We start from the raw sequence: 144,179 nt of genomic DNA, 5'->3' as shown, positions 1-144,179 counted from the left end.
GAAAAGTTACAATATCTGGTATGTGGGTGAAAGGCTACAATATCAAGGAGAAATGCGCGCGTGATTACTTCTATAAAAGGAAATGTCAAGTTTGCTGTGCAGAAGCAGATTTCATCTGGGAGACAAAATGGATCCTTTGGTTCAGTCTGGTCTCCACAATTCCCCCCTTTGACATATTCTTTTATTATTTGTCATAAATTTTTGCATGAAGCTTGTGCATTTTCTTCTTTATGCGGCAGTATACTAAAATATAAAAGAAAATTAGTACGGCAATAATAAACTTTATACTCTTGCATCTATTACACAAAATTTATTTGTGCATACTGAGATACCCTTGAGTACAATCTTGAATAACACATATATGATTACAATAATCATAACTATATGTATTATGCTCTGCATAATCCCGGCAACCCACCCACCGATCCCTCTGAACCAGTTGGCTGGGTTAAGAAAAGAAAAGGTATCTGACCACCAGCTATCCTTATTCTGGTCATTGTCTTTGTCATACTGATCTCTGAGTCGTTGTACGTCCTTTAATTTAAATGTCATACTCATAGTACTATTCGGGTCTATATAATGACAGCAGGTGGGTCCAATGATTTGACACATACCCCCTTGTGAGGCAGTTAGGTAATCCAATACCAGGGTATGTTGGTTGACGACTATTATAAGCTGATTCTGTACAGCTACACTAGTGTTTAGTATATCCAATATATCCCAGATCTAATCATCTAGATAATCCGTGGCTCTAACTAATTTATCCCACATTTGTGTTAACATAGGATAAATAAAAATGGTACTAGCAATTTTGTTGGGAATTCCCATTTGTACTATATGTGGCCTCCCTGAGGGACGTGGTGAGTTATCTGCAGCTCTTTTATATAGTGTGTGCTTGGGTACGGCTTGCATATTCACTTGTTTATTTGAAATTATGAAAGTAGCTGGGGTTAGGCGTCCTAATGTACAAGTACCCTTTATACCTACGGGAAGCCATTTATATGCTCCTTCTCCGCATATCCAAAATGTACCCTCAGGCAGATCCCATAGAGCTGAGTGCTGCAATACCAATCTGTAAGCCAAATCCACAAAACTAGATACATTTTGAAGCATACACCAAGAGGGTTTTTGTCCCAAGGGGCTACAGTACCCGGCTGCGGGATTCCCACACACATGCATTCCGTTGACATACTCATCAGATTCATTACAAACCAGGTTCCCCGGCTTACTTGTACAACTGTTATCATCACCTCGGGGGAACAACTCAGAATGTTCCCATTTTCTATTATGTATGTACCTTTCCAATACTACAGGTTTGAAAGCATCAGAGGGAGGGGCGGTTGTACTGAAACTGAGCTGTAGATTTTCTGTGGGGACCTGTCCTAAATTAGTTAATCCAGTCTTATTCCTAGGGACCCAGGCTCCACCCTTATAGGCCAAATATTGTAGATGTGTACTACTCCCTGAGAGATTACCCTGCCACCAAGGAAATTCTACCCATCCCACAATTGGTATGGCAATTGTAGTATTCCATAGCCTAGTATTACCAGTTTGGTTGTTGGCCAGGTTGTCTGAACAATTAGGCCAAGCGAATATTTCTTCTGCTGATACGGGAACTGCTAGAAAAGGTATACTTGTGGCTGATACCGGCGAATGGGTACAGATCCAACAATCTGTCAGGGTTTGTGTATTGTTTAACAAGTCGTGCACTAATTTTCTATGATGTTGTACGAATCTATTGTTCAAAGGGGCTAAAGAATTTAGTCTTTCCCATGCCTTCGTTGTGGTTAACATTATTAACATCAATATCATGAGTTTTATACTGCTTTTTTGCAATGGCTTGCATGTATCCATGATGCCTTTCCTTCAAGCTTGACTGATGTAGGTGTTGTCAACAGGACTTGGAAGGGTCCGTCAAATCTTGGTTCAAGAGCCTTTCTGGTGTGTCTTTTTATATAGACTTGATCACCTGGTTCCAACTTGTGACTTCCTTCAGTGTTATCAGGATCTGGAAGGGAAGCAAAAACTTGTGCATGCACCTTAGTTAATTGTTTCTGAAGATTTTGCACATAGGAAGTCAGTGATTCAATATTTAACACAAGTTGCTGTGGAAAGTAACATCCTAAATTGGCAGTCCTGCCAAACAAAATTTCATATGGAGACAGTTTAGTCTTACCCCTTGGGGTATTGCGTATTGAGTAAAGGGCCAGTGAAAGGCATTCTGTCCAAGGCTTTCCTGTTTCAGCCATGGCTTTCTGTATTTTTAATTTTAGAGTTCCATTCATGCGTTCTACCTTACCAGAACTTTGAGGATGATACGGAGTGTGTAACTGACTTTCAACACCCAACATTTTTAGTACATTTTGAAATATTTCTCCAGTGAAATGAGTACCCCTATCTGACTCGATCACTTCAGGGAGACCATAACGGGGCACCAGTTCGGTAACTAGCTTTACAGCAGTGTTTTTAGCTGAAGCCTTCCGAACTGGATAGGCCTCTGGCCACCCCGAGAACATGTCCACACACACCAACACATACTCATACCCATTACTCTTTGGCAGCTGGATAAAGTCTATCTGCAACCGTTGAAACGGGTAGAGAGGTCGGACGTGGTGCTTCATAGGGGTCTTTGCTGTCTGTCCGGGATTATGTGTCAGGCATATAGCGCATGCAGCACAATAGTCTCTTGCGTAGTTGCCAAAACCTGGAGCCAACCAGACTTGCTTTGCCAGTAGTGTCATTGCATTTGCAGACACATGCGTAGGGTGATGTAATCCACCAACTACTATCGGGTACCAGGCTCTAGGTAGACATATTAGTCCATTTTTCTTCCAAATTCCCTCTTGTTCTTCTGCCCCTTCCTTTTTCCACCTGTCCCTCACCTCTTCTCCTGCATCTTCCTGTGCTTGTCTCAGTCTATCTTCAGTATTTTCTGTGAGGTTTACAGTATGGACCTGTTGTAAGGGTTTGACTGCTGCTGCTTTGGCTGCTTTATCAGCCCTATCATTTCCCCTAGATTCCCTAGTGTCGAGTCTCACATGTGCAGCTACCTTGATTACTGCTACTTCTTTTGTTTCTTGTGCAGCTTCTAAGATCTGTTTGATCAGAGAAGCATGTTTTACAGGTTGTCCTGACGCTGTCATGTAACCTCTAGCTCTCCAGATTACTCCAAAATCAAACACAATACCATGTGCATACCTAGAATCAGTGTATATATTAGCTGTCTGATTCTCAGCTATTTTTAGAGCTTCAATCAATGCTGTTAGTTCTGCTTCTTGTGCAGATTGTTTCGGTGGAAGCGGTTCTGCTTTGAGAGTTTCAGATTCTGACACAACTGCATACCCTGTATGGAAGTTACCTGTGTCATCTGCAAACCTACTACCATCTATAAACAGCTCTAAATCTGGATTTTGAAGTGGTGTTTCGGATACATTGGGTAAGCCTACCGTTTCTTGTAAAATGAGCTCTGTACAATCATGTGTGTCTGTAGGGAAAAAATTTGCGTATGGATCAGTGTCCTTATTCCCCCCTTCAGACTCGAGAGGTAGCAGTGTAGCTAAATTGAGAGTCTGAAGCCTAGCAAATGTGATAGTAGAGGGGAGCAGCAAAGAACACTGCAGCCGCAAATGTCTGGCCATGGAAATGTGTTTTGGTTGAACCTGGTTTAATATCCCATAAACATCATGTGTAGTTTGAACTGTGAGTGGATGCTCTAGGACAATTTCTGATGCTTTGTCCAACAATAGTGAGACAGCAACAACTACACGTACACAGGTTGGCGCTGCTCTAGCTACGGGATCTAACCTTGCTGAAAGATATGCAATTGGTCTTTGTATCCCTGCATGCTTCTGGGTAAGAACTCCTGTAGCATGGGAATCAACTTCTGCAGCCATAAGCTGAAATGGTTTGGTGTAGTCTGGTAGCCCTAACGCTGGAGCTGAAACAAGGGCATCTTTTAATTGTTGGAACGAAATCTGACCTTCTTTTGTCAACAAATAAGGTTCACTTTTTACACAGTCATACAGTGGTTGCATTAGTTGACTGGCATGTATAATCCATTGTCTACAATGAGACACTATTCCTAAAAATGCTCGTAGCTGTTTATGATTTCTAGGCTCATTCATCTGTCTTATTGCTTCAGTTCTTTGAGGTGTAAGATGCTTTTTACCTTGAGAAATGCAATGACCTAGAAAGACCACTTTGGTCTGACAAACTTGTAGCTTTTGTCTATTCACTTTACACCCTTCTTTTTCTAGGAAACATAGTAAACTCACAGTGGACCTTTCTGCAGTTTCTAGATCTGGGCAGCAAAGTAGTAGGTCATCCACATACTGCAAAATTACTACCTGTGGTTCGGGTTCAAACCTCTGAAGGACTGTTTGTAGGGCATTTGAATAAAGAGTAGGGGAGTGTATCATTCCCTGTGGAAGGCGTGTCCACGCCAACTGTTTGCCCTTAAATGTAAATGCAAACAAATGCCAACTGTCTTGGTGTAAAGGAACCGAGAAAAATGCATTTGAAAGATCTATTACAGTAAACACTTGAGAACTGGCTGGTATCTGTGATAGTAACGTATGAGGATTGGGTACAACTGGGGTGATTGGATCTAGAACTTTGTTTATTTCTCTTAGATCATGTACCATACGATATTTGGGCATAGAACCCTTATCAAGAGTTCTCTTCTTGACTGGATACAGAGGAGTGTTAGCAGGTGATTGTATCTCTACCAAAACCCCTTTCTCTCTATATCCCTCTATCTGTTTTGTAATCGCTAGTTCCTGCTGGGCACTCACAGGGTATTGTCTGAGCTGTGGGAGAACAGTTCCTGGTTGCACAGATAGTTTTACAGGAGAGATATGCAATAATCCCACATCAGTGTCACCCTGTGCCCACAGTGTTTCTGGGACCGTTGAGAGGTCTAGATCTGTGGTGTACTCTTTTTCTTCAGTATAATCCTCAAAAGCCTGAATTCTGACATATTGTTCTAATGTTTCCGCATCATCAGGGATAGTCAGCATAACTGTGCCATCTTCCCTAAAATTGATGTTAGCTTCTAATTTCTTCAAGACATCAGTTCCCAACAAACATGTTGGGGCACCTCTGGCATACAAAAATCTGGATGCAAAACATTTAGGTCCTAAGGAGACCTCTAGGGGCACAGTGTATGGTAGTGTTTGAATTACCCCATCATAACCCTCAGCAAAAGTTGTTTGTTGTGAAATATCTTCCGGGTTTGGAAGAAAATCTTGATTCAAAATTGAGGAAGTTGCACCTGTATCTATTAAAAATGGAATCTCTCTTCCCCCCACATTCACCTGTATTATAGGTCTTCTAGCTGGTAGGGAAGTTTGTAACACATTAAGTCAATCTGAGTCTGGTATGGGACCATCCACTATGGATGTCTGTTGGATGTCTGAGGGCTTATTCTTTGGTACAAATTTTCCTGATTTTATGTCTGCCTGCTTCTTTCTACATTCTTTCTGGAAATGTCCTGGTTTCTTGCAGTAATGACAGGGAAAATTATGTCTTGCCCTTCCACCTGTTGTGTTTGCTTGCGCTATTCTGACAGGCTTATGATTTTCTCTTAAATCCAACTCTATCCCTACGGCTTTTTGCCTGGCCAAGTGTGGGTCTTCCAAGGTTCTCCAATCAGGAGTTGCAGCCTTAAGTTTTTCCTTTACTTTTGGAGACAATCCATCTATAAAGGTTTTTGTAATTAACCTCATCATTCCTGGAGCGGTTAGATCTATTCCTTCATCTCTAAAATTATTCTCTACCCCTAGATAATATTCATCTACCGATTGTCCAGGTCTCTGAGCCACCACTCCCGTTGTTCCTCTCTGCCTCTGTTTCTGCCTCATGAAAACTATTAAATGGTCTACAAATTGTGTTCCTGATTCTATCGTTTGTAAGGCACCTTGTCCCGCTTGTCCCTCTTGTAGCTCCTGTCCCACCTGTGGCCTGTGTCCCTGTAGATGTGTTAGCAGTTCCTGGAAGAGACCAGGAGTCATTTTCATTCTACATAATTCCTCTCCATCTGCCCAGACTCCTGCATGAGTCTGCATAATTTGCTGTATATACTGTGCGAATCTAACTGGGTACTGGGTAGGATCTGGTGCATTATGTAGAAGAGACATTCCTTCAGCGGGGGACCAAGGGAAGTATTGTCGGGTTTGGTGATATCTAGTTGCCATTGCTCCATCTACACCAGTTTCTCTGAAGGGTTTCGGTACTATCCTAACAGGAGCTAACAATTGATGACCTCTGGGGGCCCCACAGGCAGAACATTCAGTTCTCCAGTCTGGATTCTGCTGGCCACAATTTTTGCACACCCATCCTTCCACCCCATTTAACCCAGGATATAAATTTGGTTTGGTTTGTCCTCCTTCAGAAGGTACAAATGGTTGAACATTCGGATCTAGGTAAGGAGGAGGAACTGAATGAGTCGTGGCACAACATTTTCCCGTACCCATACTCCATTTGGAAGTGTCTGGATCATACTTCCAATTCTCCTCTTTAGCTGTTTTTGAGACCTTTATCATACAGTGTATGATTTCTTCCCACCCATTGTCTTTGATAATTCCACCTCGTTCTTTACTCAGTCTTTCCCATTCAGTGCTAAACATAAGTGCTTCTGAAATTCCCAATTTTTCTCTTACCCTTCTGATCTGCCTTCTGACTGTCTTTCCACATCTTTCCTGTATGATATCTTTTGCTTCTACTTGTCCTAAGACGGATTTTGTCTGTTTATTTCCCATTTTTCTTTTCAATAATAGCTATACTTATCCTAGGTGACGTTTGGACAATCACCTCACTAGAGTGATGTCTCGTTGTCTTCTTTCCTAGGGAGCTAAGATATTGAAGGGCTGATCTGCTCCGTTCTTTCTAATGTGCAGAATAAACTTGATTCCTACAATGCACGCAAACAGGATCAGCAACACCAAACAGATCACCAAACTCTCCGTCTCTGTTATCATACTTGTCCCAGGCTCATGGACTCGTGTCCTGGGCTCATTCTATCAAACTCTTATCCATAAATGAAGGAACAAGTTTCTCAAAGAGAGTCAAGCATGGGCGGAGGTCTCCCCGAAAGGACGCAACCACATGACCCAGTTAGGCTGACTTCACTAATAAGACTTGTCCTAACAATTTCGGCTTATTGTTCTACGTACTTTTATCCTTCTTTCATAACATGCCACAACCTTCACACTGTTCACACACTGCTCACACACTGCCAGGGACAGGACTCATAAATCTATACAATATGGTAACCCGAGTTTTATAGGTATCTACTCACTACTAGACTAACCCAGCGTGACACGGCTCGTAGAGATCTTTCGGATAATACAGGGCAGATAAAAGAGAACTAATAATGTCTCTTACCTGGCCAGGTTTTTCAGTTCATTTGCCGTCCATTATCCCAGATCTCCGTTGTCCGTATCCGCAGGTGAATCTCGAGCAGATACTCTCGCCTCGGGTCCCTGTTTCGGGCGCCAAGAAATGTTGAGTCCTCTTCCGTCCCTGGCTTCCTGGATTGAGGAATCCAAGTAAATGACACGCAGCACAAAGGTTGTGTGTTCATAAACAGGGGTAGCCCCGGAGCACGCCTGCCTCACTGGGCGCTGCCCCTTCTTTATATAGTAAGAAGTTAGGCATTTACAGACATGTGCACAAGCGCTCATATTTCATAATCACTTACAAAGCAAATCTATACTAGTGAAAAGTTACAATATCTGGTATGTGGGTGAAAGGCTACAATATCAAGGAGAAATGCGCGCGTGATTACTTCTATAAAAGGAAATGTCAAGTTTGCTGTGCAGAAGCAGATTTCATCTGGGAGACAAAATGGATCCTTTGGTTCAGTCTGGTCTCCACAGTGACTATAATAGGACTGTGTGTTATACCGGGAGCAGGACAGGGCCATGACTGGATGTAGTGACCATGTGACGCCAGTAACAGCGCCGGATATTTCACGAGGCTGAAGTTGGTTTCTTATTCGTCAGTTTTTTATTCGGCAATTTTTTCTTCTGTTTTTTAGAGGTTTAGCAACAAATAATAAGCATCACAATAATAACATACAATGCAGCGAGGTGCCCTGATGTGAATACACTTAAAAACAGCTACAAAAATTATAAAACTGGCACAAAAATGGGCATCAAAGGGGTTAATCAAAGGGTTAAATGACTTTGGGCCACTGATATCACACTGCAGACATATAGAACAGGGAACCACACATCAAAACCAGGTCTCTCCAGCCTGGCCCAAATGGGTTCTGGGCATCAGAACTGTCATCAAAGTAGGCAAACTCCTGATTTTCACAGATTTGAATAAGTAACTGATGTTTTTAAGGGGTTAAATGGCTTTGGCCCACTGATCTCACACTAAGAATACACCGATAGTGATGCCCTGCATCAAACCCAGGTCCCTCTAGCCTGGCCCAAATGGGTTCTGGGCAGCAGAATTGGCATCAAAGTGGGCAAACAGCCTATTTCCACACATTTGAATAATTAACTGATGCTTTTAAGGGGTTAAATGACTTTGTGCTACTGATCTCACACTAAGAATACACATATAGTGATGGCCCACATCAAACCCATGTCATTCTTAGTGTGAAATCAGTGGCCCAAAGTCATTTAACCCCTTAAAAACATTCGTTACGTTCGTGACAATAGAATGGAGCTTCAGGACAGTGAGGCAGCTAGCTTGGTGACCGATAGAAGGTGGAGTAAAGGGAAGAGTGTCAGACAGGCTTGTCCTGATCTGGCACACCCCAACAAGATTGCTAAGTTGGCAGATGAGCGGTGTACAGGGGTAGCACTGCTGCAGCGAGTCATGTCCTCTGAAAGCCGAGGGTGTGTCTGTTCCAGTAAGGGGGGACATGGAAGTGCCAGGCAGGCCAGACAGGTGGTGATAGAGGTGGAGTCAATTAATAGGGCAACAGATAGGGCAATCTGTCACAAATTCTCCTTGATGTATTGGGACATAGCCTCAGTCTCCAGGAGAGATAGCGGGTACACTCCCCCAGGGAGGCTCAGAACCCAGCAAGAGGTGAATAGGACAGTCATATGGGCGATGAGTCTCTGTGGCTTTTTTGGAGAACACGTCTGCATATTGCCAATAATGTTTAGGGAGAGAGGTTAGATCTGTGGTGACCTCAGATGAACTGACCAGAACCTGGGGCCCCAGACACCGTCCCTCACACGACCTACTCCATCCTAATATGCTCCCAGTAGACCAGTCAATGTGAGGTGATACTTCGTCTATACCCTCAGGAATGACCAATAAGGAGATTATCTCCTTATGTTTTGGAGATATAGCAAGGGAGAGAGGAATGGTCTGATGTGTAATCTGAGAGGATAGAGTGGAGCCATTTACCACCCGGATAGTGATCGGTTTGGAGAGCATTACTAGAGGTTTTGCGTGCCGTTGGGCGGAGGACATAAAATTATTCTCAACCACGGTATCCATGCAAACTTCAGAAGTGTGGGAGGTCAATCCATAAGAAAGTGTCGCCCTAAAAGTTAGTTTGGAGGACATTGCCGCCGTGTCTAGGGAGCCTCCTCCGATAGCCTCTAGATGCGATTGTTTCCCTGCCACTGGGGACACCTGTTGGCATAGTGGCCTGCCTGCCTTCAAATATGGCAGGTCGGGTGTGTGCGAGCAGAACGTGACCTAGATTCCACTCGCGATACCTCCATGGCCTCGCTAGATTGAGCCGGAGACTCCAGAGGTTTGACAAAATTTGGAGCCAGCCTAAACCTCTGCCTACACTGGACTTGCTCCAACCTTCGTTTAGCATGCCAAAGGTCAATGCAGGTAGAGACTGATATTAGATCCTCCAATGTGGCAGGAATCTCCCTAGTGACTAGGGCATCCTTTACATGATTAGCTAGCCCCTTCCAGAACACCGGGATTACAACTTTATCCAACCACTCCAACTCGGTTGCTAGAGTCCAAAATTGGATGGCAAACTGGCTGACCATGAGGGAGCCCTAGGTTAACGCCAAGAGTTGGAGCACAGAGTAATAGGTAACACGAGGTCCTTAGAAGACCTGTTTCAGAGCGCTCAGAAAGCGGAGACGCTCTGTACCACATGGTCTTTGCGCTTCCACAGCGGCGTAGCCCCCTCCAATGCCCTATCCATTAATAAAGAGACCGCAAACTCCACCTTAGCCCGCTCTGATGTGAAACGTGATGACAGTAGCTCCAAATGAATAGCGCACTGGTTCACGAATACCTGACAGACTTTGCTGTCCCCCGGGAACTTATCGGGCAGGGGAAAGTGCATGAGAGACAGAACAGGGGTGGCAGTGGAAACTCTGGACACGGCTTCACTGGCTGCATGAGCTGCTACTGCGTTAACATCCACTGCTGTAGTCGTGCGCTCTAGAGCGGACAACCTGCCCTCAAGCTGCTGGATGTATCGCTGTAAACGATGCTTATCCTCCATTGCTAGCCAGACTCTGGCACTAAGATGATGTTAGGGTTTGCGGATAGCACTAAATATAAATTAATATAAAGCGCGAATGCAACCCGGGGTCCACCATGCAGTGATGGATAACCACAGCTAGTGAATAATGGCGGAGCAAAGCTGCGAGCTAGCACTGTAAACACACAGAGGTAAAGGTCAGTCAGTGTGTACAGAGCACTAAGTACCTAGCTCTGTTGCACCACAGAGCGGTGCTAAAAGGAAAGTACTCAGAACGTTACCCTGTTAGATGTCACAGCAGTAAAGCAGTTTTGACGCTAGTTGGGGTCCCTATAGCTACCCTCCAGGGAAGTCTAAGCTGGTGGTTGTGCTCACTCTAACACTCGGCTCTGTTAACCGTTCCCACCCTACACTGCCTGCCTAGACACACAATCACCGTGCTAGAAGCGGCACACAGAGTGGTAATGTATCCACCAACATATAAGACATAAATTATCTTAGCGTGCCGACGCATGCTCCAGGAAACCATTTATAAGTTCCTGTTCAAGTCCAGTCAGACAGGACCTTGCTCGTGGACCAATCCAGAACTGCCACATCACCCGAGCAGCTGATGGCCAACCACCAATGAGAGGTCAGCACCTCACGAACATGCTCAGTAGAGTGATTTCTGGACTTAGCCTCTGGAACGCCTGCTCGCTGCTGCCTATTGCTAGTTACTATAGCTTTAGCAGGAGATCCACCAGTAACCAAACAAACAGCATCAGTCTGAGCAAGGCGCTTAGACTGATGTCTTTGCTGAGCAGATCTCACTGCGGCTGAAGCAGAATGGGAGACTGTAGAGCAGGGGTGTCAAACTGCATTCCTGAAAAGCCACAAACAGGTTATGTTTTCAGGATTTCCTTAGCATTGCACAAGGTGCTGTAATCATTATGTGTGTAGGTGATTAAATTATCACCTGTGCAATACAAGGAAATCCTGAAAACATGACCTGTTTGCGGCCCTTGAGGAATGCAGTTTGACACCCCTGCTGTAGAGGCAGTCAAGGCTTGGGGTCTACCCTGTGCAGAGGGAGATTTCTGGTGCATAACATTATCCCTCCATCCGGCTATGTTCATTATGCTGGAAAGCTGCAATGAGCTGAGGGGCTCAATTGGCAGGGTCCTATCCTCCAGCCCATGACTCTTCCTGTACACCAAAAATAATTTTTTGCCACGCACCACCTTGGACCCAACAATGGTATTGACCTTGAAATCATCCGATGACGTATCTGAGCTCCTGACAGGAGTCCCGGACAATTGGGTCATGTATACGGGTTTCAATAGAGAAACATCGAAAGTGTCGGCGATGTTCAGATGTGGAGGAAGGCCTCTGGAACGCCTGCTCGCCACTAGTTACTATAGCTTTGGCTAGAGAGCCAGCAGTAACCAAGTGAACAGCACTAGTCTGTGCAGGACACTGAGACCAACATCTTTGCTGAGCAGCTCCCACTGTGGCTGAAGCAGAATGGGAGACTGCAAGGCTTGGGATTTACCCTGTGCAGTGGGAGAATCCCAGCACCTAACATAATGAACCTCATGTTCAGTTATATATATATATTTTTGCCTAGCAACATTAAATCAATGTGTGATTTTTTTTGGAATTTTTTTTTTTCATCTGTGCCACTTTGTGCATTCTGTGCTCCTTCATGATAACGCCTCTCCCCACTCTTCACAATGGTGGCGCTGGAGGAGACGTGGACTCTAATTCTGGCAAAACTAAACAAAACTAAACAATCAGGGCTGTGTGTAAATTTTTATTTTACAAATAGCAAATAGAAATAAGAAAAATGCAAATTTATATATATATTAGAAAAGGAATTTTGCAATATTTATTGTCCATATACAAATACGTAAAGAATATGAGCAGGAAAAATCCATAAAAAACTGTACAGTGGACCCTTCGGGGAGGTCCTCACTATCATTCTCTACACAACACCAGATATATGACTGTTCTGTGATTCCAGGACCTGTGATGATGTCACAGTCATGTGATCAGTCCCATGGAGGGGAGGAGCCAGTCTCCATTTTGCTCCATGTGAGAGAAGACATCTGCACTGGTGACAGGTAATGAGGGAGCAGGGAGGGTGTGATGGGGGAACAGGACTAAACCCTAATGGGCTGAAGGTCAGGGTCTCTCTGACCCCTAGAATATACAGCGGAGCCTGAAAGGTCGGGAACTCTTTAGTATTTTCCATATTTCTGCATTAATTTGACCTAAATCTCCATCAGATTCTCACACAAGTCCTAAATGTATAAATCCTACATGAAACGAGATGGAAAGGTATAAAGACTGAAGATCGTCGCTTTACAGCATAATAGAAATGTTTATTAAATCACCTGATAAATGTATAGGTCTATGGAGACATAAAATAAGGGGAATTTCCGTGATACAGAGACTGGATAAAAAGGTGGCAGCAATACACACTATAATATATGTACAATAGATCAGATCCTGTGTCAGGTGGAGTAAGTCACGGTGTCAGAGAGGTGTGAAGGCCGCACATCTGAGCATAGCAAAGCAGTGGAAGGAATACAGGTATAATGGGTATACAGTGGGGCAAAAAAGTATTTAGTCAGTCAGCAATAGTGCAAGTTCCACCACTTAAAAAGATGAGAGGCGTCTGTAATTTACATCATAGGTAGACCTCAACTATGGGAGACAAACTGAGAAATAAAAATCCAGAAAATCACATTGTCTGTTTTTTTAACAATTTATTTGCATATTATGGTGGAAAATAAGTATTTGGTCAGAAACAAACAATCAAGATTTCTGGCTCTCACAGACCTGTAACTTCTTCTTTAAGAGTCTCCTCTTTCCTCCACTCATTACCTGTAGTAATGGCACCTGTTTAAACTTGTTATCAGTATAAAAAGACACCTGTGCACACCCTCAAACAGTCTGACTCCAAACTCCACTATGGTGAAGACCAAAGAGCTGTCAAAGGACACCAGAAACAAAATTGTAGCCCTGCACCAGGCTGGGAAGACTGAATCTGCAATAGCCAACCAGCTTGGAGTGAAGAAATCAACAGTGGGAGCAATAATTAGAAAATGGAAGACATACAAGACCACTGATAATCTCCCTCGATCTGGGGCTCCACGCAAAATCCCACCCCGTGGGGTCAGAATGATCACAAGACCGGTGAGCAAAAATCCCAGAACCACGCGGGGGGACCTAGTGAATGAACTGCAGAGAGCTGGGACCAATGTAACAAGGCCTACCATAAGTGACACACTACGCCACCATGGACTCAGATCCTGCAGTGCCAGACGTGTCCCACTGCTTAAGCCAGTACATGTACGGGCCCGTCTGAAGTTTGCTAGAGAGCATTTGGATGATCCAGAGGAGTTTTGAGAGAATGTCCTATGGTCTGATGAAACCAAACTGGAACTGTTTGGTAGAAACACAACTTGTCGTATTTGGAGGAAAAAGAATACTGAGTTGCATCCATCAAACACCATACCTACTGTAAATCATGGTGGTGGAAACATCATGCTTTGAGGCTGTTTCTCTGCAAAGGGGCCAGGACGACTGATCCGGGTACATGAAAGAATGAATGGGGCCATGTATCGTGAGATTTTGAGTGCAAACCTCCTTCCATCAGCAAGGGCATTGAAGATGAAACGTGGCTGGGTCTTTCAACATGACAATGATCCAAAGCACACCGCCAGGGCAACGAAGGAGTGGCTTCGTAAGAAGCATTTCATGGTCCTGGAGTGGCCTAGCCAGTCTCCAGATCTCAGCCCTATAGAAAACCTTTGGAGGCAGTTGAAAGTCCGTGTTGCCAAGCGAAAAGCCAAAAACATCACTGCTCTAGAGGAGATCTGCATGGAGGAATGGGCCAACATACCAATAACAGTGTGTGGCAACCTTGTGAAGACTTACAGAAAACGTTTGACCTCTGTCATTGCCAACAAAGGATATATTACAAAGTATTGAGATGAAATTTTGTTTCTGACAAAATACTTATTTTCCACCATAATATGCAAATAAAATGTTAAAAAAAACAGACAATGTGATTTTCTGGATTTTTTTTTCTCAGTTTGTCTCCCATAGTTGATGTCTACCTATGATGTAAATTACAGACGCCTCTCATCTTTTTAAGTGGTGGAACTTGCACTATTGCTGACTGACTAAATACTTTTTTGCCCCACTGTATATACAACAAGGCTGTTATCCCCTTTACACCCAGCCTCTATTCACCTCCATGACTAGGCCTAATTTTACAATTCTGACCAGTGTCTGTTTATGTGGTAATAACTCTGGAATGCTTCAATGGATCCCACTGATTCTGAGATAGTTTTTGTGACACATTGTACTTTATTTTAGCTTAAAATTTTAGTGCCTTATTTTTTGCTTTTATTTATGAAAATATCTGAATTTTTGGCAAAAAAAAATATGAAAATTTCAAACTTTTAATTTTTACGCCCTCAAACCAGATAGCTACCCTATTTTGCAGACTATAAGACGTACCCCAAATTTTGGTGAGGAAAATGTTTTTTTGTTTTTTAAAATTGGGGTGCGCTTTATAGTTCCATTTTCTGGTAGCTTACTGGGAGGAGGGGGACCAGCTGCAGTAGAGCAGAGTCATAGGAGGTATAAAGCTGGTGGTGGCAGCAGGAGTGGGGCAATGCTGCAGTGGGCCCTGGGCTTTCTGAAAATGATGTCTCCGCATTTGCCATTGTTTTCACTGCTGTGGACGTCGGGAAAGTGGCCGCCAGAGTCAGTGCATGAGCAAATTTGATTTGTTGTACAATTTCTCCTGAGTACCAAGGCTGAGGAGTCGGAGTCGGGTAGTCACAGTACTTGTCCGTTTTGGTGGAGTCGGTATAAAATGGACTGACTCCTGAAATATATAATATATTGGGTACAGTAGTTCAATGCAGAATCTGCTGTAAATGTTTTCATAATAATTTGGGAAAGTTATGATATATCTGTTCTGTTCCTTATCTAAGGATCTCGGCTTTTAGTTGAGATGAATCTGTTCTGCACTTTATGTTCATGCCCAGTAGTGTCAGTCCTGTGGAGTTAGCAGGGAAATTGAGGAGTCCGAGGTTTGGCTTACTGACTCCATAGCTCTGCTGAATACATCGATATCACAAATGTGGTGGAAAACTACTCTTTAGGAGCACGGCAGGTCTCAAAAGGTAAAAGGACCATTTGACTTTTGGAACGCAAAATTAGCTGGAATAGATAGCGGACGCCATGTCGCATTTGAAGAGCCCCTGATGTGCCTAAACAGTGGAAAAGCCACAAAAGTGACCCCATTTTTTTAAACTACACCTCGCAACAATTTCATGTTTGGGTACACGGCAGGGCTCGGAATAGAAGGGGTGACAACTGAATTCTGGAGCTAAATTTTTGTTGTAAAAGATTTCGGATTCCTTGTCCCATTTGAAAAACCCCATGACATGACAAAACAGCAGAAATCCCTACAAGTGACCCAATTTCTGGAAACTACACCTCATGTATGGGCGCAGTGAGTATTTTTACACTAGAACTACCGATGGAGTCATTTTTTCTCCTCGCAACTTTCATCCTCTTCTGTGACTACATTTTACCGAATTCCGGCTTGAGTACCTTTTTTTTTTTCAAAATATACCTTTAATTACCAAAGGGAGTCATTTTGACTCCCTATTATATCTTGCTAGTAGGTAGCTGGCTGACTCAGAGGTCATCATGACCACATCGTTTTGCCATGGCAACAATTGGCCTTCCCATTATGCTAATAATAATAATAATAATTTTATTTATATAGCACCAACATATTCCGCAGCGCTTTACAAATTATAGAGGGGACTTGTACAGACAATAGACATTACAGCATAACAAAAACAGTTCAAAACAGATACCAAGAGGAATGAGGGCCCTGCTTGCAAGCTTACAAACTATGAGGAAAAGGGGAGACACGAGAGGTGGATGGTAACAATTGCTTTAGTTAGTCGGACCAGCCATAGTGTAAGGCTCAGGTGTTCATGTAAAGCTGCCTGAACCAGTTAACTGCCTAAGTATGTAACAGTACAGACACAGGGGGCTATTAACTGCATAAAGTGTATGAGAACATGATGCGAGGAACCTGATTAGGTTTTTTTTTGTTTGCTTGTTTGTTTTTTTTTGTTTTTTTTTGAATGGGCAACACAGGGATAGTTAGGTTAATGCGTTGAGGCGGTAGGCCAATCTGAACAAATGAGTTTTTAGGGCACGCTTAAAACTGTGGGGATTGGGGATTAATCGTATTAACCTAGGTGGTGCATTCCAAAGAATCGGCGCAGCACGTGTAAAGTCTTGTAGACGGGAGTGGGAGGTTCTGATTATTGGGGATGCTAACCTGAGGTCATTAGCAGGGCGGACGGCACGGGTAGGGTGGTAGACTGAGACCAGAGAGGAGATATAGGGTGGTTCTGAGCCATGGAGTGCTTTGTGGATGAGGGTAGTAGTTTTGTACTGGATTCTTGAGTGGATGGGTAACCAGTGTAATGACTGGCACAAGGTAGAGGCATCGGTGTAACGGTTGGTGAGGAATACGATCCTGGCTGCAGCATTCAGGACAGATTGGAGCGGGGAGAGTTTGGTAAGAGGGAGGCCGATTAGTAGAGAGTTACAATAGTCCAGACGAGAATGAATAAGTGAAACAGTAAGAGTTTTTGCAGAGTCGAAAGTAAGAAAAGGGCGAATTCTAGAAATGTTTTTGAGATGCAGATAAGAAGAGCGAGCCAGTGATCGGATGTGGGGGGTGAATGAAAGCTCGGAATCAAGTATGACCCCAAGGCAGCGGGCATGTTGCTTTGGAGTAATGGTGGAACTGCACACGGAGATGGCAATGTCAGGCAAAGGTAGGTTAGTAGAGGGAGAGAACACTAGGAGTTCAGTTTTAGACAGGTTCAATTTCAGATAGAGGGAGGACATGATGTTAGAGACAGCGGTAAGACAATCACTGGTGTTTTCTAAAAAGGTCGGTGTGATATCAGGAGAAGTGTATAATTGGGTGTCATCAGCATTGAGATGGTACTGGAAACCAAATCTACTGATTGTTTGTCCAATAAGGGGAGTATACAAAGAGAAGAGGAGGGGGCCTAGGACTGAACTTTGAGGAACCCCAACAGTAAGGGGAAGGTGAGAGGAGGAGGAACGAGCAAAAGATACAGTGAAGGAGTGGTCAGAGAGATAGGAGGAGAATCAGGAGAGAACAGTGTCCTTGATGCCGATGGAGTGGAGCATAGTGAGGAGGAGCTGATGATCCACAGTGTCGAATGCTGCGGAGAGATCCAAGAGAATTAGCATGGAGTAGTGACCATTAGATTTAGCTGTTAGTAGGTCATTAGAGACTTTAGTGAGGGCAGTTTCAGTAGAGTGTAAAGAGCTGAAACCAGATTGAAGAGGGTCGAGAAGAGAGTTATCTGAGAGATAGTGGGTAAGACGGGAGTGGACCAGGCGATCGAGGAGTTTAGAGATGAAGGGAAGATTAGAGACAGGTCTATAATTAGCGGCACAGTTTTGATCGAGGGATGGTTTTTAAGTAATGGATGTATGATGGCATGCTTAAAGGGAACCTGTCACCCCGTTTTTTCAAGATGAGCTAAAAATAGCGTTAAATAGGGTCAGAGCTGTGCTTTACATTAGTGTATTTTGTGAGCCTTTAGTCCCCACCTTTGCTGCCGAAATACCTTTGTAAAGTCGCCGTATTGTGCAGGAGCCGCTGCCAGTGGCGTTTTGTTGAATGTACTCTTTTTTTTTTAATTATTTATTTTTTTCTAACCCCACAATAATACATGCAGTATGTCAAATAGGAGGCAGATCACTGAAGGATCAGTAACCTGTTAAAACCACATAAGGATACATATGTAAGCAGATCACCACATAAAGCTCCCCCACAGGATGCCCCAAAAAACTAGAATCCAATTAACTGAAAACTACAACTAAAGATTAAACAAGAACCACAAGACAGCAACCAAGTTATCATTGTAATCAGTATAACGTCTCCAACCTGACATTGTCTATAGGTTACTGAGCACAATCCTGCTGACAGGTTCACTTTAAACTTATGTCAAATATTGTAAGGTGGTTAAACAGACGTGGGAATGAATCCTATAACCATGCAGTAAAAGCAAAGCCACCATAGATGCACGTTTCGCATTCAGCTTCCTCAGAAGGTCTGTAATAATGTGTAAAATAAGACAGATGCCTAATTGCTGCACAAACAGTTGTACCTGGAGGCCTTCCTTCTGCGCTGTATACTCTGACCCTTGCTGCCTGAAGCTCTGCACAAGTCCTCTTCTTTTCACTGGCAGCCCCAGGCTCCTGGCTTGCTGTGGTACCTCCAGGTGTCAGGTGGGCCAGGAGACCTGCATTCTCCTTCCCTCCGGATTTAGTGGCAGGGTCTCCAATTTCCACACCACCACGGACTCCATTGTCCGGTCTCTTGGCGCTTTCATCTGCGGTGAGCCCAGTCACAGCTCCAGACCCCAGGCTCCTCTCCTTTACCTCTTCTCCTCTCACTGTCCCTGCACACACTAACTAACAGACTCTCTAACAGCGCCCCCAGGCCAGAATTTATACGGAAGCTCCCCTGAAACTGGGTTTGGAGCTCCCCCATTAGGTCTGGAGTCAGGATGGTGTTGCATGTCAGTATTACCTGATTAGGGGATCCCTCCTTGCTTCCAGGCATGACGTCACCCCCCCCATCCTTCCCCCGTGAGGAAGGCAGTGCCATTGTGGCAACTGGACTCCTGGGGTGCCACAATTACAAAAGTGTGAAATAAAATAATGCCCCAGATCTTATGTTATTATACAGGTTTGCATGTTTCCTTCTTCAATGTAATGGTGTCTACCATTGCTGTGAATATGATCTGCAGCTTTGATGTTCTTAATCCATATACTGTTCAGTTCTAGCTACCGCAGGAACTGGTAATGGCTGTCAGACAACAATCTGATATTAAAGACCTGTCCTAGGGATAGCCCACCAATATCTAAGTACTGGAAATTTCCATTACACTTCACAAATGCAGCTATGGCTTGGTATATGCAAAATACAGGACTTGCTAGGTGGCAACTCTAATTCAAGTGTGATGCTTGCTGTTTGAACCCCCAGCGATTAGGAAGTTCTCCCATATCCCACACATAGCTGATAACTTTCAAAATTGAAATCGCCCCTTTAAGGGTTGGATCAGACTGTGTAAAGAGGTCCTTACTGTGCTATGTGAGTCTCAGTGGTTACTGTAGTTCTGCCATTGTATTCATGAACCAGCAGGCTCAGACTGGAAACAGACAGAGGTCCATCAGCTATAGGGGAGTTTGTGTTGTTGTGTGTGGCCCCTTTTGACACCAGTTCAGGTAGAGGATTTATGGATCAGAGGGTCTCTGATCTTGCTGTGCACGGTATCTGTACTCACTGGACACTAGTGGACATTGCAGCTTTAATTTGTTATTTAGAGTGGCTTTCTCAGCTTGCACCTGTTTATACTTCTCTTTATGTTTGGAAGTGGAAGTAAAGTTTTTGATGTTTGTGTTACACGCCCTCTGACTGAGCACTCCTCCCAGCAGGCTAAGGCATTTTTAAATAGATCTTGATCTTACCTGCCCAAATAATTTTAAGCTTTTGGAAGGGAGAGGCATCATGTTAGGTTTAGGGTCCCAACAAAGGGGTACGCCTTGTCACTGGCTGTTGGGCTCTCACAAATTGGCCAATTTGTATGCTAGGTATCTTTGTTTTTTGGCATGTTTTCTATTCCTATTTTATATATTCAATCTTTACATATTATAGCCTTTCACAGTGCAGCTTTCATTTGTTAGATACACTTCCACAAACGTGTATTGCAAAGATAATACTGTGATAAATCCCTGTTCTTTAAATAAAACAGGTTCCTCACGCACACCTGATTGTTATTTATATTGTTTGAAAACAGCACATTCTAATTTAAATTGAGACTTGTCATCCTTTCAGGAAGTAGCGTCACCTTTAAGCATGTTTGGTGTGTGGACTGGTTGGGGGTGCGTCCTGTGTTCAATCTGTAGTAGAGTGAGGGGCGAGTGTGAGATTGAGCTGTAGAGTGACATGGACCCCTTATAGTCACCTCCATCCCAAGTTAAAGCAGAGGCTAAGTGAAGGCCTGACCTACCAGACAGTGCAGATGACTGAATGTAGTGATCATGTGAACCCGGCAACAGGCTCAGGACATTCCTTACATGGCATATTCATGATTTTACATCGTCATCTTCTCCAATTCAGGTCCAATATCGGATCCTCTCAGTGGAGATCTTCTATATAAGAGAATTTTCCTGAGTGACCCATCAAGGATGGATAGGGACAGGAACAAGATGGTGGAGAAGATATTTCAGCTCACCCTAGAGATCCTCTTTCGGCTTACTGGAGAGGTGAGAGATTCTGATTACATCATTCTTATCTATGGGAATAACAGATGGACAGAACTGGAGAGGTGGAAATGTCTGTAGTGAGATTTATTAATGTGTCTCGCCATAACCAGGATTACACAGTAGTGAAGAAGACCTCTAGTGAGCGCTGTCAGGCCCCTGTGTCAGAGGGACGGGGAAGACCCCTGAGCCCAATCACGGAGCCTCCACCTCACCCCCTGATACATGAGGACATCAATGACCAGAAGATCCTAGAACTCACCTACAAGATGATTGAGCTGCTGACTGGAGAGGTGACACTGCTGGGAATGCTGGGTCATTATACATTAACGCTGTAAAGGGATGACAGTATCATTGTATGTGTCAGGTTCCTATAAGGTATCAGGATGTCACCGTCTATTTCTCCATGGAGGAGTGGGAGTATTTAGAAGGACACAAAGATCTGTACAAGGACATCATGATGGAGGTTCCCCAGCCCCTCACATCACCAGGTAATATACAGGACTAAATACGCACGGCCTATAATTATCTGTATGTAAAGAATGAATTCAGTCCCTATATGTGTTTCCTCCAGTTCTATCCAGTAAATGGACAACACCAGAGAGATGTCCCCGTCCTCTTCTTCCACAGGATTGTAAACAAGAAGATCCCAATGTTCCTCATGATCATCAGGTAGATGGAGAGATGGTGTCATGAGATCTCCCCTATCATGTGTATAAGGCTGTGAAGGTCTTGTGTTCCGCATTGTTTTATCCACCAGTATTATACTCTGAATGGCCATTTTATTAGAAACATTGGTCATTTCCCAACTGAACATATTGGACACATGACCTAAATGTGCAATATGAAATGAAATGATCAGTTTTCAGAATGTGAAGATTAAGCAATCTGAACAACTTTGTACAAGGTCATCACTGCTAGGCTATGGGGTTTTACGTGCAATGATATCAAGAGTCTACCAAGAATAGTGTGATGAAAGAAAAACATCCGATCTTGCATCGGGGTTTCCATGTAAATCAACAAAATACATTATTCTGATGAAACTCCCAAAGGATCCATTTATTAATGAGGCTGTACAGTTGCTCTGGACTCCGCCTGGTCTCTATTCAGCTGTATCCATCTTTTAAGAGGTGCACAAAACTTTTGCCAACCGTTCTTTTTGCACACATAGAAAGATGGGCACGGCCAGATCATAAGCCAGACATAGCCTACAGTGTCTCCATCAGCCCCTTTTATAGGGAACTTTCCACCGGGGGTCTGAATCATGTATTTCAGAAATTTACACGGAAACCTCGTTGTATGTGCTCAGCGTAGAGAGTAGGGGAAAAATGTGCACCGAGCCTTACTGCAATCTTTGAGGGATAGAATGAACAAATCAACAGCAGGTGAAGAATTGGCTTTAGTTATTTTTTATGCCGTTCCTCTTTCAGTGTAAGGGATTAGGAGACTTTATTGGGTCGGCGCAATTCCAGTGATACCAGATTTATAATTTTTTTATGTTTGTCTCCAGTCACACTAAAAATACTCCTTTTTACAAAAACTATTTTTTTTGCATCACCATATTGTGAGAGCTATAATTTTTTCCATATTTCAGCCCACAGTCATTCGAGGGCTTGTTTTTTGCAATATGAGTTGATGTTTTTATTGGTACTAATTTTGCGCACATGAAATTTTTTGATCGCTCATCTCTATTCAAGACCTCTTCCTCTCTGAAGAGGCAATTTGCATATTAAATTTCCCAGAGTAGCATTGAACGGCAAATAACCCTCCTAACATTAGTATCCTAGAGCTGGTATGTCACTCTCCACAAGGAGAAACGTTACCCCTTAGACTACTGATGTCATGTCATTTTTTATTTGTGTTAATTTATTAACTTTTCTGTTCTTATAAATCATTTAACGCAAATTCTTCTGTCTGACTTTTACAATATTTCTTTCAGGGTGAAAATCTGCCCCATATTAATACTACAGAGACATATGTGAGGGGTGATGAGCGGTGTAAAGAGGAGATTCCTACAGATAACCGCACAGGTGAGTAGTGACCACTAAATGCTGAGAAGCCACAGGTTCTACTCAGTCAGTGGCTGTAGAATCACTTAATGTTCTAGTGCTTGTTATACAGAGCTTTACATTTGGATTTTACACTAAGGTTTATTGTTTAAAATAAACATATTTTGACATTATTCTTTCCATAATCACTTCTGGGCTGTTGTAGAAGAGATCCTCCTGTATTCAAGTCCTGTCCATCTGAGGACACTGCTCTAAGTGGATCCCCCTAAATATACTTTTGAAGATTTAGTGTTGGGAACCTCTGATACAGGATGATCTGGAAGAAAATAGAGGATCGGGCCGCTTCAGATAATGATCGTCCAAAGAATAAAAGATGCAATCATTAAGGAATTAGACAATCGGTCTGCATTTCTTGATACCGAATTGGCATCTTCATCAGGCCAAACACCAGTTCACTGTCAAAATGCATAGCCTGAAAGTCAACAACATCATCTGCTTTTTGGATGGTTATTATCAGCAGCGCTCGTGTCCTTCATTTTCTTCTATATCATTGTGTATCCTTCTTCTAGTGTTATTTATTTTTCATCGCTCAGGAAAGAAGCAGCAGCTGACATACCATGATTCTACAAGCTTTTAACAAGGATCGTGTCTGTAGATTCACAACCCCAGAAAGTGAGCTCATCCTCCACTAATCTCCTTATATGTCCTCCTTTTATTGGTTTTATTGCATTAAACCGAAAGAAATGAACTGGAATATAAGTTGGTATACTTGTAACGAGTAGGAGCATGTTCACACTGGCCATGGCGGGTGGTGCCATCTCCCTGGTCCGAACAGTTACTGACAAGAGAGCCTGCTGCTGTTTTAACGCTGACAGACATTGTAATGTGTATACAGGGTCGGACTGGCCTGACGGGCTATCGGGGAAATCCACAGTGGGCCCATGGCTATGGGGGGAAGAAGGAGAGGTGGAGAAGGGAAAAAAAGTCTGCATTTTTTAGTGGCGCAGGCCCATTAAAAATGCAGGCAGAGTATGTGCAGGGGCGCGCGTATTCAGCGTTCATTACCTGAACCGCCAAGTCGCACGTCCTGATCGATACTGTCAAGTCTGAATCCATCATCACCGGCCTATGACATCAGTGTCATGCGACGGGTGCACACATTCAACCGCCGGCCTCTGCTAGGTCGGTGGCCATTTTACGATGTACGTGCCGTACCTGCAGAGATGGAGGAACGCCGCCTGGCGCCATGAGCGTAGAAAGGTATGAGGAATCTTTTTTTTTTTTTTTTTTTCTCTCGCTCTCTCTCTCTGTGGACATGAAGCTAGGACAAGGGGCCAGGATGGATATATGGGGGGCAGGACAAAGGATATGGAAACATATAAGGGGGCAGGATGGATATATGATGGGCAGGACAAAGGACCAGGAAGGATACATATGGGGGCAGAATTAATATGTGGGGCAGTATGGATATATGGAGGGGAGGACAAAGGACCAGGATGGATATGTGGGGGCAGGATGGATATATGGGGGGCAGGACAAAGGACCAGGATGCATACATATGGGGTGCCAGGATGGATACATATGGTGGATCCAGGATGCATATATATGGGGGGCCAATATGGATATATGGGGAAGCAAGGATGCATATATGGGGGGCAAGGATCGATATATGGGGTGCCAGGATTTATGGGGGGGAGGGGGCAGGACAAGGGACCAGAATGCATATATATGGGGGATCCAGAATGCATATATGGGGAGACCAGGATGGATATATGGGGGGCAAGACAAGGGACCAGCATGGATACATATGGGGAGCCAGGATGGATATATATGGGGGGAACCAGGATGGATATATATGGGGGAACCAGGATGGATATATATGGGGGGCCAAGATGAATATAGGGGGGGTCAGGATAGATATATATGGGGGCAGGACAAGGATGCATATACAGTTGTGGAAATATGTATTTGAATCCTTGCTTATTTTGTAAGTTTGCCCACTGACAAAGACATGAACAGTCTAAAATTTTAAGGGTAGGTTAATTTTAACATTGAGAGATAGAATATAAAAAATAAAATCCAGAAAATCACATTGTATAAATTACATACATTTATTTGCATTTTGCAGTGAGAAATAACTATTTGATCTCTCTGGCAAAACCCTTGTTGGCAAGCACAGCAGTCAGACGTTTTTTGTAGTTGATGATGATGAGGTTTGCGCATATACCAAGTAGTAGAAAAGACGGCGCCTCAAACGTTGGTGAAAAAAAAATCACATTTTGTTCTGCCTCCTGTGACAACGTTTCGATCCAAAAGATCTTTCACAAGCATATGTCAGGAGGAATTTTGGTCCACTCCTCTTTGCTGATCATCTCTAAATCATTAAGATTTTGAGGCTGTCACTTGGCAACTCGGAGCCTCAACTCCTTCCAGAAGTTTTCTATGGGATTAAGGTGTGGAGACTGGCTAGGCCACTCCATAACCTTAATGTGCTTCTTTTTTTAGCCACTCCTTTGTTGCCTTGGCTGTATGTTTTCTGTCATTGTCTTGGTTGAAAACCCAGCCACGACCCATTTTTAATGTCCTGGTGGAGGGAAGAAGGTTGTCACTCAGGATTTTACAGTACATGGCTCCATCCATTCTCCCATTGATGCGGTGAAGTAGTCCTGTGCCCTTAGCAGAGAAACACCCCCAAAATATAATGTTTCCACCACCATGCTTGACAGTGGGGATGGTGTTCTTTGGGTCATAGGCAGCATTTCTCTTCCTCCAAACATGGCGAGTTGAGTTAATGCCAAAGACCTCAATTTTTGCCTCATCTGACCATAGCACCTTCTCCCAATCACTCACAGAATCATCCAGGTGTTCATTAGCAAACTTCAAACGGGCCTGCACATGTGGCTTCTTGCAGGATTTTTAAACCTTTATGGTGTAATGTGTTACTAATGGTTTTCTTGGTGACTGTGGTCCCAGCTGCCTTGAGATCATTAACAAGTTCCCCCTGTGTAGTTTCAGGCTGATCTCTCACTTTCCTCGTGATTATTATTATTTATTTATATAGCACAATTAATCCCATGGTGCTGTACATGAGAAAGGGGTTACGTACAGAGTTAGATAGATATCATTTACAGTAAACAAATTTACAATGACAGACTGGTACAGAGGGGAGAAGACCCTGTCCTTGTGGACTTACATTATCTATGGGATAATGGGGAAGTGACAGAAGGTCAGGGGTGTGGCGGCTCTCGTGGTGGTGAGGCGGCAAATTGATCAAGGATACCCCACCTGTTGAGATTTTGCATAGTGCCCCAGATAAATGTCGATTGATAGTCATTTTGTAATTCTTCCATTTTCTTACTATTGCACCAACAGTTGTCTCCTTCTCACACAGCGTCTTACTGTACTTATGGTTTTGTAGCCCATTCCAGCTTTGTGCAGGTCTATGATCTTTTCCTTGATATCCATATAAAGCTCTTTGGTCTTGCCCATGTTGTAGAGGTTAGAGCAGTGATTTTCAACCTTTTTTGAGCCGCGGCACACTTTTTATACTTAAAAAATCCCGAGGCACACCACCAACCAAAATGGCACAAAATGGTGTGTCCAGGTTTGAGATGAAAGTCTGCAGTCATTCTATGTGACTGCAGGCTTCTGAATTCTCACAGTGCAAGCACTGCACACTTTCAGGATTCTCCCTTGCCGGTGGCCAGAGTGGACGGTCATGACAGCACAAGTATGTGATTTGGATACTTCTGGCCACATTCTAACTAGACGTGTCCGGCCTCAGTCAATTCATTTTCATTGAATGAGGCCACACATGTCTAGTCAGCACGTGACCGCATGTATGTAAATCACCAACATCAGAGAATTATGATAGCAGTGTGCACTGTGAGAATTCAGAAGTCTGCAGTCACATAGTATGACTGCAGACTCATCACAACCTTGGACATCCCCTTTAATGTTCCTAACAAATAAAAATGAGAATTAGTATCACAAAAAAAACACATTTACATCCAGGTACCTGATAGATGACGTTGTTTGTGGAGTCGCCTCTTTCTTTTCATCTTCACCTTGTCCAGATGCCATGATGACTCTTCTCATCCACCGGCAGAGCTCGTTTCTGCAGACTTCCATCTTCTCCTGTCTTCTGCAGCACATCCCGACACAACACCCTTAAAGATAGCAGTGTTATTATAATGCTCCGGAATAAAAATATCTGCCCTAGGCTGAGCCCTTGAGTAAATAATTGCCCCTCACTTTATTCCCAGCACATAATATGACCCTCACTGTCCCTCTTATGGTACATGCCATCCACACTACCCTCTCTCTCTTTTCCATACTTCACACTGCCTTCTCATACGGTGTCCCTCATAGAGAGCCCAGTCTCTCTACTGTGCCCCTTCATTACACTCCTCCTACTTGGCATACTGTCTCCTCCTGGCTGTTACCCTCACACTACTCAGTATCTATTATGTGTCCACTCACACTTTCATCCCCCCATACTGTCTGCACACATTTCTAATAGCCTCCTCCTGTACACCCCCCCCCTGCTAACATACCCCTTTGCTCTCTCCATATTTCCTCCTCACACATTCCCCCCTCACACATTCCCCCGACTCCCCATACTGTCCTCACACATCCCATCACCGTTGCTCCCAGTACTGTCAGCACACATTTTTCCCCTCGCTACTGTGTCCACCCCCATCTCCCCACTCACCCCCACAGAATATATAATAATAATAATAATCTTTATTTTTATATAGCGCTAACATATTCCGCAGCGCTTTACAGTTTGCACACATTATCATCACTGTCCCCAATGGGGCTCACAATCTAAATTCCCTATCAGTATGTCTTTGGAATGTGGGAGGAAACCGGAGTACCCGGAGGAAACCCACGCAAACACGGAGATTACATACAAACTCTTTGCAGATGTTGTCCTGGGTGGGATTAGAACCCAGGACTCCAGCGCTGCAAGTGCTGCCCATCCACTTCCCTTCCGATAGAATAAATCCATCCCCTTCCACAGAATAAATGCACCCTGCCCCACACATGCTAAATAAATTCCAGCCCCCCCCACATACACACTGAATAAATCCCCCCCCACACACTGAATAAATCCCCCCCACACACTGAATAAATCCCCCCACACACTGAATAAATCCCCCCCACACACTGAATAAATCCCCCCCACACACACTGAATAAATCCCCCCCCACACACTGAATAAATCCCCCCACTCACTGAATAAATCCCCCCCACACACTGAATAAATCCCCCCCACAGAATAAATCCCCCCCACACACTGAATAAATTCCCCCCACACACTTAATAAATCCCCCCACACACTTAATAAATCCCCCCACACACTTAATAAATCCCCCCACACACTTAATAAATCCCCCCACATACTCCCCATAAACCCACCCCACGCTGAATCTTCGGTGTCTTCAGCTCCACAGCACAGGAGCACTTACCACCAAGTGTCTTCTGTCTCCTGCGCGCCGGATAGTGACGTCAGCAGCGTGATCACATGACTTGATCACGCTGCTGGCGTCGCTCTGACCCAGCGGTCAGAGCCTCAATTGTACTCGCAGCTGGTAGATGTCTGCGAGTACAATTGATCTCCAGGAGCCGGCGCGCTGCAACTTCTCTGTGCCGGCTGTCAGCTTGACAGTCGGCACAGAGAACAGCTGACTCCCGTTCCCCGCGGCACACCCGACCATGTGTCGCGGCACACTAGTGTGCCGCGGCACACTGGTTGAAAAACACTGGGTTAGAGTCTGACTGACTAATTGAGTCTGTGGACAGGAGTCTTTTATAAAGGTGACTACGTAAGACAGCTGTCTCTAATATAGGTAACGAGTTGATTAGGAGTGACTAACTGGTCTGTAGGAGCCAGAGCTCTTAATGGTTGCTAGGGGATCAAATGCTTATTTCCAGTTCACCACCTGACAGCACCATTGGAGGACGTCCTTCTTACCCTCAGTGAAACAGGAACAACAAGCGGTTAAAAGGACCCTCCCCACTCCACCCACTAGTGTTTTTCCTGTCCCACTGTGGATAGGAACGGCAAGCGTATCCTCCGACGGTGTTGTACAGATGGTGGAGATCGGGGGGCCCAGCCTTTCCCTTCCCCACTACAAGACATATGTTGCTGATATCTGCCATGGGGGGGTCCCTCAGCTTCCCCAGTGTAGCGCTGCTCCTGGGGTCGGATCCGTTCCTCCATACTGGGGGCTCTCGGTCCTGTTTGCTGGGGAGTGTATGCTGGGGCAATCTCCAACACTGCAGCCTATCCCAGCATGCGGCCGCGTCCATACCCGGCGACCGCTCTCAGCGCGGCAGCCGCTTCCAGCTCCAGGACCAGCGGCCTTGTCACTTCCGGCCGACGGCCGCATCACTTCCAGTTGCGACGTGCGGGATGCAAGCTACAGCGTCAGCCTCAGGAGAGATTTTCCAGCACGGTCAGACTGCGTGGGACGCGGTAAGGAGGGCAGAATCAACCAGGTAAAGAGCAATATAAAAATGGGGCTATGTGCCACCGGCCATCCTGATAAGGACCTATTGTACCTTCATAATGGAGGAATCCGCCAGACCCGAGGGGCCAGAGCTGTCACAGGGGCAAGTGAGTAGGCTATTCAAAGCCATGCTACAATGCTTCCTGCCTATTCCCTACCCCCCCTATTCGGTGGTCGCTGTATATTTTCTGTATAATACTGTATGGAGGAGCATTATATGGGGCCAATAATACTGTTTGGAGGAGCATTATATGTGGCCAATAATACTGTATGGAGGACTATGTGGTTGGCCATAATACTGTCTGGAGGACTATGTGGTTACCCATAATACTGTATGGCGTACTATGTGGTTGCCCATAATACTGTATGGAGGACTATGAGGTGCCCATAATACTGTATGGAGCACTATGTGTTGACCATAATACTGTGTGGCGCACTGTGTGGTACATATATATTGTACTATATCTGTTTTTTTTATCTGTGGATCAGGAATCGTGGCATGTGTTAAAGGGGCCCACTGATACTCTTTTATCCGAGGCCCATGAAAAATCCTGGAGCCGACAATGCACATCAAGATGAATGCCGGCTGCAGCTGTGACAGGGCGCTCTGCTCTTTGACAGGCCATGTGTTGAAGTCACATAGCAGTTCTGTTAAATGACTCCTGCAGCCTTTGATAGGCCGGCAGTCTTTCAATGTTACTGCTATGTGACGTCAGCGCACGGCCTGTCACAGAGCATAGCGCCCTGTCACAGCTGCCGGCGACAGCCATTGTAACGATCACGCCGACCATGAAGCCACAAGAGGATGCCGGGGAGCGCAAAAAGGTGAGAAGAATCCCCCCTCTGTAGTTGGGCAAGGTAGTGGCCATAGGGACGGACATAGGGGCCCAGGGAGAGTACATTAAATAAAGGGGCCCAGGATGAGGACATTATTACTGGAAGGGCCCCAGGAGAGGGACCTTATTAAGCTAGACATTGGAGACATTAAATAAAGGAGCCAAGGATCTGGCACCTTATTAAATAAAGGGGTGACATAATTACTATATTGAGGTCAGGATGAGGAACATACATTATTGGTTTATGGTGGCAAGAGGGGACATAATTACTGTAGGGGCCATTCAGGGGGCATTATTACTGCTGCAATTTACTTTTGATCTTACTGTCTTCAATTGGGAGAACAAAAGGGGGTCCTGCTACTGTGCAGGGTGGCACTATGTATTTTTTCTTCATCTGACATAGTATAGAAGTCGAGGAAAATAGTGGGGAATGTGATCTGGAAGCGATCAGCTATAGCTAACTGTTATTTTCTGCAGAGATGAGTCTTTGCTGGAAGAAATAATGGTGGTCTGCACTGGATGAAGAAAAAAGACTTCAACTACAGATGTCACCGGTGAGTCAGTGTGTTGCTTGTACACTTACACTATACACTGTATACTGTGTACAGAGCTCCTATGTATATTGTCACTGGTGATCACTGTATAATGTGTACACTGACACTATATACAGAGCTCCTGTGTATAATGTCACTGGTGATCACTGTATTACCTGTACACTACATACTGTATACAGAGCTCCTGTGTATAATGTCACTGGTGATCATTGTATTACCCATACACTATACACTATATACAGAGCTCCTGTGTATAATGTCACCGGTGATCCCTGTATTACCTGTACACTATACACCATATACAGAGCTCCTGTGTATAATGTCACTGGTGATCACTGTATTACCTGTACACTGACACTATATACAGAGATCCTGTGTATAATTATGGTGATCACTGTATTACATGTACACTATATACAGAGCTCCTGTGTATGTCACTGGTGGTCACTGTATTACCTGTACACTGGCACTATATACAGATCTCCTGTGTATAATGTCACCTGTGATCACTGTACTACCTGTACACTGACATTATATACAGAGGTACTGTATATATTGTCACTGGTGGTAATAACAGTGTTGTTAGTATTGTGGTTTGTATTCATAATCAATATTGTAGTATTCGGGCACTATGTGTTGTTAATTTGTGGTCTGGTCACGGCGTGGCAGTATTTCTCCTTGTATGTGGTATCATTTGGTCCCTATATGCTGGTAATATTTATTTATTCGGATTCCCATAACAGCACTACGAGAGAGGGGATCCGCCCTTCAGGAACAGGAAACCTACAGATACAAAAGGGCGGCACCTCTCCCTATGCATCAGTTGGTTTCCTGTTCCTGAAGGGACAGGATCCTACAGATGAATCTCGTAATGGATCCCAGGCCGGCCGGACCGAATCAGGTAGCGGGGGGGTCTCCTACCTCGGCCGGTGCGGAAGCCCCTGGAAGACGTCACGGTGGTCCTGGCTGGACTGCACGTCAGTGACGTAGACAGCAGGGAGCAGAGTCCGGAGGATTCCTGATCTCCTTCGGCGCCGGTAAGTATAGCGCTCCTTCGGTTCATGTGGTGGTGCAGCGCGGTGGTGAGGTAGCGGTGCCAGGAGGGGAACGCTATCCGGAGCGCTGCTGCGTGCTCTTCGGCGTCCTGCATCGCTCTCAGCGTTAGCTGGAGCGTTTCCGGGTGCAGTGACGTCGAGGGGGCAGAGTCAGCAGGCGCTTCCGGGTCACTGGGGAACTGCGCATGCGCAGTTCATCCAAGATGGCGGCGCCCATCGATCCTGAACGCCGGACTCCTCACACACTGCGCTGACCCCCCAGCTGTAGCCTCATCAGCAGGAACCAATGAGAGTGGCGCCAGGCAGCCTGCTGACCGGATCTGAGGGGGATTTAAGCAGGAGCTGGATTTAGAGCTCTGCCTTTGGTCACATCCACATCATGGAGAGTGATGGTGAGCGGCAGCTTCAGCTGTCGGAGGAGGTGCGACAAAAGCCCACGGAGAAGGAGCATGCCAGGAGTGACCAGTCCAGCCGTAAAAGCTCGTCCAAGCAGGGATCTAGAGCATCGACTGGCAAAGAACCCCCTCGTGTTCCGGTACCTTTGTTGGCGTACACTGGTAAGAGATCTACGTGAATGCTCACTCAGTGACGCGGGCCCCTTATACTTTGTCATTCTAGGGGAAGAAAAGTGCAAAGTCGAAACATAAGGAGTGTGCCCTGTGTGAAGTCCCGTTACCAGATTCTTATACTAAAAAATTATGCGCCTCCTGTATACAACAGACGGTGAGGTCTACAGGAGTGGAGGGGTTGAGTGACATCAGGCTAGATAGATGGTATCACCCTTATTGTCCTCCCCTAGGTAGCGGAAGAATCTGCTTCTACGGCTAATCTACGTGAGATGATCCGTACAGACGTAAGGGAATCCCTGCGGTCTATGTCCCAGGCGGGAAGTTCAAAACAGAGAGCCTCGGTGATCTCTGATTCGTCAGAGGAAGATAAAGAGGAAGGTTCTTATGGCTCAAATCTCTCTTCCTCGTCATCAGAAGAGGAATCTGGCCGATTCTGTCTGCCTCGGGACCGGGTGGATAAATTAGTTAAGTCGGTCAGAGGTACGATGGGCCTAGAAGAACCTAAGACTCAGCTTTCCCGTCAGGAGCTAATGTTCAGTGGCTTGGAACACAAGAAGCGTAGATCCTTCCCGGTGAATGATAAAATTCAAGACCTGATTCTCCGAGAATGGAAGAAACCGGAGAAGAAAGGCTCATTACCACCAGCTTTAAAACGCAGGTATCCCTTTGAGGATACGACTGTGGATACCTGGGACAAGGCCCCTAAATTAGATGCCGCGGTGGCAAAGGCATCAAAGAGAGCCGCATTACCTTTCGAGGACATGGGATCCCTTAAAGACCCTCTTGACAGGAAGGCGGATACCTTCCTTAAAGGTACTTGGGAGATGGCAGCCGGATCCTTGAGACCGGCAGTGGCTGCGACTTGTACAGCCAGATCTCTAATGGTCTGGCTGGAACAGTTGGAATCCCAGCTTAAAGAAGGCGCTTCCAGAAGTTCTATTCTAAGTGCGCTTCCGGTGATTCAAGATGCTGCGGCTTTCCTGTCGGAAGCGTCGGTCGATTCGGTCAGAATGGCGGCCAGAGCAGCAGGACTCTCCAACGCGGCTCGTAGAGCCCTGTCGTTGAAGTGTTGGTTGGGTGACATTCAATCAAGGTCCAAATTATGCGCTATTCCATGCAAAGGGGAATATCTCTTTGGGCCAACCTTGGATGAGCTGCTTGAAAAGGCTGGAGATGACAAGAAAAAATTCCCTAGTTTATCATCAGCCTCTTATCGGCGTCCATTCAACAGGAGGAGATTTGGTCGCGGAAGGAAGCGCGCATCCTCGCCCTCTAGAGAGAATTTTAGATGGGAGGATAGACGCAGGAGAGGTACGGGTTACATGTTCCGCCGTTCCTCAAAAGAACGTAAGAAACCGGACCAATGACTAGCAATCCCTGTGGGAGGGAGATTGTCAGCCTTCTCTTCCGCATGGACTAACATCTCAAATAGTGACTGGGTCCGAGGTATTATTTCAGAGGGCCTGAAATTGGAATTTATTCACTGGCCTCGGGATAAGTTTATGCTAACCCCCTTACGTTCCTCCACTATTGAACAGACGGCTTTAGAGGCAGAAGTTGTGAGTTTATGCCTTAAAAACGTGCTGATTGAGGTCCCAGAGTCAGAAAGAGGGAGTGGATTCTACTCTCCTCTATTTCTGATTCAAAAACCGGACAGGTCATTTAGGACTATTATTAACCTTAAATCCCTTAATGAATACCTGGTTAAGGCCACATTTAAAATGGAGTCAATCAGCTCTGCAATAAAAATGTTGTTCAAACACTGCTTCATGGTAGTTGTGGACTTAAAAGATGCGTATTATCATGTTCCTATCCATGAGAACTTTCAGAGGTTTCTACATGTGGCAGTGTCTATGGGGGGTATTGTTCGACATTTTCAATTTAGAGCCCTTCCCTTCGGCCTCTCAACGTCTCCCCGAGTATTCACTAAAGTTGTTGCGGAGGTCATGGCACACTTACTTGAATTTGATATCCTCATAATCCCTTATCTGGATGATTTCCTGATAGTTGGAAACTCAGCAGACCATTGCCTTGCTCAGGTAAAAACAGCTATGTCTAAACTAGAGCATCTGGGCTGGATTATAAACTATGAAAAATCCCGATTACAACCCCTAAAAACCCAGAGATTTCTAGGGCTGCTGTTAGATTCCAAGTCCCAACAATGCTGTCTTCCACCTGATAAACTGCTCCATATCCAACAACAGGTATTAAAAGCAATTAATAAACCAACCATGACTCTTAGACAGGCTATGTCTTTGTTAGGTTCCCTAACTTCCTGTATTCCGGCCGTCCGTTGGGCACAGTTCCATTCCAGACCTTTACAGTTTGACGTACTGAATTATGATAGAGTCTTACAAGGTTCCTTGCAGGGTCAGTTGACGTTGAGTCCAGAGGTTCTGACATCTCTTAGATGGTGGCTGAAGGAAGACAATCTGTCAGCAGGAGTTCCCTGGGTGACTCAAGTAACTCGGGTAATTACGACGGACGCCAGCCCCACGGGGTGGGGGGCACACATGGGTGACGTAGTCGTCCAGGGTTTATGGGATCCCCAAACATCAGCCTCTTCCAATCAGAGGGAGTTAATGGCAATTGAATTCTCAATTAAAGAACTCCTCGTATATCTACAGGGTCACCATGTCAAAATCCTCTCCGACAACCAGGTGGCAGTGGCCTATGTGAATCACCAGGGTGGAACACGCTCCAAGTCCCTGATGGAAGTAGCGGATCGCCTGCTCCAGACAGCAGAAAACCATTTTCTATCTTTATCCGCAGTTCACATAAGAGGGAGAGAGAATATAAGAGCAGACTTTCTAAGTCGAAGCACCTTAAAACAAGGAGAATGGTCTCTGAACACAAAGATCTTCAACCGGATTGTCCGCATGTGGGGTCATCCAGAAGTGGACTTATTTGCCACCAAGCACAACAGAAAGACGATAAATTTCTGTTCCTTAAATCCCAGGGAATATCCACTGGCAGTGGATGCCTTCCTGATCAGATGGGATTTCCGATTGGCATATGCGTTCCCCCCGCTCAATCTATTGCCGCTGGTGGTCAGAAAGATAAGGGAGGATCAAGCGAGAGTCATACTGATCGCTCCGTTCTGGCCCAGAAGAGCTTGGTTTTCCTGGCTCAGGACCATGTCCGTGAAAGACCCCTGGGTGCTGCCGGACGTTCCGGACTTACTTCATCAAGGTCCGATCAACCATCCACAAGTGAAGGGTCTCCATTTGACGGCATGGTTTTTGAGAGGTCATTGTTAAAAAGCAGAGGTTTTTCTCCAAACCTAATTGATACCCTTATGAAGAGTAGGAAAAACATAACAACTAAGATCTACTCTAGAACTTGGAGGAAGTTTCTGGCCTCTTCAAATTTTAATATTGAAGAGGGTATACCAATCAACCAGATTCTAGAATTCCTGCAGAGGGGGCTAGAGCTAAATCTATCCACAAGTACACTAAAAGTACAAGTATCAGCCCTGGGGGCTCTATTTTCTTGTAACATTGCGGGTAGTTATTGGGTATCAAGGTTTATCAAAGCATCTAGTAGATCCAGACCTATACACAGGAATAGGTCAATGCCTTGGGATCTCAATCTAGTCCTTTCAGCCTTGACTAAGGAACCATTTGAGCCCTTATATTCAGCCTCACTTAAATTACTATCCCTCAAAACAGCGTTTTTGGTGGCAATTACATCTGCTCGTAGGGTAGGAGACATACAGGCTCTTTCTAGGCTGTCCCCTTATACAGAATTTCTACAGGACAGAGTAGTCCTCAGACCAGATCCAGCTTATTTACCAAAAGTGGCCTCAGATTTTCACAGATCTCAGGAGATAGTGTTACCGTCATTTCTCCCTAATCCTTCTAATTCCAAAGAGGAGTTACTCCATACATTAGATGTTAGGAGATGTCTATTAGAATATATATCAGTCACTGATGCTTGGAAGAGAGAGGATGCGTTGTTTCTATCCTTCCAAGGTCCCAGGAAAGGTCTTAGAGTGTCAAAGTACACGCTAGTGAAGTGGATTAGGGAGGCTATCTCTCTGGCTTATACTGCAGGTGGAGGTCCAGCTCCGCAGAATCTGAGGGCACATTCCACCCGCGCCATGGCTACATCCTGGGCTGAAATATCTGGAGTGTCGATCGACCAGATATGTAAGGCAGCTACGTGGTCATCCCCTTCCACCTTTTTCAAGCACTATAGGTTGGACTTGGGGTTCTCTTCTGATCTCACCTTCGGGTTAAGGGTGCTGCAGGCTATAGTCCGTCCCTAAGGTAGTTTACATCTCTGTAATTCTCTCGTAGTGCTGTCATGGGAATCCGAATAAAGCATTAAGCTACTTACTGGTAGCAGCATTTTTCGGAGGCCCATGACAGCACCCTTAGTTCCCTCCCTATTCACGTGGGGGTTGCACTTCCTATACTATATATAATGAGATAGATAGATCTCACGTGTGGTATATAGTTCAATATGATGGATTATTTTTGTACATAAACTGTATATAATGTATATTTGTGTGCTACTAACCGCGGTAGTCCTCTCAGGCTCTGAAATACAACTGATGCATAGGGAGAGGTGCCGCCCTTTTGTATCTGTAGGTTTCCTGTTCCTGAAGGGCGGATCCCCTCTCTCGTAGTGCTGTCATGGGCCTCCGAAAAATGCCACTACCAGTAAGTAGCTTAATGCTTTTTATTCATTTATATAGCGCTATTAATTTCACAGCACTTTACAGACATTATTGCCACTGTTCCCGATGGGGCTCACAATCTAGATTCCCTAGCAGTATGTCTTTGTAAATGTGGGAGGAAACCAGAGTACCTGGAGGAAACCCACGCAAACACAGGGAGAACATACATTGCAGATGTTGTCCTTGGTGGGATTTGAACCCAGGACCCCAGCGCTGCAAGGCTGCAGTGCTAACCTCTGAACCGTGCTGCCCTAATATGTCATATTATTCGGTCACTATGTGGTGGTAATATGTGATCTGGTCATGGTGTGGCGGTATTTGTCCCTTGTATGTAGTATTATTCAGTCACCATGTGGTCTGGTCATGGTGTGGTGGTATTTCTTCCTGTATGTGGTATTATTGGTCTTGGTATAGTGGATTGTGTTGTGTATGGCGGTCATTTGTTCTCTCTGATATTAATTAGGAGAAGATTGTTTATTTCCATTAGAGTTTTAATGCTTTGTACACAGCGGCGGAGATGCACTTACAGGGGGTTTCCTGTGGAAAAAAGTAATCACCTCTCCACAGGATAAGTGATAACGTACTGATTGGTGGGGTCTTACTGCTTTGACCCATTCAGCAAAATGTGGAACTTTTTATCCCCATTAGACTGGAGTGGCATGTCCGACTAGATCACTGATCCATATTCATTCCCTCAGTGGCTGCACTTGTTTTTTTCTGGAAGCCCCAAAGAGAATGAATGGAGCTGTGGTCAAACATCCCACCTGCCCGCTGCATTTTTAAAATAGGGATAAAAGTGTCCTGTCAGGGATAAAACTTCCCCATTCTTCCGATCGGTGCAGTTTCTAATGGTCGGACCTAAGCGATAACCTATCCTGTGGAGTCCATGGATGGGTGATAACTTGTTTTAACCAAGAACACCATTAGTGTAAACTACCGAAATTATACATCCCAGTTATTGGGGCACACGGTAGATGTGCAGCAGCAGGTGGTTTACAGCTGATGCTCCACTATAATGACAGATATTTGCATATAGCTGTAGGGTGGGCCCCTAGAGTCCATTCCCCTGGTGGGCCCCAGACACCCCAGTCCGACCCTGACTGTGGATGTGTCCTGTCAGGGATAAAACTTCCCCATTCTTCCGATCGGTGCAGTTTCTCATGATCGGACCTAAGCGATCACGTATCCTGTGGAACAAATCCCTAGTTAGACCGCACATGGAGTACTGTGTGCAGTTTTGGGCACCGGTGCTCAGGAAGGATATAATGGAACTAGAGAGAGTACAAAGGAGGGCAACAAAATTAATAAAGGGGATGGGAGAACTACAATACCCAGATAGATTAGCGAAATTAGGATTATTTAGTCTAGAAAAAAGACGACTGTAGGGCGATCTAATAACCATGTATAAGTATATAAGGGGACAATACAAATATCTCGCGGAGCATCTGTTTATACCAAGGAAGGTGACGGGCACAAGGGGGCATTCTTTGCGTCTGGAGGAGAGAAGGTTTTTCCACCAACATAGAAGAGGATTCTTTACTGTTAGGGCAGTGAGAATCTGGAATTGCTTGCCTGAGGAGGTGGTGATGGCGAACTCAGTCGAGGGGTTCAAGAGAGGCCTGGATGTCTTCCTGGAGCAGAACAATATTGTATCATACAATTATTAGGTTCTGTAGAAGGACGTAGATCTGGGGATTTATTATGATGGAATATAGGCTGAACTGGATGGACAAATGTCTTTTTTCGGCCTTACTAACTATGTTACTATGATCGGTGATAGCTTGTTTTACCCAAAGATCCCCTTTAATGTAAACTGCTGTAATTGTACATCCCAGTTATGGGGTGCACAGTAGATGTGCAGGAGCCGCCTGTGTTTTACAGCCGATTCTACAGCCATTCCCCCTGTGAGCCCCAGACACTCCAGTCCGACCCTGTATTTATATGACCAGTCTTTACTTCTATCATGCGCTTTTCTCTGTGCTAGAATGTTTGCATCTGACAAGGAGTGCATCACATAATAAAACTGATTAGAGGTCGCTTTATAACATTTTTAAGGAAATTATAGTACGACCGAGGTCAGATACCACGCTTTGATGCAGGGCTCCGGTGGTGAGCCCGCATCAAAGTCGGGACATGCCAGTTGTTTTGAACAGCTGACATGTGCCTGCAATAGCGGCGGGTGAAATCGCGATTCACCCGCTGCTATTAACTGTTAAATGCCACTGTCAAACGCTGACAGCGGCATTTAATAGGCGTTTCCGGCCGGGCGGCCGGAAATGAGCGCATCGCCGACCTTGTCACATGATCGAGGGTCAGCGATGTGTCAGAATGGTAACCATAGAGGTCCTTGAGACCTCTATTGTTACTGATGCCGGCCTGCTGTGAACGCCCCCCTGTGGTCGGCGCTCATAGCACACCTGCATTTCTGCTGCATAGCAGCGATCTGATGATCGCTGCTATTTAGCAGAGGCGATCACATTGTGCCAGCTTCTAGCCTGCCATGGAGGCTATTGAAGCACGGCAAAAGTAAAAAAAATAAATAAAAGTTTAAATCACCCCCCTTTCGCCCCATTCAAAATAAATCAATAAAAAAAAATCAAACCTACACATATTTGGTATCGCTGCGTTCAAAATCGCCCGATCTATCAATAAAAAAAAGGATTAACCTGATCGCTAAACGGCGTAGCGAGAAAAAAATTTGAAACGCCAGAATTACTTTTTTTGGTCGCCACGACATTGCATTAAAATGCAATAACGGGCGATCAAAAAAACGTATCTGCACCAAAATGATATCATTAAAAATGCCAGCTCAGCAGGCAAAAATTAAGCCCTCCCCTGACCCCAGATCATGAAAAATGGAGACGCTACGGGTATCGGAAAATGGCGCAATTGTTTGGTTTTTTTTAGCAAAGTTTGGAATTTTTTTTCACCACTTAGATAAAAGAGAACCTGGACATGTTTGGTGTCTATGAACTCGTAATGACCTGGAGAATCATAATGGCAGGTCAGTTTTAGAATTTAGTGAACCTAGTAAAAAAGCCAATCAAAAAACCAGTGTGGGATTGCACTTTTTTTGCAATTTCACCGCACTTGGAATTTTTTTCCTGTTTCTTAGTACACGACATGCTAAAATCAATGATGTCGTTCAAAAGTACAACTTGTTTTGCAAAAAATAAGCTTTCACATGGCCATATTGATGGAAAAATAAAAAAGTTATGGCTCTGGGAAGAAGGGGAGCAAAAAACGAACACGGAAAAACGGAAAATCCCAAGGTAATGAAGAGGTTAATATGGCCGTGTGAGGGCTTGTTTTTTGCTTTGTGAATTGTACTTTTGAACAGCACCATTGGTTTTACCATAACACGTACTGGAAATTGGGAAAAAAATTCAAAGTGTGATGTAGTTGCAAAAAAAAGTGCAATTCCACAATTGATTTTTTACCTGCCATTATGATTCACTAGTCCATTACGAGTTCAGATACTAAACATGTATAGGTTGTTTTTAATTTAAGTGGGGAAAAAAATCCAAAGTCTGCAAACAAAAAAAAAATAGCACCATTTTCCGAGACTTGTTCCACTTTTCTGAATCTGGGGCTGGGTGAGGACTTATATTTTGCTTGCCGAGCTGATGTTTTTATTGATACCATTTTGGGGTAGATAACGATATTTTGATTTCCTGTTATTGCATTTTAGTGCAATGTTGCGGTACCAAAAAATTGGCTTTTTGATTTTTTATTTTTTTTCTCGTTATGCCGTTTACCTAACGGATTCATTCTTTTTATATTTTGATTGGGTGTTTCTGAATGCGGTGATACCAAATATATGTTTTGTTTTTTATTTTGAATGAGGCAAAAGGGTAGTGATTTGAACTTTTACATTTTTAAATTTTTTTTTTAAATATCTGTTTTGTTTTTTGCAGATGACTGTACCAGGAGCTCCGCGGGACATGTGATATTGTCAGATTTTTCAGCTGATAATCGTAGGAACACACCAGATAAATTTGAAGAACCTGTAATTTTCACAGATACACCTCAAGCTCATCTCAGAAAAAATCAGTCACCTGATCTTTTTCAACAGGTGCTCTCTTCTGTATCAAAGACAAATATGCAAAATAAAAGCCAGAGAACTGCTGTGGAAAATGAAACAGATTGCATAGGGAAGAAATTATTTTCATGTTCAAAATGTGGAAAATATTACAGTAGTAAATCAAGTCTTGTTTCACATCAAAGAATTCACTCAGGGGAAAAGCCATTTATCTGTTCAGAATGTGGAAAATGTTTTATTCAGAAAGCAAGTCTTGTTTACCATCTGAGAGTTCACACAGCAGATAAGCCATTTTCATGTTCAGAATGTGGGAATTGTTATAGTGTGAAAGCCAAACTTGAAATACATCAGAGAAGTCATATAGGGGAGAAACCATTTTCATGCTCACAATGTGGAAAATGTTTTAACCAGAAAACAAATTTTGTTACCCATCTGAGAATCCACACAGGAGATGGGCCATTATCATGTTCAGAATGTGGAAAAAGTTATAGTGCAAAAGCCAAACTTGAAATACATAAGAGAATTCACACAGGTGAGAAGCCGTTTTTATGCTCCGAATGTGGAAAATGTTTTAAATGCAAATCAGATCTTGGCAGACATCAAATAATTCACACAAGAGATAAGCCATTTTCATGCTCAGAATGTGGGAAATGTTTTCATAAGAAATCCTATCTTGTTACACATCAGATAATTCACACAGGGGAGAAGCCATTTTTCTGTTCAGACTGTGGGAAATGTTTTAATCAAAAAGCAAGTCTTGTTAAACATCAGCGAATTCATACAGGGGAGAAGCCATATTTATGTTCACACTGTGGGAATGGTTTTAATCAGAAATCAACTCTTGTTAGACATCAGTTAACTCACACCGGGAAGAAACCATTTTCATGTTCCGAGTGTGGGAAAAATTTCAGAAGTAAATTAAGTCTTGTTATACATCAGAGAAGTCACACAGGGGAGAAACCATATTCATGTTTAGAATGTGGGAAAGAATATAGGAATAAATCAGATCTTTCTATACATCACAGAACTCACACAGGGGAAAAGCCATTTTCATGTAGAAATTGTGGGAAATGTTTTACTCGGAAGTCAATTCTTGTTGCACATCAGAGAACTCACACAGGGGAGAAACCATTTTCATGTTCAGAATGTGGAAAGGGTTTTAGGTATAAATCAGAAGTTTCTATACATCAGTTAACTCACACAGGGGAAAAGCCATTTTCATGTTCAGAATGTGGAAATAGTTTTAATAAGAAAGCAAATCTTGTTAGACATCATTTAACTCACACACGGGAGAAGCCATTTTCATGTTAAGAATGAAAGTAACTTTTTTTTACATTGTTTTCTTGATAACATGTACTAGAAAACCATTTAAGCTATAGTTAAAGTTACTAGTCTATAAAAGAAACAATTTAGTCCACCAGATAATTAGAAAATGTATACAATTACCAATGACCATTTGTTTTTGAAAACTAATAAGTATAAAATAAAACACCTATATTGGAACAAAGTATGTATTTTACATTTGTATAACTACAGTTTTAAGGGTTGTCTATTGACGCTTTCTAACATCCTGTTTGACATCGACCATCGAGAGAGATTATGTTATACATGATCAGGACATTTGCAATGTAACCATTTAATGCCCTGCTTGTGTCACCCAATTATTAGTGATCTAATAATTAGATGAGACCCAGGGAGTACACACATTCGAATCATGAGGTGTCAAAGGAAAAGTCTGAATTGAAAACTCCTTCAAACCACTGACCCTTAAACAAATCTATTATGTAGTGTGGCCATGAAAAGTAGAATTCACAACTTTAAAAGACAAGGTAGAAAGAAATGTATTGTCATGCATACAAAAATAGTGATTTCCCTAAGTGTACCATCCAGTACGATACACTTTCCATGGAGTCCACCCAAGACAATCCCAAGATGGCACTTCATGAAGTATGATCCCCCCACAAGGCATAATATCCCCCCAATTCCATATACACATTTTACCCCTATGTTAATCCACGCATGCACAGTAAGATGTCTTCACTGTGCTTTCCCCTACACAATGATGTCCACTTGGTTCTCCCACACAGTATGATGTCCCTCATAGTGCCCCTCAAACACATTATGATGCCCCCACAGTGCCCTCAATGCCTTACGAAGTCATCACTATTGGGCTCCCCAATAGTAATATAATGCGCCCACTGTGTCGAGCAATACAACATGAATCCACGAAAATAGTCCTTCATACATTTGTGTCCCTCCTCTTCATGCAGGAAAATGTACAGACAATAAAAAAAATCCCCTAGCCTTGCTTTCATTATATAAGGCCCCAGTCTGTGCTGTGTGAGGACTGAAGCTCCACACAGAAGGCACAATGATATTGCCTGCAGCCCCAAAATTTAGACACCCTGGCTAAATGATGGAGCAACAATCTGATCTCTCCCTGTTCCACCATTGTATGCAGCTGGATCTATGTCCTGAAGATGCAGATACCATTGGACATGCGGATATTCAGCACTGGATGAGAATAGTTGAGAATCAAATAGTTACTTTGACAGCTGTACCAACCATGTACAATATGTTTTGAGATATTCCCCAATTGTACTTTTTGTGAATATATAACAGAAATATAAGCAACAATATATGGGGTCCGGATTGGCAGTTTGAGTCATTACATTTGATGCAGAGCAATATTTTGTAATTTGTATCCTCCAGAACATATTACTAAATTATATCATTCCGATTGGAGTAATATGAGCCTGGGAATGCCAGGAGGTGAGGATATTCACAGAGCTCCTGTTCAGTGGTCACAGATTACTGACCTGGCCAAGCAACCACAATCTTGCAAATAATGTCTCCCATCTCTATTTAAAGGGAACCTGTCACCCCGTTTTTTGAGATTGAGCTATAAATACTGTTAAATAGGGCCTGCGCTGTGTGTTCCTATAGTGTATGTAGTGTACCCCGATTCCCCACCTATGCTGAGAAATAACTTACCAAAATCGCCGTTTTCGCCTGTCAATCAGGCTGGTCAGGTCGGGAGGGCGTGTTCACAGCGCTGGTTCTTCCTCAGCTTTACGTTGGTGGCGTAGTGGCGTAGTGGTGAACAAGCAGCGCGCGATCTGCGCTGTAATCCCTTGCATCGGTGGGGGCGGCCATCTTCCTGGGGCCGCGCGTGCGCAGATCGAGTGCTCTGCTGCACGGGGCTTCAGGAAAATGGCCGCGGGATGCCGCGCGTGCGCATTAGAGATCGCGGCGGCCATTTTCCCAAAGCCGAGTTTGCATCTCGGCTTTGGGAAAATGGCCGCCGCGATCTCTAATGCGCACGCGCGGCATCCCGCGGCCATTTTCCTGAAGCCCCGTGCAGCAGAGCACTCGATCTGCGCACGCGCGGCCCCAGGAAGATGGCCGCCCACACCGATGCAAGGGATTACAGCGCAGATCGCGCGCTGCTTGTTCACCACTACGCCACCAACGTAAAGCTGAGGAAGAACCAGCGCTGTGAACACGCCCTCCCGACCTGACCAGCCTGATTGACAGGCGAAAACGGCGATTTTGGTAAGTTATTTCTCAGCATAGGTGGGGAATCAGGGTACACTACATACACTATAGGAACACACAGCGCAGGTCTTATTTAACAGTATTTATAGCTCAATCTCAAAAAACGGGGTGACAGGTTCCCTTTAATACTTTGTTGCTGTTCCCCTGCCATGTTATTCAGTAATTTAATCCAGTGTGTTGTGGTTTTAATGTCGATGTACAATAATAAAAAATATATATATATTAGCCAGAAAAATTGATGTACTGTAAATATTTTTGTAAACCTGCCTGAAGATGGAGCCTCTGAAAGCTCACATATATAATTTTTCTGGATATCCAATAAAGATATCACTCATAAAATACTTTTTTTTTCTTTTTTTGGACATAAAAGTATTTATCAACCTATAAGCTTGAGGAAGCAGATGCCAAGTTATAAAAAAAAAATTATATTCTTTATTAAACATATAATACACTAAAACTAAAATGCTGAGGATACACAAAATACAAAATTAACTGTAGACATGGGGAGTATATCAACCTTATTGATTCATGGATAACAATACTACTGAAGTAATAACATGGCCCTGAAACAATTTTTTATACATAGAATAATGAATAAATGGGTATTTAAGTATACAGGAACCAGATAATTTGTAAATATGGATCTACATAAAGGTGATAAACATGGCTAAATCAGGCCTAAAAGGTAATACATTATTTCCATAGGAGTCAGTGTGCATAAGAAAATATCTTTCCCTCCATATATATTCCTATGAGAACCTGATTACACTGAAGTAACTAAAAAAATTAATTATCACAGGCATAAAGTGCTATGTGCTGATAGTAAAGAAATCCATGTGGAAATATTAGCAATATCAGTGGAAATGCTCTTAAAGTGACAGACAAGAAGCCCCATAATACAGAGACAAGAGAATGTTTCAGGTGTAAGAAAAAGGGACATTTAAAGAAAGACTACTATATGGAAAGCAGAACAACAGAAATTACACCAAAAGGAGAATAAACAGAAAGTAACAAGCACAATATCTAACCCACATGTAGATCACTGGAATAGTACATTTAATGTAACTGATAAAGAGTCATTGTAAAGGTACCGTCACACTAGACGATATCGCTAGCGATCCGTGACGTTGCAGCGTCCTCGCTAGCGATATCGTCCAGTGTGACAGGCAGCAGCAATCAGGCCCCTGCTGTGCTGTCGCTGGTCGGGGAAGAAAGTCCAGAACTTTATTTCGTCGCTGGACTCCCCGCAGACATCGCTGAATCGGCGTGTGTGACACCGATTCAGCGATGTCTTCGCTGGTAACCAGGGTAAACATCGGGTAACTGAGCGCAGGGCCGCGCTTAGTAACCCGATGTTTACCCTGGATACCATCCTAAAAGTAAAAAAACAAACGCTACATACTTACCTACCGCTGTCTGTCCTCGGCGCTCTGCTTCTCTGGTCTGGCTGTGAGCACAGCGGCCGGAAAGCAGAGCGGTGACGTCACCGCTCTGCTTTCCGGCTGCCCGGCGCTCACAGCCAGAGCAGAGAAGCAGAGCGCCGAGGACAGACAGCGGTAGGTAAGTATGTAGCGTTTGTTTTTTTACTTTTAGGATGGTATCCAGGGTAAACATCGGGTTACTAAGCACGGCCCTGCGCTTAGTTACCCGATGTTTACCCTGGTTACCGGGGACCTCGGGCTCGTTGGTCGCTGGAGAGCGGTCTGTGTGACAGCTCTCCAGCGACCAAACAGCGACGCTGCAGCGATCCGGATCGTTGTCGGTATCGCTGCAGCGTCGCTAAGTGTGACGGTACCTTTAGGCTGGTTTATTGACTCAGGAGCAACAAGTCACATGACTACTGACTAGTGATAAAAGTTTCCTTACTGAACTTGATGAAAACAAGAAGGAAGCAATTTATCTTGCAGATGGGAGTAAAATAACCACAGAAGGTATTGGACAAGGAATGTTAATCTGTCCTGAAAGATTTGGGCATAATTCAAAATTACTAGTAAAGGATGTGCTATATGTTCCAGGACGAGGAGGAGGATTGTTATCCGTAAAGCATCTGACAGCCAAAGGACTTAGGGTACCGTCACACTATACGATTTACCTACGATCACGACCAGCGATATGACCTGGCCGTGATCGTAGGTAAATCGTAGTGTGGTCGCTGGGGAGCTGTCACACAGACAGCTCTCCAGCGACCAACGATGCCGAGGTCCCTGGGTAACCAGGGTAAACATCGGGTAACTAAGCGCAGGACCGCGCTTAGTTACCCGATGTTTACCCTGGTTACAAGCGTAAAACTAAAAAAAAACAAACAGCACATACTTACATTCTGGTGTCCGTCAGGTCCCTTGCAGTCTCTGCTTCCCGCACTGTGACTGCCGGCCGTAAAGTGAAAGTGAAAGCACAGCCGCTGTGCTCTGCTTTCACTTTACGGCCTGCAGTCACAGTGCTGGAAGCAGACTGCAAGGGACCTGACGGACATCAGAATGTAAGTATGTGCTGTTTGTTTTTTTTTAGTTTAACGCTTGTAACCAGGGTAAACATCGGGTAACTAAGCGCGGTCCTGCGCTTAGTTACCCGATGTTTACCCTGGTTACAAGCGAACGCATCGCTGGATCGCATCGCTAGATCGCTAGATCGGTGTCACACACACCGATCTAGCGATGACAGCGGGAGATCCAGCGATGAAAGAAAGTTCTAAACGATCTGCTACGACGTACGATTCTCAGCAGGATCCCTGATCGCTGCTGCGTGTCAGACACAGCGATATCGTAACGATATCGCTGGAACGTCACGAATCGTACCGTCGTAGCGATCGAAATGTTATAGTGTGACGGTACCCTTACTGTAAAATTCAAAGATAGTAATTGTACAATCCTAGCGGGAGATAAGGTAATAATATCAAAGCAGGTGAACAATTATATCATCTAGACACATTAAAGGAACAGATAAGTTATGTACACATGATCACAAGAATTGTATTCATATGTGGCATAGATGTCTAGGACACAGACATCCTGAGAGTATAATGGTGTTACAAAAGAAGAATTTGACAAAAGAACTATTGATATCTGATTGCTCAATTACCGTAAATTGTGACTGTTGTATAAGATCTAAAGGTACCTTCACACTAAGCGACGCTGCAGCGATACCGACAACGATCCAGATCGCTGCAGCGTCGCTGTTTGGTCGCTGGAGAGCTGTCACACAGACCGCTCTCCAGCGACCAACGATGCCGGTAACCAGGGTAAACATCGGGTTACTAAGCGCAGGGCCGCGCTTAGTAACCCGATGTTTACCCTGGTTACCATCGTTAAAGTAAAGAAAAAAAACAACCACTACATACTTACCTACCGCTGTCTGTCCTCGGCGCTCTGCTTCTCTGGTCTGGCTGTGAGCACAGCGGTCGGAAAGCAGAGCGGTGACGTCACCGCTCTGCTTTCCGGCTGCCCGGCTCTCACAGCCAGAGCAGAGAAGCAGAGCGCCGAGGACAGACAGCGGTAGGTAAGTATGTAGTGGTTGTTTTTTTTACTTTAACGATGGTAACCAGGGTAAACATCGGGTTACTAAGCGCGGCCCTGGGCTTAGTAACCCGATGTTTACCCTGGTTACCAGCGAAGACATCGCTGAATCGGCGTCACACACACCGATTCAGCGATGTCAGCGGGAGAGCCAGCGACTAAATAAAGTTCTGGCCCTCTAGCCCTGACCAGCGATATCACAGCAGGGGCCTGATCGCTGCTGCGTGTCACACTGGACGATATCGCTAGCCAGGACGCTGCAACGTCACGGATCGCTAGCGATATCGTCTAGTGTGAAGGTACCTTAAAGCTACAAGAGTATCTATATCTAACATAGTTAGCAAGGACGAAAAAAGACATTTGTCCATCCAGTTCTGCCTATATTCCGTCAGAATAAATCCCCCGATCTACGTCCTTCTAAGGAACCTAATAACTGTAAGATACAATATTGTTAAGCTCCAGGAAGGCATCAAGGCCTCTCTTGAACCCCTCGACTGAGTTCGCCATCACTACCTCCTCAGGCAAGGAAATACAGATTCTCACTGCCATAACAGTAAAGAATCCTCTTCTATGTTGGTGAAAAAACCTTCCCTCCTCCAGACACAGAGAATGCCCCCTTGTGACCGTCACCTTCCTTGGAATAAACAGATCTTCGGAGAGATATTTGTATTGTCCCCTTATATTCTTATACATGGTTATTGGATCACCTCTCATTCATCTTTTTTCTAGACTAAATAATCCTAATTTTGCCAATCCCCCTAAGTATTGTAGTTCCCCCATCCCCTTTATTAATTTTCTTGCACTCTTTTGTATTCATTCTAGTTCCATTATATCTTTCCTGACTACCAGTGCCCAAAACTGTAGACAGTACTCCATGTGCGGTCTTACCAGAGATTTGTACAGAGGCAGTATAATGCTCTCATCATGTGTATCCAGACCTCTTTTAATGCACCCCATGATCCTGTTTGCCTTGGCAGCCGCTGCCTGGCACTGGCTGCTCCAGGTAAATTTATCATTAACTAGGATCCCCAAGTCCTTCTCCATGTCAGATTTACCCAGTGGTTTCCCGTTCAGTGTGTAATGGTGATATTGATTCCTTCTTCCCATGTGTATAACCTTACATTTATCATTGTTAAACCGCATCTGCCACCTTTCAGCCCAAGTTTCCAACTTATCCAGATCCATCTGTAGCAGAATACTATCTTCTCTTGTATTGACTGCTTTACATAGTTTTGTATCATATGCAAATTTTGATATTTTACTGTGTAAACCTTCTACCAGATCATTAATAAATATGTTGAAGAGAATAGTTCCCAACACCAACTCCTGCGATACCCCACTGTTCACAGCGACCCAGTTGGAGTATCTACCATTTATAACCACCCTCTGCTTTCTATCACTGAGCCAGTTACTTACACATGCACACACATTATCTCCCAGATCCAGCATTCTAATTTCGTGTACCAACCTCTTGTGTGGCACGGTATCAAACGCTTTGGAAATATCAAGATATACCACGTCCAATTACTCACCTTGGTCCAGTCTATAGCTTACCTCTTCATAAAAACTGATTAGATTGGTTTGACAGGAGCGATTCCTCATAAACCCATGATGATATGGAGTTAAACAGTTATTCTCATTGAGATAATCCAAAATAACATCCCTCAGAAACTCTTCAAATATTTTACCAATAATAGAGGTTAGACTTACTGGCCTATAATTTCCAGGTTCACTTTTACAGCCCTTTTTGAGTATTGGTACCACATTTGCTATGCGCCAGTCCTGTGGAACAGACCCCATCACTATAGAGTCCCTAAATATAGGAAATAATGGTTTGTCTATTACATTGCTTAGTTCTCTTAGTACTCATGGGTGTATGCCATCCGGACCCGGACATTTATCTATTTTAATCTTATTTAGCCGGTTTTGCACCTCTTTTTGGGTTATATTGGTCACCCTTAATATAGGGTTTTCTTTGTCTCTTGGCATTTCACCTAGCATTTTATTTTCCACCAAGAATTCCATGGAGAAGAAGGTGTATAATATATTAGCTTTGTCCTCGTCATCTACAACCATTCTTTCCTCACAATTTTCTAAGGAGCCTACACTTTTACTTATGATTCTTTTACTATTTCTATAATTGAAGAACAGTTTGGGATTAGTATTACCCTCCTTAGCAATGTGCTTCTCTGTTTCCTTTTTGGCAGCTTTGACTAGTTTTTTAGATAAAGTATTTTTCTCTCTATAATTTTTTTAGAGCTTCAACGGTGCCATCCTGCTTTAGTAGTTTACCGTATATACTCGAGCATAAGCCGACCCGAGTATAAGCCGACCCCCCTAATTTTGCCACAAAAAACTGGGAAAACTTATTGACTCGAGTATAAGTCTAGGGTGGGAAATGCAGCAGCTACCGGTTAATGTCAAAAATAAAAATAGGTACCAATAAAAGTAAAATTAATTGAGACATCAGTAGGTTAAGTGTTTTTGAATATCCATATTGAATCAGGAGCCCCATATAATACTCCATACAGTTCATGATGGGCCCCATAAGATGCTCCATATTAAAATATACCCCATATAATGCTGCACAAAGGTTAATAATGGCCCCATAAGATGCTCCATGGAAACATTTGCCCCATACAATGCTGCATAAAGGTTGATGGCCCCATAAGATGCTCCACACATTATGGCCCCATAAGATGCTCCACACATTATGGCCCCATGAGATGCTCCACACATTATGGCCCCATAAGATGCTCCACACATTATGGCCCCATGAGGTGCTCCACACATTATGGCCCCATACATTGTGGCCCCATGAGATGCTCCACACATTATGCCCCATACGATGCTCCATACATTGTGGCCCCATGAGATGCTCCACACATTAGGGGCCCCATGAGATGCTCCACACATTATGCCCCATAAGATGTTCCTCATATATGTCCCATAAGATGCTCCTCATATATGCCCCACAATATGCTCCTCATATATGCCCCATAAGATGCTCCATACATTTGCCCCATTTGCTGCGATTAAAATAAAAAAAATCACATACTTACCTCTCTTCGCTCAGGTCCCCGGCACTTGTGATAGTCACCTTCCACGTTCCATCGCTGCTCACTGCTCTGTCTTCCATCCTCGGCACTGACTGTTCAGGCAGAGGGCGGCGTGCACACTAATCGTGTCATCGCGCCCTCTGACCTGAACAGTCAGAGCTAGAGGACGGAAGACAGCAGCGTGCAGCGATGGAACGTGGAAGGTGACTATCGCTCAATGCTCCCCCTCCCCTGATACACTCACCTGCTCCCGGCGCGGTCCCTGGCAGCGTCTCACTGTCAGATGGTCTCTGGAAGCCGGCGGCATCTTCCTGTGTTCAGCGGTCATGTACCGCTCATTAGAGTAATGAATATGCGTGCATATTCATTACTTTAATGAGCGGTACCACGTGACCGCTGAACACAGGAAGCGCTGCCCGGAGACCATGGGACATGCAGGGACAGCGCCAGGAGCAGGTAAGTATATCACAGCCGCCGCTCCCCCTCACCCGCCAACCCAACACTGACGCTGACTAGAGTATAAGCCGAGAGGGTCACTTTCAGCCCAAAAAAGTGGGCTGAAATCTCGGCTTATACTCGAGTATATATGGTAAATGCTTTTTTTTTACTGTTAAGTGCCCCTCTTACTTCTTTGTTTAGCCACATTGGGTTTCTCCTATTACTTGTCCTTTTATTCCCACAAGGTATAAACAGCTTACAGTGCCTATTTATGATGTTCTTAAAAATTTCCCATTTATTATCTGTATTCGTATTTCTGAGGACATTGTCCCAGTCAACCAAATTAAGGGCATCTCTAAGCTGGTCAAACTTTTGCCTTCCTAAAGTTGTGTTTTTCTGACTCCTTGACAAGTCCTCCTAGTGAAAGACAAGTTAAACTGTACAATATTGTGGTCGCTATTTCCTAGATGCCCGACCACCTGCAGATTTGTTATTCTGTCAGGTCTATTAGATAGTATTAGGTCTAAAAGGGCTACTCCTCTGGATGGATTCTGCACCAATTGTGAAAGAGAATTTTTCTTGGTTATTAGCAGAAACCTGTTGCCTTTATAGGTTTCGCTGGTGTCTGTTTCCCAGTTAATATCCGGGTAGTTAAAGGCCCCCATAAGAAGGATCTCATTATGGGTTGCAGCTTCATCTATCTGCCTTAGTAGTAGATTTTCCATTATTTCTGTTATATTTGGGGGTTTGTAATAGACCCCAATGAGAATTTTGTTACTATTTTTCACTTTATGAATTTCGACCCATATAGACTTAATATCCTCATTCCTACATAAAGAGAGAGAGACAAAAAGCCCAAACCACTTGACTTGGTACACACTGATGTATGTGCACCCATGAAAGTGACCACATCAGGAAGTAATAGATATATGATGACCTTCATAGATAACTACTCAAGATACACAGTCACGTGCTTGATAAAGAACAAAAGTGAAGTTTTTGAAAAATTGGACTGTGACAAAGTCAAATAACAAGTTTCAAAGGAAGCCGATCATCATCAGAAGTGATAATGGAGGTGAATTTACAGGACACCAAATAGAAAACTACTTAAGACAGAATTGAATAGAGCATCAAAAGACTGTTCCATACACACCTGAACAGAACGGGGTAGCAGAAAGGAAAAACAGAACTCTGACTGAAATGATAAGATGTAGCTAACAGATTCCTAACTACCAGAGAAATACACAGGTGAAGCAGCAATGACAGCTACTTATCTGCAAAACAGACTTTTTTCAAGAAAACAAAAAAACACATATGAACTGTGGCAAGGTATGAAACCAAGTGTGAATCATTTAAGAGTTTTTGGTTGCAAAGTTTTTGTTTATTCCAGAAGAAGAACGCTCCAAACTTCAAAAAAAAAAGAGCCATTGAAGGAATATTTGTCGAATATAGTGACAATTGCAAGAGATACAGAATCCTAGATGCCAAGACAGACAGAATCACTGTGAGTAACAGTGTAACATTCATTGAAGATCTAAATGATGACATAATGACATCACTGGAAATGAAAAATGAGAGAAACGACAGTGATATAACTGCAGGAACATCTGATGAGCAAGAAGTGGAAATCGACGGAAATCAAAAACTGAACATCTAGAGATACAGCTCTATACAGACACAGAACCAAGACGCTCAATAAGAGAAAACAAGGGAAGACCACCTCAACGTCTTTCATACAAGGCAAGTACAAATGAAATGTATGAACCTACATCTTGGGAGGACATATCTCAACTTTCAGAAGAAGAGGCCAACAAATGGATAAAGGCTGCAGAAACAGAAATAAAATCCATGCATGATTCAAAAACATGGACACTGACAGAACTACCAAAAGAAAAATAGGCTATAAGATGTATATGGGTTTCTAAAGTACAATACCAAGCAGACGGCACAGCTGATCGATACCGAGCAAGACTCGTATCTAAAGGCTATTCTCAGAAATATGGAGAAGAGTATGATGAGACATCTGCTCCAGTTGTCAAACACACCACAATCAGAACTTTGTTTGAAGTTGTAGCGACGAAACAAATTCAGTTGAAACATCTGGATGTAAAGGCAGCATTTCTGAATGGAGACTTAACAGAAGACATTTACATGGAAAAACCCCAGGATTCAAGGATAAAAGGAAACTAAACATGGTTTGTAAGCTACGGAAAAGTATACATGGCTTAAAACAAGCTGCTAAAGCATGGAATGATAAAATCACAAAAGTACTCATAAATGAACATTTTCAAAGAAGCAAAGCGGATCCTTGTCTATATACAAAGAGACTGACAGACAGATGGATCTATGTGCTGATATATGTGGACGATATTTTAGTTTGTTTTGAAAAAGAAAGGAATGAAGCGGAGATCATGAAAACTTTGAATCAACACTTCGGGATGAAAGGGAAATGTGAAACAGTATCTAGAAATACAGATAAAAAGAAGACGGGAGTTTCCTTCTTAAAGGGAACCTGTCACCTGAATTTGGCGGGACAGGTTTGCGGTCATATGGGCGGGGTTTTCGGGTGTTTGATTCACCCTTTCCTTAACCGCTGGCTGCATGCTGGCCGCAATATTGGATTGACGTTCATTCTCTGTCCTCCATAGTACACGCCTGTGCAAGGCAAGATTACCTTGTGCAGGCGTGTACTACGGAGGACACAGCATGAACTTCAATCCAATATTGCAGCCAGCATGCAGCCAGCGGGTAAGGAAAGGGTGAATCAAACACCCGAAAACCCCGCCCATATGACCGCAAACCTGTCCCGCCAAATTCAGGTGACAGGTTCCCTTTAATCAAAATCACATGATTCAAGACATAATCAAAACAATTGGATTGATAGATGCAAAACCAGTAAAGTCTCCAATGGAAACCAACTATTTGAAGGAAATAAATAGTGAACAGAATCTGTTACCGAATAATGAACAATGCAGAAAGGCAATGGAAAAATTATTATATATTGAGACTTGAAAGGACAGACATTGCAGCAGCAGTGGGAATTTTGAGCAGGAAGGTGTCAAAGCCAAACAAAATGGATTGGAATGCAGTGAAGAGAGTAATCCATTATTTGAAAGGGACTAGCAGTGTTAAACTGAAACTATCTGCAAGTGAGAAATGCATTTTAATCGGATACATTGATGCAGACTAGGCTGGAGATCCAATTCACAGGAAATCTACCAGTGGCTATCTTTTCTTGCTCTTAGGTGGACCAATTAGTTGGACTAGTAAGAAACAATCTATAGTAACAATGTCGTCAACAGAAGCAGAATATGTCGCCGCAGCGCATGCCAGTCAAGAAGTTCTATGGTTAAGACAGCTTCTAACAGACTTAGGACAACAACATTCTTCCATCTTGCCCTGTAGCAGTTGCAAGTGAGGTAATATTTGTGGGGTTGACGTCACCTTTAGACACTTATCCATTACTAATCTTATATTTATATAGTAAATAAAGACAAAGTAAAGTCTTTTACTTGAAATCAAAACAAACACACTTTTCCACTTTTCTTTGAACCCTTTCTGACACCTGATGTACTTTCCCGTCCATGTGGGCTGGGCCCTTCTGACCATGGACGGGATAGTACGTCATAACCGATCGGCCGTGCACACGGATGGTGTATGGCCGATCGGGGCCAGGTGTCAGCTGATTGTCACAGCTGACACCCGGCACAAAGTGCCAGTAGCTGTCACGGATCGCTCCTGCCACTTTAACCCCCGGAACACTGCGATCAAACATGATCTAAACAATAAAATCTAAACAATAAAAGTACACATATTTGGTATCGCTGCATCCGTAATAATCCAACCTATAAAAATGTCCAACTAGTTAACCCCTTCAGTGAACACCATTTAAAAAAAAAAACAAGGCAAAAAACAATGCTTTATCATCATACCGCCGAACAAAAAGTGGAATAACACGCAATCAAAAACACGGCTATAAATAAACAGGGTACCGCTGAAAACATCATCTTGTCCCACAAAAAACAAGCCCCCATACAGTTCCATCACCGGAAAAATAAAAAAGGTATAGCTCTCAGAATAAAGCGATCCAAAAATAATTATTTTTTATATATAATAGTTTTTATTGTATAAAAGCGCCACAACAAAAAAATGATATAAATGAGGTATCGCTGTCATCATACTGACTCAAAGAATAAAACTGCTCTATCAATTTTACCACTCGCGGAACGGTATAAACGCCCCCCCCCCCCCAAAAAGAAATTCATCTTTTAGTGTGTGACAGCTGCCAAACTAAAAAACCCGCTATAAATAGTAAATCAAACCCCCCTTTATCACCCGCTTAGATAGGGAAAAATAATAAAATGAACAAAATGCATTTATTTCATTATCCCTTTAGGGTTAGGGTTGGGGCTAAAGTTGGGGTTAGGGTTTGGATTACGTTTACGGTTGGGATTAGGGTTAATAATAATAATAATTTTTATATAGTGCCAACATATTCCGCAGCGCTTTACAAATTATAGAGGGGACTTGTACAGACAATAGACATTACAGCATAACAGAAATCACAGTTCAAAATAGATACCAAGAGGAATGAGGGCCCTGCTCGCAAGCTTACAAACTATGAGGAAAAGGGGAGACACGAGAGGTGGATGGTAACAATTGCTTTAGTTATTCGGACCAGCCATAGTGTAAGGCTCGGGTGTTCATGTAAAGCTGCATGAACCAGTTAACTGCCTAAGTATGTAGCAGTACAGACACAGAGGACTATTAACTGCATAAAGTGTATGAGAACATGATGCGAGGAACCTGATTATGTTTTTTTTTTTTTTTTTGAATGGGCCACACAGGGATAGTTAGGTTAATGCGTTGAGGCGGTAGGCCAATCTGAACAAATGAGTTTTTAGGGCACACTTAAAACTGTGGGGATTGTGGATTAATCGTATTAACCTAGGTAGTGCATTCCAAAGAATCAGCGCAGCACGTGTAAAGTCTTGTAGACGGCAGTGGGAGGTTCTGATTATTGAGGATGCTAACCTAAGGTCATTAGTGGAGCGGAGGGCACGGGTAGGGTGGTAGACCGAGACCAGAGAGGAGATGTAGGGTGGTGCTGATTCATGGAATGCTTTGAGGATGAGGGTAGTAGTTTTGTACTGGATTCTTAAGTAAATGGGTAACCAGTGTAATGACTGGCACAAGGTAGAAGCATCGGTGTAACGGTTGGTGAGGAATATGATCCTGGCTGCAGCATTCAGGACAGATTGGAGCGGGGAGAATTTGGTAAGAGGGAGGCCGATTAGTAGAACGTTACAATAGTCCAGGCGAGAATGAATAAGTGAAACAGTAAGAGTTTTTGCAGAGTCGAGTCAGATTAGGGTTGCGATTAGGGTTAGAGGTGTGTTAGGGTTAGTGGTGTGGTTAGGGTTGGGATTAGGGTTAGGGGTGTGTTGGGGTTAGGGGTGTGTTGAAGCTAGGGGTGTGGTTAGCGTTGCAAACACAACGTGACGCCCGCAGACTATTCCATCAAAGTATGCATTCCAAAATGGCGCTCCTCCCTTCCAAGCTCTGCCATATTCCCCCTCACATATGGGGTATCAGCGTACTCAGGACAAATTGTGCAACAACTTTTGGGGTCCAATTTCTCTGGATTCCCTTGGGAAAATAAACAATTGCGGGCTAAAAGATCATTTTTGTTGAACAAAAATGATTTTTTTTATTTTCATGGCTCTACATTATAAACTTTAGTAAAACAATTGGGGGTTCAAAGTGCTCACCACACATGTAGATAAGTTCCTTGGGTGGCTTAGTTTCCAAAATGGGGTCACTTGTGGGGGGTTTCCTCTGTTTAGGCACATCAGGGGCTCTCCAAACGCGACATCGCATCTGATCTCAATTCCAGCCAATTCTGCGTTGAAAAAGTTAAACTGTGCTCCTTCCCTTCCGAGCTCTGCCATGCGCCCAAACAGTGGTTTATCCCCACATATGGGATATCATCATACTTAGGACAAATTGCACAACAACGTTTGGGGTCCAATTTCTCCTGTTACCCTTGGCAAAATAAAATATTGTGGGTGAAAAGATCATATTTGTGAAAAAAATATGATTTTTTATTTTTACGGCTCTACATTATAAACTTCTGTGAAGCATTTGGTGGTTCAAAGTGCTGACCACACGTCTAGATAAGTTTCTTAGGGCAGGGGTGTCAAACCGCATTCCTCGAGGGCTGTAAGCAGGTCATGTTTTCAGGATTTCCTTGTACTGCACAGGTGATAATTTAATCACCAACTCATTATTTGTGTAGGTGATTAAATTATCACCTGTGCAGTACAAGGAAATCCTGAAAACATGACCTGTTTGCAGCCCTCGAGGGATGCAGTTTAACACCCTTGTCTTAGGGGGTCTACTTTCCAAAATGGTGTCACTTGTGGGGGGTTTCTGCTGTTTAGGCACATCAGGGGCTCGCCAAACATGTCATGGCATCCGATCTCAATTCCAGCCAATTTTGCATTGGAAAGTCAAATGGCGCTCCTTCACTTCTGAGCTCTGCCATGCGCCCAAACAGTGGTTTACCCCCACATATAGGGTATCGGCGTACTCAGGACAAATTGTACAACAATTTTTGGGGTCCAATTTCTCCTGTTACCCTTGGGAAAATAAAACAAATTGGATCTGAAGTAACTTTTTTATGAATAAAAGTTAAATGTTCATTTTTTTAAACAATCCAAAAATTCCTGTGAAGCACCTGAAGGGTTAATAAACTTTTTGAATGTGGTTTTGAGCACCTTGATGATGGGAGCAGTTTTTAGAATGGTGTCACTTTGGGGTATTTTCTGTCATGACCACCCCTCAAATTGACTTTAAATATGAGATGGTCCCTTAAAAAATGGTTTTTATAAATTTTGTTGTAAAAATGAGAAATCGCTGGTTAACTTTTAACCCTTGTAACTTCCTAACAAAAAAAAAATTGTTGGTGCCAAAATTGTGCTGATGTTAAGTAGACATGTGGGAAATATTACTTATTAAGTATTTTATGTGACGTACAGTGGGGCAAAAAAGTATTTAGTCAGTCAGCAATAGTGTAAGTTCCACCACTTAAAAAGATGAGAGGCGTCTGTAATTTACATCATAGGTAGACCTCAACTATGGGAGACAAACTGAGAAAAAAAAATCCAGAAAATCACATTGTCTGTTTTTTTTAACATTTTATTTGCATATTATGGTGGAAAATAAGTATTTGGTCAGAAACAAAATTTCATCTCAATACTTTGTAATATATCCTTTGTTGGCAATGACAGAGGTCAAACGTTTTCTGTAAGTCTTCACAAGGTTGCCACACACTGTTGTTGGTATGTTGGCCCATTCCTCCATGCAGATCTCCTCTAGAGCAGTGATGTTTTTGGCTTTTCGCTTGGCAACACGGACTTTCAACTCCCTCCAAAGGTTTTCTATAGGGTTGAGATCTGGAGACTGGCTAGGCCACTCCAGGACCTTGAAATGCTTCTTACGAAGCCATTCCTTCGTTGCCCTGGCGGTGTGCTTTGGATCATTGTCATGTTGAAAGACCCAGCCAAGTTTCATCTTCAATGCCCTTGCTGATGGAAGGAGGTTTGCACTCAAAATCTCACGATACATGGCCCCATTCATTCTTTCATGTACCCGGATCAGTCGTCCTGGCCCCTTTGCAGAGAAACAGCCCCAAAGCATGATGTTTCCACCACCATGCTTTACAGTAGGTATGGTGTTTGATGGATGCAACTCAGTATTCTTTTTCCTCCAAACACGACAAGTTGTGTTTCTACCAAACAGTTCCAGTTTGGTTTCATCAGACCATAGGACATTCTCCCAAAACTCCTCTGGATCATCCAAATGCTCTCTAGCAAACTTCAGACGGGCCTGGACATATACTGGCTTAAGCAGTGTGACACGTCTGGCACTGCAGGATCTGAGTCCATGGTGGCGTAGTGTGTTACTTATGGTAGGCCTTGTTACATTGGTCCCAGCTCTCTGCAGTATATTTTTACCTTGACACCCCCGTGTGGTTCTGGGATTTTTGCTCACCGTTCTTGTGATCATTCTGACCCCACGGGGTGGGATTTTGCGTGGAGCCCCAGATCGAGGGAGATTATCAGTGGTCTTGTATGTCTTCCATTTTCTAATTATTGCTCCCACTGTTGATTTCTTCACTCCAAGCTGTTTGGCTATTGCAGATTCAGTCTTCCCAGCCTGGTGCAGGGCTACAATTTTGTTTCTGGTGTCCTTTGACAGCTCTTTGGTCTTCACCATAGTGGAGTTTGAAGTCAGACTGTTTGAGGGTGTGCACAGGTGTCTTTTTATACTGATAACAAGTTTAAACAGGTGCCATTACTACAGGTAATGAGTGGAGGAAAGAGGAGACTCTTAAAGAAGAATTTACAGGTCTGTGAGAGCCAGAAATCTTGATTGTTTGTTTCTGACCAAATACTTATTTTCCACCATAATATGCAAATAAATTGTTAAAAAAACAGACAATGTGATTTTCTGGATTTTTTTTTTCTCAGTTTGTCTCCCATAGTTGAGGTCTACCTATGATGTAAATTACAGACGCCTCTCATCTTTTTAAGTGGTGGAACTTGCACTATTGCTGACTGACTAAATACTTTTTTGCCCCACTGTATCTGTGTGATTTAAGGGCCTGAAAATTCAAAGTTGGAAAATTGCTAAATTTTCACCAAATTTCATTTTTTTCACAAATAAATGTAAGTCATATCAAAGAAATGTTACCACTATCATGAAGTACAATATGTCACGAGAAAACATAGAATCACCAGGATCCATTGAAGCGTTTCAGCGTTATAGCCTCATAAAGAGACAGTGGTCACAATTGCAAAAATTGGCCTGGTCATTAACATGCAAACCATCCTTGGGGGTGAAGGGGTTAAAATAAACAGAGTTGCACTCACCTAACTCCCATTCCATTGAACCCAACATCTCCTGTAATAATGTTAATAGTAAAATGCCTCACCTGTCTGACGTTCTGCCCACTCTGCAATCCATGTCTGGGGATAAATAGTTTTCAACTTGAACTGTCCCAAGGTGAGACTGTCCATGCTGAGAACCACTGAGGAATGAGCTGCTGTGAGCGCAGTATCAGTGACTAGAAGTGACCTCATCGAGGTTACCACAGGTCAATGAGGATGCGTTCCCAGCTGGGCTAAAATGCAGTGACCTTAGCACCATGAGAAAAAAAATCACTGAGTTTATGGCGGTGAACTCACTGAGCTGAACTGCGGTGACTTTTTCCCATGGTGCTGAGGTCACGACAGTTCAGATGGCTGGGAATGGACCCTCAGTGACCGGAGGTAACCTTGATGTGATAGTCACTGATGCTGCGCTCACAGCAGCTCACTTATCAGTGGTTCTCAGCGCGGACGGTCGCATTTTGGCACCGTCAAGGTTGAAATCTATTTATCCTCAGACATAGATTATGGCGTGGGACAGAACATCGGACAGGTGAGGGATATTGCTGGTGCTTTATTTTTATTTAACTACAGGAGACGTTAGCTTCAATGGAATTTAGGTTAGGTGAGTATAACTGTTAGTTATTTTTAAATAAAAATGAAACGTTGTGTTTTCTGTTGATTTCAAATAAAGGACTTTATACTTGCTGTCTTTATTTACAATAACACTATAGCATTAGTGATGGATTGGTGTCTTATAGATGCCTCTCCATTACTAACCCATGGGCTTGATGTCATCAGACAATACAAAGGTGACTTCAAACCCACAAATATTACCCCACTTGCCACCGCTACAGGGCAAGTGGGAAGAGCCAGGCAAAGCAGCAAAATTGCCACATGTAATAGATGTGCCTTTTTTGGGTGGCTGTGGACTGCTATTTTTAGGCTGGGGGAGGGCCAATATCCATGGCCCCTTACCAACCTGAGAATACCAGCCCCCATTTGTCTGTTTTAGCTTGGCTGGTTATCAAAACTGGGGTGGATCCAGGCTCGGACTGGGGCACCGGGACACCGGAGAATCCTCCGGTGGGCTCAACCCCCAGCCCCTGCCTCCCTCATTTGTCCCTGCCCTGCATGCGGTGCACAGTTTATTTATTCTATAGCCAGCGGCCGGGCCCCAGCGCACAGGCTGTACGGAAGAATGTGAAGTGCTGCTGTGCAAGCAGCCGCACAGCAGCTGCTCGCTCCTTCACATGATGATCATCTCGCACTGCTGCCGACGGCGACGCCGAGTCTGTGCTCTTGATAAGAGCGGCCCGTGCGCAGCGTGGTGCGAGTGGCGACCTCACTGACTTCAGCCAGCACACAGCATAGACTGTGTGAGTCAGAGAGGAGAAGACAGGGAGCACGCACTGCACTGAGTCTGCAGCACGGGTCATCACCGACCTGTTTCTTGTTACTTTTCCCGCCCTCGACTCCACCTCTTCTTCACTAAAACTCTGGAGTCTGGACTAAGGGTGTTCTAATGCTGATTGGCTGACAGATGCAGGCAGGAGCAGCCAATCAGCATTAGTTTTCTTTGTGTGACCTCACAGTCACACAGGTCATAGCACACCTCAATGAGCTGTGCTGTGATTGGTCGTCTGTCCTCCTGCCCAAGCAGCACAGGCACACAGGCGCGCACTGTCTGCACTACTACGATCGGAGGCTGAGGGACGTCACATTTTTGTTGATGATTGCAGCCAGTCAGTAAGGACCTTACTGCCCCAGTGGGGCAGATTGCTGGACACACTGGGGGTAGTGCTGGACACACTGGGGGCAGTGCTGGACACACTGGGGCAATGCTGAGCACACTGGGGCAGATTGCTGGACACACTGGGGGCAGTGCTGGACATACTGGGGCAGATTGCTGAACACACTGGGGCAATGCTGGACACACTGGGGCAATGCTGGACACACTGGGGCACATTGCTGGACACACGGGGACAATTCTGGACACACTGGGGCAGATTGCTGGACACACTGGGGGCAGTGCTGGACATACTGGGGTAGATTGCTGAACACACTGGGGCAATGCTGAACACACTGGGGCAATGCTGGACACACTGGGGCAATGCTGAGCACACTGGGGCAATGCTGAGCACACTGGGGCAATGCTGGACACACTGGGGCAATGCTGAGCACACTGGGGCAATGCTGGACACACTGGGGCAATGCTGAGCACACTGGGGCAGATTGCTGGACACACTGGGGCAGTGCTGGACATACTGGGGCAGATAGCTGAACACACTGGGGCAATGCTGGACACACTGGGGCAATGCTGGACACACTGGGGCAGATTGCTGGACACACTGGGGCAATTCTGGACACACTGGGGCAATTCTGGACACACTGGGGCAGATTGCTGGACACACTGGGGGCAGTGCTGGACATACTGAGGCAGATTGCTGAACACACTGGGGCAATGCTGGACACACTGGGTCAATGCTGGACACACTGGGGCAATGCTGGACACACTGGGGCAGATTGCTGGACACACTGGGGCAATGCTGGACACACTGGGGCAATGCTGGACACTGGGGCACATTGCTGGACACACTGGGGCAGTGCTGGACATACTGGGGCAGATTGCTGAACACACTGGGGCAATGCTGGACACACTGGGGCAATGCTGGACACACTGGGGCAATGCTGGACACACTGGGGCAGATTGCTGGACACACTGGGGCAATTCTGGACACACTGGGGCAATTCTGGACACACTCGGGCAGATTGCTGGACACACTGGGGGCAGTGCTGGACATACTGAGGCAGATTGCTGAACACACTGGGGCAATGCTGAACACACTGGGGCAATGCTGGACACACTGGGGCAATGCTGAGCACACTGGGGCAGATTGCTGGACACACTGGGGCAGTGCTGGACATACTGGGGCAGATTGCTGAACACACTGGGGCAATGCTGGACACACTGGGGCAATGCTGGACACACTGGGACAGATTGCTGGACACACTGGGGCAATTCTGGACACACTGGGGCAATTCTGGACACACTGGGGCAGATTGCTGGACACACTGGGGGCAGTGCTGGACATACTGAGGCAGATTGCTGAACACACTGGGGCAATGCTGGACACACTGGGGCAATGCTGGACACACTGGGGCAATGCTGGACACACTGGGGCAGATTGCTGGACACACTGGGGCAATGCTGGACACACTGGGGCAATGCTGGACACACTGGGACAGATTGCTGGACACACTGGGGGCAGTGCTGGACATACTGGGGCAGATTGCTGAACACACTGGGGCAATGCTGGACACACTGGGGCAATGCTGGACACACTGAGGCAATGCTGGACACACTGGGGCAGATTGCTGGACACACTGGGGCAATTCTGGACACACTGGGGCAATGCTGGACACACTGGGGCAGATTGCTGGACACACTGGGGGTAATATGCTGGAGACACTGGGGCAGATTGCTGGACACACTGGGGCAATGCTGGACACACTGGGGCAATGCTGGACATACTGGGGGTAATATGCTGGACACACTGGGGCAGGACTGGAGGCATGGGCACAATGTAGATACAGGGCATGATTGGAGACACGGGGCAGAGTGAAAGACATGGGGCAGGATTGGATCATGGGGCAGGATGGATATGATTGAGACAGATGGGGCAGGATGGATACTCATGAGGGCAGGATGCGAGAACATATGGCTGGAGCCAGGAATGAGATAAACGGGGCCAGGATGGGGGATATTATTACCATAGGGGCTAATTAAGGGATATTATTACTGCAGTGATGTATTTATTTTATTTTTTGAGTATACTGTTTTAAATGGGGGGGGGGGGGGGTCCTGTTACTGTGTAGAGTGACATTATATCGCCTTTTTTTCTCCATGTGGTGTAATGTAGAAGTTGTGAAAAATTAAGTAATGTGTTCTGCAAGCAGAGCTCGAGATAACTGTGTTATTTCCTGCAGAAACGAGTCCTGGCTGGAAGAAATGATGGCGGTCTATGCTGGATGAAAGATGAAGGACTTCACCTAGAGACGTCACTGGTGAGTCAGTGTTACCTATACACTGACACTATACACTGTATACTATATACAGAGGTCCTGTGTACAATGTCACCAGTGATCACTGTATTACCTATACAGTTAGGTCCATATATATTTGGACAGAGACAACATTTTTCTAATTTTGGTTATAGACATTACCACAATAAATTTTAAACAAAACAATTCAGATGCAGTTGAAGTTCAAACTTTCATCTTTCATTTGAGGGTGTCCACATTAAAATTGGATGAAGGGTTTAGGAGTTGTAGCTCCTTAACATGTGCCACCCTGTTTTTAAAGGGACCAAAAGTAATTGGACAGATTCAATAATTTTAAATAAAATGTTCATTTTTAGTACTTGGTTGAAAACCCTTTGTTGGCAATGACTGCCTGAAGTCTTGAATTCATGGACATCACCAGACGCTGTGTTTCCTCCTTTTTGATGCTCTCCCGAGCCTTCACTGCGGTGGTTTTCAGTTGCTGTTTGTTTGTGGGCCTTTCTGTCTGAAGTTTAGTCTTTAACAAGTGAAATGCATGCTCAATTGGGTTGATATCAGGTGACTGACTGCCATTCAAGAATTTTCCACTTCTTTGCTTTAATAAACTCCTGGGTTGCTTTGGTTTTATGTTTTGGGTCATTGTCCATCTATAGTATGAAACGATGACCAATCAGTTTTACTGCATTTGGCTGGATCTGACCACACAGTATGGCTCTGAATACCTCAGAATTCACTCGGCTGCTTCTGTCCTGTGTCACATCATCAATAAACACTTGTGACCCAGTGCCACTGGCAGCCATGCATGCCCAAGCCATCACACTGCCTCTGTCGTGTTTTACAGATGATGTGGTATGCTTTGGATCATGAGCTGTACCACGCCTTCGCCATACTTTTCTCTTTCCATCATCCTGGAAGAGATTGATCTTTGTTTCATCTGTCCAAAGAATGTTCTTCCAGAACTGTGCTGGCTTTTTTAGATGTTTTTTCGCAAAGTCCAGTCTAGCCTTTTTATTCTTGATGCTTATGAGTGGCTTGCACCGTGCAGTGAACCCTCTGTATTTACTTTTATGCAGTCTTCTCTTTATGGTAGATTTGGATATTGATACGCCGACCTCCTGGAGAGTGTTGTTCACTTAGTTGGCTGTTGTGAAGGGGTTTCTCTTCACCATGGAGATTATTCTGCAATCATCCACCACTGTTGTCTTCCGTGTGTGCCCAGGTTTTTTTGCATTGATGAGTTCCCCAGTGCTTTCTTTCTTTCTCAGGATGTACCAAACTGTAGATTTTGCCACTCCTAATATTGTAGGATTTTCTTGGATGTGTTTTTTCTGTTTTCACAGCTTAAGGATGGCTTGTTTCACCTGCATGGAGAGCTCCTTTGACCGCATGTTTACTTCACAGCAAAACCTTCCAAATGCAAGCACCACACCTCAAATCAACTCCAGGCCTTTTATCTGCTTAATTGAGAATGACATAACGAAGGGATTGCCAACACCTGTCCATGAAAGAGCCTTGGAGTCAATTGTCCAATTACTTTTGGTCCCTTTAAAAACAGGGTGGCACAAGTTAAAGGGAAGGTACCGCGTTTGTAGGTCATTAATAAATCACTGTAATGTAGCATAACATGCTGCTATAAGCAAGTTTGAAATGCATGTGAAACAGATTTCATGTGTTATATGAGTTAAAAGAATGCACTGGGGTCTGACATCATGGTTTTGCAGCAGTAGCAGGGCCCTATCAGTGTCAGATTACGGCACCCCATGGACATAGGAGATAATAGACCAGCACGGACCCTATCTGTAACATTGCAGCAGCATTAGCAGTGAGCTGGGCCCGCCTCTGTGGGCTGCACAACTCACTGCTGTAGGTGTGACTAGCTGCCATTTTATTATAGCCCTGTGCTCTCTATCGCAGGACAGAAGCAGCCCTCACTGCTCCTCTGTACTCCAGGCAGGCATCCTCTGCTCCTCACAAGCTGCCCTGTGTTTTTCTCCTGCTGTGTCTCCGCCTCCCCCTCACACACAGTCCCTGTGATCTCCTGTAAGCTGCACTAGCAGCCTGCAGAGAGGGAGGTGACACCTGGAGAGAGAGAGCACAGCAGCTGACAGGACAGGGATTAAGGTGGGGGAAGGGGAATGGCAAGAATGTTATTCACAAAAAATGCTGCTGGGTCCACTGTGTTCTGCTCCTCTGTAAACAAGCTGTGCCTCTGATGCAGTAACTGCTGGTGATAGCAGGTCACAGGGCAGTCACACACAAAATGGTGCTGCCCTGTGATGCTGCTCTTCATTCTTACTGTTAGGCCGGCGTCACACACAGCGTAAAACAATACGGTCCGTATATTACGGCCGTAATACGCTGAAAAGTCCCCAAAAAAATGGTCCGTTGCTCCTCCGTAGGCAGGCTGTGTCAGCGTTTTTTGCGCATGGCATCCTCCGTATGTAATCCGTATGGCATCCGTACTGCGTGGTTTTCTCGCAGGCTTGCAAAACCAACATACCGCTATAGAAGTGATCCATGTGTCCCAAAAAGAAAAGAATATATATATATATATATATATGTCAGTAGACACATATATGTATATATATTAATACTTATTCCAGCGCTATACAGCTTGAAAGCCGGTAATTCAATTACCGGCTTTTTCTTTCTCCTTCATAAAACCCGACATGATTTGAGACATGGTTTACATACAGTAAACCATGTCTTCTCTCCATTTTTTTTGCAGATTCCACACTACTAATGTTAGTAGTGTGTATCTGCAAAATTTGGCCGTTCTAGCTCTTAAAATAAAGGGTTAACTGGCGGAAAAAATTGGCGTGGGCTCCCGCGCAATTTTCTCCGCCAGAGTAGTAAAGCCAGTGACTGAGGGCAGATATTAATAGCCTGGAGAGGGTCCACGGTTATTGGCCCCCCCCTGGCTAAAAATATCTGCCCCCAGCCACCCCAGAACAGGCACATCTGGAAGATGCGCCTATTCTGGCACTTGGCCACTCTCTTCCCATTCCCGTGTAGCGGTGGGATATGGGGTAATGAAGGGTTAATGCCACCTTGCTATTGTAAGGTGACATTAAGCCTAATTAATAATGGAGAGGCGTCAATTATGACACCTATCCATTATTAATCCAATTGTAGTGAAGGGTTAAATAAAACACAAACACATTCTTTAAAATTATTTTAATGAAATAAAAACAATGGTTGTTGTAGTATTTTATTCAACGCCCAATCCAGTCACTGAAGACCCTCGTTCTGTGAGTAAAGAAACATAATAAACCAACAATATACTTACCCTCCGCAGATCTGTAACGTCCAACGATGTAAATCCTTCTGAAGGGGTTAAAACATTTTGCAGCAAGGAGCTGTGCTAATGCAGGCTGCTCCTCGCTGCAAAACCCCAGGGAATGAGGCTAAAAATAGATCAATGATCTATATTTAGCATCATTTGCGGTGAGGCGCCCTCTGCTGGCTGTTCATAGATCGTGGGAAATTACCTAGAAAGCTCCCTGGCTCCCTGGCTTTCTAGGTAAATTTCCCAGGTAATTAGGCTTTCTAGGTAAATTTCTAGGTAATTTCCCACGATCTATGAACAGCCAGCAGAGGGCGCCTCACCGCAAATGATGCTAAATATAGATCATTGATCTATTTTTAGCCTCATTCCCTGGGGTTTTGCAGCGAGGAGCAGCCTGCATTAGCACAGCTCCTTGCTGCAAAATGTTTTAACCCCTTCAGAAGGATTTACATCGTTGGACGTTACAGATCTGCGGAGGGTAAGTATATTGTTGGTTTATTATGTTTCTTTACTCACAGAACGAGGGTCTTCAGTGACTGGATTGGGCGTTGAATAAAATACTACAACAACCATTGTTTTTATTTCATTAAAATAATTTTAAAGAATGTGTTTGTGTTTTATTTAACCCTTCACTACAATTGGATTAATAATGGATAGGTGTCATAATTGACGCCTCTCCATTATTAATTAGGCTTAATGTCACCTTACAATAGCAAGGTGGCATTAACCCTTCATTACCCCATATCCCACCGCTACACGGGAATGGGAAGAGAGTGGCCAAGTGCCAGAATAGGCGCATCTTCCAGATGTGCCTGTTCTGGGGTGGCTGGGGGCAGATATTTTTAGCCAGGGGGGGGCCAATAACCGTGGACCCTCTCCAGGCTATTAATATCTGCCCTCAGTCACTGGCTTTACTACTCTGGCGGAGAAAATTGCGCGGGAGCCCACGCCAATTTTTTCTGCCAGTTAACCCTTTATTTTAAGAGCTAGAACGGCCAAATTTTGCAGATACACACTACTGACATTAGTAGTGTGGAATCTGCAAAAAAAATGGAGAGAAGACATGGTTTACTGTATGTAAACCATGTCTCAAATCATGTCGGGTTTTAGGAAGGAGAAGGAAAAAGCCGGTAATTGAATTACCGGCTTTCAAGCTGTCTAGCGCTGGAATAAATATTAATATATATACATATATGTGTCTCACTGACATATATATATATATCTACCTATTCTATGTGTACACATTTATTCTACCTATTGGACTGTAAGCTGTCAGTGTGATTTTACTGTACACCGCACTGAATTACCGGCTTTTCTCTCTAACAGCGCTGCGTAAACCAGGGATTCAAGCTTCAGGAGGCTAATTTGCATATTCCAGGTGCCTTCTGGGAGAAGCGAAGTCTCCCTAAGCTAGAAGATCGTTGGGTACAGCCGGGACCAGCTGCTTCGAAAGCATCACCAAACCAGGGATTCAAGCTTCAGGAGGCTAATTTGCATATTCCAGGTGCCTTCTGGGAGAAGCGAAGTCTCCCTAAGCTAGAAGATCGTTGGGTACAGCCGGGACCAGCTGCTTCGAAAGCATCACCAAACCAGGGATTCAAGCTTCAGGAGGCTAATTTGCATATTCCAGGTGCCTTCTGGGAGAAGCGAAGTCTCCCTAAGCTAGAAGATCGTTGGGTACAGCCGGGACCAGCTGCTTCGAAAGCATCACCAAACCAGGGATTCAAGCTTCAGGAGGCTAATTTGCATATTCCAGGTGCCTTCTGGGAGAAGCGAAGTCTCCCTAAGCTAGAAGATCGTTGGGTACAGCCGGGACCAGCTGCTTCGAAAGCATCACCAAACCAGGGATTCAAGCTTCAGGAGGCTAATTTGCATATTCCAGGTGCCTTCTGGGAGAAGCGAAGTCTCCCTAAGCTAGAAGATCGTTGGGTACAGCCGGGACCAGCTGCTTCGAAAGCATCACCAAACCAGGGATTCAAGCTTCAGGAGGCTAATTTGCATATTCCAGGTGCCTTCTGGGAGAAGCGAAGTCTCCCTAAGCTAGAAGATCGTTGGGTACAGCCGGGACCAGCTGCTTCGAAAGCATCACCAAACCAGGGATTCAAGCTTCAGGAGGCTAATTTGCATATTCCAGGTGCCTTCTGGGAGAAGCGAATTTTTGCCTGTAGGACATTATTGCAAGAGAGCTTGGCTGAGTAGATTACACAAGAAGGAAAACACACAGCAAGTCAGCAGGATCTAGGAGCAACATGGCAGATGTGACAACCTACATGGTGAGCTGCAGCATGTGCTACATGTTCACAGATCGACCAGAAGAAGAATCCAATTTCACCTGTCAGAAGTGTAGACTAGTGGCCCTTTTAGAAGAAAAGGGCGGGGTCTGGAAGAAAGAATAGCAACTTTGAAACTCATCAAAGAGAATGAAGACTTTCTAGACAGAACAGAAGCATCTCTACTGGTCACAGAAGGTGCAAAAAGTGTCAGAGAACCTCCAAAAGCAGATGAGTGGAAGCATGTGACCAAAAGAAGCAAGAAGACCATGGAGAAATCACCAACCACACAACTGAAGAACCGATATCAAATCTTTGTAGAGGATGAAGATGGCACACCTAAGAATGAAGCAATACCAGCAAGCAAAAAAGAAAAGGGCACACAGCAACAAGTGACAGCAAAAAGTACAGCCAAGAAGCAACGAAGAGTGGTGGTGGTGGGAGACTCACTACTGAGAGGCACCGAAGCAGCCATCTGCAGACCGGACATAACTGCAAGAGAAGTATGCTGCCTTCCAGGTGCGATGATCAAGGATGTGACCGATAGGATACCAAAGCTCTTCAGCTCCAAGGACGTCCACCCATTTCTTCTGATACATGTTGGCACCAATGACACGGCAAGGAAGGACCTACCGACAATCTGCAAGGACTTTGAAGAGTTGGGGAAGAAAGTAAAGGAACTGGATGCACAGGTAGTTTTTTCTTCTATCCTTCCAGTAGATGGGCATGGCACCAGGAGATGGAACAGGATCCTTGATGCAAACAACTGGCTAAGACGATGGTGCAGACAACAAGGATTTGGATTCCTGGACCACGGTGTGAATTACTGGTATGATGGACTCCTCGCCAGAGACGGACTACACCTCAACAAACCTGGGAAACACACATTCGCCAGAAGACTCGCTACACTCATCAGGAGGGCGTTAAACTAGAAGAAGAGGGGACGGGAAGAAAAACATTAGACTCGAACAAAGACGACCCAGGAAAACATACTCAGAAGGGAGGTAAGAACATTTCTAAAACAATCCACAGTGAGGAGATTGGAACAAAACAAAATCCTCTAAACTGCATGCTCGCAAACGCCAGAAGCCTGACAAACAAGATGGAAGAACTAGAAGCAGAAATATCTACAGGTAACTTTGACATAGTGGGAATAACCGAGACATGGTTAGATGAAAGCTATGACTGGGCAGTTAACTTACAGGGTTACAGTCTGTTTAGAAAGGATCGTAAAAATCGGAGAGGAGGAGGGGTTTGTCTCTATGTAAAGTCTTGTCTAAAGTCCACTTTAAGGGAGGATATTAGCGAAGGGAATGAGGATGTCGAGTCCATATGGGTTGAAATTCATGGAGGAAAAAATGGTAACAAAATTCTCATTGGGGTCTGTTACAAACCCCCAAATATAACAGAAAGCATGGAAAGTCTACTTCTAAAGCAGATAGATGAAGCTGCAACCCATAATGAGGTCCTGGTTATGGGGGACTTTAACTACCCGGATATTAACTGGGAAACAGAAACCTGTGAAACCCATAAAGGCAACAGGTTTCTGCTAATAACCAAGAAAAATTATCTTTCACAATTGGTGCAGAATCCAACCAGAGGAGCAGCACTTTTAGACCTAATACTATCTAATAGACCTGACAGAATAACAAATCTGCAGGTGGTTGGGCATTTAGGAAATAGCGACCACAATATTGTGCAGTTTCACCTGTCTTTCACTAGGGGGACTTGTCAGGGAGTCACAAAAACATTGAACTTTAGGAAGGCAAAGTTTGAACAGCTTAGAGATGCCCTTAATCTGGTAGACTGGGACAATATCCTCAGAAATGAGAATACAGATAATAAATGGGAAATGTTTAAGAACATCCTAAATAGGCAGTGTAAGCGGTTTATACCTTGTGGGAATAAAAGGACTAGAAATAGGAAAAACCCAATGTGGCTAAACAAAGAAGTAAGACAGGCAATTAACAGTAAAAAGAAAGCATTTGCACTACTAAAGCAGGATGGCACCATTGAAGCTCTAAAAAACTATAGGGAGAAAAATACTTTATCTAAAAAACTAATTAAAGCTGCCAAAAAGGAAACAGAGAAGCACATTGCTAAGGAGAGTAAAACTAATCCCAAACTGTTCTTCAACTATATCAATAGTAAAAGAATAAAAACTGAAAATGTAGGCCCCTTAAAAAATAGTGAGGAAAGAATGGTTGTAGATGACGAGGAAAAAGCTAACATATTAAACACCTTCTTCTCCACGGTATTCACGGTGGAAAATGAAATGCTAGGTGAAATCCCAAGAAACAATGAAAACCCTATATTAAGGGTCACCAATCTAACCCAAGAAGAGGTGCGAAACCGGCTAAATAAGATTAAAATAGATAAATCTCCGGGTCCGGATGGCATACACCCACGAGTACTAAGAGAACTAAGTAATGTAATAGATAAACCATTATTTCTTATTTTTAGTGACTCTATAGCGACAGGGTCTGTTCCGCAGGACTGGCGCATAGCAAATGTGGTGCCAATATTCAAAAAGGGCTCTAAAAGTGAACCTGGAAATTATAGGCCAGTAAGTCTAACCTCTATTGTTGGTAAAATATTTGAAGGGTTTCTGAGGGATGTTATTCTGGATTATCTCAATGAGAATAACTGTTTAACTCCATATCAGCATGGGTTTATGAGAAATCGCTCCTGTCAAACCAATCTAATCAGTTTTTATGAAGAGGTAAGCTATAGACTGGACCACGGTGAGTCATTGGACGTGGTATATCTCGATTTTTCCAAAGCGTTTGATACCGTGCCGCACAAGAGGTTGGTACACAAAATGAGAATGCTTGGTCTGGGGGAAAATGTGTGTAAATGGGTTAGTAACTGGCTTAGTGATAGAAAGCAGAGGGTGGTTATAAATGGTATAGTCTCTAACTGGGTCGCTGTGACCAGTGGGGTACCGCAGGGGTCAGTATTGGGACCTGTTCTCTTCAACATATTCATTAATGATCTGGTAGAAGGTTTACACAGTAAAATATCGATATTTGCAGATGATACAAAACTATGTAAAGCAGTTAATACAAGAGAAGATAGTATTCTGCTACAGATGGATCTGGATAAGTTGGAAACTTGGGCTGAAAGGTGGCAGATGAGGTTTAACAATGATAAATGTAAGGTTATACACATGGGAAGAGGGAATCAATATCACCATTACACACTGAACGGGAAACCACTGGGTAAATCTGACAGGGAGAAGGACTTGGGGATCCTAGTTAATGATAAACTTACCTGGAGCAGCCAGTGCCAGGCAGCAGCTGCCAAGGCAAACAGGATCATGGGGTGCATTAAAAGAGGTCTGGATACACATGATGAGAGCATTATACTGCCTCTGTACAAATCCCTAGTTAGACCGCACATGGAGTACTGTGTCCAGTTTTGGGCACCGGTGCTCAGGAAGGATATAATGGAACTAGAGAGAGTACAAAGGAGGGCAACAAAATTAATAAAGGGGATGGGAGAACTACAATACCCAGATAGATTAGCGAAATTAGGATTATTTAGTCTAGAAAAAAGACGACTGAGGGGCGATCTAATAACCATGTATAAGTATATAAGGGGACAATACAAATATCTCGCTGAGGATCTGTTTATACCAAGGAAGGTGACGGGCACAAGGGGGCATTCTTTGCGTCTGGAGGAGAGAAGGTTTTTCCACCAACATAGAAGAGGATTCTTTACTGTTAGGGCAGTGAGAATCTGGAATTGCTTGCCTGAGGAGGTGGTGATGGCGAACTCAGTCGAGGGGTTCAAGAGAGGCCTGGATGTCTTCCTGGAGCAGAACAATATTGTATCATACAATTATTAGGTTCTGTAGGAGGACGTAGATCTGGGGATTTATTATGATGGAATATAGGCTGAACTGGATGGACAAATGTCTTTTTTCGGCCTTACTAACTATGTTACTATGTTACTATGTTACTATGTTACTATGTATTTCTCGCAAGTCACACTGCTTGTCCGTGTGTAATCCGTATTTTTCACGCTTCCATAGACTTTCATTGGCGTATTTCTTGCGCAGTACGGTGACAAACGCAGCATGCTGCGATTTTGTACGGCCGTAGAAAGCCGTATAATACTGATCAGTAAAATACGGCAAATAGGAGCAGGGGCATAGAGAATAATTGTGCCGTATTTTTTGCGAGTTTTACGGACGTAGATTCTGCGCTCTTACGTCCGTAAAACTCGCATGTGTGACGGCGGCCTTAGAAGCAAAATTGGGGCAGTAACTGCTGACATCACCATTCCCCTCCCCTTTTGGGTGGTCTAATATCCCTGGGGCAGAGCTGCTAAATCTTACTATAGCTGCTTGAGGTCTAAAACGGAAAATGCTCCCCCTGGTGGTAAATATGTATATTTGTAGAAAAATATATAATATTTTTCATATAGAAATGTTTGCAAACAGTGCAAACATTGCATTAATACATTTTAATTACTATTTTAAGCTTAATTTCACAAAAAAACAAAATGCAAGAAAACTGGTGGCACCTTCCCTTTAAGGAGCTAAAACTTCTAAACCCTTCATCCAATTTTAATGTGAATACTCTCAAATAAAAGCTGAAAGTCTGAACTTCAACTGCATCTGAATTGTTTTGTTTACAATTCATTCTGGTAATGTCTATAACCAAAAATAGAAAAATGTTGTCTCTGTCCAAATATATAAGGACCTAACTGTACATTATATACAGAGCTCCTGTGTATAATACCACCAGTGATCTCTGTATTACATGTACACAGACACTGCATACTAAGTACAGATCTCCTGTGAATACTGGCACTTATGGTGATAGTATTGTGTTTTTTGTTTTTTTTTTATTACTGATCAGTATTGTAGTATTCAGTCACTATGTGGTGGTAATATGTGGTCTTGACATGGTGCGGTGGTATTTGTCCCTTGTATGTAGTATTATTCGGTCACTATGTGGTCTGGTCATGGTGTGATGGTATTTGTCCCTTGTATGTAGTATTATTCGGTCACTATGGGGTCTGGTCATGGTGTGATGGTATTTGTCCCTTGTATGTAGTATTATTCGGTCACTATGTGGTCTGGTCATGGTGCGGTGGTATTTGTCCCTTGTATGTAGTATTATTCGGTCACTATGTGGTCTGGTCATGGTGTGATGGTATTTGTCCCTTGTATGTAGTATTATTCGGTCACTATGGGGTCTGGTCATAGTGTGGTGGTATTTATTCTTGTATGTGGTAATATTGGTCTTGGTATAGTGGATTGTGTTGTATATGGCGGTCATTTGTTCTCTCTGATATTAATTAGGAGAAGATTCTTTATTTCCATTAGAGTTTTAATACTTTGTACACAGCGGTGGAGATGCACTTACAGGGGGTTTCCTGTGGAAAAAAAGTAATCACCTCTCCACAGGATAAGTGATAACGTATTGATTGGTGGGGGTCTGACTGCTTGGACCCATTCAGCAAAATGTGGAACTTTTTATCCCCATTAGACTGGAGTGGCATGTCCGACTAGATCACTGATCCATTCATTCCCTCAGTGGCTGCACTTGTTTTTTTCTGGAAGCCCCAAAGAGAATGAATGGAGCTGCGGTCAGACATCCCACCTGCCGCTGCATTTTAAAATAGTGATAAAAGTTTCCTGCCAGGGATAAAACTTCCCCATTCTTCCGATCGGTGCAGTTTCTAATGGTCGGATCTAAGCGATCACCTATCCTGTGGAGCCCATGGATCGGTGATAACTTGTTTTAACCAAGAATCCCATTAATGTAAACTACCGTAATTATACATCCCAGTTATTGGGGCACACGGTAGATGTGCAGCAGCCGCTGGTGTTTTACAGCCGATGCTCCACTATAATGACAGATATTTGCATATAGCTGTAGGGTGGGCCCCTAGAGTCTATTCCTCTGGTGGGCCCCAGACACCCCAGTCCGACGCTGGGTGGATCCTACGCGTTTTTTAAATTTTTTATTTAAATTATTAAAAAATATGGCATGGGGACCCCTCTATTCTTGATAACAAGCCTTGCTGAAGCTGACAGCTGAGGATTGCAGCCTGCAGCTGTCTGTTTTACCTGGCTGGTTAATGGTTATCAAAAGCACTGGGGAAACCATGCCTTTTTTAAATTTATTTATAGTGCAGGCGGTGGCTGATGAATACTTCCATCAGTTGCCACCTGCTCTCACTGTTATTAGCAGCAGCAGGTTTAGGATGATGGGAGTAGTAGTCCAATCAGCTGCTGCCTACTCACTCTGTTATCAGTGGAATATAACTCTCAGCAATCTTCCCTGCTCGCGCTGATCATTGGTAGAGCAGGGGAGAATGATGTGAGCTGTCTTCAGCACCCGGGGAACAGCACTAACTGTAGTGCTGCTTCCTAGCCAAACTCGCACGACGTTTTGCAGCCCATGCTGCTGTTAAAAACGGATCTGTCAGCGTATTTTGCCCTCGGACACATGGTCCATGGAAACACACTGACATGTGCACAGACCCTTTTGCTTGAATGTATGTCTCCGGTACATGTGAAAACTGTCATCACACGTACCTGAGACACTGACTTCTGAAAGAGGCCTAACAAGGGGTTAGAGAGAGCAAGCATCAGCCACTTTGTGCTTTTTTAATAAATAAAGTTCATTTTTTGATTATTGCTATTCGTATTATAAAACTTTACACAAATCTCTGATTCTTCAGTTTTGATAGAATTCAAATTTTCCTGTATGTGCACAAGTCTCAGCCAGTGACGGAGCGCAGGCGACAGAATCACCAGAATCCACATCACAAAAGTGTGACTGTTGGTGGCGCTCTATTATGGTAAGGCAAACAGGAAAAGAAATCCAGCTTCCAAAAATATCAAGATTTATTGAGGATAAAATCCAAAGTCCAATGACATGGTTCACAGGAGAATGAGTAGCAGCAGGCTACGCGTTTCGAACAATGAGTTCTTTTTCAAAGCTTTGAAAAAGAACTCATTGTTCGAAACGCGTAGCCTGCTCAATAAATCTTGATATTTTTGGAAGCTGGATTTCTTTTCCTGTTTGCCTTATCGTTCCACGTGATGACTGCACGGTATCCGGGCTTCCCCACAACAAATGCCTAATAGGTGAGCTGGTTTTTCACTATTTTTCCTTGCTCTATTATGGTGACTGTCGGTTGCGCTCTTTTATGATGACTGTTGGTTGCGCTGTTTTATGATGACTGTCGGTTGCACTCTGTTATGATGACTGTTGGTTGCTCTGTTATGATGACTGTCGGTTTTGCTCTATTATGACTGTTGGTTGCACTCTTTTATGATGACTGTGGGTTGCGCTCTTTTATGATGACTGTCGGTCGCGCTCTTTTATGATGACTGTCGGTTGCACTCTGTTATGATGACTGTCAGTTGCTCTGTTATGATGACTGTCGGTTGCGCTCTGTTATGATGACTGTCGGTTTCACTCTGTTATGATGACTGTCGGTTGCGCTGTTTTATGATGACTGTCGGATGCGCTCTGTTATGGTGACTGTCGGTTGCACTCTGTTATGATGACTGTTGGTTGCGCTGTTATGATGACTGTCGGTTGCGCTCTTTCTCCCCGTGAAGCTCCGCCCACTCCTCACAATGTCGCGGCTGCAGACAGGATGACAGACGGGAGACGTTACATTCTGCTGACACTGAACAATCAGCGCTGAGCGTAATTATTTATATTACAGAAAGTGATAATATAAATGTAAGTTTTATAAATCAGGAAAAAATAATAATTTTAATCAAATCCATAAAATACAGAACAGTGTAATGAACTTTCCTGTCTGACCTGTGATGTCTGCTCCATTAAAACCTTGAGATATTTCATAAAAAACGCATTAAAATAACAGCAGAGGGGAATAGAATGGTGTCTGTATGAGGAGCTCCAGGAATCAACTTTGATCTAGATGCAACCCGAACCCACTAGATATACAGCTGTTCTGTGCTTCCAGGACCTGTGATGATGTCACAGTCATGTGATCAGTCCCATGGAGGGGAGGAGCCAGTCTCCATTTTGCTCCATGTGAGAGACGACGTCTGCACTGGTGACAGGTAATGAGGGAGCAGGGAGGGTGTGATGGGGGAACAGGACTAAACCCTAATGGGCTGAAGGTCGGGGTCTCTCTGACCCCTAGAACATACAGCGGAGCCTGAAAGGTCGGGAAATCTTTAGAATTTTCCATAATTCTGAATGATGTACAATAACAAATTGCATTGTGGTACCGTGTTAGCCAGAAAAAATCGATGTAAATACTTTTCTGCCCAATGATGACAAAAGTATTCTTGGAGTGATACCTTTATTGGCTAACCATAAAATAAAATGGATGAATTTGACCTAAAACTCCATCAGATTCTCACACGAGTCCTAAATGTATAAATCCTACATGGAACGAGACAGAAAAGTATAAAGACTGAAGATCGTCGCTTTACAGAATAATAGAAATGTTTATTAATTCACCTGATAAATATATAAGTCTACGGAGACATAAAATAAAGGGAATTTCCATGATACAGAGACTGGATAAAAAGGTGACAGCAATACACACTATAATATATGTACAATAGATCAGATCCTGTGTCAGTGTGATATACAACGGCTTGCAAAAGTATTCACCCCTTGGCATTTTTCATGTTTTACCGCAACGTGGAATTTCACTGTTTTTTTTTTTTAAGTCTGCTTCAGTTCATATAAAGAACATGCGTATAACTGAACATTTGTTTTTCTTTTTATTGTGATGCAAACAACAAATAGGACAAAATAACTGAAAGCTTCATTGTGCATAACTATTCACCCCCCTTAAGTCAGTACTTTGTAGAGCCTCCTTTTGTGGCCATTACAACTGCAAGTTGCTTTGGATAAGCCTCTGTAAGTTTTCCACATCTTGCTACTGGGATTTTTGCCCATTCTTCAAGACAAAACTGCTCCAGCTCCTTCAAGTTAAATTGGTTCCTTTGTTGAACAGCAATCTTCTAATCTGACCACAGATTCTCAATTGGATTGAGGTCTGGGCCATGACTAGGCCACTCCAAAAACATGTACGTTTCCTCTTAAACCACTCAAGTGTTGCTTTAGCAGTATACTTTGGGCCATTGTCTTGTTGGAAGGTGAACCTCTATCCCAGTCTCAAATCAGTGACAGACTGAAACAGGTTTTGCTCAAGAATATCCCTGTATTTTGCACTATCCATTTTCCCTGACACTGCTTCTGAAAAACATCTCAACAGCATGATGCTGCCACCACCATGTTTCACTGTGCGAATGGTGTTCTGGGGTGATAAGCTGTGTTGGTTTGGTGCCAGACATAACGATTACCTTGTTAGCTAAAAAGTTCAGTTTTGGTCTGAGAGCAGCACCTTCCTCTATCCTTTTTTAGGGTGTCCCACATGTCTTTTGGCAATCTCAAAACGAGCCTTACAATTTTTGTGTGTAAGCAAAGGCTTTTTTCTTCCCACTCTTCCATTTGGGGTACCTCTGTGAACTGTATGGCTTATTGTGGTCATATGGACAGATACTCTAGTCTTTGCATGGGAACTTTGCAGTTCCTTCAGGGTAACCTTTGGTCTCTTTGCAGTCTCTCTGATTACTGCAGTCCTTGCCCGGGCTGAGAGTCTTGGTGGGCGCCCTGTCATGTCGGACGCTGTTCACACTAGGGCGTCCGACAGACAGTGGTAATTCTGCATTCGTCCACTATGCGCTCAATGGCGCCGGCTAGATTTTATCTAGGTTGTCCGGGGTTAATCTAGCTGGTACTCGGATTGGAGGCTGGGTCACGCCCACGGCCTTTAAATAGTTCTTCTGAACTTTGGGCATCACCGATTATAGCTTGTGTCTTGTGCCTGGTGATCTCGGTTCGGAGTGGTGGTCTTGGAGTGGAAATATCATATCTGGTGGTGTATGATCCTTTGTCATATTTCTCCTTCCCATATTTGTGTTTTGTTTTGCCCTGTGCACATTATAGTGTTTTCCTGAGTGTGTTTGCGGTGTGGTGCGTTTTTGGTCTTCCCTGTCTGTGCTTTCTGTAGGGGTTGGTGTGAGGTATTATCACTGGGTGAAGGGTGGAGGTTTCAGATTAGTACTGAAGCAGCAGTCAGGGTCAGGCCTGGCGGCCCAGACAAGCACACCATCTGTGTAATCTCTGGGAGAGGGACATACAGGGTTTCCCTAGTCTGAGGGATATCGCAGGGGCACGGGTTATTAGCTTAAGGGTACCGTCACACAGTGCCATTTTGATCGCTACGACGGTACGATTCGTGACGTTCCAGCAATATCCATACCATATCGCTGTGTCTGACACGCAGCAGCGATCAGGGATCCTGCTGAGAATGGTACGTCGTAGCAGATCGTTTGGAACATTCTTTCGTCGCTGGATCTCCCGCTGTCATCGCTAGATCGGTGTGTGTGACACCGATCTAGCGATGCGTTCGCTTGTAACCAGGGTAAACGTCGGGTTACTAAGCGCAGGGCCGCGCTTAGTAACCCGATGTTTATCCTGGTTACCAGTGTAAATGTAAAAAAAAAAAACAGTACATACTTACATTCCGGTGTCCGTCAGGTGCCTTGCCGTCTGCTTCCCGCACTGTGACTGCCGGCCGTAAAGTGAAAGCAGAGCACAGCGGTGACGTCACCGCTGTGCTGTGATTTCACTTTACGGCCGGCAGTCAGTGAGTGCGGGAAGCAGACGGCAAGGGACAGACACCGGAATGTAAGTATGTGCTGTTTTTTTTTTACGCTGGTAACCAGGGTAAACATCGGGTTACTAAGCGCGGTCCTGCGCTTAGTAACCCGATGTTTACCCTGGTTAGCCGGGGACCTCGGCATCGTTGGTCGCTGGAGAGCTGACTGTGTGACAGCTCTCCAGCGACCACACTACGACTTACCTACGATCACGGCCAGGTCGTATCGCTGGTCGTGATCGTTGGTAAATTGTATAGTGTGACGGTATCCTTAGCCTATCTAGGCTTCCCGTGACATTATAATTGGCCCATATTTTTGTATTCGATGGATCCCATGAATTCCATAACCCGCCAGTTGGAGGCGCTGTCCGGTCACTGAGTTGAAGGGGGCAGTTCAACAACAGGGTCTAGTAGTAGCTAATGTGTAAGCTGAATCCGCAGGTAGAGTTGCTGAGCCTAAGTTTCCTTTACCTGAAAGTTTTGCTGGGGAACGCAGTAAATTTGTTACTTTTCGTGAAGCTTGCAAACTTTATTTTCGTATGCGCCCGATCTCCTCAGGTAATGAGGCTCAGCGTGTGGGCCTGGTGTTGTCATTACTCAACGGGGACCCCCAAGCATGGATGTTTTCGTTACCATCTGATTCAGCTGCATTTAACTCAGTGGAGAGTTTTTTCTCTGCTCTTGGACTCATTTATGATGATCCTGACAGAATGGCTCTAGCAGAATCTAAAATTTGCGCTATCCGCCAGGGGGAGCGTATGGCGGAGGATTACTGTTCTGAATTTCACCGCTGGGCGGTCGACACACAATGGAATGATCCCGCGCTGCGGAGTCAGTTTATTCATGGGGTTTCAGGAAGGGTTAAAAAAGCCCTCCTGATGTACGAGACTCCTGCTTCTCTAGAGTCCGCTATGATTCTTGTTGTCCGCATTGATCGCCGTTTTCATCAGGGGGAGCAAGAGACGCCGCCTATGGGAGAGGGTGTAGGTACACGTAAGGTTGCTGCAGGTGAGCCCACGGAGCCTATGCAAATCGCAGGGGTGTCACATGTTAAATATCGAGCCCCTTTGCTCAGGAAGCAGGGAGCCTGTTTTTGCTGTGGTAAAACTGGTCATTATGTAAATACTTGTCCTCTGCTATCTAAGAAAAGCGCAACGGCGGAAAACTACTAAGCTCAGAGTTGGTTTCTCAATGCATGCTCCCTGCAAAAGTTATGATCGCTGGCAGAGAGCTGCCAATCACTGTTTTTGTGGATAGTGGTTCTCCCACTAATCTCATTGATGAGGAGTTTGCGCGCACAGCTGGTTTCAGGATCGAAAAACTGCCTCATCCTATCCGGGCGGTTATCCATCAATTCTTCTCCTCTTCCACAAGGGAAGATTACTGAGTTTGTGGCTGAGGTGAAACTCCACCTTGGGGTCCTACATTTCGAGCAGGTTACATGTAGGGTACTCAGGAATCTTCCTGCTCAAATGGTTTTGGGTTTTCCATGGTTATCTATGCACAACCCGGTGATTGACTGGAAAACTCAGGACATAATTCAGTGGAGCGAATTCTGCCAGGAGAATTGCCTGGCCACACGTGTGTCCGCTGTGACTCCTAGCATTCCTGAGTCACTGCTGGATTTCGCGGATGTGTTCTCAGAGAAGGGTTGCTCTGAATTACCACCACATCGCCCCTATGACTGTACTATCAGGTTTAAACCAGGGGCCAAATTGCTGAAAGCAAAGATGTTTAACATCTCTGGTCCTGAGAGGCAAGCGTTAAAGGACTACATTGCTGAAAGTTTGAGCAAAGGGCACATCAGGCCTTCGTACTCGCCGGTGGCAGCGGGGTTCTTCTTCGTTAAGAAGAAAGATGGCGGACTACGCCCGTGTCTGGATTTCAGGGAGTTAAACCAGATTACGGTTTGTGATCCATACCCTATGCCACTGATACCTGATTTGTTCAACCAGGTGGCAGGTGCTAAGTGGTTTACTAAGCTTGACCTCATGGGGGCGTACAACCTCATAAGAGTCCGTCAAGGTGATGAGTGGAAGACGGCTTTTAATACTCCAGAGGGTCATTTTGAAAATTTGGTGATGCCATTTGGGTTGACAAACGCGCCTGCAGTATTTCAACATTTCATAAATGATGTGTTCTCGCATGTTTTGGGGAAATTCGTTATTGTGTACCTTGATGACATTCTCATATATTCTTGCGACCGTGATACTCATTTAGAGCATGTCAGGCAGGTGTTACAGCTTCTCAGAGAGAATAAGCTTTATGCAAAACTTGAGAAATGTGTATTTTCGGTTCAGGAGTTGGCTTTCTTGGGTTATATTGTGTCCGCTTCTGAGTTTAAAATGGACGCCGCTAAGGTGCAAGCGGTGCTGTGTTGGGAACGGCCTGATAATCTAAAAGCGCTTCAGCGGTTCCTTGGGTTTTCTAACTGCTATAGGAAGTTTATCAAAGATTTTTCTACCATTGCTAAACCGCTTGCTTACTGACATGACAAAAAAAGGGTACCAATTTCTCCGTCTGGCCTGAGGCTGCTGTGCGCGCATTTGAATTTCTTAAGAACAGTTTTGCTTCGGCCCCCATTCTGGTGCAGCCGGACGTATCGAAACCATTTACCGTGGAAGTCGATGCGTCTGAGGTTGGTGTGGGGGCGATGCTGTCACAAGGCTCATCCTTGAGCGAGTTGCGTCCTTGCACCTATTTCTCCAAGAAACTGTCGCCAGCCGAACGTAACTACGATATCGGCAACAGGGAGTTGTTGGCTGTCAAGTTGGCCTTTTGGAGCAGTACTTACGCTGCTTTGTTTCTGACAACCAAGAGGAGTGGTCGACATTCCTTCCTTTGGCTGAGTTTGCCATAAATAATCACCACCAGGAATCTTCTGGGGAGTCTCCTTTTTTTGTGTTTACGGGCACCATCCTCAATTTTGTACTTTGAGTCAGGGGGGCTCTTCCGGCGTCCCGGAGGAGGACCAGTTAGGAGCACAACTGTCATCAGTTTGGAGGAGAGTGAAGCTTTTGAGCGTGCGGGCAAGGCACAAACGTGTGGCTGACAGTAGACGTGTGCCAGGTCCGGACCTGAGTGTGGGTGACTGGGTGTGGCTGTCCACAAAAAACATAAGACTCAAAATACCATCCCTTAAATTGAGTCCAAAGTTTATTGGTCCGTTTAGGGTCGCTGCCATCATTAACCCGGTAGCCTACCGATTGGAGCTCCCTACGGTACATAAGATTCACAATGTGTTCCACAGGTCTTTATTTAAAAAGGTGGTGGGTTCTGTGGACACGGTGCCGATGCCACCTCCAGTTTTGGTGGATGGCAATTTAGAGTTTGAAGTCTCCAAGGTGGTTGACTCTCGAGTAGTGCGCCGCACTTTACAATACCTGGTACACTGGTGTGGTTATGGGCCTGAGGAGAGGTCTTGGGTATCAGCCTCGGACATTCATGCGGACCGGCTGGTCAATATGTTTCACCGCCGCCATCCGGACAAGCCGGGTCCTATAAGTCGTGAGGGCCCTGGGGTCCCTCGTAGAAGGCGGGGTACTGTCATGTTGGACGCTATTCACACTAGGGCGTCCGACAAACAGCGGTAATTCTGCATTCGTCCACTATGCGCTCAGTGGCGCCGGCTAGATTTTATCTAGGTTGTCCGGGGTTAATCTAGCTGGTACTCGGATTGGAGGCTGGGTCACGCCCACGGCCTTTAAATAGTTCTTCTGAACTTTGGGCGTCGCCGATTATAGCTTGTGTCTTGTGCCTGGTGATCTCGGTTTGGAGTGGTGGTCTTGGAGTGGAAATATCATATCTGGTGGTGTATGATCCTTTGTCATATTTCTCCTTCCCATATTTGTGTTTTGTTTTGCCCTGTGCACATTATAGTGTTTTCCTGAGTGTGTTTGCGGCGTGGTGCGTTTTTGGTTTTCCCTGTCTGTGCTTTCTGTAGGGGTTGGTGTGAGGTATTATCACTGGGTGGAGGGTGGAGGTTTCAGATTAGTACTGAAGCAGGAGTCAGGGTCAGGCCTGGCGGCCCAGACAAGCACACCATCAGTGTAATCTCTGGGAGAGGGACAGACAGGGTTTCCCTAGTCTCAGGGATATTGCAGGGGCCCGGGTTATTAGCTTTAGCCTACCTAGGCTCCCCATGACACGCCCTCTCTTGGCAGGTTTGTTGTGTTACCATGTTCTTTCCATTGATGATAATAGATTTCTTGTTACTGCAGGGGTTCATCAAAGTTTGGGATATTTTTTTTAGCCCAACTCTGACTTTTACAACTTTACCCCTGGCTTGTTTGGAAATCTCTTGGTCTTTATGGTGTTTGGTTAGTGATGTCTCATGCTTATTCCACTGTTTAGGCACATTAGACGCTCTCAAGCGTAACAAGACATCCACAGAACATTCCATCATATTCTGCATTCCAAGACTTCACTCCATCCTTTCTGAACCCTACTGTGCACCCAAACACTAATTTTCCTCCACAGATAGGGGATCTGCATACTCAGGAAAATTGAACAACAAAGTTTGAGTTCCATTTTCTCCTGTTACTCTTGTGAAAGCTAAAAAAAATTGGTGCTAGAATAACATTTTTTGTGGGAGAAATATGATTTTCACAGCTTTACATTATAAATTTCCATGAAGCATCTTGGGGTTCAAGGTGCTCACAACATATCTAGATAAGTCACAAAAAAAGAGAAAATTGAAAGGCACAAAGACAAAAAATCGACTTACTGGTGGAGACGGTGATCTCTGAATCAACGACATCCTTCACAGTATATTCACGGTGTGTAGAGGTGCGTGCTGAAAAATACATATGAAGTAATCCAATAATAAGAAAAAAACAGCCGCAGAACTCAAATCTTCCGTGGAATAAAAAAACCTTTGTCCTTTATTTAATTTGCACAAAGTGGACAAGGTTATAAGGGAGGGACGTTAGCAGAACACACAGAAATAGAGGACTACGGCCGTTTCGCATCTTGCACGCTTCAAAGGGTCCTATGACCGTTGAAGCGTGCAAGACGCGAAACGGCAGTAGTCCTCTTTTTCTGTGTGTTCTACTAACGCCTCCATTATAACCTTGTCCACTTAGTGCAAATGAAATAAAGGACAAAAGGTTCTTTTTATTCCACGGAAGATTTGAGATGTGCGGCTGTTTTTTTCTTATTATTGGATTATATCTAGATAAGTTCCTTGAACTGTCTAGTATCCAAAATGGATCACTTGTGGGCACTTTCCACTTTTTAAGCACATCAGAAGCTCTCCAAACATGATTCGAGCAAATTTTACATTCAAAAAGTCAAATGGTGCAACTTCCCTACCAAACCCTGTCGTGCACCCAAGCAGTAGTTTTCCTGCACATGTTCAGTATCAACGTACTCAGGAGAAATTGCACAACAAATTATATGGTGCATTTTCTCCTGTTACCCTCGTGAAAATAAAAAAAATTTGGCCTAATAAATATTTTTGTGGAAAAAATGTATTTGGGGGTTCAAGGTGCTCACCACACATCTAGACATCTAGGTAACTTCCCTCAGTGGTCTAGTTTCCAAAATAGGGTCACTTCTGGGGGATTTCCACTCTTTAGTCATATCAAATGCAACATGGCCAGCGTCGGACTGGAGCACCTTGGGCCCACCAGAGAAAACCATTCTTGGGGCCCACTATGTAGCTACATAGAAATAAATAAAAGACCACCAATTATGCGGTAAAACCCGCCAATATCAGGGTATAATATAACTATGTAGCAGGGATTGGGGTAGCCTCCCTTATAGAATATAACGTAGCCCCCCCAGAGAATACAAATCAGCCCCTTCATAGAATATAATGCCGCCCCTCATACAATATAATGTAACCCCCCTCATATAGTACAATGCGACCCCCCCACAGAATAAAATGCAACCTCCTCATAAGGTATAATGTAGCCCCCCTTAAAATATAATGTAGCCCCCTCATAGGGTAAAATGCAGTCTCCCTCATAAGGTATAATGCAGCTACCCTCACAGAATATTATGCAGCCCCCCCACAGAATATAATGCAGCCTTCTCCCCAGAATATATATATATATATATATATATATATATATAATAGGAACAGCATCCAATACTACCTCAATGGTGTGCAAAGCTCTGCCAACCAGCAGTCCAAAAAGCCTCCAGTTATAGTATCAGAAAAAGAAAAGCAGCACAAAAAAATAATACAAAAAGTGGACTTTATTGCCTGAGCGGCGTGGCAACGTTTCGGATACACGAAAAAGGATTCTTTTATCCGAAACATCGCCACGCCGCTCAGGCAATAAAGTCCACTTTTTGTATTATTTTTTTTGTGCTGCTTTTCTTTTTCTGATAATATATATATATATTATATATATATATATATATATATAACAAACACAGTACTCACCTCTCCTCCTCAGTCCCACGCTGATTCTGGTATCACAGCTGCACTGCCTGGCACACAGCGGGTACGCAATGAAGTGACGTCATCGTGTACATGCAGTGTCAGAGGGGAATGATGGGAGAGGGAGCGTCACATGACACTCACTCCTCCATTATTGCTTTCAACTATATAGGCCTCTATGATGCCTATACAGTTGAATGCGGCAAGCACTGCGGGGCGGTGCTATTGAAAAGAATATAATAAAAAAATGAATACATGCATATTATCCATTGTGTTATGCTACAGCGTAAGCGCTGCCTGATGATTGATGTTTTTTTTTATTTTTAAAACAATATTTTATGCAGTATGTAAAATAGGGGGCAGGTCACTGAAGGATCAGTGACCTGCCATAAGCCTATACAGATGAATATGTAAAGAGAGCACCACATAAAGCCGTGCCCACTGGCCGCCCCAAAGCACGAGAATCTCATTAATTGAAAAATGCAAAAAAAGATTAAACAACAACCACAAGACGGATTTCATCAGCCAGGTATCATTTTAATCAGTGTAATGGCGCTGACCTGACACTGTCTGTAGGTTACTGTGCACAATCCTGCAGGTTCCCTTTTATGGATCATTTTAGTTTTCGTCACCACAAAATTTCAACTGTTTTCATCTCTGAACCAATTTGGCCATAGATCAGTGTTATCTGCTAATCCTAAAAGTTAATTTTTGTCTATCACAGACATGTTCTATTGGATTATTTTCCTTTTTTTACTCTTTTGTTATGACTTTACTCAATGCCTACTTTTAGGACTGAAAAAATAATTTGATTAAATAATTACATTTCCACAAAAATAAAGAATTTTGAAGGGTTCACAAACTTTTCAAACATCCTTGTAACCTGCTTGGGAAAACACCATTAGCACATGAGTTCCCCTTCTGACACCCCACACACCACTTTACTAGGTAAATTCAGAGTGTAGTCTACTAGGATCACATGGCTACTACCCTAAATAAGCGACATCCTCTGTCTGTAACATCTTTCAGGCAAGATTCATATCATGTCATATACAGTGAAGGAAATAATTATTTGATCACTTGCTGATTTTGTAATGCAAATAAATTTATATAATTTATACAATGTGATTTTCTGGATTTTATTCTGGATATTCTATCTTTCAATGTGCATGGGTAATGAAGGATCCTCCCATGGGTGAACCCAGGAAGAATGGGAATAATGTTCCACACCTGTAGCATACCACTAATGGCTTCAAACCATGCAGTCTATTTGGGGCCCATTTCTAGCACCGGAACCAGGGCCCTGCCCACCTGCTGTCGCACTTTCAACTGTTGGCATCCTGGAGCCTCACCGCACTGCTGTGTCAAGATGTGCAGAGGATTAGAATGCTCACTGCCAATACTGTAGAAATAGGGAACTGAGGAATGGTGAGTATTTATTTACAGTGCCTTGCGAAACTATTCGGCCCACTTTAACTTTTCAACCTTTTTCCCACATATCATGCTTCAAACATAAATATACCAAATGTACATTTTTGGTGAAGAATCAACAACAAGTGGAACTCAATTGTGAAGTTGAACGAAATTTATTGGTTATTTTAAATTTTTGTGGAAATTCAAAAACTGAAAAGTGGGCGTGCAATATTATTCGGCCCTGTTCACTTAATACTTTTTGCGCCACCTTTTGCTGCGATTACAGCTGCAAGTCGCTTGGGGTATGTCTCTATCAGTTTCGTACATCGAGAGACTGAAATTCTTGCCCATTCTTCCTTGGCAAACAGCTCAAGCTCAGTGAGGTTTGATGGAGATAGTTTGTGATCAGCAGTTTTCAACTCTTTTCCACAGATTCTCAATTGAATTGAGGTCTGGACTTTGACTTGGCCATTCTAACACCTGGATACGTTTATTTGTGAACCATTCCATTGTAGATTTTCCTTTATGTTTTGGGATCATTGTCTTGTTGGAAGACAAATCTCCGTCCCAGTCTCAGGTCTTTTGCAGACTCCAACAGGTTTTCTTCAAGGATGGTCCTGTATTTGGCTCCATCCATCTTCCCATCAATTTTAACCATCTTCCCTGTCCCTGCTGAAGAAAAGCAGGCCCAAACCATGATGCTGCCACCACTATGTTTGGCATTGGGGATGGTGTGTTTAGGGTGATGAGCTGTGTTGCCTTTACTCCAAACATATCATTTGGCATTGTTGGCAAAAAGTTCGATTTTGGTTTCATCTGACCAGAGCACTTTCTTCCACATGTTTGGTGTGTCTCCCAGGTGGCTTGTTGCATACATTAACTTACGCTTTTTATGGATATCTTTGAGAAATGGCTTTCTTCTTGCCACTCTTCCATAAAGGCCAGATTTGTGCATTGTACAACTGATTGTTGTCCTATGGACAGACTGTCCTACCTCAGCTGTAGATCTCTACAGTTCATCCAGAGTGATCCTTGTTTGAGATGAAAGTTTAGAGGGATGGCCGGGTAGATTTGCAGTGGTATGATACTTCTTCCATTTCAATATGATCGCTTGCACAGTGCTCCTTGTGATGTTGGGATCTAGCCACAGATTTTCAATGATGGTCAGATCGGGGAACTGTGAGGGCCATTGTAAAACTATCAGCTTACACCTTTTGAGGTAGTCCATTGTGAATTTTGATGTGTGTTTAGGATCATTATACATTTGTAGAAGCCAACCTATTTTCAACTTCAGCGTTTTTACAGATGGTGTTATGTTTGCATCAAGAATTTGATGAAATTTCATTGATTCCATTCTTCTCTCTACCCATGAAATGTTCCCCATGCCATTGTCTGCAACACAACCCAAAGCATGATTATTCTACCCCCATGCTTAATGGTTGGCAAGATGTTCTTTTCCTGAAATTCTGTGCCCTTTTTTCTCCACACATACATTTGATCATTGTTGCCAAAGATTAACCTCATCAGGTTTGTTTAGCTGTTCTTTTGCATACTTCCGAAGCTGAATTTTATGGTAAGGAAGCATGAGTATAGAGATAGGAGGATAAGAGCCTGAAACAAAGAGAGAGAGAGAGAGAGAGAGAGTTGGAAAATGCTTCCAGGCATGCTCAAATGTAAAAATAGGATCCGTCACTAGATTCCTGCATTTCACAGTGACTGCGGGATCCTGCGTTCATAGGCTCCCATTCTGTAGAATGACGCAGGAGGCATCCTGGCACATTTTTCCACTGCAGACAAAAAACGTTCATTTGAATGTTTTTTCCAAACAACGGGCTGTCAAATTCCGCAGGATCCAGTGCACGACGGACGAAACGTGTGGCCATATGTCGCGATACGTCGCTAATACAAGTCTATGAGAACATTTTTTGCAGGATCCTGTTTTCTCAAAAAACAACGTATCTCGACGGGAGCTCAAAGACGGAAGTGTGAAAGAGGCCTAAGCTGATAAAACTTGAGATAAAAACAAAATGAGCAAAAACTCTGCAGTAAATAAATAGCAATAGTGCATGAAAATAAAGTAGTGTATTTGGTTAACATAATTTTGATCAAAAAAGTAAAAGCCATCCAACCAAGTTGCGGTGACCCTGTTCAGGATGGTCGTAACCTCTAATCTTACCATATGTCAAATGATGTAAATGATGTCATAAGGACATTAAGGATTTTAATACTAGTGATTAGGACTGTCTCAAATATTGTCACTGTGACGTGGTGTAATGGCTTTTACGATTATTTGATCAAAATTATCTTCATCAAGTATCCCATGTTATTTTCATGCACTATTGCTATTTATTTACTGCAGAGTATTTGCTAATTTTGTTTTTATCTTGGGTTTTGTTTTTTATAAGTGATGGCCTGACCTACCAAGGGCAGGACTGTGCACATGGCCGTCCTGATGAACCACCTGACATGACCGATGGTGTACATGACCTGATGTAGTTATTATTTGAAGCTTGTAACGGCTCCAGAAATTTTTTACATGAGATCTTTATGATTTTATATCAGTTCATCTTCTTCCCATTCATTTTCTTACAACATCGGATCCTTTTAGTGGAGATCTTCGATATAGGAGAATTTTCCTTATTGACCCATCAAGGATGAATATGGACAAAGACAAGATGGCAGAGAGAATATTTCACCTCACCCTAGAGATTCTTTTCCGGCTTACTGGAGAGGTGAGAGATTCTGATGACGTCACATTACAACATTTGATCTATATGGGAATAACAAAATAGATACAACTGGAGAGGTGAGGACTCTGGAAATGTCTGTAGTGAGATTTATTAATGTGTTCATAAACAGGATTACACAGTAGTGAGGCAGACCTCCAGTGAGCCCTGTCAGGACCCTGTGTCTGAGGGATGGGGAAGATCCCTGAGCCCAATCATGGGACCTCCACCTCATCTCCTGATTTATGAAAACCTCAATGACCAGAAGATCCTAGGACTCGCCTACAAAATGATTGAGCTGCTGACTGGAGAGGTGACACTGCTGGGAATACTGGGACATTATACAGTAATGCTATGAAGGGATCTGGGTGATGACGGTATCATTGTGTTTGTCAGGTTCCTATAAGGTGTCAGGATGTCTCCATCTATTTCTCCTTGGAGGAGTGGGAGTATTTAGAAGGACACAAAGATCTATACAAGGATGTCATTATGGAGGTTCCCCGACCCCTCACATCACCGGGTAATAGACAGGACTATTTACACATAGCCTATAATTCTGTATGTAAAAAATGAATTCAGTCCTGTATGTGTTTCTTCCAGTTCTGTCCAGTAAGTGGACAACACCAGAGAGATGTCACCGTCCTCTTCTTCTGCAGGACTGTAAACAAGAAGATCCCAATGTTCCTCAGGATCATCAGGTAAATGAAGAGAAGGTGTCATGAGATCTTCCCTTTCATGTGTAGAAAGCTGTGAAGGTCTTGTTTTATCCACCAATATTATTCATAAAGGGGGTTTTTCACATATGGAGGTTTGAATTGTGTCCGCATATTCAGGGCCGGTTTTAGGCAAAGTGGGGCCCTGGGTAAAATGTAAAATGGGGCTCAAAATGCTAACATATTGCACATCACACAGAAGCATTTCTGCTGTATTTACATGCGCTGAGTTCAAGCCGCTAAACCTCTGTGATCGAAAATATTGAAGTCGTTCGATGCTTGTTTCCTGGTCTTTTTTCACCGGCTGAGGAATAATGATAGGAACAGAACGATTATTAATAGATTAATCTGTCCCCATACAATATCATGTTATCATCAGCATATCTGCTGTTTTTACTGAGCGATGTGCTGCGGAGAACAATGATTTTTGTTTCAGCATAAAGAAGCCAATCACTCAATGAATAGTAATACACTCCCCATAGCCCTACATATAGTATAATACACTCCCCATAGCCCTTCATATAGTATAATACACTCCCCATAGCCCTCCATATAGTATAATGCACTCCACAGTCCTCTATAAAGTATAGTATGCACCACAGTCCTCTATATTGTATAATGCACACCCCATTGTCCTCCATATAATATATGCCCCATAGTCCTCCATATAGTGTAATACACTCCCCATAGTACTCCATATAGTATAATACACTCCCCATAGCCCTTCATATAGTATAATACACTCCCCATAGCCCTTCATATAGTATAACTCCCCATAGCCTTCCATATAGTATAATACACTCCCCATAGCCCTCCATATAGTATAATGCACTCCCCATAGCTCTCCACATTGTATAATACACTCCCCATAGCCTTCCATATAGTATAATACACTCCCATAGCTCTCCATATAGTATAATACACTCCCCATAGCCCTCCATATAGTATAATACACTCCCCATAGCTCTCCATAGAATGTAATACACTCCCCATAGTCCTCGATATACAGTGAAGGAAATGATTATTTGATACCTTGCTGATTTTGTAGATTTGCCCACTGCCAAAGACATGAACAGCCTATAATTTTAAGGGTAGGTAAATTTTAACATTGAGAGATAGAATATCAAAAATAAAATCTAGAAATATAAATTATATAAATTTATTTGCATTTTGCAGTGAGAAAAAAGTATTTGATCCCCTACCAAACATTAAGAGTTCTGACTCCTATAGACCAGTTAGACGCTCCTAATCAACTCATTACCTGCATTAAAGACAGCTGTCTTATAGTCACCTTTATAAAGACTCCTATCCACAGCTATTTTACTGTATAAAGCACTTTGTGGGGTCCATTGTACTGTACGGACCACTATGTGGGGCTCATTATATTGTATTGAGCATAATTTGGAGGCATTATACTGTATGAAGCACTATGTGGGCTCTTTATACTGTATGGAGCATTATGGGGGCCCATTATAGTGTTTGGAGGACTATGTGGGGGTATTATAGTTTTTGCATTTTACATTGTTGAAGGTTGTGTTGGGGCCATCATACTGCGTGGGGGTCATTTTAATGTATTGAAGCCCATTATGCTATATGGAGGGCTGTGTGGTAGTTACAGTTGGGGCGTCATATTGTGTTGGGGCACCATATTTTGCCAGGTGTGTATACTGTGCATGTGGAGGAATTCACTATGGGGTTATAAAACTGTTTGGGGGGGGGGGTCACTTTTGTTGGCACCATATTTTATTGGTGGGCAATGAAAGGGGAATCTAGGGATTTCAATAGGAAATAAATTACTTTGTAAGGGCTACAAAGTTGTGACATGCTTTTCTTTAGCCAGCTGAATTATTTTTTTGGGGGGAGGGGCCCAATTACAACTTCTCCTATGGGGCCCCACAAATTTTATGTAAGCTCCTGTTCCACCCCATCCCCAAGGGTAGGCTGTATATAATGAATGGATTATTTCCCTTATATTTACACATGTTGGGGACCCAGGCAAACTGGACTTGTGCACATTCTTATCCATGTTTCTGAGAGCAGGGAAGGACTTTCTCACGCAGGAGTGCTAAGTATATAGAACTTTCCTGCTTTTTTCATCTTTTGTTTTTATAACTATTTTTGCACCCTTCTTGTAAGTCTATTTCCCTATCTTTTCATACATATTAAGCATTGTACCTTTTGTGTATTAAAGCTTAAAACTTTAGTAGGTTCTTTATAGCAAAAAGGCAAAGCTCAGCGTCTCCGTAAAGACTAATTGGTACTTTGGGCATGTGTCCTGTGGGCTGTGAGTGCATTGTGTGCATGACATTGGTACTTGATGCTTTTTCAATATGTGGTGACAGTTTTGAGTGTGTTGGAGTGGTTGGGTTGCATTCTGTGTTCAATAGATATCCTGAGTTAAGGGCGAGTGTGAGATTGAGCTGTAGAGTGACATGGACCCTTTATACAGTGGCATGTAAAAATGTAGTCACCTCTGGTCAAAATAACTGTTTTTGTGAACAGTTAAGCAAATTGAAGATTACATGAGCTTTTATAGGTCTAAAGTTAAAGCTAACACATTTCCTTTGTATTTTAAGCAAAAAGAGAATATATTGTCATTTTTTGAAATTTCATTGAATCCATTCTTCCCTCTACTCATGAAATGTTCCCAGTGCGATTGGTTGCAACGCAACTCCAAAGCATGATTGAACCACCCCCGTCCTTAATGGTTGGCGAGATGTTCTTTTCCTGAAATTCTGTGACTTTTTTTTCTCCACACATTCCTTTGCTCAATGTGGCCAAAGAGTTCAATTTTAATCTCAACGGGTTTGTTTAGCTGTTCTTTTGCATACTTCTGAAGCTGAATTTGTATGGTAAGAAAGCAGGAGTAGAGAGAGAGGAGGCTAAGGCTACTTTCACACTAGCATTGTTTGCTGTACGTCGCAATTGTTTTGGAGAAAAAATGCATCCTGCAAAGTTGCCCGCAGGATGCGTTTTTTCTCCATAGACTTTCATTTGCGACGCATTGCGACGTATTGCCACATGTCGTGTTTTGGCCCACCGTCGGCACAAAAAAAGTTACATGTAACGTTTTTTTGTGCGTCGAGTCCTCCATTTCCGACCACGCATGCGCTGCCGGAACTCCGCCCCCTCCTCCCCGGACCTTACAATGGGGCAGTAGATGTGTTGTAAAACTGCATCCGCTTCCCCCGTTGTTCTTTTTTTTTTTGCAGTTTGCATCAGTACGTCGGGCCGACGCATGGCAATGGCCCCGTACCAACGCAAGTGTGGAAGTAGCCTAAGTGAAAGCCTGAAACAAAAACCTAAAGAAATGAACTGGAACATGTTCACACTGGCCACTAAACTGACAAAACTTGAGATAAAAACAAAATTAGCAAAAACTCTGCATTAAATAAATAGCAATAGTACATGAAAATAACATATTGTACTTGGTTAACCCTTAGTTGCAGAGCCAATTTGCAGCTTAATGACCAGGCCAATTTTGACAATTCTGACCACTGTCACTTTATGAGGTTATAACTCTGAAATGCTTTAATGGATCCCGCTGATTGTGAGTTTGTTCTTTTGTGACATATTGTACTTCATGGTAGTGGTAAAATTTCTTCGATATGACGGAAATATGGCGAAAAATTTAGCAATTTTCAAACTTTGAATTTTTAAACCCTTAAATCAGAGAGCTGTCACACAAAATACTTAATAAATAACATTGTCCACATGTCTACTTTACATCAGTACAATTTTGGAAATACATTTTTTTTTTTTTTTAGGAAGTTATAAGGATTAAAAGTTGACCAGCGATTTCTCATTTTTACAACAAAATTTATAAAACCATTTTTTTAGGTACCATCTCATATTTAAAGTCACTTTGAGGGGTGTTCATGACAGAAAATATCCCAAAGTGACACCATTCTAAAAACAGCACCCCTCAACGTGCTCAAAACCACATTCAAGAAGTTTAACACTTTACGTGCTTCAAAAGAGCTGAAGCAATGTGGAAGGAAAAAATTAACATTTAACTTTTTTTATAAACATTTTATTTCAGAACCATTTTTTTTATTTTCACAAGCGTAAAAAGAGAAAATGAACTACAAAATTTGTTGTGTAATTTCTCCTGAATACGCCGATAGCCCCACAAGTGGGTGTAAACCACTGTTTGGGCGCACGGCAAAGCACGGAAGAAAAGGAACGCCGTTTGACTTTTTCAATGCAGAATTGGCTGGAATTGAGATTGGACGCAATGTCGCATTTGGAGGGCCCCTGATGTGCCTAAACAGTGGAAACCCCTGATAAGTGACACCATTTTGGAAACTAGGCCCCTTAAGGAACTTATTTAGATGTGTGGTGAGCACTTTGAACCCCCAAGTGCTTCACAGAAGTTTATAACGTAGAGCAGTGAAAATAAAAAAATCATATTTTTTCCACAAAAATTATCTTTTTGCCCACAATTTTTATTTTCCCAAGGGTGACAGGAGAAATTGGACCCCAAAAGTTGTTGTCCAAATTGTGCTGAGTGCGCTGATGCCCCATATGTTTGGGTAAACCACTGTTTGGGCGCATGGCAGAGCTCAGAAGGGAGGGAGCACCATTTTACTTTTTGAACGCAAAATTGTCTGGAATCAATGTTGGCGCCATGTCGTGTTTGGAGACCCCCTGATGTACCTAAGCAATGGAAACCCCCCAATTCTAACACCAACCCTAACCCCAACACACCCCTAACCCTAATCCCACTCCTAACCACAACCCTAATCAAAAACCTAACCCTAATCCTAACCCTAATTCCAACTTTTACCCTAACTTTAGCCCCAACCCTAACCTTAATTTAAGCCCAACTCACTTTAGCCCAACTCTAACCCTAATGGGAAAATGGAAATAAATACATTTTCTTTATTTTATTATTTTTCCCTAATTAAGGGGGTTAAAGGGGGTTTTTACTTACTATTTTTTTTTTATTTTGATCACTGTGATAGGGTCTATTACAGTGACCAAAATGAACCAATAGGAAAAATCTTCCTATTGTTGCCGGGTGCCGGAAGAAGACACCAGCGGCCGTGAGGGTAAGCAGGAGGATCCAGGGACACCAGGAGACACGGGTAAGTATCTGGGGGATCAGGGACCCTATATCTGTGTTCTCTGATGTGCGATTACATCAGAGGACAGAGAAATTAAATGGCAAATCGCACTTTTTTTTTGCGGTCGCTGTTATACGGTTAATAATGGCGATCGCAACCCTGTGGTCAGTAAAAACTGACCCGAATCATGCTCTCTGGTGTCTGAGCTACCCCTGGCAGCAGAGACCCCGAAGAAATTCCGATTTCTGGGGGGCGCTATGCAGTTTTTCCACAGCACCATTAATTAACGGCGCTGTGGTTTAAGTTCCATTAACTACTGCTGTTAAAAGGCATATCAGCGGGGGCGTGGCCTAGCAGGAGATGTGAGAGGACGCTTGCCGGACCTCTCCCGCTGCCCGAACGGAGACTTAGTGGATACTAAAGGCGCCGCCGAACGCCAAACACCGGAGGAGCAGCTCCTGAGTAGCCGGGGAGCAGGGAGAGTAAAACGCGCGCAGCAGGAGCCGAAAATGACACGCAAAAGGCAGAAAGAAGCCGGGGTGGCTGGCTGCACGCGCTCCCAAGATGGCGCCGACAGCGCAGCAGAGGAGGCGGCAAAGGCAGGCGCTGCTTACCAGAAGCGGCTAGAAATACTAGCAAAGCTGGAGCAGTTCGCCAGAACAGAGGAGGCAGGACGGATAATGCAAGGAGCTGAAGGAGAGGTGACAGGAGGAGCGGTGGACTCAGTGGAGCAGACGGGTGAGCAGGCTGGGGCACAGAGGGAGGTGGTGGAGAGTGAATCCTGCATAGCACCCACCATAACACCAGCCATAAGCAATGCCCCACTGGATAAAGGGGCTGGGCTGGCCCTGGATTGTGCAGCACAGCTGGGAACTGTATGTACTGATGAGGCTGCGGAGCCGACCCTGAGGGACATTTTCTCTGCTATATTGTCTTGCAAGACTGCTTTAACAACCCTAACTGCTCAGGTGGATGGCCTGAAGGGGGAGGTCTCCTCGTTTCGCTCAGCCATGCACAAAATGGAGGGGAGAGTTGAACTGTTAGAGGAACGTGTAGGGGGAGCGGAGGACCAAATTGCCGAAATGACTAAAAGGGAGAAAAAATACATCCAGCGCATTTCAGAGTTGGAGCTTAAAACTGACGATCTGGAGAACCGCTCACGTAGAAATAACTTGAGAATTGTTGGTGTGCCTGAAAAGGCAGAAGGAAACAACCCCACGGAATTCATTGAGACATGGTTGAAAACTAAGGTGGGAGGAGATAGTCTCACTAAATTATTCGCGGTTGAAAGAGCGCACAGGGTGCCGTCCAGACCTCTGCCCCCTGGATCCCCTCCAAGGACCTTTCTGGCTAAAATCCTGAACTATAGAGACCGAGATATTCTGATGAGGAAGGCCAGGAATATGGAGGAATTAACCATCGATGGCAACCGAGTATCTATCTATCCTGACTATTCCACAATTGTGCAGAGGCTTAGGATGAAGTTTGGAGAGGCTAAAAGACGTCTGCGTGAACTGGGCCTGGCTTATTCTATGCTGTATCCGGCAAAACTACGCGTGGTGGCTATGGACAAGGTCCACTTTTTCCAGAGCCCCGAGGAAGTGTCACACTGGTTGGATCTGAACGCGAAGCGTATTGGAGCGGAAAAGAACCGCTGAGGAGGATCAGGAGTGATTTTCTGTCTAAAGTGTTCATCTGACAGAATTAACTGAGTTACGGGTTCACTGTGACAGAATACTGGAGTAACTTGTTTTGAAGGACTATTGCGCTATGGTTGTGTTCGGCGGCGCAACTGTTTTTACATTATGTTTCGGATGGGCGGGGGGAGGGGAACGACTGTTGGATAGTGGGAAATTTATTGTGGGTGAGTGTCAGCTTTTAAGTCACTGGTAGGAGTGTTAGTACGTTCCCCCTTTTTCTCATATAGAGAGGGAGTAGGAGTTCTGTGAGGAAGGAGGTTATTGAGGGAGGGAGAGGTAAGGTTCAGGTTATTTTGCAATAATGAGGGATTGGGGGGAGGTTTGGGGTGGGAGGGGTCAGTTTAGGGGGGGGAAGAAGATCAAAAGATGGGAGAAGAATATTTTCATTGTTTGGCAATATGATGGGAGATAAAGTAAAAATTTTGAGCTGGAACATTAGAGGTCTATCAAACAATACAAAGCGTACGGCGATTTTGCAATATATCTTGAAACAGAGGCCCTCGCTGATATGCCTTCAGGAAACCCATTTAGTAAAAGAAAAAGTGGATATACTGCATAAAAGATGGGTGAGGAAGGCGTACCACGCGACATTCTCGAACTACGCTAGAGGGGTGTCGATTCTGGTGCACATGAGCGTACCGTTTGAGGAGGTGGAGGTGGTGATAGACAGTGATGGACAGTATGTATTCCTAGTGTGTAAAGTATTTGCTAAATTGCTATGTGTAGTGTCGGTATATATTCCTCCACCGTACTCGGGGAAAAAATTGCAGGAAATCCTTAATATAGCCGGTAGATGGGGGGGAGTTCCTTTGCTTATAATAGGAGATGTCAATAACATTATTAACGATCACTGGGATAAGGGTCAACACGCACAGCTGAGGGCGGAAGGGAATGAGACAGCGTTTGGCAGTTATTTGAAAGAAGTGGCATGGAGGGATCTGTGGAGAGTCCGTAACATTGACACATACTGCTTTTCCTGCTATTCGGCGACATATGGCTCGTTGTCTCGTATCGATTTGGCCCTAGGTAATGAAGGAATGGATGGGCTGGTGGAGGGGGTGGAATATATGACTAGGGTAATCTCGGACCATAGTCCGCTTGTGGTAACACTGAAAATTGAAAGCCAGGGGGAGATAGCTAAACGGGGGTGGAAAATTAACCCTTTCTGGTTGCAAATTCTGGATATGGGAAAGATAGGGGAGGAGCTGGAGGAGTTCTTTCAAATTAATAACGGTAGTGCAGCGAAATACGTGGTGTGGGATACCATGAAGGCATTCTTGAGGGGGATATTATTTAGAGAGATATCTAGGCACAAAACACGAACAAGGGAATCTGATAAAGCGATAATGGAAGAATTGAGGGTAGCGGAGGCTGCACTGAATGATCTGCGCTCACAGGACACCATAGAACGTATGAAGAAGGCTCAGGAGGAGGTGAATAAGTTACACTTACGTAGAGCAGAAAGGACAAGGAATTTCCAAAGAGAGGCATTTTATGCGGAGGGAGAGAAAGTGGGTCATCTGCTGTCGGTGGTGGCATCGGCGCAAAGGGAATCGGCACATGTACATGCCCTAGAATTGGAGAATGGCAGTATTGTCACACAGGGGGCCCAAATTGTGGAAGGATTTAAGGGATTTTACAGCAAATTATATACATCACGATTGGAACAGGGAGAAGAAGGAATTGACAGGTTCCTAGAGGAGGCAGACTTGCCTAGAATAGAGACAGAGGATAGAGAATGGTTGGATAGGCCGTTTACGGTGGAGGAATTGGAGGGGGCCTTGAGATCCATGGCGGGAGGGAAGGCGCCGGGGGCGGACGGCATTCCTGTCGAACTATATGGCGACCTTGCTGAGGAGCTGATGGCTCAGTTGTTGGGGGTCTTTGAGGAGTCGCTGGAGAGAGGTATATTGCCTAATTCCATGAGGGAGGCCATTATTGTGGTCATCCCCAAACCAGACAAAAATCCACGGTTACCGGAGTCATATAGACCAATATCACTCCTAACAACAGATGTCAAGATTCTGGATAAGGCCCTGGCGAACAGGCTGACCCGGGTGATAGAAAAAGTGGTTCATTCGGACCAATCAGGCTTTATGCCTAATAAATCAACTGCCATTAACTTGAGAAGGCTATTTCTCAATATGCAAATACCGGCTGATAATGCTGGCAGGAGAGTGGTGGTTTCCCTCGATGCACATAAGGCCTTTGATAGTATAGAATGGCAATACCTGTGGTCGGTGCTGAGTCGTTGTGGGTTTGGGCCAGTCTTTATGTCATGGGTGAGACTCCTATACTCCTCTCCGGTGGCCAAAATCAAGGTGAACAATATGATGTCAGACAGCTTTCAGCTTTTTAGAGGTACAAGGCAGGGGTGCCCGTTGTCCCCGCTACTGTTTGCTTTGGCGGTGGAACCACTGGCAGCGACTATCAGACGGTCTCAAATGGTGAAAGGGTTTTTATATGGGAAGATGGAGGAAAAAATCGCCTTATATGCAGATGACATACTGCTTTTTCTTGAGAGCTCTGGGGAACCATTGAGGAACGTAATAGCATTAATCGAGAGATTTGGGCAAATTTCAGGGCTAGTTATTAATTGGGACAAATCGAGCGTTTTGCAGGTAGATAGAGAAGTGGATTGTACAAGGGAGGTGGAAGAAGGTACAAAATTAAGGGTGGTCACTCAGTTTAAATATTTAGGGATTCAAGTAGCTCTTCCCTTAACCAGATTTGAGGAACTTAATCTCGAGCCTTTAATAACTAAGATACGCACTAAGATCTCAGCTTGGAGTAAGCTAAATTTGTCGGTGGTAGGAAGAGTAAATCTCCTCAAGATGGTGGTGATGCCTCAGATCTTATATGTCCTACATAATTCTCCGGTATGGATCCCGATGAGAACATTCCGTAAGCTGAGATCGTTATTCGGAGAGTTGGTGTGGGGAAAGAAGAGCCCGAGGATTAGGCAGGAGACTCTGCAGAGACCCAAAGATGAGGGGGGGCTTGCGTTACCCAACCCATGGTTGTACTTTCTGGCTGCACAGAGCCAACATCTTAGGGGATGGGGGAAAGGGTTAGAGGAAGAAATGGGTCACAGTAGTCTGGTGCATATCAGCGGGGTGTGGCCCTTGAGTTTGGGTCTGGAATCAGGACTATTTAGGAAATTGGGGACTGGTTGTCCCACCATGAATTTAATTCATAGAGTATGGCAGATGCTGAAGCGAATTAGGGGAATTGGGGGATTCACGGAATTTTCACCTATCTGGGATAACTCATCTCTTCAAGAATTTAACCATATGGAAGGAATGGGAGAATGGAGGGAAAAGGGCATTAGGCTATTAGGACAACTGATTCACAATGGGAGTCTTAGGTCTTATGATGCGCTTCAGCAGGAATTTCAGTTTCCGGGGTTGAAATGGTATCAATATAGGAGAGTTCAGCACGCTTTTCAGGCACAGAGGAGGAGGGGGCCCATAGTGATTCAGAAGGATCTCATGTTAGACTGTATACTAAATAATAATGGAACAAAGGGGGCTATATCGGAAGTATATGGGGATTTACTACACACATTTTTGGAGGATTACCCGATTAAAGCTAGAGAGAAATGGGAGGCCGAACTGGGGGAAATAGACGATGACAAATGGGGGTCTATTCTGGAATACATTCCTAAATTGTCAATGAGTGAGCCTGGGAGACTGTCGCAACTGTATGTGGTTAATAGGGCCTATAGGACACCCGACTTGTTGTTCAAAGCCGGAGTGAGATTGGATTCTGAGTGCCCTAGGTGCACTCAGACTGAGGCGGGTATGCTTCACATGTTGTGGGTGTGCCCCAGGCTCTTTTCGTATTGGGTAGCAGTGTTGAACCAAATTGGGGTGCTTTATGGATGTGCGGTTCCCAGGGATCCAGTGGTTTGTATACTTGGGTATGTGGAGGAATTGTCGGCCGATGAAACTGCCAAAATGGCAATAGCTAGATTGCTCTTCGTTGCAAGGAAAGTGATTGCGAGATACTGGATTAGGGAGGAACCTCCAACCAGACGAGAGTTTGTTGCACAAGTGAATCATATTGTCCAGCTCGAAAAAAGCATCTATACCAAGAGGAATAGGATGGGATTTTTTCAAAAGCTATGGCAGCCATGGCTAAATGGGAATGATTAAGAGGTTGTGGAAAACAATGTTAATAATGCAATATGTTTGTAATAAAGAAGATCTTCTTGTGGAGGAGGGGGGGAAAGTTGGGGTTGGTTATCTGAGGGAGGGAGGGGGGAGAAGGGGTATATTTTCTTGTTAAAATAAAAAACACAAATGCACCTTGTTGTATAAGTAGATAACATTTATTATGATCAATAAAAATTTATCTGATTAAAAAAAAAAAAAAAAAAGGCATATCAGCGATCGTTAAGGGGTTAACATAATTTTGATCAAAAAAGTAAAAGCCATCCCACCACGTCACGGTGACATCAGGATGGTCAAATGATGTAAATGTTCATGAGAACATTAAGGATTTTAATACTAGGGGTTAGGACTGTCCCAAATATTGTCACTGTGACATGGTGTGATGGCTTTTACATTTTTTTTGTCCAAAATTATGTTCACCAAATATCCTCATTTTGTTTTTATCTTGGGTTTTTTTTTTAATAAGTGATGGCCTGACCTAATGAGGGCAGAACTGTGCATATGGCCATCCTGATGAACGACCTGACATGACCGACGGTGCACATGACCTGATGTAGTGATTATTTGAAGCCTGTAACAGCTTTGGAGATTTCTTACATGGGATCTTTATGATTTTGTATCAGTTCATCTTCTCCCCATTCAGTTTCATACAACATTGCATTCTCTCAGTGGAGATCTTCGATATAGGAGAATTTTCTTTATTGAACCATCAAGGATGAATATGGACAGGGACAAGATGGCGGAGAGGATATTACACCTCACCCTAGAGATTCTTTTCCAGCTTACTGGAGAGGTGAGAGATTCTGATGACGTCACATTACATCATTCTTATCTATGGGAGTAACAGATGGACAGAACTGGAGATGTGAGGACTCTGGAAATGTCTGTAGTGAGATATATTAATGTGTTCATAAACAGGATTACACAGTAGTGAGGCAGACCTCCAGTGAGCGCTGTCAGGACCCTGTGTCTGAGGGATGGGGAAGACCCCTGAGCCCAATCATGATGCCTCCATCTCATCTCCTGATTTATGAAAACCTCAATGACCAGAAGATCCTAGGACTTGCCCACAAGATGATTGAGCTGCTGACTGGAGAGGTGACACTGCTGGGACATTATACAGTAATGCTATGAAGGGATCTGGGGAATGATGGTATTGTGTTTGTCAGGTTCCTATAAGGTGTCAGGATGTCAACATCTATTTCTCCTTGGAGGAGTGGAAGTATTTAGAAGGACACAAAGATCTATACAAGGATGTCATTATGGAGGTTCCCCGACCCCTCACATCACTGGGTAATAGACAGGACTATTTACACATGGCCTATAATTATCTGTATGTAAATAATGAATTCAGTCCTGTATGTGTTTCTTCCAGTTCTGTCCAGTAAGTGGACAACACCAGAGAGATGTCACCGTCCTCTTCTTCTGCAGTACTGTAAACAAGAAGATCCCAATGTTCCTCAGGATCATCAGGTAAATGGAGAGAAGGTGTCATGATATCTTTCTTTTCATGTGTAGAAAGCTGTGAAGGTCTTGTTTTATCCACCAGTATTATACACTACTTAAAGAACCGGGCATTGCCCGGGCATAGTAACTAACTGTGGTTAGTTATAGCACCTCGCTTCTCTTTTTCCCATCACGCCTCTCATTTTCCCCCTCACATCTCTCATTTTTCCTCTCGCATCTCTCATTTCCCCCCTAACACCTGTCATTTTGACCTCACACTTGTCATTTTCTGATCACGCCACTATTTTCCCCCTCACACCTCTTCATTTTCACCTCACACCTCTCATTTTCCCTTCACTATATTCCTGTGTCATCTCCCCTGTATATAGTATAGTATATACCTGTATGTCATCTCCTCCTGTATATAATATAAAGCTGTATGTCATCTCCCCCTGTATATAGTATATACCTGTATGTCATCTCCTCCTGTATATAGTATATACCTGTATGTCATCCCCTCATGTATATAGTATATACCTGTATGTCATCTTCTCCTGTATATAGTATATCCTGCTCTGTGGTTTGTGTCATGTCTCACAGGTGTACCGGCGCCATTTTGTTGAAGCAAAAGGTTGTTTTTAAACACAATATTAACCCTTTTACGACTGCCGATATGACTTTGCAAAAATTTCTACATTTCTGTTTTTTTCAGTCAAGATAGGGTGCAGAGTGTACTTTTTAGAATTTACCAATTGGCTGCAATAAAACAAAGTGTGAATTTTTTTTAAAGGGGTCTGAATACTTTCCGTACCCACTGTATTCCCAATAGACCCCGATACAGTATAAAGCAGCCCCCATACAGTATAATGCAGCCATCCCATACAGCATAAAGCAGCCACCCAATAGAATATAATGTAGCCCCCCATAGAATATGATGTAGCCCAAACTTGGAATATAATGTAGCCACCTCATAGAGTATAATGAAGCCCTCCAATAGAATATAATGTACCCCCCATAGAATATGATGTAGCCCCCATAAAATATAATATAGCCCTCTCACAGAGTATAATGCATCTCCCCCATAGAATATAATCCCGCCCCCTCATAGCGTCTAATGCAGCCCCCTCATAGTGTCAAATGCAGCCCCCTTCATAGAGTGTAATGCAGCCCCCTTCATATAGTATAATGCAGTCCCCCTCATATAGTATAATGCAGCCCCTCATAGAATATAATCCAGCCCTAGAGTTCAGTACTCACTCACTGATATATTTAAAAAAAAAAAAAAACCTCACCACTCCTCGTTCCCTGTGCTGCTCCAGGCTCTGCTCGGGTCTCAGCAGCTGCACTGGTGCACGATGAAGTGATGTCATCGTGCATTGGCTGTGCCAGAGGCAGAGGGGAATGATGGGGGAGGGAGCGTCATCTGACGCCCTCTCCTTCATCATTGCTTTCAACTCTATCGGCATCTATGAAACCAATACAGTAGAATGCGGTGCACGAGGGGGGGATGCTCTGGCACAAGTCAGGCCCCTGACTCACAGGCCCCATAGCAGCCATGTGGTGTGTCGCTGTTGGTGGCACCCCACTGTCTGGGGGCCCCTTGGGGAGCAGAGGTCCTAGACAGCTGCCTGGTCTGCCTGCCGCTAACGCCGGCCCTGCATGTAGTGAGTGTACTTGATACAATATACAAGGAGCCTTGGAGGTATCTATATTGGGAAAACTACAAACAAGGATGAATCTACACAGAGACAATCGGGAATGAACTGGACAAAACAAAAACCCTAATTTGATATCCTTGGCTTATTTTTAGATGGATCACTCCTTTCACATCATGACCAAATGTCATGTTGTAATATCTCTTAAATGTTGTGCTCGTCTTATAAACCTGCCTGAAGAAGGAGGCTGTGTGCTCTGAAAGCTTGCAAATATACTCTTTATGGTTAGCCAGTAAAGGTATCACTCCGAGAATACTTTTGTCATTTTGGGGCCTAAAAGTATTTACATCAATTTTTATTCTCTCGTAATTTTTGAAGATTGTGTTGATGTACAGTTGAGCACCACCACGTCTGGCATTCTCATGCAACCAACATTGCGTATTGCAGTGGTATATACTTGCAACAATGCCAGTTGGCTGATAATTTAAAATTGATGTAAAGCTGGTCATATATACTAGATGTTGTCTGGATCTTCAAACAATTTTATTGTTATGGAGACTGCTGGATAGAATTATGAGCTGTTTTATAGAGGAGACTTGCTATAGTGTCATTTTTTGTCTGTGACTTTTACAATATTTCTTTCAGGGTGAAGATCTGCCCCATATTAATACTACAGAGACATATGTGAGGGGTGATGAGCGGTGTAAAGAGGAGATTTCTACATTTAACTGCACAGGTGAATAGTGACCACTAAATTCGCAGAAGTCCCAGATACTACTCGTTCATTGGCTTGTAGAATTTCTTTATGTATGGAATGTTTTTCCATTATACAGAGCTTTTCTTGTGGATTTTACACCTAAAGATTTAGTTTTTAAAAATAAAAATACACATTTTTGTACTATTTTTATTACCATAATCGCTTCGAAGTTGCTGCAGAACTTCATACTTGCGGAACATGGACCCACTGCTCCATAGGCCGGGCTTACCTTAGAGGGGCGTGGCTAAGCGGCTACGTGGTGACGCTACGGGTCTCAGAAATTGCGCAATTTTTTTTTTTTTAGCAAAGTTTGGAATTTTTTTCACCACTTTGATAAAAAAGAACTTAGACATGTTTGGTGTCTATGAACGCCTAATGATCTGAAGAATCATAATGAGTGGGATTGCATTTTGTTTGCAATTTCACCGCACTTGGAATTTTTTTCCCGTTTTCTAGTACACGACATGGTAAAACCAATGGTGTCGTTCAAAAGTACAACTCGTCCCACAAAAAATAAGCCTTCACATGGCCATACTGACAGAAAAAAAATAAAATTATGGCCCTGGGAAGGAGGGGAGCGAAAAATGCAAAACTGAAAAACGCTCCAGGGGTGAAGGGGTTAAAAATTAAAGTTCAAATCACCCTCCTTTTGCCCCATTCAAAATAAAAGCAAAACAAATATACACATATTTGGTATCACCGTGTTCAGAATCGCCCGATCAATATAAGAAAAATAATTTACCTGATTGCTTAATGGAATAACGAGAAAAAAAATTGAAAAAGTCAGAATTACTTTTTTTGGTCGCCTCTATATTGCAATAAAATGCAATAACGGGTGATCAAAAATCAATAAATAAGTAAGCTCGGCACGCTATAATAAGCCTTCACCCAGCCCTAGATCACTTAAAATGTAGTCTTGGAAAATGGAGCCATTTTTTTTTTGTTAAAGGGACACTGTCACCTGAATTTGGAGGGAACAATCTTCAGCCATGGAGGTGGGGTTTTGGGGTTTTTGATTCACCCTTTCCTTACCCGCTGGCTGCATGCTGGCTGCAATATTGGATTGAAGTTCATTCTCTGTCCTTCATAGTACACGCCTGCGCAAGGCAAGATTGCTTTGTGCAGGCATGTACTACGGAGGACAGAGAATGAACTTCAATCCAATATTGCAGCCAGCATGCAGCCAGCGGGTAAGGAAAGGGTGAATCAAAAACCCCAAAACCCCGCCTCCATGGCTGAAGATTGTTCCCTCCAAATTCAGGTGACAGTGTCCCTTTAAGCTCTTTTTTGTCAGCTCTACCCTCTCCTAGTGTATTCTCACCCATCCCCTGCAGACTGTGAGCCCTCGTGGGCAGGGTCCTCCCTCCTTATGTACCCGTGTGCCTTGTTTCTTGCTCATGTTTAATGTATTTGTCTATATTTGCCCCGTATTCACATGTAAAGCGCCATGGAATAAATGGCGCTATAAAAATGTATAATAATAATAAAATAAAAAATAAAAAATCCAAAACTTGTTTAAACAATTAAACAAAAAGAACCTAGACATGTTTGGTATCTGTGTACTCGCAATGACCTGCAGAATCATAATGGCAGATCAGTCATAGCATTTAGTGAACATGGATTAAAAAAAAAAAAAAAATTCACCACACTTAGAATTTTTGTCCCCGTTTTCTAGCACACCTTATGTTAAAACCAATGGTGGTGTTCAAAAGTACAACTTGTCCCACAAAAAAAAAAAAAGCGAGCCCTCACATGGCCATATTGACCGAAAAATAAAAAGTTATGGGTCTGGGAAGAAGGGGAGAAAAAAATGGAAATGCAAAAACTTAAATACCTCTAGTCGTTAAGGGGTTAATATCTTTTCTCCATAGTAGCAATAAATGGTGAAATTTCTCACCGTGTTAGTCCACTAAGTGCTCAGCAGTTTGATGGAAAATGGTCAGGGTTGCGAATCTAAGAAATGAATCTTTCTAGGATATGTTATAGCCAAGATCCTTACATGTTTTCAGGAGATTTTCCACCAACTCTTCATAATGATCTGTTCTTGAGTTTCTCAAAAAAACAAACTGAGAAACTCCTCATCTTATAGATGCTTATGAATCTGAGGTCCAATAAAGACTACTTCTTTTATCTTTGCTTCACTCAACCTTGGAAATTTTGAGATACTTGAATGCTTTTGCATTTTTACCCATTGACTTTAAAAAGTTTTTCATTAGGCCCAACCTGATATGCAATGGTGACAACAAAATCTTATGTGAGTCAAGTGCTGGATGTCGAACATTTTTACTCTCTGGTTGAAATGAATGTCGGAGAGGCCAGCCTGTTTATTGTAGTGATATTCTTTTGCGCGACCATCCCACTCACCTCACAACAGCAGTACTATGTGTATTAACCCTGGAGACCAAGTTAGAAGGCAACCACCTTTAAGTCACCACAGTTGGGCCACAAATGTCGTTCATAGTTCATGCACCTCAACAGCTGTTTTATGTTGTTTGTTTTATGTGGACTGCATAATTTACTGGAATTGAAGGTAGCACATTGACATTATGCAAGAAGACAGCTTTTAGGCTTGTTTTGAATGAATCTATGGAGAGCCTCCTTTCCTCTGGGTTATGACTAATCTTCAGAGCTTCCATTAAACTATTGATGTTCTTGCATGCCACAAGATCACCCTCTATGAAGAAGTACTGGATAAGGTCTTTATTATGGTTGTGGAACAAAAAAATCCGGACAGGAGATTTCACTGCTGAAGTCTGGAACCTAAAAGTACCGTCACATTAAGCGACGCTGCAGCGATATAGACAACGAGCCGATCGCTGCAGCGTCGCTGTTTAGGTCGCTAGGAGACGTCAAACACCGGCAACAGCTGAACGATGCAGGAGCGATTCAGTGACGTACTTATCGTTCTCGCTGGTTGTTGCTCCATGAAAAACCATTGCAGGCATCGTTGCTTTTGCTGTCAAACATGACGAATCACGCCGACCTGACGACCAAATAAAGTTCCGGACTTCTAGCTACGACCAGCGACATCACAGCGGGAGCCAGATCGCTGCTGCGTGTCAAACACAACGAGATCGCTATCCAGGACGCTGCAACGTCACGGATCGTTGTCGTTCTCGTTGGAAAGTTGCTCAGTGTGAAGGTACCTTAAGAGTTGAACCTTACTCTTGGGCAGATGCAAATCTCTAACAAGATGATTCAGATCACTTTGTGTTATAAGGTCTGACTCAGTTGAGGTTGCAGACAGAAAGTCGGAGTCATGAAAGGATGATGTTTCATGACATCAAGAGCCCTCTTCATCCTCACTTGACTCGACTGGAAAGGTTTCTGGTGCTTTTGGACCCAGCAGTTCTTCTGCATGTGGTACTGGGCATATTGCAGATGGAATGTTTGGATACTGTAAAGTCCACCTCTTCTTCCTAAAAGATCCTTTTTTAAGGGGGGCACCAAGCAGAAACAGCAACTGATGGTGTGATCGGTTGGCTCTCTCCATTGGGACTACAAAAGGCATAGATTGCCTCTTCCCATGCAATCACTAGGTAAGATGTGATGCACAGCTATTTTAATCATATGTGGGAAGCCCAACTCTTAACCTGATCTGCTATTCTGCAGCCAAAATACAGGTTGTAGGAGTCTGTCCTTATAATTGTAGTCAAGTTTTGCCTTTGTGATGCAAAAGTTACTACTTCACATATGTAACAAAAACTATCCACTTTGTTAATTAAAGAATAAGGCATATCTGGAAAAATTTTAATCTACGAGTTACAGTTCATCTGTGATTTTTTTTCTCACTTGAAATCGGACGGAGAAAGAAATTGCAGTATGCTGTGACTGTCCTCTTATCTCAGACAATACTCGCCAATGCCAGTTAATGTGTGTTAGAAAAAAAAATTGCACACCACTCGGACTGTGCGAGTGCCGGCCGATTTTTATGCACAGATGTCCTTTGAAAAGCCGGCAATTCATCTGCCGTGTACAGTAAAATCACAGAGTGACCCGACAAAATAGAATAGATATTTACTGTGACAGGGTCACTGGCGCTGTATGTGAGGGCAGATATGTGTCATGAAGATTGCTATCTTTCCTTATGTGAAACCCATAAGTTTCTCTCAAGCATGCTATGTGCTGAGGGGTTAACCAGCAGTCATAAGGGTTTGGGTTTTTTATGAGTAGGTGTAAGGCCGGTTTCACACGTCAGTGTCTCCGGTACGTGAGGTGACAGTTTCCTCACGTACCGGAGCCACTGACACACGTAGACACATAAAAATCAATGCATCTGTTCAGATGTCATTGATTTTTTGCGGACCGTGTCTCCGTGTGCCAAACACGGAGACATATCAGTGTTCGTGGGAGCGCACGTATTACACAGGCCCATTAAAGTCAATGGGTCCGTGTAAAGCACGTTGTCCGTGTGCAGTCTGTGTGCCGTGCAGGAGACAGCGCTACATTAAGCGCTGTCTCCCCAACTGGTGCTGAAGCCGCGATTCATATCTTCCCTGCAGCAGCGTTTGCTGTAGAGAAGATATGAATAAGTGTGTTTAAAATAAAGATCTATGTGACACCCCCACCCTCCCCCCCTCCCCCGCTGTTCTGAAAATGCTCACCCGGCTCGCTCCCTCGCCGGCGCTGCTTCCTCTCCTGGCCGCATCTTCTCCTGTATGCGGTCACGTGGGGCTGCTCATTTACAGTAATGAATATGCGGCTCCACCTCCCATAGGGGTGGAGCCACATATTCATGACTGTAATCGGCGGCCCCACGTGTGCCACACTGATATGCCACAAAAACGTAGGGGCACACGGACACGGATAATTCCGGTACCGATTTTTTCCGGTACCGGAATTATCTGGACGTGTGAGACTGCCCTAAGAGATGGGTGGGATGCCTACTCACCATATCTCCACCTCAAGGGTGTGATTGGGAAGCTAAATGGCAAGCTGCGTGTTTTTTTGTTTTCCTCTGTGTCCAAGAGGAGCTGAAGATTTAGTATTTCCTGAGCAGGCAAATTCCCCAGGCTTATGGACTCTGAAATAGTTATCTTTTGTTTTGTCGTTATGCTTGAAAGACCACTTTTGTTTTGTTAAATTTTATCCAGGGGTATAATGAGCATTTTGAACCCACAGGTACTACACAGAATATGACAACTTTAGTTCGTCATAGTGACATTTTTAATTTTTTTCAGGAAAATGTTGTTTTAGCCTCACATTTGTAATTTTCACAATGGATAAAAGGAGAAAACTGACCCCATATTTGTTGCACAATTTGTCCCGAACGCAAGTATATCCTCTGTGTGGTCAAAAACTTTTGCTTGGGCACATGGCAGCGATAGGAAAGGAAAATAGCTATTTGCCTGGGATAGAATGTGAATGCCATGACGCATTTGAAGAGCCCCTGACATGTGTAAACAGCAGAAACCCCCCATAAGTGACCACATTTTGGAAACTAGTAACATAGTAACATAGTTAGTAAGGCCGAAAAAAGACATTTGTCCAGTTCAGCCTATATTCCATCATAATAAATCCCCAGATCTACGTCCTTCTACAGAACCTAATAATTGTATGATACAATATTGTTCTGCTCCAGGAAGACATCCAGGCCTCTCTTGAACCCCTCGACTGAGTTCGCCATCACCCCCTCCTCAGGCAAGGAATTCCAGATTCTCACTGCCCTAACAGTAAAGAATCCTCTTCTTTGTTGGTGGAAAAACCTTCTCTCCTCCAGACGCAAAGAATGCCCCCTTGTGCCCGTCACCTTCCTTGGTATAAACAGATCCTCAGCGAGATATTTGTATTGTCCCCTTATATACTTATACATGGTTATTAGATCGCCCCTCAGTCGTCTTTTTTCTAGACTAAATAATCCTAATTTCGCTAATCTATCTGGGTATTGTAGTTCTCCCATCCACTTTATTAATTTTGTTGCCCTCCTTTGTACTCTCTCTAGTTCCATTATATCCTTCCTGAGCACCAGTGCCCAAAACTGGACACAGTACTCCATGTGCAGTCTAATTAGGGATTTGTACAGAGACAGTATAATGCTCTCATCATGTGTATCCAGACCTCTTTTAATGCACCCCATGATCCTGTTTTCCTTGGCAGCTGCTGCCTGGCACTGGCTGCTCCAGGTAAGTTAATCATTAACTAGGATCCCCAAGTCCTTCTCCCAGTGGTTTCCCGTTCAGTGTGTAATGGTGATATTGATTCCTTCTTCCCATGTGTATAACCTTACATTTATCATTGTTAAACCTCATCTGCCACCTTTCAGCCCAAGTTTCTAACTTATCCAGATCCATCTGTAGCAGAATACTATCTTCTCTTGTATTAACTGCTTTACATAGTTTTGTATCATCTGCAAATATCGATATTTTACTGTGTAAACCTTCTACCAGATCATTGATGAATATGTTGAAGAGAACAGGTCCCAATACCGACCCCTGCGGTACCCCACTGGTCACAGCGACCCAGTTAGAGACTATACCATTTATAACCACCCTCTGCTTTCTATCACTAAGCCAGTTACTAACCCATTTACACACATTTTCCCCTATACCAAGCATTCTCATTTTGTGTACCAACCTCTTGTGCGGCACGGTATCAAACGCTTTGGAAAAATCGAGATATACCATGTTCAATGACTCACCGTGGTCCAGCCTATAGCTTACCTCTTCATAAAAACTGATTAGATTGGTTTGACAGGAGCGATTTCTCATAAACCCATGCTGATATGGAGTTAAACAGTTATTCTCATTGAGATAATCCAGAATAACATCCCTCAGAAACCCTTCAAATATTTTACCAACAATAGAGGTTAGACTTACTGGCCTATAATTTCCAGGTTCACTTTTACAGCCCTTTTTGAATATTGGCACCACATTTGCTATGCGCCAGTCCTGCGGAACAGACCCCGTCGCTATAGAGTCCCTAATAATAAGAAATAATGGTTTATCTATTACATTACCCGGAGAAGAAGGTGTTTAATATGTTAGCTTTTTCATCGTCATCTACAACCATTCTTTCCTCACTATTTTTTAAGGGGCCTACATTTTCAGTTTTTATTCTTTTACTATTGATATAGTTGAAGAACAGTTTGGGATTAGTTTTACTTTCCTTAGCAATGTGCTTCTCTGTTTCCTTTTTGGCAGCTTTAATTAGTTTTTTAGATAAAGTATTTTTCTCCCTATAGTTTTTTAGAGCTTCAATGGTGCCATCCTGCTTTAGTAGTGCAAATGCTTTCTTTTTACTGTTAATTGCCTGTCTTACTTCTTTGTTTAGCCACATTGGGTTTTTCCTACCTTTTATTCCCACAAGGTATAAACCGCTTACAGTGCCTATTTAGGATGTTCTTAAACATTTTCCATTTATTATCTGTATTCTTATTTCTGAGGATATTGTCCCAGTCTACCAGATTAAGGGCATCTCTAAGCTGGTCAAACTTTGCCTTCCTAAAGTTCAGTGTTTTTGTGACTCCCTGACAAGTCCCCCTAATGAAAGACAGGTGAAACTGTACAATATTGTGGTCGCTATTTCCTAGATGCCCGACCACCTGCAGATTTGTTATTCTGTCAGGTCTATTAGATAGTATTAGGTCTAAAAGTGCTGCTCCTCTGGTTGGATTCTGCACCAATTGTGAAAGATAATTTTTCTTGGTTATTAGCAGAAACCTGTTGCCTTTATGGGTTTCACAGGTTTCTGTTTCCCAGTTAATATCCGGGTAGTTAAAGTCCCCCATAACCAGGACCTCATTATGGGTTGCAGCTTCATCTATCTGCTTTAGAAGTAGACTTTCCATGGTTTCTGTTATATTTGGGGGTTTATAACAGACCCCAATGAGAATTTTGCTACCATTTTTCCCTCCATGAATTTCGACCCATATGGACTCGACATCCTCATTCCCTTCGCTAATATCCTCCCTTAAAGTGGACTTTAGACAAGACTTTACATAGAGACAAACCCCTCCTCCTCTCCGATTTTTACGATCCTTTCTAAACAGACTGTAACCCTGTAAGTTAACTGCTCAGTCATAGCTTTGATCTAACCATGTCTTGGTTATTCCCACTATGTTAAAGTTACCTGTAGATATTTCTGCTTCTAGTTCTTCCATCTTGTTTGTCAGGCTTCTGGCGTTTGCGAGCATGCAGTTTAGATTATTTTGTTTTGTTCCAATCTCCTCACTGTGGGTTATTTTAGAAATGTTCTTACTTCCCTTCTGAGTATGTTTTCCTGGGTCTTTTTTGTTCGAGTCTAATGTTTTTCTTCCCGTCCCCTCTTTTTCTAGTTTAACGCCCTCCTGATGAGTGTAGCGAGTCTTCTGGCAAATGTGTGTTTCTAGACTCCTTCAGGAATTCTTCTAGGGGGTGTAGTGAGTATTTTGAACCCATAGGTGCCTCACAGAATTTTATAACATTGAGACGTAGAAATATGACATTTTAGTGGTAAAAATTTAATTTTTGTATTGGCTGCAATTTTGTCAGGTACACAAGGGTTAATAAGTGAAACTAGACCCCACAATTTATTGCAGAATTTCTCCTGAACGCGGTGGTGCCCCATATGTTGTCAGAAATGACTGTTAGGCCACATGTCAGGGCTGAGAAGATAGGAGCACTATTTGGCTTTTGGAGCACAGATTTTGCTAGAATAATTCACAGGCGACATTTGCAGAACCCATAAGGTGCCAGAACAGCAGGAAAAAACAAAAGTGACCCCGTTGTAGAAATGGCACCTCTCAATGAATTAATCTACAGCTGCAATTACTATTTTGTAACATCCACGTCAGGCTTTTTTTTCTGGAAAATTGCAAATCTGCCAGTCTAGTACCCATACATTGTGTCTCCATACAGTGTAGAGTCCCCCATATATTGTATCGCCCCCATACAATGTGCCCAACTTGTGCTTCTGGCGATACGCACACATAAATTAAGTGCCTTCTCTCCATTACAATAATGGCAAACATGTGGCAGCTTACTGTGGATTAAGTACAATGGGGCTCAGAAGGAGGGAGGCATTTGGAATTGGAAGCGCAGAATTCACTGGATTTTATTTGAGGGAGGGGAGCCAGGTTGCTTTTCCAAACTATTTGTTCTACCAGTAATGTGGGAACACCCTACAGTTCCAGTGACAGATGATGGACCTGATTGGGGGCTGGTTTTGTGTGGGATAAGTTATCATTTTTATTGATAACATTTTGGGGTACTTAATATTTTTCAATCGCTTCCAGAATAAGGCTGAATCTCATTCTTTTGTTCTACACTGTGGACGTACCTCAGAGCTTCCATGTAAATCTCACAAAAATGCAATTCAGACACAACCTTCTATGGAACTACCCACAATGAGGCAGATGGAAAAACTTTGTTTTCCATTTAGCAACTGCTCTGGTGGTATCCATCTTTTTAGGCGTGCACAGATCTGTGGTCGCCCACAAGTGTGCGCTAAGAAGACACCTAAATTGATGGGACACCGGTGGAATACAGACCAGTCCAAAGTGACTCCATCTGTCTCATAAGTGAGTGGTTCCATCTGGGGTTTTGTCTGAATCACTGTTTAAGGGAATTTACACAAAAGTCCCAACTTAAGCGCTCAGCGAAAAGTGCAGGATAAATGTGAGCCAAGCCTTAATCCAATTTTTGATCATTAAAATGAGCAAGCAAACCGTAGTAGAAGAATAGTTTTTATTTTTGCATGGTTCACTGTGCATTATAAGTGATAAGAAGGATCTATTCATGTCAGTGCGATTACAGCTAAACCAGATTATATATATATTTTTTTAGGTTTTCCTGCTATCACACAGTAAAAATGCTATTTTATAAAAAGTAGCTTTTTGTTACCATATTCTGAGAGCTGTAACTTTTTTTTTTTTTTTGGGCAAACAGAGCTGTGTGAGGACTTATATTATGTGGGACGAGTTGCAGAATTTTTTAGTGCCATTTTGGGGTACATAATATTTTTTGATCGCTTTTATTCACATCTTTCAGACACAGATTGAATAAAACCCAGCAATTCAGTTATTTTTTTGTGCCGTTCACTGTGCTGTAAAAGTTATAAGACCGATTTGTTTGTTGGGTCGGTACAATTACAACGATACCAGATTTATATATTTTATGCTTTGCTATTTTTACAAACTAAAAACAATATTTTAGCAAAATGAATTTGTTTTTGCACCGTCATATTCTGAGAGCTGTAACTTTTTTATTTTTTTGCCGAATGAGCCATATTTGAGCTTGTTTTTTTTGTGGGACGGTTTGGTGGATTCATTTATACCATTTTATTTTGCATATGACTTTTTGATGGCTTTTTATTCATTTTTTTGAGAGTCACTATGATGAAAAAGTGTCATTTTTAGCGTGTTCATTTGTTTTTACGGCGTTCACCAAATGGAAAAAATAACATGGTAACATAGGATATAATGGAACTAGAGCAAGGAGAAAGGAGGGCAACAAAATTAATAAAGTGGATGGGGGGACTACAGTACCCAGAGAGATTAGCAAAATTAGGATTATTTAGTCTAGAATAAAGACTACTGAGAGGTGATCTAATAACCATTTATAAATATATAAGGGGACAATACAAATATCTCTCCGAGGGAATGTTTATACCAAGGAATGTGACGGTCACAAGGGGGCATTCTCTGCGTCCGGAGGAGAGAAGGTTTTCCCACCAACATAGAATAGGATTCTTTACTGTTAGGGCAGTGAGAATCTGTAATTCCTTGCCTGAGGAGGTAGTGATGGCGAACTCAGTCAAGGGGTTCAAGAGAGGCCTGGATATCTTCCTGGTGCTTAACAATATTGTATTTTACATTTATTAGGATCTTTAGAAGGACGCAGATCGGGGTATTTATTCTGACGGAATATAGGCTGAACTGGATAAATAAATGTCTTTTTTTGGCCTTGCTAACTACAGTGGGGGAAAAAAGTATTTAGTCAGCCACCAAGTGTGTAAGTTCTCCCACTTATAAAGATGAGAGAGGTCTGTAATTGACATCATAGGTAGACCACAACTATGAAAGTCAAAATTGAGAAACAAACCCAGAAAATCACCTTCTGTGTATTTGGTCATTAACAAAAGTTCATCTCAATATTTTGTTATATATCCTTTGTTGGCAATGACAGTGGGCAAACATTTTCTGTAAGTCTTTACAAGGTTGGCACACACTGTTGGTGGTATGTTTGCCCATTTCTCCATGCAGATCTCCTCTAGAGCAGTGATGTTTTGGGCCTGTCGCTGGCCAACACGGATTTTCAATTCCCTCCAAAGGTTTTCTATGGAGTTGAGATCTGGAGACTGGCTAGGCAACTCCAGGACATTCATATGCTTCTTACGAAGCCACTCCTTCGTGCTTGAGATCATTATCATGCTGAAAGCCCCATTCACGTTTCATCTTCAATGCCCTTGCTGATGAAAGGAGGTGTGCACTCAAAATCTCACAATACATGGCCCCATTTATTCTTTCGTGTACACGAATCAGTCGTCCTGGTCCCTTTGCAGAGAAACAGCCCCAAAGCATGATGTTGCCACCCCCATGCTTCACAGTAGGTATGGTGTTCTTTGGATGCAACTGTAAGGATTCCGGACTTCCCTTGTTCCTGTTCGCCCTGATCCAAGATGGAGTCCTGGATCTCACCCTGTCATGGAACTTCCTGTCTGCCTTGATTATTTAAGTCCGAGTCATGTGGTGTTCTGTGCTTCAGTATTTTGTGCTGCTGGCTTCTGAGCTTCTGTCTGTGTTCTGGGGAACTCCCTGCGTCAGCTGCTCACTACTCAGCGGTCTGCCTCGCCCCTTTGAGCTGCATCTCACCTCTGGGACTGCTGCGACTGGCAGCACACCTTTTGGAAGGATTTCCCTTGTTTGCTAAGTTTTTCCCAGTGTTGTGCCTCTTTGCACAACCCCACCAGGTGAGCAAGTTTCCAGTGTTGCTTTTCTCACCAAAAGAGTGTTGTACTCATCTACTACGCTTAGATAGCGTTCTCTCTCTTTTTCCCTTCATATTCTTTCACCAGGACTTCATGCTCAAAGCACCACCTTCTTATTATTGAACTTCCACAAACAAAGTGCTGTGTGCACGTGGGATCAAGTTTTGCTGGACTTCCTCGTTAAGTACTGTGTGCTTTTCTACTTCACTTCTGCTGGATTCTCAAGTTTAAAGTACTGTGTGCATTTCCACTAATCACCTACTGGACTTCCTTGTCAAGTGTCTTGTTTGCCCCCTCGTCACATCCTTGCTGGACTGGTTCATATTAGCGGTCGTGTCCCGCTATTCACTGTGCTGTGATTACCATATTGTGCTGAGCACCTCGTTACAATTGCAGGAATATCTGTATTAGTTCTGTTTGCTTTTCTGTTTACCATATTGTGCTGAGCACCTCGTTACAATTGCAGGAATATCTGTATTAGTTCTGTTTGCTTTTCTGTTTACCATATTGTGCTGAGCACCTCGTTACAATTGCAGGAATATCTGTGTTAGTTTTGTTTGCATTTCTGTTTGTTTAAATACATCTTTTACTTCAGCTTTGCTCTCAGACTGGTTTTATCCCACGCCATCAGATTCCTTAGTACCTATATATTGTTACAGGAACTTAGCATTCTGTCTTCTCCAAACACGACAAGTTTTTTTTCTACCAAACAAGTTCTAATTTGATTTCACCAAACTATATGACATTCTCCCAATACACTTCTTGATAATCCAAATGCTCTCTAGCAAACTTCAGACGGGCCCGGGCATGTACTGGCTTAAGCAGAGGGATGTGTCTGGCACTGCAGGATCTGAGTCCCTGGCGGCGTAGTGTGTTACAGATGGTAGCCTTTGTTACTGTGGTCCCAGCTCTATGCAGGTCATTCACTATGTCCCCCTGTGTGGTTCTGGGATTTTTGCTCACCGTTCTTGTGATCATTTTGACCCCACGAGGTAAGATCTTGCGTGGAGCACCAGATTGAGGGAGATTATCAGTGGTCTTGTATGTCTTCCATTTTCTTATTATTGCTCCCATAGTTGATTTCATCACACCAAGCTGCTTGCCTATTGCAGACTCAGTCTTCCCAGCCTGGTGCAGGGCTAAAATTTCGTTTCTGGTGTCCTTCGACAGCTCTTTGGTCTTCGCTATAGTGGAATTTGGAGTATGATTGTTTGAGGTTATGGATGGTGTCTTTTATACTGATAACAAGTTCAAACATGGTGCCATTACTACAAATAATGAGTGGAAGACAGAGGAGCCTCTTAAAGAAGTAGTTACAGGTCCGTGAGTGCCAGAAATCTTGCATGTTTTTAAGTGACCAAATACTTATTTTTCCCGTCTCCCATGACAGCACACCTGAGAGGGATCCGCCCAGTCGGGACAGGAAACCTACTGAAATAAAAGGGCGGTACCTCTCCCTCGCTTCAGTTGGGTTTCCTGTCCTGATGGGAACCCTTGTGCTGGAATCACGGCGGTACTTTTTTATTTTTTATTCGACTGTTGATTGAAGATCCACTTACCCACTCCCGTCCCGGCACTTGAAGCGCAGGCAGGACGCCTGTATGTCGGCCTTCGGGATGCTGGTAGCGCCGTCCGCAGATCCTTCGGGCTCTTGCGCACGTGCGGGCGTCGGTCCAGCGCAGTCCGGAACTCTGGGGCCATTCTGCGTCTGCCACGCCGCTCTCTCCCCCTCTGCTGGGCGACTTCCGGGCGCGCGGCTGGCGTTCAGCGCAGAGCACGCTGGGAATGGGCGTGCCTGTGTGACGTCAGAGAGGCGCGCCGGATCCAAGATGGCGGCGCCCATGGAATGAAACACTGGTAATAATGTACGCTTTCCGGCGGTATACTGGAGGGGGAGAGGAGTGAAATTGATTACCGGAAGAGGCGGGGAGCGCTGTGGAAGACCCCTTATTAAGGGGGTGGCTGCACAAGATCGCTGCTCATATTCATACAGTTTCCAGAGTTGGAGGGCATGGAGCAGCAGCAGCAGCAGCTATTACAGCAGCAGCAGCAAGAGCCCTTATCAGGTGATGCACCTGCTCACCATCATGCTAAGAAGAATAGCCGCTCAAGTGGAAGGAGCAGCAATCGTCATAGTCGGATGTCTCAGGACTCTTCAGCCTCCAGGAGGAACGTTCCCCGTGCTCCTAGTCCGCCTCGGAATCCGGTACCCTTTATGGTCAGCGATAGGTGAGTGGGCTACATTTTCTGTTTACTTGGCAGGCGCCGAGGAAGGCTAGCTCCAAGACAAAGAATAAGAAATGTGCCCTCTGTAGAGTTCCATTGGCAGTCCAGTGGCAGAAAAGTCTTTGTGTAGATTGCATCCAAAAGACTATCCAGGAAGAGACCCCTGACTTTGCCTCTAGTCTTAGAGCAATAATCAGAGCCGAAGTACAAGACTCTGTAAAAGCAGCCCTTAAGAAAAAGGGTAAACACCCTGAACCAGTTTCGGCTTCTGAGGTGTCTTTTTCTGACGAGGAATGTCAAGAGGAACCGTTATCTCCCTGCTCCTCTTCCCCTAAGTCCTCTGGCTCCTCTTCTGATAGTGATGTGGGGGGCCGTCCGTGCTTTCTTACTGAGAACACGGACAAGCTAGTAAAAGCCGTTAGAGCTTCGATGGGCCTAAAAGATGAGAAAGCGGCCAAGTCCCTGGAGGACATAATGTTTGGGGCTTTAGAGGAAAAGAGAAAGCGCACCTTTCCAGTTAATTCCAGAATAAAGGCCCTTATAGAAAAGGAATGGAGGAAGCCAGAAAAATCGGCTTCTAAAACACGTTACCCCTTTGAGGACAAAGATTCAGAGACTTGGGATAAGGTTCCGAAAATCGATGGTGCGGTTGCTAGATCGTCTAAAAAGTTATCCCTTCCCTTAGAAGACTCTGGTGTATTAAGAAATCCCTTAGATAAAAAAGCGGATGGGTTCCTAAGACACACCTGGGAAGCAACCGCAGGGGGCTTGAAACCAGCAATCGCAGGGACCTGTGTCTCTCGCTCCCTTATTGTCTGGCTGCAGCAGATAGAGGAGCAACTGAGGTCTAAAGCCCCGAGAGATGAAATTTTAATAAATGTAACTTTGGCTAAAGGTGCAGCTGCCTTTGTAGCGGATTCCTCAGCAGACTCCGTAAGGCTGGCAGCTAGGGCTGCAAGTTTATCCAACGCGGCTAGACGTGCTCTCTGGTTGAAGGGGTGCCCGGGTGATTTACCTTCAAAAAATAGACTTTGTTCTATACCATGTGACGGCCATTTCCTCTTCGGTCAAAAGTTGGAAGACATTTTAGAGAAAGCGGGAGATAGAAAAAAGGGATTTCCTCGTTTTCCTGTGGACTTTAGAAGGCCTTATTTTCGGAGGGGCAAATTTAGTAGGCGCCGCCCCCCGGGAGATAGAAGGAATTGGGACTCCAGAGACAGGAGGGGATCTTGATATATGTTTAAAGGTCCCTCAACATCGGCAAAAAAGCCCTCCCAATGACGCCAGGCCGGAGGTGGGGGGAAGGCTTTCATCTTTTCTCCCAGCCTGGGTAAACATCTCCCCCAGTCATTGGACTCTAAGGGTCATCAAACACGGCCTAAAAATAGATTTTGTTTTTCCACCGCGACAAACTTTTGTTTTAACACCCCAAAGAAAAACCCCGGAGGAGCAGCTAGCCTTGGAGGCAGAGGTACTGGAACTGGTATCAAAACGGGTTCTGGTGGAGGTCCCGGGGGAAGAGCAGGGAAAAGGTTTTTACTCCTCTCTTTTTTTGATACGAAAACCGGACGGGTCTCTGAGAACCATTGTCAATTTAAAAAATCTAAATCGGTCAGTAGTAAACTGCTCCTTCAAAATGGAGTCGGTGAATACGGCAATAAAACTCTTGTTCCCAGGTTGCTTCATGGCAGCCATAGACCTAAAGGACGCCTATTACCACGTCCCAATTCATCAAGACTACCAAAAATTCCTAAGAGTGGCGGTTTATGTCCAAGGTTGTCTCAGGCACTATCACTATGCTGCCCTACCATTCAGCCTATCAATAGCACCGAGAATTTTTACAAAGCTAATGTCAGAGGTCATGTCCTTCCTCCGCTTCGGAACGTGGTTATAGTTCCGTATCTGGATGACTTTCTTATAATAGGGAACTCATCAACACATTGCCAGGCACAAATAAAACAAGTCATATCAACGCTAGAGCGGTTGTGGTGGAAAATAAATCTTGCCAAGTCGAGGTTGACGCCGGAGCTAGTGCAATCTTTTCTGGGTTTAGTTCTGGACTCCAGGCGTCAGCTTTGTTTTCTACCAGAAAACAAGCTGGTCAAAATTCTAAATCTTGTAGAGTCAGCAATTCATCACCCTGTAATGATGTTGAGAAAGGCAATGTCCCTGTTGGGTTCTCTGACATCCTGTATACCCGCAGTAAGATGGGCACAGTTCCATCTAAGACAGTTACAATGGGAGGTCCTGTCAGCGCAGAGGTGGTTAAAAGGGCATTTAGAGGGGAGGCTACGCCTTTCATTAGAGGTAACGGATTCCCTAAAATGGTGGGCCGTGCGAGATCATTTGACATCAGGGGTCCAGTGGATAACTCCGATAGATCAGATCATCACCACAGATGCAAGCGGTTCAGGATGGGGAGCTCATTTAGGGACTCTCTCAGTTCAGGGATCTTGGTCCCAATTGGAATCACAACAGGCGTCAAACCTAAGAGAGTTATGGGCTGTAGAGAGAGCTGTAAAACATTTCCTTCCCATCCTTCACGGTCATCATACCAGGGTCATGTCAGACAATCACGCAGTAGTTGCATATATCAACCACCAAGGGGGGACGAGATCCCCTTCCCTGATGAAGTCAGCGTCTGTCCATCTACAACTAGCGGAGCACCACCTATTATCCCTCTCGGCTCTCCACATAAAGGGAGTCGAGAATACAAAAGCAGACTACCTAAGTCGCAAGACACTGAAGCAAGGAGAGTGGTCTATGAATCCCCAGGTGTTTCAACAGATAGTGCAGGCTTGGGGCTTACCTGTGATAGATTTATTTGCCACCCTAAACAACAGGAAAGTAGAGAGTTTCTGTTCATTAGACCCGAGAGAGAAACCCTTCGCGGTAGATGCTCTCCAAATACAATGGAATTTCAGTCTCGCGTATGTGTTTCCACCAATAGCGATGATTCCGACAGTGGTAAGGAAGATCAGAATGGAGCAGGCGAGAGTAATTTTGATTGCTCCATTTTGGCCAAAAAGACCTTGGTTCTCCCTCCTGAGACAAATGTCAGTGACCGATCCATGGATTCTGCCAGAAATTCCGGACCTGCTTACTCAGGGTCCAATATGCCACTCTCAAGTGAAGGGCTTTCATCTGGCAGCCTGGAATTTGAGAGGGCATTACTGAGTAGGCAGGGTTTTTCACCAGGGTTAGTCTCCACCCTGTTGAAAAGTAGAAAGCCAGTTACATGAAGGATATATGGCAGAACATGGAAAAAGTTTCTGGATTTTTCAGGGCAACCTTTGAGAGACAAGGCTCCTGTGGGTACTATTTTAGAGTTTTTACAGGCGGGTTTACAACTAGGGTTGGCAACTAATACGCTCAAGGTACAAGTGTCGGCATTAGGAGCCTTGTATAATTGTAATCTGGCCTCCAATAGATGGGTGTCCCGCTTTATAAAATCCTGTAGTAGGTCTAGACCAGTGGTAATTCAGAGGGTTCCTCCATGGGATTTGAATCTGGTGTTAGAGGCTCTGACTAGTGATCCATTTGAACCTTTGCAGGAGTCATCAATAAAAATACTTACTCTTAAGACAGTAATTCTGGTAGCGTTAACATCAGCCCGTAGGGTGAGTGACTTGCAAGCCCTATCTATCTCCCCTCCTTACACGCAGATATTTGATGACAGAGTAGTCCTCAGACCAGATCCGGCATATCTGCCGAAAGTAGTACTTAAGTTCCATAGGAGTCAAGAAATCGTGTTACCCTCTTTTTGTGATAATCCCAAGAACCCAGGGGAAGAGAAATTTCATACACTGGATGTAAGAAGAGCTATTTTGCAGTATATATCTCTGACTAGTCAGTGGAGGAAGGATCAGTCCCTATTTATAGCTTTCCAGGGTAGCAGGAAGGGCTATGGGGTATCCAAGGGTACTATTGCTAGGTGGATTAGGGAGGCCATTTCCTTGTCCTATGCTTCTCGTGGTGCCCCGATCCCTGAAGGCATCAAGGCTCACTCCACCAGAGCTGTGGCTACTTCCTGGGCAGAAAAAGCAGAGGTATCGATTGATCAGATTTGTAAGGCCGCTAACTGGTCCTCACCGTCTACCTTTTTTAGACACTACCGGCTAGATCTATCCTCCTCAACTGACCTTACCTTTGGTAGAAGGCTGCTGCAAGCGGTGGTCCCTCCATAAGGTGTTTCTTCTCCAAAAATCTCTCAGGTGTGCTGTCATGGGAGACGGGAAAACACCAAGGTTACTTACTGGTAGCCGGTATTTCCGGAGCCCATGACAGCACCTGTATATTCCCTCCCTTCTTTTTTTCACCCTTTTGGTGCGCACTTTTTAATGGGTGTTATTTATTATTACGATGTGGTGGTAGATTGCCATGTGTACTAACCAAGGGGCCTCTCATGCTCTGAAAACCAACTGAAGCGAGGGAGAGGTACCGCCCTTTTATTTCAGTAGGTTTCCTGTCCCGACTGGGCGGATCCCTCTCAGGTGTGCTGTCATGGGCTCCGGAAAAACCGTCTACCAGTAAGTAACCTTGGTGTTTCCACCATATTTTGCAAAATAAATCTTGCCAAATCACACAAGGTGATTTTCTGGATTTGTTTTCTCATTTTGACTCTCATCGTTATGGTCTAAATTTGATGTAAATTACAGGCCTCAATCATCTTTTTAAGTGAGAGAACTTCCACAATTGGTAGCTGACTAAATACTTTTTTCCCCACTGTATGTTACTATGTTACATATTTTATTTTACACTTTGTCAGCGTGGGACATGTATATCCTACAGTGCTGTACTCATTTACAGCAGTGCAGGGGAGCAGTCAGTGTCTCACTGACTGTACCTGTGAGATTGAGATTAAAGCTCAGGGTTCATGACCTCAAGGTATTATGGTAACCATATGGACCCGTAATTCTCATCGCGGGGGTCCGATGGTTACTAAGGAGGTCTTGTGCCCCCCTTGTAACATCTTAAATATCGATGTCGCAATTGACAGTGGTATTTAAGGGATTAATCAGCCCTGATTGTTCACAATATCCAGCCGGGGCTCATACCACGGGATGTCAGCTATCACATACAGCTGACAGCAGGGAATCGCCGTCTAGACTCCCAGCATCACTTTTTAATGGCGCTGAAGAATAAGTACCCTTAACGACCACTGTTAAAATGCATATTGGCAGTCGTTAAGGGGTTAAAAGTGTTGTCCAGTCAGGAAATATTGATGACCCCTCCTGGATAAGTCATCAATATGAGATTCGTTGGGGTCTGACGCTCAGCACCTGAGCAATCAGATGTTATTTGTTATGGCGCCTGCTGGAGGTAAACTCTATGAATGTATTTTGGCAGCTGGATTAGAAGCCTTTCCTGTAGCGCTAAGCAACTCCATTAAGCGTGCTTACGTCTGTCAGCTGCCATAAAAATAGGTGATTGGTGGGGGTGCTGAGCGCCAGCCCCCTTATATTGATGACTAATCCTGTGGAATGGACATTAGTATCTTCTGACTGGACAACCCCTTTTAACTTTTTTTATGCAGTTATAACATTAAGGGCTCGCTCACATGATTGATGATTGCCAGAGAAATAGAGGCTGAACAGACATCTGTCTGAGATGGTTTATTGAATCCTGTGCTACATTGAGCAGGGGATTGCCTGCCCTGCTTTTTGCTTTTGTCGCCAGGCAGTGCCGCTCTCTAGTTGCGGGCAATGCTGGGTAACAGTTCTAGTTTTGTGTCCTCTGGTTCCATCCAGGCTGGGAGATATAGACTGGATTGCCAGCCATCCGTAAATTTACAGTCCGTCGGTGAAAAGCTGGTGCTGTAATAGCAATCTGCCGGGAAAGGTGAAAGAGTGCCAGCACATGAGCACTACAATACTTTGCTCTGCCCTCAGCAGTGCAGAGAAAATTACGCATGTTCAGGAGTCCAATGGCGGGGACACTGTGTGGTTATGTAGTATGCGTTATCCAAACAATGAAGAAGAGAGGTGTAACCCGGACCAAGACCAGTGATGCCCTGCAAACTGGACTGCGTGTGAGTATACAGTTAGGGCCAGAAATATTTGGACAGTGACACAATTTTCGCGATTTGGGCTCTGCATGCCACCACATTGGATTTGAAATGAAACCTCTACAACAGAATTCAAGTGCAGATTGTAACGTTTAATTTGAAGGGTTGAACAAAAATATCTGATAGAAAATGTAGGAATTGTACACATTTCTTTACAAACACTCCACATTTTAGGAGGTCAAAAGTAATTGGACAAATAAACATAACCCAAACAAAATATTTTTATTTTCAATATTTTGTTGCAAATCCTTTGGAGGCAACCACTGCCTTAAGTCTGGAACCCATGGACATCACCAAACGCTGGGTTTCCTCCTTCTTAATGCTTTGCCAGGCCTTTACAGCCGCAGCCTTCAGGTCTTGCTTGTTTGTGGGTCTTTCCGTCTTAAGTCTGGATTTGAGCAAGTGAAATGCATGCTCAATTGGGTTTAGATCTGGAGATTGACTTGGCCATTGCAGAATGTTCCACTTTTTGGCACTCATGAACTCCTGGGTAGCTTTGGCTGTATGCTTAGGGTCATTGTCCATCTGTACAATGAAGCGCCGTCCAATCAACTTTGCAGCATTTGGCTGAATCTGGGCTGAAAGTATATCCCGGTACACTTCAGAATTCATCCGGCTACTCTTGTCTGCTCTTATGTCATCAATAAACACAAGTGACCCAGTGCCATTGAAAGCCATGCATGCCCATGCCATCACGTTGCCTCCACCATGTTTTACAGAGGATGTGGTGTGCCTTGGATCATGTGCCGTTCCCTTTCTTCTCCAAACTTTTTTCTTCCCATCATTCTGGTACAGGTTGATCTTTGTCTCATCTGTCCATAGAATACTTTTCCAGAACTGAGCTGGCTTCTTGAGGTGTTTTTCTGCAAATTTAACTCTGGCCTGTCTATTTTTGGTATTGATGAATGGTTTGCATCTTTGTATTTACTGTCATGGAGTCTTCTCTTTACTGTTGACTTAGAGACAGATACACCTACTTCACTGAGAGTGTTCTGGACTTCAGTTGATGTTGTGAACGGGTTCTTCTTCACCAAATTAAGTATGCGGCGATCATCCACCACTGTTGTCATCCGTGGACGCCCAGGCCTTTTTGAGTTCCCAAGCTCACCAGTCAATTCCTTTTTCCTCAGAATGTACCCAACTGTTGATTTTGCTACTCCAAGCATGTCTGCTATCTCTCTGATGGATTTTTTCTTTTTTTTCAGCCTCAGGATGTTCTGCTTCACCTCAATTGAGAGTTCCTTTGACCGCATGTTGTCTGCTCACAGCAACAGCTTCCAAATGCAAAACCACACACCTAGAATCCACCCCTGACCTTTTAACTACTTCATTGATTACAGGTTAACGAGGGAGACGCCTTCAGAGTTAATTGCAGCCCTTAGAGTCCATTGTCCAATTACTTTTGGTCCCTTGAAAAAGAGGACGCTATGCATTACAGAGGTATGATTCCTAAACCCTTTCTCCGATTTGGATGTGGAAACTATCATATTGCAGCTGGGAGTGTGCACTTTCAGCCCATATTATATATATAATTGTATTTCTGAACATGTTTTTGTAAACAGCTAAAATAACAAAACTTGTGTCACTGTCCAAATATTTCTGGCCCTAACTGTATTAAAAGCTTTTTTTGGTTTATAGAGAGTGCATTGCGAACATACTGTATATACTGGATTCTCAAATGCTTTAACAGAGGGCTTACAGGTGCCTGCCCTACTTTATAAGGGAAAAACCTGGTGACAGGTTTCCTTTCTGCTTCATACATCTTGAGTCCACTGCCCGATATAATTTGACTTGCTTTTATGAAACATAGCCATTCCTGATTTTTTTTTTACCTTAGCTTGCTGTTTTCTATTCTTCTTTATGGTTTTGTCACTACACAAACCTCCTGGTTGTGACCTAGCTACCTGACCTTTCTCTTGCCTCTGGTTCGCTTCTCCAAATAGAACCTCTTCCCAGGAAGAATTCCAGTTGACTCAATTGTAAGACCAGATTCCTATACAAGAGTTAAAGGATGAAGGCTGTAGTTCCTCCGGAAAGTGCCAGAAGGAGTGGCTTGCAAAAAGTCTAGCCAAAGTGGCTTATTTCAGCCTGAGGCCTCTGACAGACATAACAATGTGTTCATGACCAATCAGTGCTCTTCCCACATGCTTTTCTCCATGTTAGAGTGCTTGTACCTGACAGAGAGTGCATGAGATGAAATCACCTAATAAAATTGATTATAGGCCTCTTTAGGAGTCTCTTTAGAAAATGTAACTGGAAACGATTGATGACAGACACAGTGAAACTTTAACTTACAGAGAGGATGGCAACACTACAGAAATGGAAATTTGAAAGAGCAAAACCTGGTGACCTAACACCATGAACTATCAGCCTCAATTTTGAAGTTTACTGTTTACTTGTTCAAAATTGAATTTCTATTACAGTTTGTATGGCAATGTGATAAAGTATGTAACAAAATACATATTAATATAATTTAAATGCAGTGTTATATAAAAATAATTAAATCCGTTCTATTTTTGGCAGGTGACTGTACCAGGAGCTCCGAGGGACATGTGATATTCTCAGATTTTGCAGCTGATAATCATAGTAGCACGTCTGTTACATGTGAAGAACGCGTAATTTTTCCAGATACACCTCAAGCTCATCTAAGAAAAAATCTGAATCCTGATCCTTATCAACAGGTTCTCTCTTCTGCTTCATCAAAGACAAATATGCAAAATGAAAGTCAGAGAACTGCTGTTAAAAATGAAATAACTTACATAGAGGAGAAACCATTTTCATGCTCAAAATGTGGAAAATATTACAGTCGTAAATCGAGCCTTGTTACACATCAGAGAACTCACACAGGGGAAAAAACATTTTCATGTTCAGAATGTGGGAAATGTTTTAACCGGAAAACAAATCTTGTTGCACATCTGAGAATTCACACAGGAGAGAAGCCATTTTCATGTTCAGAATGTGGGAAACGTTGTAGTCAGAGATCTAAACTTAAAATACATCAGAGAATTCACACAGGAGAGAAGCCATTTTCATGCTTAGAATGTGGAAAATGTTTTACATACAAATCAGATCTTGATAGACATCAGAAAATTCATTCAAGGCAGAAGTCATTTTCATGCTCAGAATGTGGGGAAAATTATAGTGAGAAATGCCTTCTTTTAGACCATCAGATAATTCACACAGGAGAGAAACCATTTTCATGCTCAGAATGTGGGAAATGTTTTAAATACAAGTTAAGTTTTGACAAACATCAAAGAATTCACACAGGAGAGAAATCCTTTTCATGTCCAGAATGTGGGGAAAATTATAGTAAGAAATGCCTACTTGTAAAACATCAGAGAATTCACACAGGAGAGAAGCCATTTTCATGCTCAGAATGTGGGAAAAATTATAGTGAGAAATGCCTACTTGTAAAACATCAGAGAATTCACACAGGAGAGAAGCCGTTTTCATGCTCTGAATGTGGCAAATGTTTTAGATTAAAAGGCCAACTTGTATTACATCAGAGAAGTCACACAGGGGAGAAACCATTTTCATGTTCAGAATGTGGGAAATATTTTACCCGGAAAACAAATCTCATTGCACATCTGAGAACTCACACAGGAGAGAAACCATTTTCATGTTCAGAATGTGGGAAACGTTGTAGTGAGAGAGCCAAACTTGAAATACATCAGAGAATTCACACAGGGGAGAAGCCATTTTCATGCTCAGAATGTGGGAAATGTTTTATAGACAAATCAGATCTTGGTAGACATCACAAAATTCATTCAAGGCAGAAGTCATTTTCATGCTCAGAATGTGGGAAACGTTTTAAATACAAATTAAATTTTGATAAACATCAAAGAATTCACAAACAATAGAAATGACTTTCATGCCCAGAATGTGGAAAATGTTTTAAATGGAAGACAAATCTTGTTACACATCTAAGAATTCACACCGGAGAGAAGCCATTTTCATGCTCAGAATGTGGAAAATGTTTTCATCAGCAAATCTTGTTACACATCCGTTAACTCATACAGGAGAGGAGCCATTTTTTCTGTTTAGAATGTGGAAAATGTTTTAATCTGAAAGAGAAGATAGTATTCTGCTACAGATGGATCTGGATAAGTTGGAAACTTGGGCTGAAAGGTGGCAGATGAGGTTTAACAATGATAAATGTAAGGTTATACACATGGGAAGAAGGAATCAATATCACCATTACACAATGAACGGGAAGCCACTGGGTAAATCTGACAGGGAGAAGGACTTGGGGATCCTAGTTAATGATAAACTTACCTGGAGCAGCCAGTGCCAGGCAGCAGCTGCCAAGGCAAACAGGATCATGGGGTGCATTAAAAGAGGTCTGGATACACATGATGAGAGCATTATACTGCCTCTGTACAAATCCCTAGTTAGACCGAACATGGAGTACTGTGTCCAGTTTTGGGCACCGGTGCTCAGGAAGGATATAATGGAACTAGAGAGAGTACAAAGGAGGGCAACAAAATTAATAAAGGGGATGGGAGAACTACAATACCCAGATAGATTAGCGAAATTAGGATTATTTAGTCTAGAAAAAAGACGACTGAGGGGCGATCTAATAACCATGTATAAGTATATAAGGGGACAATACAAATATCTCGCTGAGGATCTGTTTATACCAAGGAAGGTGACGGGCACAAGGGGGCATTCTTTGCGTCTGGAGGAGAGAAGGTTTTTCCACCAACATAGAAGAGGGTTCTTTACTGTTAGGGCAGTGAGAATCTGGAATTGCTTGCCTGAGGAGGTGGTGATGGCGAACTCAGTTGAGGGGTTCAAGAGAGGCCTGGATGTCTTCCTGGAGCAGAACAATATTGTAACATACAATTATTAGGTTCTGTAGAAGGACGTAGATCTGGGGATTTATTATGATGGAATATAGGCTAGACTGGATGGACAAATGTCTTTTTTCAACCTTACTATGTTACTATGAAAGCAAGTCTTGTTAAACATCAGAGAATTCACAGAGGGGAGAAACCATTTTTCTGTTCAGACTGTGGGAAATGTTTTAGGCTATGTGCACACGTTGCGGATTAGGCTTAGGAATTTCTGGTGCGGATTCTGCCTCTCCTGTCAGAAAACGCACCTGCGGATTTGTTGCGTTTTTTGTGCGGTTCCGCAGCGCTTTTTTTTGCGCTTTTCTATAATGGAATAGGTACAAAAACGCTGCAGATTCACAAAAAAGAAGTGACATGCTACTTCTTTTAAACCGCAGCAGATTTTACGCAAAGTGTGCATAGCATTTTTTTTTCTCATTGATTTACATTGTACTGTAAATCAATTGCGGATCTGCGTTTCTGCACTGCAAAAAACGCTGCGGATCCGCAGAGAATCCGCAACGTGTGCACATACCCTTAGGCAGAAATCAATTCTTGTTACACATCAGTTAACTCACACAGGTAAGAAATAATTTTCATGCTCAGAATGTGGGAAAAATTTCATTAGCCAAGGGGGAGAAACCATATTCATGTTCAGAATGTGGTTTTAGGAATAAATCAGTACTTTCTATACATCAAAGACCTCACACGGGGAAATGCCATTTTCATGTTCAAATTGCTGGAAATGTTTTAGTTGGAAAACAATACTTATCACACATCAGAGAACTCACACAGGGAAGTAGCCATTTTCTAAATTGTTTCACTGACATCTCGTAGAAAAACATAAGTTATAGTAAAGTCACTTGTCTACAAAAGAAAGGGAAAGCAATTTAGTGCACTAAATGATTATTAGAACATGCATACAATTACCCATTACCATTTGTTATTGAGAACTAATAAGTATAAAATAAAACACCTATACTTGGATAAAATATGTATTTTACATTTGTATAACTACAGTATAAAGGGTTGTCTGATGCTTTATTTCATCCTATTTGACATTGAACATGGAGAGATGATGCTACACATGATCAAGACAATTGCCAAGGTAACCATTTAATGCCCCACTTTTCTCATCCGGTTAATTGATTGACCTAATAATTATATGAGACCAGGGGCGTACATAGATATCATGAGGCATCAAAGGAATAGATAGTCCTTGATACATATGTGTCCCTTCTCCTCATGCAGGAAAATATACAGACACAATAAATCACCTAGCCTTGTTTCCATTATGTGCTCCTCCAGTCTGTGCTGTGTGAGGACTGAGGCTCCACACAGAAGGCACAATGATATTGCCTGCAGTGCCAAAACTTAGACACGTTGGCTGAATAATGGAGCAACAAGCTGAGGGCTCTCTGTTCCACCATTGTATGCAACTGGATCTGTGTCCTGAAGATGCAGATACCATTGGACGTGCGAATGTTCGGCACTGGAAGAGAATAGTTGAAAATCAAATAGTGGCCTTGACAACCGTCTCAATCATGTACAATACGTTTTGTTATTTATTCCCAAAAATTACAACTGGAGAATAACAGAAATTTAAGGAACAAGAAGTGTAGTCAGGGTCAAGTTTGTCAGTTTGAGCTGTTACATGTTGTACAAAGCAGCATTTGTAATCTGTGTCCTCCAGGACATATTCCTAAACCACATCATTCCTATTGGAGTGGTGTGTGCCTGAAAATGCCGGGAGGATGTTAGCAGGGCTCCCGTCCAGCGGTCACCGATTACTGACCTGACCGAGCGACCGAGTTCTGCAAATCATTTCTGCCATCTATAGTTAGCATTTCTCCGCTTCCCTGCAACTCTGCCCTGCTATTCAGTAATGTATTCATGTCCAGTGTGTTTATGAATGTTTTAATATCGATGTACAATTATAACAAAGTGTATTATATTATGGTACCGTACTAGCCAGAAAATGCAATGTAAATACTTTTGTAAACCTGCATGAGCAAGGAGCCTCTATGCTCTGAAAGGTAGCAAATATAATTTTTTATTTGTCAAATAAAGATCCTTTTTATGGGCATAAAAGTATGCACATTGTTCTGATAATCAACTGTACCCTGAATAAAGGTTTATATTTGTGTCTTTTGATTGCTTTGATATTTATTTATTTTAAGTTTGGAGATTTTGCATGAATTTGATATTCATGATGGTGTCCTGCAGTTTGGTATTGATAATACCAAATGGAAGGGCACCATCATGAATATCAAATTCCTGCAAAATCTCCAAAATTCATTCTCTTATATTCAAATATCTATAAGTATCTTCCTCCTTGTTTTATGGAAAACCCTATTATTATGTTACAGACCCTGTTATCGTAGAATCTTTGAATATTAGAAACAATGGTCTGTCTTTCCTTGTGCTTACCGTATTTTTTGGACTATAAGACGCATCCCAAATTTTTAGAAGGAAAATAGGAGAAAAAATTAATGCGTCAAATTGGGGTTCATCTTACAGTCCGAATTAAGCTTACTGGAGGTGGAGCTCGACAGCGCTGGTGGAGCGGGGTCACAGGAGGTGTTCGGTGGTCTAGGGATGATCTGACTCCCAGGCTGGAGCAGCAGGTTCGGTGGTGCGGGGGCTCCGCCGACATCTTGTGAAAGCCCGAAGCCCCTGCACATCCATTATTGCAATGTGGTGGCCTCTGGGAAAATGGTCATCAGAGGCACCGTACGTGCAGATTGAGATCTCGGCACTGAGATCTCGTCTCCCGAGATCTCGTTGCTGTTATCTTAATCTGCACATGCACTGCCATCGGCGGACATTTTCCCGGAGGGCACCGCATTGTAGCAATAGTAGTGTGGTGGCTACAGGCTTTTCACAAAATGTCAGCGGAGCCCCAGCACCACCAAACCTGCCGCTCCAGCCTGGAATGGGAGTCAGATCATCGAACACCCCTTATTCCCAGCCTAGGGTAGGCAGAATCGCCCGACTCCTGCTGCCGCCACATTCCTGGTAAGTACATTCCATTTGATCTGTAAGACGCACCCTCATTTTCCCCTCAAATTTGGGTGAAAAAAGTGTGTTTTAGAATCTAATAACATACGGTGATTCCTGCATTACTCGAGGATGTATGCCATTTTGGTGAATTGTCTGCTTTAGTGTTTTTGAGGTTGTACCTAGCGATGAGAGAGTATACTCGTTGCTCGGGTTTTCTCAAGCACGCTCGGGCAGGGGTGGATTAAGGGTAGCCAGGGCCCTGGGCTGTTCAGACACTGTGGGCCCCCCGGTCATGTGATGGGGTCATGTGATGGGGTCGTGACGGGGTCATCATATACCTGAACCAGATTATTCCAGAAAAATAGTTGCTGTGTGAAACTATAACCTGTCAAACATCCATTGATCTAGTCAATTTACCCTTCAGTTCAGTATATATTATACAGTGTATAGTGTCAGTGTATAGGTAACACTGACTCACCAGTGATGTCTCTATGTGAAGTCCTTCATCTTTCATCCAGCACAGATCGCCATCACTTCATCCAGCCAGGACTCATCTCTGCAGGAAATAACAAGCTCCGCTTGTAGAACACATTACTTAATTTTTCCCAACTTCTACATTACACCACATGAGGAAAAAGAGGCGACATAGTGTCACTCTACACAGTAACAGGACCGCCCCCCCATTTAAAACAGTGTCCTCAAAAAATAAAATACATCACTGCAGTAATAATATCCCTTAATTAGCCCCTATGGTAATAATAAGATCCCCCAACCTGGGCCCATGTATCTCATTCCTGGCTCCAGCCATATGTTCTCCATCCTACCCTCATGAGTATCCATCCTGCCCCATATGATCTCCCTATCCTGCCCCATCAGTCTCCATCGTATCCATCCTGCCCCATGATCCTGCACGATCTGTCTCCAATCCTGCCCCATGTCTTTCATTCTGCCCCATGTCTCCAATCATGCCCTGTATCTACATTCTGCCCATGTCTCCAGTCCTGCCCCCAGTGTGTCCAGCATCTCTGCCCCAGTGTCCAGCATCTCTGCCCCCAGTGCCCAGCATCTCTGCCCCCAATGTGTCCAGCATCTCTGCCCCCAATGTGTCCAGCATCTCTGCCCCCAATGTGTCCAGCATCTCTGCCCCCAATGTGCCCAGCATCTCTGCCCCCAATGTGTCCAGCATCTCTGCCCCAATGTGTCCAGCATCTCTGCCCCAATGTGTCCAGCATCCTGCCCCCAATGTGTCCAGCTTCCTGCTCCCAATGTGTCCAGCATCCTGCCCCCAATGTGTCCAGCATCTCTGCCCCCAGTGTGTCCAGCATGTTGCCCCCAGTGTCTCCAGCTTATTGCCCCCAGTGTGTCCAGCATTCTGCCCGAGTGTGTCCAGCATATTGCCCCCAGTGTGTTCAGCAATCTGGCCCAGTGTGTCCAGCATATTGCCACAATGTGTCCAACATCTTGCCCCAGTGTGTCCAGCAATCTGCCCCAGTGTCTCCAGCATTGCCCCAGTGTGTCCAGCAATCTGCCCCAGTGTCTCCAATATTGCCCCAGTGTGTCCAGCAATGTGCCCCAGTGTGTCCAGCATATTACCCCCAGTGTGTCCAGCAATGTGCCCCAGTATGTCCAGCATATTGCCCCAGTGTGTCCAGCAATCTGCCCCAGTGTCTGACTCCAGCATATTGCCCCCAGTGTGTCCAGCAATCTGCCCCAGTGTCTCCAGCATTGCCCCCAGTGTGTCAAGCAATCTGCCCCAGTGTCTCCAATATTGCCCCAGTGTCCAGCAATCTGCCCCAGTGTGTCCAGCATATTACCCCCAGTGTGTCCAGCAATCTGCCCCGTGTGTCCAGCAACCTGCCCCAGTGTGTCCAGCAACCTGCCCCAGTGTGTCCAGCATATTGCCCCGGGCCCCCGGATTGCCGTTCGCAAAAAACCCCCCAAAAAACAAGTTCTCACCTGACCGGCGCTCCAGCGGCGCGCTCCCTCCAGCAGCGCTACTCGCTGGCGACTGACAATGACGTCAGATGCCAGCGACGTGTGCGCGGCGCCTGTGGCCAGCCTCCAATTGGCTGGTGGCTGTTAACTATTGACGTGCTGGCGCTCGCCCGCACGTCAATAGGTGAAACTGCCGCAGCGCCGGTAGGGGCCCAGTGAGCAGATAAGACGGGGCCTGATGTGGGCACCCTCTGCCCATCGGGCCAATACACCAGTCAGGGCAGTAATGCCCTGATGGCGGTGGGCAATCTGAGCGGTAGCCAAGGGCCCCCCCACACCACTGGGCCCTGGGCTACCGCCCAGATTGACCCTATTATAATCTGCCCCTGCGCTCGGGTGACCTCCGAGTATTTATGACTGCTCTGAGATTTAGTTTTCATCACGGCAGCTGAATGATTTACAGCTACTAGCCAGGCTGAGTACTTGTGGGGGTTGCCTGGTTGCTAGGGAATCCCCACATGTAATCAAACAGGCTAGTAGCTGTAAATCATTCAGATGAGGCGATGAAAAATAAATTTCCGAGCAGTCATAAATACTAGGTCACCCGAGCATGCTCGAGAAAACCCCAGCAACGAGTATACTCACCAGTGGCGTATTTAGGGGGGGGCAGCCGGCGCATGTGCCCCGGGCGCAGCCGGCAGGGGGGCGCAGTCGGGCCGCCTAAAGCGGCGGTCCGCAGTGTCTCCCCCGTTGGCTGCATTCTGCCGCCCCCCGCACTGGGAGTCAGCTGTTCTCTGTGCCGACTGCCAAGCTGACAGCCGGCACAGAGAAGCTGCAGCGCGCCGGCTCGCAAAAGTCATCTGCAGTAACTAACATAGTTCTGTAGCTATGCTGGATAAAAAATATATACATCCTTGTACCTTTAAGGCGTTCAGTGAGTCAGCAGACAGCTAGCATTTTGTCCCTCAGCAGCTGCCGTCCAGGAGTGATTTGGAGGTCGGGTGGCAGAGGTTACAGCTGCACCGTGTGTGTGTGTGTGTGTGTGTGCTCAGCGCCGGCTCTGTCCTTCCAGCAGCGCGGTCAACCTCCAGCCCCAGCACAGAGGACATGGTGAGCAAGACAGAGGAGCCCACCGCACACTGCCCAGACAAGAGGCTCTGTTGCGGTAAGGCTGGAGTCACACTCAGCGTAAGACAATACGGTCCGCATATTACGGCCGTAATAAGCTGAAAAGTCCCCAAAAAAGTGGTCCGTAGCTCCTCCGTAGGCAGGGTGTGTCAGCGTATTTTGCGCATGGCATCCTCCGTATGTAATCCGTATGGCATCCGTACTGCGTGTTTTTCTCGCAGGCTTGCAAAACCAACATACGGCTATACAAGGGATCCATGTGTAAAAAACAAAAAAAAAACACACATATATACTGTCATATATATATATATATATATATATATATATATATATATCAGTAGACACATATATGTATATATATTATTACTTCATACAGCGCTAGATAGCTTTAAAGCCGGTAATTCAATTGCCGGCTTTTGCTATCTCCTTCCTAAAACCCGACATGATATGAGACATGGTTTACATACAGTAAACCATCTCATATCACCATTTTTTTTGCATATTCCACACTACTGTTAGTAGTGTGTATATGCAAAATTTGGCCGTTCTAGCTATTAAATTAAAGGGTTAAATGGCGGAAAAAATTGGCGTGGGCTCCCGCGCAATTTTCTCCACCAGAGTAGTAAAGCCAGTGACTGAGGGCAGATATTAATAGCCTGGAGAGGGTCCATGGTTATTGCCCCCCCCCTGGCTAAAAACACCTGCCCCCAGCCACCCCAGAAAAGGCACATCTAGAAGATGCGCCTATTCTGGCACTTTGCCACTCTCTTCCCATTCCCGTGTAGCGGTGGGATATGGGGTAATGAAGGGTTAATGCCACCTTGCTATTGTAAGGTGACATTAAGCCAAATTAATAATGGAGAGGCGTCAATTATGACACCTATCCATTATTAATCCAATAGTGGTAAAGGGTTAAAAAATACACAAACACATTATTAAAAAGTATTTTAATAAAAAAAACACAAAGGTTGTTGGAATATTTTATTCTACGCTAAATCCACTCACTGAAGACCATCGATCTGTAACAAAAAAAAAACAATATACATACCTTCCGAAGATCAGTAAAGTCCCACAATGTAAATCCATCTGAAGGGGTTAAAATATTCTGCAGCAAGGAGCTCTGCTAATGCAGCGCTGCTCCTTGCTGCAAAACCCCGGAGAATGAAGGTAAAGTAGGTCAATGACCTATATTTACCTTCGTTTGCGGTGAGGCGCCCTCTGCTGGTTGTTCCTAGATCGTGGGAACTTTCCTAGAAAGCTCCCAGGCTCGAGTTCATAAGAGGCGCCCTCTGCTGGTTGTCCTCATATGAACTCGAGCCTGGGAGCTTTCTAGGAAAGTTCCCACGATCTAGGGACAACCAGCAGAGGGCGCCTCACCGCAAATGAATGTAAATATAGGTCATTGACCTACTTTACCTTCATTCCCCGGGGTTTTGCAGCCAGGAACAACGCTGCATTAGCAGAGTTCATGGCTGCAGAATATTTTAACCCCTTCAGATGGATTTACATTGTGGGACTTTACTGATCTTCGGAAGGTATGTATATTGTTGTTTTTTTTTTGTTACAGATCGATGGTCTTCAGTGAGTGGATTTAGCGTAGAATAAAATATTACAACAACCTTTGTTTTTATTTCATTAAAATAATTTTTAATAATGTGTGTGTGTTTTTTTAACCCTTTACTAGTATTGGATTAATAATGGATAGGTGTCATAATTGACGCCTCTCCATTATTAATTTGGCTTAATGTCACCTTACAATAGCAAGGTGGCATTAACCCTTCATTACCCCATATCCCACCGCTACACGGGAATGGGAAGAGAGTGGCCAAGTGCCAGAATGGGCGCATCTTACAGATGTGCCTTTTCTGGGGTGGCTGGGGGCAGGTGTTTTTAGCCAGGGGGGGGCAATAACCATGGACCCTCTCCAGGCTATTAATATCTGCCCTCAGTCACTGGCTTTACTACTCTGGCGGAGAAAATTGTGCGGGAGCCCACGCCAATTTTTTCCGCCATTTAACCCTTTAATTTAATAGCTAGAATGGACAAATTTTGCATATACACACTACTAACATTAGTAGTGTGGAATATGCAAAAAAAAGATGATATGAGATGGTTTACTGTATGTAAACCATGTCTCATATCACGTCGGGGTTTAGGAAGGAGATAGCAAAAGCCGGCAATTGAATTACCGGCTTTAAAGCTATCTAGCGCTGTATGAAATAATAATATATATACATATATGTGTCTCACTGACATATATATATATATATATATATATATATATACATACCTATTCTATGTGTACACATTTATTCTACCTATTCTATTGTAAGCTGTCAGTGTGATTTTACTGTACACCGCATTGAATTGCCGCCTTTTCTCTCTAACACCGCTGCGTATTTCTCGCAAGTCACACTGCTGGTCCGTGTGTAATCCGTATTTTTCTGGCTTCCATAGACTTTCATTGGCGTTTTTTTTACGCAATACGGTGACAAACGCAGCATGCTGCGATTTTCTACGGCCGTAGAAAGCCGTATAATACTGATCAGTAAAATACGGCAGATAGGAGCAGGGGCATAGAGAATAATTGGGACGTTTGTTAGGCGTGTTTTACGGACGTATTTTCTGCACTCATACGTCCGTAAAACTCGCTAGTGTGACTCCAGCCTAATGGAGCGTCCTGCTGTAGTGTGAGCGGCGGCTGACAGGGGACAGTCCGCTCCACGGCCCCGGGTTATTGCATGCAGATCGGCGGTGCCCCCGCTGTGCTGCTGACAGTGCTGGCCTTTGGGGGTGCCCCCGCTGTGCTGCTGCTGACAGTGCCGGCCTTTGGCGGTGCCCCCGCTGTGCTGCTGCTGACAGTGCCGGCCTTTGGGGGTGTCCCCGCTGTGCTGCTGCCAGTGCTGGCCTTTGGGGGTGCCCCCGCTGTGCTGCTGCTGACCGAGCCAGCCTTTGGGAGTGCCTGCGCTGTGCTGCTAGTGACAGTGCCGGCCTTTGGGGGTGCCCCCGCTGTGCTGCTGCTGACAGTGCCGGCCTTTGGGGGTGCCCCCGCTGTGCTGCTGCTGACAGTGCCAGCCTTTGGGGGTGCCCCCGCTGTGCTGCTGCTGACAGTGCTGGCCTTTGGGGGTGCCCCCGCTGTGCTGCTGCTGACAATGATGGCCTTTGGGGGTGCCCCCGCTGTGCTGCTGCTGACAGTGCTGGCCTTTGGGGGTGCCCCCGCTGTGCTGCTGCTGACAGTGCTGGCCTTTGGGGGTGCCCCCGCTGTGCTGCTGCTGACAGTGCCGGCCTTTGGGGGTGCCCAGTGCCACAGGTATTTCTGCACAGAATTAGTCACTAATCTTCTTTCTCAGCCCTGCAAGGTGTGTAGATTAATGATGGCCAGTCACTCCGGACCGTGACAGTCTGAATTGTCTCCTAATATGTGACTTCAGTTTTATGGCGTTTATTTATATTTTTTTAGGATACGCCACAATAAGATATACTGCCACATGGTGCACCGTCTCCAGAAAGCGGCATTGCACAATTTTACCGTCTGCGCCACCACACCAGTTGCTGATTGTGAAGTTGTGAGCGGACAGATGTAATATCAGCCTGGCACATGGGCACAGATTGGAGATTAGTGCCTATTAGTGATGAGCGAATATACTCGTTACTCGAGATTTCTCGAGCGTGCTTGGGGGTCCTCCAAGTAATTTTTAGTGCTCGGAGATTTAGTTTTCATCGCCGCAGCTGAATGATTTACAGCTACTAGCCAGCATAAGTACATGTGGGGGTTGCCTGGTTGCTAGGGAATCCAATAAGCAAAGAAAAAAAAAGGGTTTGATATAAACCTCAACCAGCTCACCGATCAGACGCAGGTGCTCGGAACTTCGTCCAGGACCACGACGAGAGAAGATACAGCAACAAAAAGAAAGCGTTCCGGCTCCATAAAACAATGTTTCTTTATTCATTCATTAAAATTCCTTCAATTCCATAATTCCTTGCTATTGTGCAAATGCTTAGGTACAGAAGAATATGCGACGCGTTTCGATCGTGTCAGATCTTAGTCAATGCATAATCCTAACAGGCATATACTGATTCTTATATATTATGCTTGGACCAATACCAAGGACAGTCCAAGTCACCTGACTGGAACTGCAGGTCCTAAACAGCAATTCTACCCCTTGCATATAAATAGAACAGTTAATTTGTACAAAACTATCTAGTAAATTCACAAAGATTAAAATTTGACAATAATGATATATTATTTTAATTGTTCGATTGGAATCTAATAGAAATCTGATTTGATTTTTTTTATTTTTTTATATGTGTTGCTTGGACCAATGTCAGAGGCAGTTCAAGTCACCTGACTGGAGCTGCAGGTCCTGAACAGAAATTCTTTCTTTTGCATATATAAATGTAGATATAACACTTCATTTTGTACAAAACTATTAGCTAAATTTACAAAAGTTAAAATATAAACACATAATGCAATTTAACAATAATGATGCATTATTTCGGTTTTTCGGTTGAGACCTAATGGATATCTAGTTTGTAAATTATATATCCAGAAGGCTTCTCTAGTGAGGAGCCGCCTTCTGACATCACCTCCATGCTGTGACATTTTAACATGTTCAATTCCTTGAATCCTCATACTAGACGTGCTTCCTGCGTGATGTATAGCAAAGTGTTTGGCAACTGCTAATATATATTACGATTTCCGGCATTAATATTCGCCATATCTCTCAAATGCTCTGATATTCTCACCTTCAATTTTCTGGTGGTGCATCCTATATAAGGCCAGTTTCACACGTCAGTGGCTCCGGTACCTGAGGTGACAGTTTCCTCACGTACCGGAACCACTGACACATGTAGACACATAAAAATCAAAGCATCTTTTCAGATGTCATTGATTTTTTGCGGACCGTGTCTCTGTGTGCCAAACACGGAGACATGTCAGTGTTTGTGGGAGCGCACGGATTATTCGGACCCATTAAAGTCAATGGGTCCGTGTAAAACACGTACCGCACACGGACGTTGTCCGTGTGCAGTCCGTGTGCCGTGCAGGAGACAGCGCTACATTAAGCGCTGTCCCCCCCACTAGTGCTGAAGCCGCGATTCATATCTTCCTGGCAGCAGCATTTGCTGCAGGGAAGATATGAATATTAGTGTTTAAAATGCAGATCCAGGTCCCCCAACCCTCCCACCCCGTGCGCCCCCACGCTGTGATTAAAATACTCACCTAGCTTCCGGATCCCTCACCGCAGCGTCCTCTCCTGGCCGCATCGTCTCCTGTATGCGGTCACGTGGGGCCGCCGATTACAATCATGAATATGCGGCTCCACCTCCCAAAGGGAGTACTGTAAATGAGCGGCCCCACGTGACCGCATACAGGAGACGATGCGGCCAGGAGAGGACGCTGCGGTGAGGGATCCGGAAGCTAGGTGAGTATTTTAATCACAGCAGGGGGGGGGGGGGCGCACAGGGGGTGGGAGGGGGGGGGACCTGGATCTGCATTTTACACACTAATATTCATATCTTCCCTGCAGTAAACGCTGCTGCAGGGAACATATGAATGGGGATTCAGCACTATGCCGGGGACAGCGCTAGACTTTAGTGCTGTCTCCGGCACGGTGCGTGTGGTACCCAGTGGGCACACGTGTGCCGCTCGTGTGCCACACTGATGTGCCACGTGTGCACACGGACACGGATAACTCCAGTACCGTTTTTGTACGGTACTGGAATTATCTGGACGTGTGAAACCGGCCTAAGAGGCATTACAGGCGATACAATCAATCTTATAGACAACATTATTAGTATGGAAACAGGAACACATGGGCTACTTGCACAGTGAACAAGTCTGTAAGAACATGTTCACACACCACCAAGAAACCTGAAGACACAAAAGAGAATGGTAAAACCAAAAACACTCAGTTTGAAAAAATGTTTGCAGTAATCCGCATGTGCTAGTAAAAGATGTAAATAACAGGGTATTTGGTTGATACGTTTTTTGCAAAAAATGTATACTAAGCTGCTCTACCAATCTTCACGGTACACCCATATCAGAGCAGTCCTAACTAATGTATGCAATCCCTATCTGATGTATTTAAAAACCTGATCATCTGTATATTACCTGTGTGAACA

The 144,179-nt window shown here is 43.9% G+C and overlaps 2 protein-coding genes across 2 annotated transcripts; both read left to right on the top strand.

The window, feature by feature from the left end:
- Positions 1-12,438: 12,438 nt before the first annotated feature.
- Positions 12,439-43,991, top strand: LOC138667009 (oocyte zinc finger protein XlCOF7.1-like). Its single transcript, XM_069755238.1, has 7 exons — positions 12,439-12,531; positions 20,694-20,839; positions 20,950-21,129; positions 21,204-21,327; positions 21,411-21,508; positions 22,776-22,866; positions 40,979-43,991. The coding sequence occupies exons 2-7, from the start codon at positions 20,762-20,764 to the stop codon at positions 42,412-42,414; spliced, it is 2,007 nt and encodes a 668-aa protein (XP_069611339.1). The 5' UTR covers positions 12,439-12,531; positions 20,694-20,761; the 3' UTR covers positions 42,415-43,991.
- Positions 43,992-78,265: 34,274 nt separating this feature from the next.
- LOC138666997 (zinc finger protein 813-like) lies at positions 78,266-134,136 on the top strand. Its single transcript, XM_069755210.1, has 11 exons — positions 78,266-78,292; positions 91,326-91,449; positions 91,577-91,756; positions 91,840-91,963; positions 92,044-92,141; positions 103,744-103,893; positions 104,019-104,198; positions 104,270-104,393; positions 104,476-104,573; positions 106,847-106,937; positions 129,679-134,136. Exons 2-11 carry the CDS (start codon positions 91,372-91,374, stop codon positions 131,013-131,015), a joined length of 2,460 nt encoding a protein of 819 aa, XP_069611311.1. The 5' UTR covers positions 78,266-78,292; positions 91,326-91,371; the 3' UTR covers positions 131,016-134,136.
- The last annotated feature ends 10,043 nt before the right edge of the window (positions 134,137-144,179 follow it).

Source organism: Ranitomeya imitator, chromosome 2 (assembly GCF_032444005.1).
Source record: "Ranitomeya imitator isolate aRanImi1 chromosome 2, aRanImi1.pri, whole genome shotgun sequence".
Lineage (NCBI taxonomy): Eukaryota > Metazoa > Chordata > Amphibia > Anura > Dendrobatidae > Ranitomeya > Ranitomeya imitator.
The sequence above is the reverse complement of the archived record's forward strand: the minus strand, read 5'-3'. Positions and strand labels throughout refer to the sequence as shown.

Excerpts from the sequence above, each read along its gene's own strand:
- LOC138667009 (XM_069755238.1), top strand. The coding sequence starts at position 20,762 with ATGGATAGGGACAGGAACAAGATGGTGGAGAAGATATTTCAGCTCACC. Across the intron at positions 21,328-21,410 it reads CCAGCCCCTCACATCACCAG|TTCTATCCAGTAAATGGACA; the intron begins GTAATATACAGG and ends TGTTTCCTCCAG. Across the intron at positions 22,867-40,978 it reads TCCTACAGATAACCGCACAG|ATGACTGTACCAGGAGCTCC; the intron begins GTGAGTAGTGAC and ends TGTTTTTTGCAG.
- LOC138666997 (XM_069755210.1), top strand. The coding sequence starts at position 91,372 with ATGAATATGGACAAAGACAAGATGGCAGAGAGAATATTTCACCTCACC. Across the intron at positions 91,964-92,043 it reads CCGACCCCTCACATCACCGG|TTCTGTCCAGTAAGTGGACA; the intron begins GTAATAGACAGG and ends TGTTTCTTCCAG. Across the intron at positions 104,394-104,475 it reads CCGACCCCTCACATCACTGG|TTCTGTCCAGTAAGTGGACA; the intron begins GTAATAGACAGG and ends TGTTTCTTCCAG.